Source organism: Notolepis coatsorum (assembly GCF_963971535.1).
Source record: "Notolepis coatsorum genome assembly, chromosome: 14".
Classification (NCBI taxonomy): domain Eukaryota; kingdom Metazoa; phylum Chordata; class Actinopteri; order Aulopiformes; family Paralepididae; genus Notolepis; species Notolepis coatsorum.
This window is the reverse complement of record NC_140178.1, coordinates 51884151-52028329: the sequence shown is the minus strand read 5'-3', so window position 1 is coordinate 52028329 and position 144179 is coordinate 51884151. Positions and strand designations below refer to the sequence as shown.

Below are 144179 nucleotides of genomic sequence, written 5' to 3'. Positions count from 1 at the left end.
AAATCCATGAAAAGAAGAATACGCGCAACTGGCCCCCCCCCCCCCTTCGTCAAATGTATATACTCTCTTTTTTAGACTCTTTTTGTATCACAAACAGTACTGTATTTGTAAATCTGGTATGTCATAAATGTATAGATGTAGCAGTACTGTCTTATCTGTATGTCATATGTCATGTTATGATGAATTGAAAATGGGGGACCCTGATGTAAACAAGACGAAAGTCTTTCTCTGGTCTGCATCCCCTTAACAATTGTGTGTATTGAGCTGTACTGTATTGTACCCATTCTGCAATCTGTTAATACAATTTTCAATCAATCAATCAATCAATCAAACAAGCCAATCTGCACTAATGAACAGCCTCTTGGGACGTTATGCAGGCTTGAGTTCTGAGCGGCCATGGCTTTACCCATACAATAGAATTACAATAGAATAGATATAGGCTCGATTATTCCATCTCGAGGAGGAAATGTGAGAGAATTAAAGAAACAGTAAGTGTGCTAACCCGGTCTGGAGACGAGACCGTGAGAATTATTGTGAGCCAGTCAGATGTTGCCTATACACTCTTACTCAAGTGAGTACAGAGAAACCGAAAGCAGCCTGCTTGAGAATAACCAAGATACGTTTCGAACGTCCATGGAAACTCATATCTGTACAGTCAGTGTGAGTTATTATGTCCAGGTTATACAAACCAGAAGTGGGTCACCCGAGTGTGTGTGTGACTGTGTGTGTGTGTGTGTGTGTGCCTGCGTGTGTCATAGACTGAATGATTGTTAGCTCATAAGCAGAGGCATTTCCAAATCTCCTTTCTTGCTGAGATTCAATCCCTTAATTATCTTAAAGATTACTGTGAAACCCCATTTCAAAATGATGTATGGATGAGGACGATTTAGCCTAATACTATCCAGGTGAAAGGTGTTTGTTAAAGTGAGATCAGTATTGATAATAGTACTTTCATTAAAAAAAACGAAACAAAAAAAAAAGTCAAAACGCGTATGGCAAATAAATAGACTCCTCCTGATTTAGGCAAAGCTACTGTATTGTGACGGCTACTGACGTTACTGGGCCTGTTTTTGTTTAGGAATAAATTAGTCTGCACCGGCTTAGCTAAATTGCTTTGAACGGGGTGTTGAACTAGCGAACAGCCCCGGCGGAAAAGTGAAACTGCTCGCCCTGCTTACGTGGAGTCTTGGTTGAAAGAGGCGCAACCAAGCCCGAGCCCCGGCCCGCTCGGTCCGCTCGGTCCGCCCGGTCCGCCGGGACCGTCGTCTCCCTCTCCGGTCTCCATCCCCGATCCCCAGCAACCTCCGTCCCCCCTCCGCCCTGGATTGGAGGCCTGGGATCGGCTGCGCCTCTTGGCTCGATGTCGGCGGACGACGGATCCAGCTGAGAGACGAAATCTGGACCACTACCCCGATATGCGAACGCTCTCGAACCACCGGCTGTGAACTTTTCACCACAGTCTAATGTTTCATCAGCCAATTGTTTTGTTTTGGTCTGTTTTTTCCTAGGTTGGAGGTTCCCAGTCTGAAGAAAAAGAAAGGGGAAAAAGAAGCAAAACAAGAACAGCTGACAGCTCTGCGTCACTGCAATACCCCGTCCGATTGGTTGGTACTAAACCAATGTTGTCCGTTGTGGATATTTCCATTGGCTAAACGTAGAATAGTTTCTTTCCATAGGCTCACAGGGCGGAGAGGGCTTTGTGTGTGTACGCCCATTCACTGGGAAGGTGGTTGATGCAGTAGTATTTCCCCCCTTTATGATGTTATTCACTGGTGTGAATGGGTAAGTGGTCGCCTACTCACTAAATAGTTATTAAAGGTTCTGTAGGTGGTATTTTTGTTTGTTAAAACAATAGCTCTACACTCCCGGCAGCCATCACTGATATATATATTATGTGGTCAGTCCCTACACTCTGCAGTATCCAATAAGGAGAGAACTCCACACTGCAAAAATGGTGTGACAAAAATAAGAAATAAAAAAGTTTTTTTTTTTTTTTTTTTTTTTTTTAATCTTTTTCCCCCTCCTTTTTCCTCCGATTTTCTCCCATCCCAATGTTAGTCGTTATGCCAATTCCCAATCCCCTTCCTGGTCGCTGCGCACTTACCCCCCACAGTCGGTCTGGGAGAGTGGAGGCTACCACGTGCTTCCTCCGACACACGTCCAGCCAATCAACCGCTTCTTTTCACCTGGCAGCGCGGATTCTCACTGAGAGGGTGTAGCGTGTGGAAGGATCACACTATCCCACTTAGATCCTATCCGCGCTTAGCAGGCGCCCCGACCGAACTGTAGGAGTCGCTGTTTACAACGACCCGGACCCACCCCGCCAGCTTCTCCCACCCTCTAATACTGCCAATTGTATTAGTGTGAACGGCCAGCCAAGCTGGTGACAACCCCGGAGCACGAACGCAATCTCCGTTACGCCACCTGACCGCCCCCATAAAAAAGAGTTTTAAGCAAATAACAACAATCTGCCAGTGCAATAAGAAAATTTGGCTTGGCAAGATTTATTGAAATAAATTTAAATATATAGTTTCAAGTTTCTTTATTAGTTGTCATACAGAAGTACAGAATACTTTTATACAAAAAGCTTCTTTCTGTTACGCTCCAGAGACTGTGCTAGACAAAAATAGATAAGTATAAAATAAGTATAGCAAGTATAAAATAGAAGTCAAGTACGTAGACAAAAGTGTTCAGTATATACATATATACAATGCAGAGTAGAAGTAACTGAGTTACCATACAATATACTATACAGTGCAAAGCAGAGATGGGATGAGGTACAATTTAGGTACAATTTACAGTAAGGTGTAATGAGGTATGGGTTGTAGTGCAAATTCTTTACCAATAAATATAAAGTGTGTTTGGTGTTCTAAAGTGGGTAAAGTGGGTGCTGCAGTGAGTTGTTTGTTTAATGTTAGTGTGTGCGTGTGGATGTGTGTGCTGTGAGTGCATTTGATGGTTGTTGCATAGTGTTATTGTTCGTTGAGCATCCTGATGGCCTGGGGATAGAAGCTTCTTCTGAGTCTCTCTGTGCTTGCCATGAGACTCTGGTATCGCTTGCCTGACCGCAGCAGTTCAAATAGGCAGTTGTTTGGGTGGCTGGAGTCTTTGATAATTCTCTTAGCCTTACCCATGCACCGCTTGTTGTAAATGTCCTGGAGAGTGGGAAGCCCCCGTAGTCTGCTAGGGTCTTGTGCGGTGCTATTCCCAAACCAGGAGGTGATATTGCCAGTCAGGATGCTCTCTATTGTGCATGAGTAGAAATTCTTAAGGATCTTCTGACTGACTTGGAACTTCCTTAGGCGCCTGAGGCGCTACGGTTCTCTCTCCTGATTGGATAAAGTGGGAAGGGATACCAGAAAATGTATTTTGTGTCTACTGCAGAGTGGAGGGACTGGGAGACCCATGTTACTGACCAAACACTCAGTGATGGCTGTTGAATGGCTGAATGTAGAGTTATTTAACACTTATTTTAAACAAAGAAATACCATTAGCAGCACCTTTAAGTCAAGTCAAGTTCCTTTATTAATTCCCTTGGGGAAATTAGCAGCATGGGGGACGGGGGAGTAGAGGTACAGGCAGGAAAAAAGATAATGGTAGAAATAATAATAATAACCATAATAATAATATAAATAATAAGCAAGACACTTAACCCCTAATTGCTCCCGATGAGCGGGTTGGCACCTTGCATGGTTGCCTCTGCCATCAGTGTGTGAATGGGTGAATGTGAGGAACAAAATTGTAAAGCGCTTGGGTATACATGGTAAGATGAACATATAAATAATGAAGTATGTGATACCAACACATGTTTCTTTTCAGTGTTCATCATTCTACACATATTATTATTATTATTATTATTATTATTATTATTATTATTATTATTATTATTATTATTATTATTATTATTATTATTATTATTATTCTCTCTACATCTCAGAGGGGTGACAACAGGGTCACCCAAAGTGCAGCTTTGGGATCAAGGGTGGCCCACCACAACATTCTGTTAGGCCCCCAGAGGACTCATGGGAGGGATATAAATGTACTAAGGCAGGCCGCCTCTATCCCTTCTACAACGGCGCTCAGGTTCCGGGTTCCTCTGATTGGCCACGACGCCCACGTGACCCTACGCTAGCCCGCCCCCTTCCTGCCGCGCCGCGCTCCCTCAGCTTCCGCGCTCCCTCAGCTTCCGCGCTCCCTCAGCTTCCGCGCTCCCTCAGCTTCCAATATACCGTTAACTGGAATATGTTGTTTCTTTACACATATGTTGGATTATGTAATTGGTTTGTCATGACAAACCAATAAAAATCGCGAATTAACCGGTGGCCACAACAACACACAGTACTGGTGGTGGTGGAGGACCGGGGGGCTCCGCGTCTCGGGGCGGCAGGGGGAGAGGAGGCAGCCGGGGAGGCGGCAGGGGAGGTCGAGGGGGAAGACTGACGCCTGTCTGCAAGAAAGTGGTCTACGACGACCACGAGAGTGAAGAGGAGGAGGACGACGCGGTCAGCTTGCGATCAGAGGAGGACGAGTACTGTGTGTTGTTGTGGCCACCGGTTAATTCGCGATTTTTTATTGGAAACAACTAGGGCTGTCTTAAATACTTCGAAGCTTCGTTCGATGGCACAAGCTTCGAACATTAACACTTTGGGTGCCGGGAAACGTCTTTTCACGTCTTTCCCGGCCATGCTCAAGGTGCCGAAGACGCTTTACAGCGTCTTCGATCTGTTTACATCTTTTTTCGATTTTCCCCGTCTGAACTTCACCGCCGAGCTTTTGGCAGAAAATTTGAACCGGAAACTGCATTTCCTCTCAAATTTCACTAGGTGGCAGTGTCCCCCTATTTTCTAACACTATCACAAGAGGGTGAATATTGTACCCCACAATGAATCTGGCATTTGATTGGCCAGCATACCTGGCCAATGTAACCACAGGTATAAAACGTTTGCGCGATCCCAGAATCAACGAGGTTTTGGAGGAGAGAGAGAGAGAGAGAGATAGATAGAGCGATAGAGAGAGAGAGATTGAGAGAGATATTTGAATTGAGATCAGCCTATAGTCTATATTTATAGTGTTATACAGTATAGTGGTAGTATCAGACTAATTGTAAGGTTTCAGCTGTGCTTTAGAAAGTACTTAGTCGTGCTAAGTAGTAATACTATTGTGAGGGATTAGTGTGTAGTCTAGGTAGTCTATTTCAGTAGTAGTAATAGTAGTTTGATCAGTTAGTAGTTTCATTTAGATTATTAGATCAGTATGAAGAGACGTAGTGTAGGTAAGCGAGGGGACAATCCGGCGGCGGGTCGCTTTGTTCAGACGAAGCTGGCGTTTGGACCCGCGGTTGTTCAAGCAGCAGCAGCACCAACGTCTTTGGTAGCTCCAGCAGCAGCAGCACCAACGTCTTTGGTAGCTCCGATCGGAGAGAGCCGTGAGACCGTTGCTGGGCCCAGCAACGCGTCTCGCCCCGGGACCGGGACCGGCTCACCCCGACGCAGTTCGAGGAAGAGGAAGGCTGCGGTGGTCATATCTTCTTCATCCGAGTCAGGGGACAGCGATTCGACCGCCCACGAATCTGATGGGAGCGCCGATTGGGAACCACCAGGTAATTACACGGTCTTATATATATATGTGTGTGTGTGAAACGTGTATTTGATGATTTACCTAACGCTTATTTGAATCATTGTATACTGTGACTATGTAACGTTAGTTCGCCAAACCAACGCCGATATGCATGTGATTGTGTGTGTGTGTGTGAAACGTGTATTTGATGATTTACCTAACGCTTATTTGAATCATTGTATACTGTGACTATGTAACGTTAGTTCGCCAAACCAACGCTGATATGCATTTATTATATTCTAGCTCCGGAATCATCTGACGATGATCTCGGCTTGGGTCGGAGGTGTTATGGGTCTGATTCATCACACGAGTCAGACGTGGGACGACGTGGTGGTGGTCGACGTGGTATGTCATGTTGCAATGTGAATATTGTTTTATGTTCAAATCGATATAGTTGATGACCATGTGCTGCTACACGTTAGGTTGCATGGCTGTGTGTGTGTGTGTGTGTGTGTGTGTAGATGCCAGCCCTTTGAAGTTGTCTACAGGGTGTCCGCGGGACCTTAAAAAGTCTTAAAAAGTCTTAAATTCAACTATCAACTATTAAGGCCTTAATTTGTCTTAAAATGTCTTAAATCCGACTTTCGGAGGTCTTAAAAACATGCCATGTCATCTTATGTTTCATTGTGAAATCTGGGGGGAAACTATTAACGGGAGATAAATCAGGCTTTTTTTTTTTCTTTCACGCAAACGGTACGCTGCGCAGTGGGGCGGAACCTTAATGTGGTCCTTAATGTGTGTCGCCGTCGGGAGCTATTTCAGAACACCGGAGCATAGGTAACACGTTATTCAAGCCGTAGCGATAACGCTGACGTTTAGTTTAGTTTAATTGATTTGTATTTATTTGCACTCGTTAATTTAACATGGGAAAGTGCAAATTTAATGAGAACTGGCTCGAAAACCCTCTGTTTGCAGTGCACCGTGGTTGGTCCCAGTGAAAGATAATTACGAGGCCCGCTGCAAACTCTGCAAAAAGGATTTTAAACTGGGAACGATGGGAATAAAAGCAGTCGAGTCACACATGCACAGCGCTAAGCATGTTTACCTCTGCAAAAACCCGCCTGCAGACAACTTCAATATCAAATTTATTTTCGACGGCGACGCTGTCCACATCAACTGCTGAGGGACAGGTAGGTCTACCACCAATTACATCTGCACCTGTCCGGGTAACGTTCGGCTCCACGCCAACCCTTGAAGCTGAGGTACTGTGGGTTCTAAATACGGTCGCAAAGCATCAGTCCTACAATGGAAATGAGGGACTAGGAGAGGTGTTTCAAGCGATGTTCCCTGACTCTGAAGTCGCTAAAACATTCACGTGTGGAAAAGATAAAACGTCCTACATAGCCAGGTTTGGATTGGCTTCTTGCATCCAAAAAATCTCTTCACGGATGTAAACAAGGGCAAGGACACGTTTGTGTTGATGAGAGTGAGAGCTTCACCCCACCCTATGTATTTATTTTCTACCACACACCTACCCCCTCCTAATGTACAGTCTCCTCCCCATCATATGTATATATATATATATATGTTAGGATCTATGGGTAACAGTACTGTATATTTGCATATCATATATGTCACAAATGTAACAGTAATATATACATGTATGTCCCTATGCCATAAATGTCATGATGTCATGTATGTTGTGCATGTCATAAATGTCACTATGAATTGAAAATGAGGGACCCTGATGTAAACAAGACAAACGTCTTTCTCTGGTCTGCATCCCCTTATTATTGTGTGTATTGAGCTGTACTGTATTGTACCCATTCTGAAATCTGTTAAATAAAGTATTCATTCAACCAAACCACAAAAACAAAACAACTGGATGAATGAAAACTTTATTTAACAGATTGCAGAATGTGTACAATACAGTACAGCTCAATACACACAATAATAAGGGGATGCAGACCAGAGAAAGACGTTTGTCTTGTTTACATCAGGGTCCCCCATTTTGAATTCATATTGACATACACAACATAGAATAGATAGAATAGAAATACTTTTATTATCCCGTGGGAAATTTGACACTGCAAATCGCTCAACATTTAAACATTTAGACAGGACAGGTCACGAATTAGAATAATAACACAAATCAATCAAGTTGCCTAGGATAAGAGTAGAGTAAAATAGAATAAAAATGAAATAAAATATACAGAAATAAATACAGTAAAAACATACATGACATCATGACATTTATGGCATAGGGACATACATGACATACAGGTATATACTGTAGTACTGTTACATTTGTGACATATACGATATGCAAATAATATACAGTACTGTTACCCAGAGATCCTAACAGAAAATATTATATATATATATGATGGGGATGAGACTGTACATTAGGGGGGGGGGGGGGGGGGTTGGACATTTACGGTGGCCAGTTTCGAATTGCAGTCTCCCGTAGGTGCTCTTTAAGAGCGGTTTTGAATGTGGGCAGGGGTAAAAATGGGTTTTAGGAGTGAGGTTAAGCAGTAGTCTGACCAGTTTGTTTTGTGATGTTTGTAATCTTGTTTTTAGTGCCTTTGAGGTGCTTTGGTACCATGAGGTGCAGGCATAGTCGTAGTACCCTTGAATGAGTACTGAGAGTACCCATGATTTTTGCCATTTTGTTATCGTGAAATTGGTATTAAATTTAATTCTGAGTGGCATTAAAAAGTCTTAAAAAGCCTTAAATCTGACTGGGCTAAACCTGCAGATACCCTGTGTCTAGCTTTAGGTTGCATGGATGTGTGTGTAGATGCAGGCCTCGCCATACAGTAGTTCAAAGGTGTTGGCGATGGTACAATTCTTTGATGTGTGTGTGTGTGTGTATGTGTGTGTGTGTGCTGTAATCAATGCTATCACGACTCTGATATGTACACACATGCATGTTCAAATCGATATAGTTGATGACCATGTGCTGCTACACGTTAGGTTGCATGGCTGTGTGTGTGTGTGTGTGTGTGTAGATGCCAGCCCTTTGAAGTTGTCTAGCTTTAGGTTGCATGGATGTGTGTGTAGATGCAGGCCTCGCCATACAGTAGTTCAAAGGTGTTGGCGATGGTACAAGTCTTTGATGTGTGTGTGTGTGTGTGTGTGTATGTGTGTGTGTGTGCTGTAATCAATGCTATCACGACTCTGATATGTACACACATGCATGTTCAAATCGATATAGTTGATGACCATGTGCTGCTACACGTTAGGTTGCATGGCTGTGTGTGTGTGTGTGTGTGTGTGTGTGTGTGTGTGTGTGTGTAGATGCCAGCCCTTTGAAGTTGTCTACCTTTAGGTTGCATGGCTGTGTGTGTGTGTGTGTAGATGCAGGCCTCACCATGTGCCCATGCCCTTTGATGTGTGTGTATGTGTGTGTGTGTGTGTGCAGTGTGTGTACACACACACACACACAAGATCAAAAGGCATGAATCCTCTCCAACACCTTTGAACTTCGCAGTACATGGTGAGGCCTCTATATGCAAATTCCATTGATTACAGCACACACATACACACACACACAAGGGCATGGGCACATGGTGAGGCCTATATTTAAATGCATGGTTGTGTAGCATATGTAAAATTCCATTGATTACAACACACACACATGTACATGCTTTGATGTACAATGGCCGCTGATTTATTTTGTGTTCATACAGGCTCAGACACCGAATCTGGGGCCAATACACCAACATGCTTGGGTATGTACTAACTACATTTATGTATGTGTAAATGTATTACTATTGTGTTTTATGAGACTTACTTACTGAACAAATTTAATCCAATTCAGATTCTGGCGCAGACCCTGCAGATAGTGACGCTGAGACTGGCAACGACATAGGATCACATTCTACTCCTGCAGGTAATTGTACATGGTGGTGACTGGCTGCTGCTAGAGCCTGGGCCTGGTGGTAGCTGGCTGCTGCTAGAGCCTGGGCCTGGTGGTGACTGGCTGCTGCTAGAGCCTGGGCCTGGTGGTGACTGGCTGCTGCAGGGCCTGGGCCTGGTGGTGACTGGCTGCTGCAGGGCCTGGGCCTGGTGGTGACTGGCTGCTGCAGGGCCTGGCCTGGTGGTGATGGTGGTAAATACAATGACAATACGTTGCCCTAGTGTAATGTATTACATCATGTGATTCTAGAACTGGATGCTAGTCTGGACATGCCAGAACCCGTTGCAGGGCGGAAACGCACATCTAAGAGCGGTAAGTTGGCCTCACTCTGCACACCACTTCCAGCTCTGACCTCTGACCCCCACACCACGTCCAGCTCTGACATCTGAACCCCACACACACTCACTCATTCACTCACACACAGTTTGTAACTACGTGGCATATGAATGTCTACAGTAGGGGTGTTATAGTATATTTGTATAATTGACAGGTCGTGGCGTGCGACGCGGAGGAGCGAAGAGCAGGGCTGCGATCCGCCAGGAAGAGGAGAATGCCTGGTCTCGTGAGGGCTGGGTGCCTCACAGGATCCCCTTTACAGCCCAACCAGGGTTGCTCCAGGACGCCAAGGCACTCAAATCTTACTGGCCTGCGAAATGGATGGATCTGTTCCTGACAGATGCTTTTCTGAACTCCATTGTTGCCCAGTCCAACCTCTACGCTGAGCAGTCCATTGCCCGGCTGGACCCCACGCTAACCAGTAGCAGGGCACTGCTTTGGAAGCCCCTCACATTGAAGGAGCTGAAGAAGTTTCTCGGACTCAATTTCCTTAGCAGTGTCCTGCGGAAGCCTCGCGTGGACCAGATGTGGACCACTGACGACATGATGTACACACCGTACTACTCTGAGACCATGCCACGCAACAGGTTTCAATTGATCTGGCGATTCCTCCACTTTGCGGACAATACTTCCCTGGAAGTTAGAGACAAATTGTGCAAAGTACGCAGTGTTGTTGACCATGTAAACGCGAGGTGCAAGGAGCTGTACCAGCCTGAACGCGAGCTCGCCATTGACAAGGGTGTGATGGCATGGCGAGGCCGCCTGACCTTCCGGGTCTACAACCCAAACAAGCCCACCCGCTATGGTATCAAGTCTTACTTCCTGTGCGAATCTCGCACAGAATATTGCTTTTCATTTAAGCCATATTGTCGGGAAGGCTCGCTCCTGGGGGACACGGTCGTCGGTCTGCTTGGACGTCTGTCTGGGGCCGGCTATACGCTCTTTATGGACAACTTCTACAACTCGGTACGTATGGCCGCCAGGCTCCGACAGTTGAGGACCGACGTCTGTGGTACCCTCAGGAAGCACCGGGGCGAGCCAGCCATCATCAAGAACGTGACCAAACGTGACATCGGTGTGGGGGAGCGCATTGCGGTCAACAACAAGGAGGTCCTGATCGTGGCATGGCGCGATAAGAGAATCGTGAAGACCATCAGCAGCTTCCACGAGGACACCATGGAAAAGGCGATGGTGTGGCAGAAGCAGAAGAAGGGCAAAGCGCTGAGGGTGGAGATGCTCAAGCCATCATCAATCATGGAGTACAATAAATTCATGAACGGCGTCGATCAGCTGGATCAAAATATATCGTACTATCCGGTTACACGTAAGACTGGAAAGTGGACCAAAAAGTTTGTGATGTATCTGATCCAAATATGTATCTTCAACGCTTTTGTCTTGTACAAAAAAAAGCACCCACAAGGGCATTACTACAACCTCTTCCGGTTCACCAGGGCTGTGGCGCGGACCTACACAGACGGTAAGGAGAAGAAGATTCCTGGGGTGACAGCGGAGATGGAGGCGGAGGCAGGGGAGGAGGCAGGGGAGGAGGCAGGGGAGGAGGCAGGGGGTGGGGATGAGGAGGAGACAGGGGCTGAGCAGGTGGGGCGTGTCGACCCTAGGGCCCCACTGGGGGACCCGCAGAGCAGATTAGTGGGTGGCTTTGTGAAGCATGTAATGGTTGCATACAAAGCCACCCCCAAGAAAAAGCTACCGTGTAGGAAATGTCGTGTCTGCAGTAGGCGTGGCATCAGGAGTGAGACCAGATATTTTTGCACATTGTGCAAAGTCCCCCTGCATCGTGACAAATGCTTCACTCTGTACCACACAAAGAGGGATTTCTCTAAATAGTTTCTTTATTAGTTGTCATACAGAAGTACAGACTACTTCTAAATAATCCGGCACACAGAAATACAGATTACTTCTAAATAATCCATCATTGTGTGATACAGACAGAACCATGTGTACCGGTACATAGTATAGCTAGCTGAGTGTAGTATAGTATAGTGTAGTATAGTATAGTATAGTATATTGTAGTATAGTATAGTATAGTGTATGGGTAGTTGCACTGTTTTCTGTACAAGACAAATGCGTTGAACACATGTATTTGGGCCACGGTTGTCGATATTGCATAGGCATGTTTGGACCACTTGCAGATGAGACGTTATGTTAGCGATCTAGCTGTATCGACTCCATTCATAATTTGCATTGTGTGTGTATATAGTTTTTTTTTTTTTTATCTTTTTCCCCCCTCATTTTTACCGTTTGCACAGAACCAATGGTTGCTGACAGTCACCCAGTTTATAAAAGTATATACTGTAGGTAACATACCACACTTTTCTAATGCAGTCCATTGGCCTATTATTTATATACTTTGGAAGCATGTATTGGATATTTTTTGGTCCACAGATTATCTGGCGCTTCATCCATTTATCAATGGACAATGCAGTCATCGATGCGAGAGACCAAGTAAGATATGCCCTGTAGTTCATGTGACGTGAATGTTACCAGCAAACTTCTAAATGCACTGAAACAATGGTTGGTTATCCTCCAGTGTTCACTTTTTATAAGGTATTGTCTTGGTAAATTACCATAATCCTATACTGTGAATGTTACCAACAAACTCCTAAATGCACTGACACAATGTGTGAGGTTTTGTCCGCTGCTCACCAACTTTCTCTGTTTTCTTTAAGCCTACTGTTAGAAATTCCCTTCTCACTCACTCTCTCTAGCCCCCACCCTCTCGTTCTTTACTCTCGTTTACTCTCAGTGGCCACACCTGGACTATTATCAATTACCTCTCGCACCTGTGGTGGCAGGCTAATTAGTTCCCCTGTGGGCTTTAAATACCAGGGCTCTTCCCCTCGTTTCGGCGTGGGGTCGTGTTGTAAACATGCCGTATCATATTCTCAAACATCTAGACTCTTTCGGGAGGTCCTCTGTTCTGCCTATGCTGTATTGATTCTCCGGCGTAGAGATGTATGCTCCAGCCTTCGCCTGCTGTCGCCGTTGCCTGAGAGTGGGACTGGTCTGCGCTCCCTAGACTTCCACGGGAGGCATCCCAGTCATCCACTTCAGACCCCCCGCGCAGCTGTCGTCCTGACGCACATCCAGACCAGCGCCCGGCGTGAGACGAGGTGCAAGCTTTGGCCACCCGTCGCCGTTTGCCTGGAGGGAGACATTGTACTGCGCTCTCTAATCCTCTACGGGAGGTATTCCAGTGTTCCACTCCAGACCAGCGCGCCAGATGCGCTCAAGCCTTCGCCACCTGTCACCGTTTGCCTGGAGGGAGACACTGTACTGCGCTCTCTAATCCTCTACGGGAGGTATTCCAGTGTTCCACTTCAGACCTTCGAGCTTGGCACGCTCTCCCGACCAGCGCGCAGACGCGCATCTCCTAGACCTTCGAGCTTGGCACGCTCTCCAGTCACCAGCGCGCAACGCGCATCTGCAAGGGCTTGGCACGCTCTCCAGTCACCAGCGCGCAACGCGCATCTTCAAGGGCTTGGCACGCTCTCCAGTCTCCAGCGCGCAACGCGCATCTTCCAAGGATCCTCGTGCTTGGCACGCTCTCCAGTCACCAGCGCGCAACGCGCATCTGCAAGGGCTTGGCACGCTCTCCAGTCACCAGCGCGCAACGCGCATCTTCAAGGGCTTGGCACGCTCTCCAGTCTCCAGCGCGCAACGCGCATCTTCCAAGGATCCTCGTGCTTGGCACACTCCTCCTCGCAGACGCACCCCGAGGCGTCTCTCGGTTCCGACGTGCACACCAAGGTGTGGCGCGCCACTCTGTTCCTCGGCTCCGACAGCGGCTACCCGGTGGACGACACCCTCGCCACCGCCGCTGTTCCAGCACTCTGTTCCTCGGCTCCGACAGTCGGCTACCCGGTGGACGACACCCTCGCCACCGCCACTGTTCCAGCACTCTGTTCCTCGGCTCCGACAGCGGCTACCCGGTGGACGACACCCTCGCCACCGCCACTGTTCCAGCACTCTGTTCCTCGGCTCCGACAGTCGGCTACCCGGTGGACGACACCCTCGCCACCGCCACTGTTCCAGCACTCTGTTCCTCGGCTCCGACAGCGGCTACCCGGTGGACGACACCCTCGCCACCGCCGCTGTTCCAGCACTCTGTTCCTCGGCTCGGACAGCCAGCCACCCGGTGGCGATGCCCTCGCCCCGCTGCTGTCCCTGTACCATTACGCATACGCCTGGGTGAGTTTTGATTGTGATGTCACTCACCCAGCGTAATGCCTCTTGCCCCCGTTCCCGCTGCTGTCCCTGTACCATTACGCATACGCCTGGGTGAGTTTTGATTGTGATGTCACTCACCCAGCGTAATGCCTCTTGCCCCCGTTCCCGCTGCTGTTTCCTTACCATTACGCATACGCCTGGGTGAGTTTTGATTGTGATGTCACTCACCCAGCGTAATGCCTCTTGCCCCCGTCTCGCTGCTGTTCCTTACCATTACGCATACGCCTGGGTGAGTTTTGATTGTGATGTCACTCACCCAGCGTAATGCCTCCTTTAGTTCTCACTTAGTTAGTAGTTTGGACATTTCATCTCCTACTCTGTTTTTGTTCTCACTTAGATAGTATTTTTGGACATTACATCTCCCCCTGTGTGTTTGTCACACGAAGATATTATTACTTTGTTACTCTGTTTATTTGGACTGTTCTGCATCTGCTCTGTTTGTTCCCTTTTGAATATTAACCCTCTCCTCTGTTCTGCAGAGCGGCCCAGATGTTTTCCCACCAGTCCCCAGTTCCTCCCTGTCCCCAGCCCGCCTCCGCGGGTCTCTGTCCCCAGTTCCTCCCTGTTCCCCAGCCCGCCTCCGCGGGCCTCAGTCCCCTCTGTCCCTAGTTCTCCCTTTCTAGTTCCACCTAGTTCCTGGTCCCAAGTTCTCCCCTTCTAGTTCCACCTAGTTCCTTGTCCCTAGTTCTCCTAGTCCCCAGTTCTCCTGTTTCCCTAGCTCTCCTTGTCCCGACTTCTCCTAGTCTCTAGTTCCTCTGTTCCTTTAACCTTCCCCTAGTGTTCCTTTAACCTTCCCCTAGCGTTCCTTTAATGTTTCCCCTAGCGTTCATTAACCTTCCCTTAGTGTTCCCTTTTCCTGCCCGCCTCTTAAAGGCACCTAGTTTTTCCCCTCTTGTTATATTCCTGTATTTGTGTTCTCCCTTAAAGGGACAGTGCCCTTTTTCCCTGTCTCTCAATAAATATCTGTTTCTTGGCAAACCATCATACCTGTCTTGTGTTGTGCGATTGGGGTCGGTTACAAACCATAACAGTACGACCCCACCAAATCGACGACCCCAGCCAGCACAGACGGTGTATGTTGAGTTTGCCTTTTTTTTTTTCTTGTTCCCTCTAGCTTCCTTGTTAGTCCTGTTTAGCTCCCTTGTTTAGCTTGTTAGTCTCCCCGGTTAGCTCCCCTGTTTGCTTCCCGTTTAGCCCTGTTTGACCCCCCTGTAGCTAGCCATGCCCTGGCGGCTAACCCAGTCCCTCAGCAGAGCCCCTGTCTGCTAGCTTTGCCCCGGCTGCTAGCACAGCCTCTATGTTTATGCAGCCCTTGCTGCTGGCATGGGCCCTGTAGCTAGCCAGGCCCAAGCAGCTAACCCGGTCCCTCTGCATGGCCTCCACTTTTTTGTGTAGTTTATCCCACTGCTAGGACTGCCCTTTCAGCTAGCAAGGTCAGTTTATCTCCCACTGCTAGGACTGCCTTTTCAGCTAGCAAGGTCAGTTTATCTCTCACTGCTAGGACTGCCTTTTCAGCTAGCAAGGTCAGTTTTTCTCCCACTGCTAGGACTGCCTTTTCAGCTAGCAAGGTCAGTTTATCTCACACTGCTAGGACTGCCCTTCAGCTAGCAAGGTCAGTTTATCTCACACAGCTAGGACTGTCCTTCCAGCTAGCTTGTTCTCTCATGCTGGTCCAGCCCTGTCTGCCAGCCTAGCTCCGGCAGCTAGCGCAGCCTCTATGTTAATGTAGCAGTACAGCTGGCATAGGCCCTGTAGCTATCAGTGCCTTGGCAGCTACCCTTTCCCCCTGCTAGCCTAGCTCGGCAGCTAGCGCAGCCTCTATGTTGATGTAGCAGTACAGCTAGCATAGGCCCTGTAGCTATCAGTGCCCTGGCAGCTACCCTTTCCCTCTGCTAGCCTAGCTCCGGCAGCTTGCGCAGCCTCTATGTTGATGTAGCAGTACAGCTAGCATAGGCCCTGTAGCTATCAGTGCCCTGGCAGCTAACTTTCCCTCTGCTAGCCCTTTCCCGGTGCTACCATGGTTACCCCTTAGCTACCCTGCTTGCCCCTCAGTTTCTCTAGACCAGTTCTCTTGGCCAGTTCTCTAGGCCAGTTCTCTAGACCAGTTCCTCTAGACTAGTTCTCTGGACCCAGTTCCTCCTGACCCGGTTCCTCTAGGCCCGGTTTCCTCTAGGCCAGTTCCTCCTGTTGCCCCTCTGCTACCCTAGTTACCCCTCGGCGACCCTGTTTCTTTTGCTAGCCCCACTCTTGTGGTGGCTTCCCCTGCTGGCTTGGCCAGTACCTTTTGTTTTTGTCTTGTTTTGCCCCCTGCCACTCTGTCTGTATTTGTTTTGGGTCGCCAGGTGGCTCCCGTTGAGGGGGGGGTACTGTGAGGTTTTGTCCGCTGCTCACCAACTTTCTCTGTTTTCTTTAAGCCTACTGTTAGAAATTCCCTTCTCACTCACTCTCTCTAGCCCCCACCCTCTCGTTCTTTACTCTCGTTTACTCTCAGTGGCCACACCTGGACTATTATCAATTACCTCTCGCACCTGTGGTGGCAGGCTAATTAGTTCCCCTGTGGGCTTTAAATACCAGGGCTCTTCCCCTCGTTTCGGCGTGGGGTCGTGTTGTAAACATGCCGTATCATATTCTCAAACATCTAGACTCTTTCGGGAGGTCCTCTGTTCTGCCTATGCTGTATTGATTCTCCGGCGTAGAGATGTATGCTCCAGCCTTCGCCTGCTGTCGCCGTTGCCTGAGAGTGGGACTGGTCTGCGCTCCCTAGACTTCCACGGGAGGCATCCCAGTCATCCACTTCAGACCCCCCGCGCAGCTGTCGTCCTGACGCACATCCAGACCAGCGCCCGGCGTGAGACGAGGTGCAAGCTTTGGCCACCCGTCGCCGTTTGCCTGGAGGGAGACATTGTACTGCGCTCTCTAATCCTCTACGGGAGGTATTCCAGTGTTCCACTCCAGACCAGCGCGCCAGATGCGCTCAAGCCTTCGCCACCTGTCGCCGTTTGCCTGGAGGGAGACACTGTACTGCGCTCTCTAATCCTCTACGGGAGGTATTCCAGTGTTCCACTTCAGACCTTCGAGCTTGGCACGCTCTCCCGACCAGCGCGCAGACGCGCATCTCCTAGACCTTCGAGCTTGGCACGCTCTCCAGTCACCAGCGCGCAACGCGCATCTGCAAGGGCTTGGCACGCTCTCCAGTCACCAGCGCGCAACGCGCATCTTCAAGGGCTTGGCACGCTCTCCAGTCTCCAGCGCGCAACGCGCATCTTCCAAGGATCCTCGTGCTTGGCACGCTCTCCAGTCACCAGCGCGCAACGCGCATCTGCAAGGGCTTGGCACGCTCTCCAGTCACCAGCGCGCAACGCGCATCTTCAAGGGCTTGGCACGCTCTCCAGTCTCCAGCGCGCAACGCGCATCTTCCAAGGATCCTCGTGCTTGGCACACTCCTCCTCGCAGACGCACCCCGAGGCGTCTCTCGGTTCCGACGTGCACACCAAGGTGTGGCGCGCCACTCTGTTCCTCGGCTCCGACAGCGGCTACCCGGTGGACGACACCCTCGCCACCGCCGCTGTTCCAGCACTCTGTTCCTCGGCTCCGACAGTCGGCTACCCGGTGGACGACACCCTCGCCACCGCCACTGTTCCAGCACTCTGTTCCTCGGCTCCGACAGCGGCTACCCGGTGGACGACACCCTCGCCACCGCCACTGTTCCAGCACTCTGTTCCTCGGCTCCGACAGTCGGCTACCCGGTGGACGACACCCTCGCCACCGCCACTGTTCCAGCACTCTGTTCCTCGGCTCCGACAGCGGCTACCCGGTGGACGACACCCTCGCCACCGCCGCTGTTCCAGCACTCTGTTCCTCGGCTCGGACAGCCAGCCACCCGGTGGCGATGCCCTCGCCCCGCTGCTGTCCCTGTACCATTACGCATACGCCTGGGTGAGTTTTGATTGTGATGTCACTCACCCAGCGTAATGCCTCTTGCCCCCGTTCCCGCTGCTGTCCCTGTACCATTACGCATACGCCTGGGTGAGTTTTGATTGTGATGTCACTCACCCAGCGTAATGCCTCTTGCCCCCGTTCCCGCTGCTGTTTCCTTACCATTACGCATACGCCTGGGTGAGTTTTGATTGTGATGTCACTCACCCAGCGTAATGCCTCTTGCCCCCGTCTCGCTGCTGTTCCTTACCATTACGCATACGCCTGGGTGAGTTTTGATTGTGATGTCACTCACCCAGCGTAATGCCTCCTTTAGTTCTCACTTAGTTAGTAGTTTGGACATTTCATCTCCTACTCTGTTTTTGTTCTCACTTAGATAGTATTTTTGGACATTACATCTCCCCCTGTGTGTTTGTCACACGAAGATATTATTACTTTGTTACTCTGTTTATTTGGACTGTTCTGCATCTGCTCTGTTTGTTCCCTTTTGAATATTAACCCTCTCCTCTGTTCTGCAGAGCGGCCCAGATGTTTTCCCACCAGTCCCCAGTTCCTCCCTGTCCCCAGCCCGCCTCCGCGGGTCTCTGTCCCCAGTTCCTCCCTGTTCCCCAGCCCGCCTCCGCGGGCCTCAGTCCCCTCTGTCCCTAGTTCTCCCTTTCTAGTTCCACCTAGTTCCTGGTCCCAAGTTCTCCCCTTCTAGTTCCACCTAGTTCCTTGTCCCTAGTTCTCCTAGTCCCCAGTTCTCCTGTTTCCCTAGCTCTCCTTGTCCCGACTTCTCCTAGTCTCTAGTTCCTCTGTTCCTTTAACCTTCCCCTAGTGTTCCTTTAACCTTCCCCTAGCGTTCCTTTAATGTTTCCCCTAGCGTTCATTAACCTTCCCTTAGTGTTCCCTTTTCCTGCCCGCCTCTTAAAGGCACCTAGTTTTTCCCCTCTTGTTATATTCCTGTATTTGTGTTCTCCCTTAAAGGGACAGTGCCCTTTTTCCCTGTCTCTCAATAAATATCTGTTTCTTGGCAAACCATCATACCTGTCTTGTGTTGTGCGATTGGGGTCGGTTACAAACCATAACACAATGGTTGGTTATCATCAGCCAGTGTTCACTTTTTATAAGGTATTGTCTTGGTAAATTACCATAATCCTATACTGTGAATGTTACCAACAAACTCCTAAATGCACTGACACAATGGTTGGTTATCATCAGCCAGTGTTCACTTTTTATAAGGTATTGTCTTGGTAAATTACCATAATCCTATACTGTGAATGTTACCAACAAACTCCTAAATGCACTGAAACAATGGTTGATTATCCTCCAGTGTTCACTTTTTATAAGGTATTGTCTTGGTAAATTACCATAATCCTATACTGTGAATGTTACCAACAAACTCCTAAATGCACTGAAACAATGGTTGGTTATCATCAGCCAGTGTTCACTTTTTATAAGGTATTGTCTTGGTAAATTACCATAATCCTATACTGTGAATGTTACCAACAAACTCCTAAATGCACTGACACAATGGTTGGTTATCATCAGCCAGTGTTCACTTTTTATAAGGTATTGTCTTGGTAAATTACCATAATCCTATACTGTGAATGTTACCAACAAACTCCTAAATGCACTGAAACAATGGTTGATTATCCTCCAGTGTTCACTTTTTATAAGGTATTGTATTGGTAAATTACCATAATCCTATACTGTGAATGTTACCAACAAACTCCTAAATGCACTGAAACAATGGTTGATTATCCTCCAGTGTTCACTTTTTACAAGGTATTGTATTGGTAAATTACCATAATCCTATACTGTGAATGTTACCAACAAACTCCTAAATGCACTGAAACAATGGTTGATTCTCCTCCAGTGTTCACTTTTTATAAGGTATTGTATTGGTAAATTACCATAATCCTATACTGTGAATGTTACCAACAAACTCCTAAATGCACTGAAACAATGGTTGGTTATCATCAGCCAGTGTTCACTTTTTATAAGGTATTGTCTTGGTAAATTACCATAATTTTATACTGTGAATGTTACCAGCATATAATGCACAGCAACAATGGTTGGTACTGATGACTTGTCACCCAGTTTATTGAACATATTTTACAATAAAAATGTTCATGGCATCAAAGTTTCAAGTTTTCTGCATTGTAAAGTATTCTGTATTTTATAATAATGTTTTCTGGACCTACACCAGTAGTTATAACTTACTTGTTCATTAGCGCCAGGCATGGTGGTTGATGAGGTAGTAGTATTTCCAGGTGAAACTAATTGATATATTATCAATACAAGATATTATTACTTTATGAATGTGTTTATCATGTATGGACGAATAAATTGGAAAACAGGTAGGTACAGAGCAACACAGTGTCTACAACACAGGAGCAGATTATGCACAGTACATGAATGAGAAACAGTCAAAATGTTTTTTTGTTTAGTTTATTGCATGCACATGATCTATAATACCTGATCGGTACAATATCTACTAACCTGATCAATACAATATATTCCCACCTGATCGATATAATAGTATTACTGCATTTCAAGTTTGTCAGTCAGTCGGACTGTCAATCAATCAATCAATCAATCAAACAATCTATTAATCAAACAATCAATAAAACAATCAAACATTCTATCAATCAAACGACCAACAAATCAATCAATCAATCAAACAAATCAATCTATGAATCAAACGATCAACAAAACAATCAAACATTCTATCAATCAAACCAATAAAACAATCTGTCAAACAATCAATCAATCAAACCATCCATCCATCCATCCCAGTCTAAATTGCTTTATAACACGTTCAGTACCTATTATCACCCCGCCGGCACACCGTTCATAAAAGTGCCTGTAACTCCTGTTCTAAAGAATTTACCTGTATTTTTATCTTTTGTTGACATTTTTTAACTTGTAATTGTGAACGAACGAAGACATGCAGAAACAAACGGTTTTTTGCATTGTGTACATCAACTTGTCGTCTTCAAATGAGCCCAACCATTTCCCCATAGTTATATATAAAATATAGAAATAGCTCCGCTAAGATCATGAGATATGCTAGAATCGCCCAGGAATCCTGGCAACCCACAGTCATTTTCCGGATTTTTGGCCGGCACCCAAAGTGTTAAAAAAAAATCGAAGTTAAAAAAATAATAATAATAATAATAATTTTTTTTTCAATATTTTTTTTTTTCAAATTTTTTATTTTATTTTTATTTTTACTTCGGTGTGTGTGTGTGTGCATGGGGCCATTGGGTGGGGCCGGGGGACAAATACACTGGAGGAAAGTAACCCAGATCAGCACTGCCCAAATTATATCATCACTGCCTGTTTGAAGGATATCATCCTCAAACACATATACACCACCTACACGCCTATTCTCAGGGCCCTTTCTCACTCACTGCTCTGTGTCGAATCAGACCCGGCTCGCATCAGAAAAGGGTGTGTCTGTCTGAGTGAGAATGCTGTCCCCCGTCCCCGCCCCCCGCTGATTCGTCCCCGGGGGCGCTGAACCGGGGCCGGTGAAATAGGTGGTCTCAGGTGCGCACTAGTGGGGGCGGTTAGGCCTGGCAATTTTGTTTGCCATTGCTATGTCTATACATTGTTCGAATGCATTTATTTCTATTAGACCAGTGGTGCCCAACCAGTCGGCCGTGGTCGACCAGTAGATCAATGACATGCAATATAATTGCCACAAGCGATGGGATAATGTTAGCTTCTGAACAGGCTAGCTAACTAGCGTTAGCCGTTAGCCATTGCTGTATACTATACTTTCTTGTTCGAATGCATTTATTTCTATTAGACCAGTGGTGCCCAACCAGTCGGCCGTGGTCGACCAGTAGATCAATGACATTCAATATAATGCATATAATCGATGCAGCAATGTTACTAGTAAAGGCTAAGCTAACTAGCGTTTAGCCGTTAGCTTAGCGCTATCGTTAAAACGCTCAAAAGCGGACTCTACAACACCATCCATTCGTGATAAAATGGGGTGGGTTATGACAAGGCTTGACAACAGAGGTTCAAATATAACTTCATATTTATTGGCAATTTGTTCATTTTATATCAGCATCCAGAGTCCGCAGTCGTGTTAAGACATTCCTGTTTACATTTTCGAACGTGACATCATTGCCTACGGCAAGCGTAAACGCTCAAAAGGCAAACCGTAAACAGAACCCGAAGCGAACCAAGACTGCAGTGTGTACACAAACTAGAGGGGGGAGGGGGGGGGGGGTTCGCACTCTGACCCGGAATGAGGGCGGTACGCGACCGGTACGGACAGAATGAGTGAGTGAGAAAGGGCCCTCAGTCCTTGCCCCACAATGGTGGAATGAACTACCCACCCCAGTTAGGACAGCCGAATCCCATCCAATCTTTCGCCGTCGACTAAAGACGCACTTCTTCAACCATTATCTGAAATAAAATTTAAAAAATAAAATAAAAAATATCTAACCCTAACTAACCTTACTGTCATGCACTTGTCCTAATAAACTAACCTACACTGTAACACGCAACACTTTGATGAATATTGTTACTCAGCTGATAGAGTTGTATCCTTCCTGATGACCTGTCGTACAGAACTTGTAAGTCGCTTTGGATAAAAGCGTCAGCTAAATGTAAATGTGAATGTAAATGCCTTGTAGAATTCCACACAGAAAGAAAGAAAGATACTGGGATGAATAAACAAAATAGGAAATAAAATGTAGAAATGCATGCAATACATAAATAAATATGAATCTCCATATATGAAATAGAACATTTAGATAAGGTGCTACTGAGATGTTTTGGTGAGTTCTTTGTTTTTTTGTGGAAGTAGCCCTTCTTAAAAATGCATGAACATTCACTGATAATTGGTCTGTAGTGGAGTCTAAAAGGTCTACATTGCCGGACCATGTAGAATCCGGACCTTGTAGACTGACATAATTCTGTGCATAGTTTAGTCTACACAGGCCATATTTCAAATAATCAAAATCTTACTTCATTCATCTTAAACATTCTTGATTTGGGGGATTGGTAGTTCCCATGAAATCTGAAGTTGTTCAAACGACAACAGCGATCCACCTTGAATTAAATCACACTGTGTTGGCTGCGTCACAGTCACGAAAGGGGCTACTTAATTCATTAATCCAATCCACTTTATTTATAGAGCACATTTAAAGACAACAAAGTTTACCAAAGTGCTGTACAAGTCCCACAACATAAGATAAAAAAAAATTATAAAAAAAAATTATAAAAAAAAATTATATAAAAAAAGAAAAAAAATGTATTAATTAATTTTTTTTAAATTCGAAGCTTCGAATTAAAATCGAAGCTCGGCCCCGAAGCTTCGATTGCCAAAAAATTCGAAGGTCAGCCCTAGAAACAACAACACAACAACACACAGTACTCGTCCTCCTCTGATCGCAAGCTGACCACGTCGTCCTCCTCCTCTTCACTCTCGTGGTCGTCATAGACCACTTTCTTGCAGACAGGCGTCCGTCTTCCCCCTCGACCTCCCCGGCTGCCTCCCCGGCTGCCTCCTCTCCCCCTGCCGCCCCGAGACGCGGAGCCCCCCGGTCCTCCACCACCACCAGTACTGTGTGTTGTTGTGGCCACCGGTTAATTCGCGATTTTTATTGATTTGTCATGACAAACCAATTACATAATCCAACATATGTGTAAAGAAACAACATATTCCAGTTAACATAACATATGTTTAAAGAAACAACATATTCCAGTTAACGGTATATTGGAAGCTGAGGGAGCGCGGCGCGGCAGGAAGGGGGCGGGCTAGCGTAGGGTCACGTGGGCGTCGTGGCCAATCAGAGGAACCCGGAACCTGAGCGCCATTGTAGAAGGGATAGAGGCGGCCAGGACAGCCTATTTAGTCTATTTCTATGGTAAATTAATTACTGGGACTTTGGGATGAATAGCTTCTTCTAATGACTATGGAGGGGGGAAAAAACTTCACATAATGTCATTTTTTTTCTTTGTATAGTTCAATTATAGGTAGCTGCTATACACACATTAAGTTTCAGATAGCCATGAATTAAATTACTGCCATAGCAGCAAAGTCGTTCTCATATGCACATTTCAATGAATGTTGCAAATATAGTAGCAATGTCGACAAACAAAGAGGATGCTTGTTCAACTTGTAGAAAGCATGTTTGTTTATTCAAAAGTATTGATGTATTGATTTTTCATCACAAAACACATGACATGGTCATCCAGTTAAAAACGAGAACACAATGATAAAATGTTTCAACACAAGGGTTAGTGGGATACAACATGATGGAATGAATGAATGACTGATTTTGACAAAGATAATATGTTGGTCAATGATTCCACTGCTCAATTCCATGGACGGATAGTCCAAACATACAGCGGCTCAGTGCTGCAAAGAGAGAGGAAGGACAACAGGGTTTAGAGTCGGCATGTATTTGTTCTTGAGTTATAGTTTTTTAAACTAGCACAGTGGATCCCAAACTGGGTTGTGAGACTTTAAAAGGGGTCCCCCAGTAAAATAAGGATCAGTTTAATTTCATTACTTTTATTTCATTTAGAAGACATTCACACAATCACAGAATGTATATAACAATGTCACAGGTTTCACTTTTTCCACTCATATCTCCCCACCTGTAGTGCGGTCATGCAATTCTGTACTACATCATGTCTAGACTAACAACAAATAATCTTCTCAGGTGGGCAGCCCTCTGGCAGGGTAGTGTCCCTCTGGCAGGGTAGTGTGGGCAGCCCTCTGGCAGGGTAGTGTGGGCAGCCCTCTGGCAGGGTAGTGTCCCTCTGGCAGGGTAGTGTGGGCAGCCCTCTGGCAGGGTAGTGTCATACCAAAGTGCTCAAATTCACTGCAGCTCAATTCAATTGGGCAACTGTGGAATCCTTGAGTGGCCAAAATATAATTCGGCTTCATCGGTAATTCTGATATGACTGATGATATTTTGGGTTTTTGATCATATTCTTTGTAGTGCAGTTGCCACACTGGACTCCTCGAGCTGCAGCTCACTCTAGAAAACAGAACAACCCAGCTCACTCTAGCACCCAGAACAACCAGCTCACTCTAGCACCCAGAACAACCAGCTCACTCTAGCACCCAGAACAACCAGCTCACTCTAGAACACAGAACAACCAGCCCACCCTAGCACCCAGAACAACCAGCTCACTCTAGAACACAGAACAACCAGCCCACTCTAGAACACAGAACAACCAGCTCACTCTAGAACACAGAACAACCAGCCCACCCTAGCACCCAGAACAACCAGCTCACTCTAGAACACAGAACAACCAGCTCACTCTAGCACCCAGAACAACCAGCCCACTCTAGAACACAGAACAACCAGCTCACTCTAGCACCCAGAACAACCAGCCCACCCTAGCACCCAGAACAACCAGCTCACTCTAGAACACAGAACAACCAGCCCACCCTAGAACACAGAACAACCAGCTCACTCTAGCACCCAGACCAACCAGCTCACTGCAGCCAGAACAACCAGCTCACTCTAGCAGCCAGAACAACCAGCTCACTCAAAAAACATGGTCCAATATTACGAGAAATTGTGACAAGCGAGCAATAGCAACCCCTCCCCAATACCCACTGAAATCCCAAATGATGAATGAAATCCATGCCTAGAGGTCACCGTTTGACGACATTACAGATTCTACCTTTAATTAATGTCTGTGAGCACTGAAGTACACCGTACCTTAAAGTCCCACAGCACCATGGCTCCATCCAGACCCACACTGCTGTACTGCTCCACCATGCCCTTCTCCCCAGACACCATGCACAGCTGGCTGCAGGACACACACACACACACACACACACACACACACACACACACACACACACACACACACACACACACACACACACACACACACACACACACACACACACACATGTGTAGGACATAAGGTGTGAGAATACAGTCAGCATAATATTGAATAGAATAGAATAGACTTTTAATTGTCATTGCACAGTATACAACGAAATTTCAGGGGAGCTCCCACAGACCGTAGTACATAATACATACATGAACACATAACACATAACACTGTACATAACAGAATATTTTAAATAATAAAGTGCATAATGGGTGGTAATCAGAGATTATCAAGTGCAGTGGTAAGTGCATGGTGCACGTGAGGGGACAGTCAATGAGTGTTTAACAGTCTAACTGCTTGGGGGAAAAAGCTGTTCTTAAATCGTGTACTCTTAGCATGTATGGACCGGTATCTCCTCCCTGAGGGAAGGAGCTGAAAGAGGTGATGTGCTGGGTGCGACTGGTCCTTGATGATACATTTGGAGCGGTGGAGGCAGCGGGAGGTGAAGACGGAGGTGATGTTTGGTAGAGGAGTCCCGACGATCCTGCCTGCCGCCTTCACCACCCTCTGTAGAGCCTCTTGCTCTGCCTTTGTGCAGCTGGAGAACCACACAGACACACCGTAGGTCAGCACACTCTCAACCGCACAATGGTAAAAGTTGACAAGGAGATTTCGTGGCAGGCCAGCCTGCTTCAGCTTCCTTAGGTAGTATAGGCATTGCTGAGCTTTTCCGATCACTGAGGCGGTGTTGGTGCTCCAAGACAGGGTCTCACTCACACTGAGACCCAGGAACTTGAACTCAGTGACCCTCTCCACTACTTCGTTGTTGATGAGCAGAGGGATGGAGTGGAGTGGATTGCAGTGTCAAGTCAATGAAATGTCCACAGTATTGGCCTAACGTGTGTGTCTGTGTGTGTGTGTGTGCACACGTGCATGTGTTGTGTGTACATAGCATTGAGTACGTGACAAACATAAGCAAGCGTTCTAGAACGGACATTTGCCTGTCCATTGTTGACACACACACACACACACACACAGTGTCACCTTTCTGTATTCTTTACTACAGCCCCAGCGTAGTAACCCAGGAGTCAATTAAGTTTACATGATGGCATCAACAAATCCAAGCACAAACACAAATGTAAAAAAACAACAACTAATAAACAGTTACAAAATAAAGAACACCCAAAGGAAAATATAAATACATCATCGTGCAATAGTAACAGAATAAAGCAAAACAACTTGTTAGATTCTGATCAATCAGCCTGTATCACGTCTTCGTCTGTTTGGCTTGTGTTATCATCTCTCCATCCACTGACCCTGCGTTGTGTTTATTTCTTGGACGTCTTCACATCCTGGCTGATACAATCTTTGTCATTCCCCTTTAATGCAATCTGCAAGCATAAGAATGCACCACCTCCATAAGAATTCGACCCTTGACAGCGTAATACCTTCCTTGAAAGAGCGTTGTTTATTACATAAACAGAAGCCTCAGCTCAGATGTTATCAGATTGTATTGTCCTTGAAAAGTCTATTCTGATGGTCTCTCCTTTCACCCCGCTCGGGGTTCATCGCAGCCTGGTGGTTATTCCAAAACCTTCTCTGTGGTCGTGCCACGTCAGTCCTTTCCCCGCGAGGGGAGGGGGAGGGGGAAAGCTTCTTCTCTTCTGTGTGGTTCGTATCTCAGTCTGGCTTACACCCGGAAGGAACTTACTTTTCTATATTCTCGACCATAGCAATGACAGGTCCACCCCTCTTCTGGTTGTCATGCGACGCTGCCATCTATTTGACCCAGATCACTATAGCAACGGCACTGTGGATATCATCCCCCCTCTGATTACCCTGCTATGTGAAGCCAGCGCTGCTGTAAACATTTGACCTTGATGCGGTGGCTATCAGCTGTTGATGTTAACCAGCACAGCCTCTGCTGCAACACCCTCTCTGCCAGCGCTATTAAGATCTATAGATCTGTCTCAGTAGACGCTCTTAAAGCTCATCTCTATATATCAGTTATAAACCAAATGTACATTGAAAAACACAGATTTCTTTAACTACAGGAACTCTACAGGAACCCTTACGTAATGCTGTTCTGGTGCAGAGTTCCCAGCTCATTGCTGTCGTCATCGGTGGCCCTCTTGTCCAGGTTGCGGAAGTGTTGCATGGCCGACATGCTGCCTTTAGAGGTCTGCTTGGGGATGTCCAGCTTCTTGACAAAATCCAGAGCCCCCGGGCCCTTGTAGGAGTACTGGTAGGGGCAGCAGTCATGGCCCTGAGAGACAATAGAAGGAGAGTAGGGTTAGATCAGGATGACATATGGATGGGAGGATATGGACTGTATTGCAATTGATATCAATAAGTTCTGTACATTAGTCCAGCGTGAGTTTATTTTGGGGAGCAGGATACAAGGTCTTTAAATGCGATGCACCTCATAGAGAGAATTACTGGTAGCTTGTGTGCTACTCGTTGCTGCCTCTAGTGGCGGTTCACGGACATGACACTTTCTGCCCTCCTGTTGAAGCATTAGCCACTGTGTGTGTCCTTGATATGATGTTACCTCTAATTGCTTCCTGATCCTTTGTCATGTCCTCCTGTGTAGAAGAATTATGTCTGCACTTTTCATTCTTTGTGTAACACAATCTGGACTCTATTGGATGGATGTTACAGTATTACGTGAAAAGGGGCTGGGAAGTGGAAATTCACCAGTCGCTTTCACTTGCCTGAAAACGTGGTTTTCAGAATACAAAAGAAGTTTTGGTTCTGCCAAAGTAGCTGGTAGAGGGGAGCTGAACACCATCGCTCTCAATAAAAAGGCCGGGAAGAGGATGTTCTTCCTACGTCAGCTGAGGAAGTTTAGGCTGCCGAGGACTATGATGGTCCAGTTCTACACTGCCATCATCCAGTCCATCCTCACCCTCTCCATCATCACCTGGTTCCCTGCAGCCACGGTCAGGGACAAGGCCAAGCTGCAGCGGTTGATACGATCAGCGGAGAGGGTGATCGGCTGCCCCCTTCCCTCCCTCGAGTCCCTACATTCCTCCAGGGCCTTGAGGAGGGCGAGGAAGATCATGGCAGACCCCGCCCACCCGGGTCACGACCTCTTCACCATGCTCCCCCACGGCAGGCGGCTACGGCTGCCCAAGACATTAAAGTCCTGCCATAGACTCAGTTTCTTCCCCTCAGCAGCTCGCCTGGTAAATAATGAGTCAGGTGTCCCCCTGCTCCCCCCCCCCCCCCCCCTCCCTCTATGGCCGAGCTGCTAGGGCTGGACCTCTGGACTTGAACTGTGCTGCACTGTTTCCATGTCCCCTACCACTGCACTTTACTGTCTTATTGTTGTCTCACTGTTCTGTCCTGTTTTGCACTTACTTATTTATTTATCATTATTATTATTATGTTGTTCCTATTTGTGAAAAAATCAATCATGCACTGTAATGTCAAATCACGTTCCATTTTGTACCTGTACAAAATGGTGAATAAAGATATCTGAATCTGAATCTGAGAGAAGACAAACTTACCAACTGCATCCAAACATTACCAACACCGTTACCCCCCTAATGAACCAATAAACGACAAGGGATAATAAATGTCAATGGATAATTGATTGTGTGAAATGGAAGAGGACGTCTTTTAGTTATTGACTAGAAGGTCCATTGTTTGAGTCAGGACCAAGTTCTCTGCTGCATCTAGTGTGACATAATAGCAGACCAGTCTCTACGAGGGGACATAGTAGTAGTAGACAAACTAGACATGGTAGTTTTGAATGAGAAAACAATGATGGCAGCAACATTGAAACTACTTGCTACAAAACAAACGTATTCAAAGAAAATTATTAAATGTGATGTGGTTTTATGTTGAATACAATTATAATTTATTGCATTTTGAGGTGAAATGTTGAGTTTTAAAGATCTTTAGAATGAATAACGATATTTGCCAAAAGGCTGGGAATCACGCAGTGAGTAGTCATGGTAACGAAGGTGGTGCAAGCATAGAAGCTGGTCTAAGTGGGAGAAAAGTTACATTTTCTACCACAAAATCGCCCTTTCTGATCAAATGAACCATTCTGTGTCATCAGTAATTTACCAGTGATTTCAAATATGAAAGAAAAACAATGACATGTATGTATTCTTAGATACGATTGAGTCCCCATTGAAAGAGCTAGGGGTCAGATATTGTTAGTCTCTGTTATCAAGATGGTGGCAGAGTGAACCAACTTCTCTGAAGAGACTTTGATAAAACCTTATCTTTAGTGGTTCTGCCTCCTGCAATCTATCTAAGGAGTGTTCAAGCTTTTAGATATAGGGAGAGAAGGAAGGAAACACACACACGCACGCACGCACACACACACACACTCAGCATTCAATACCATAGTCCCCTCCAAACTCATAGCCAAGCTCAGGGACCTGGGCTTGAACTATGACCTCTGCCAGTGGGTCTTGGACTTCCTGACGGGCAGACCCCAGGTGGTGAGAGCAGGCAACTGCACCTCCTCATCCATCACCCTCAACATAGGGGCCCCACAGGGCTGTGTTCTGAGTCCCCTCCTCTACTCCCTGTACACACATGACTGTGTGGCTCAGCGGAGCAACAACACAATCATCAAATTAGCTGACGACACAGTAGTGGTGGGCCTGATCTCTGCAAACGACGAGAAGGCCTACCTGGAAGAGGTCAAGGTCCTGGCGGGATGGTGCCAGGAGAACAGACTCTCCCTGAACGTCAGCAAAACAAAGGAGATGATTGTGGACTTTAGGAGGTCGGGGGTCAAGGACTACAGCCCCCTCAGCATCGACGGGGCACCGGTTGAGAGAGTGAACAGTTTTAAGTACCTCGGAGCCCACATATCCGAGAACTTGACATGGACCACACACATTGACAGTATTGTGAAGAAGGCACGACAACGCCTCTACTTCCTCAGGCGCCTAAGGAAGTTCCAAGTCAGTCAGAAGATCCTTAAGAACTTCTACTCATGTACAATAGAGAGCATCCTGACTGGCAACATCACCTCCTGGTTTGGGAATAGCACTGCACAAGACCGAAGCAGACTACAAAGAGTGACACGTTCAGCGGAACGCACAATTGGAGGGGGGCTTCCCACCCTCCAGAACATTTACAACAAGCGGTGCAGGGGTAAGGCTAAGAGAATCATCAAGGACTCCAGCCACCCGAACAACTGCCTCTTTGAACTGCTGCGGTCAGGCAAGCGATACCAGAGTCTCAAGGCGAGCACAGAAAGACTCAGAAGAAGCTTCTATCCCCAGGCCATCAGGCTGCTCAACGAACAATAAACACTATGCAACAACCATCAAATGCACACAGCACACACATCCACACGCACACACTCACTTTAAACAAACAACACACTGCAGCACCCACTCTCCACACTTTAGATCACCTAAACACACTTTATATTTATTGGTAAAGGATTTGCACTACAACTCGTACACCTTACTGTAAATTGTACCTAAATTGTACCTCATCCCATTTCTGCTTTGCACTATATAGTATTGTATATTAGTATATTGCATAGTATATTGTATATTGTATGGTAACTCAGTTACTTCTAGTCTGCATCGAACATTGTACATATGTCTATACTGAACACTGGGACCTCTATTTTTACTTCTTTTTACATGCTACTTTATTTTATTTCATACTTATCTAGTCTAGCACAGTCTCTGGAGCGTAACAGTAAGAAGCATTTTATATAAAAGTATTCTGTACTTCTGTATGACAACTATTAAAGAAACTTGAACTTGAAACACACACACACACACAACACAACACAACACATCACATCACATCACATCACATCACATCACATCACATCACATCACATCACATCACATCACATCACTTACTGCAGCAACAATCTCAGTAGGGCTGACATAGAGCACAGCCACTAGGGGCAGACGGTCCGTGGTGAGCTGGGTTACCCTGAGGACACAAGGTCAAAGGTCAGAGAGCCCATGAAATATTAACAATAGTTATAGGGAAATGAGGACCCTTTTTACACTTTATCTACAATGAAGCCTTGTACTAAAGAACCTAATAAATCAGTTTTGAAATTATTTGGACAGCCCATGTATTTACAGTTGTAAAATCAATACAAATTACTTGGGAGTGTGAATGTGATATATCACCAGAAATGACTCAACCTCTACTATCTTTAACTATGAATGAACACAACACTCTAACTTACCATATTTAGATAATAAAGGTAGAAAACATTGTTCCTCTGAAAACATCAAACAAACTTATATGGCATTTTTAAACGTTCACTACTCTTCACTACTAACTAGTGTGGCTACCTCTTTTTAGTCAATTAGTGATCGGCCATTTGTCATAGAAGTTTTTATTTGACTGTTCATTCTGAATAATTTTCATGTTGTATGGCTATTGCTAAAAAAAACGTATTTGCGCCTTTTACAGATTTGTCCATTAAACACAATATTTGATCAGTTAAAAAAAATCCTACAACTATTAGTTGACTAATATCGAAATTCAGCCCCTTTCTAACTAAACTAATCCCTGCGGTACTCACTCCTTTCCCTGGGTGGCGTCGGCCACACTGATGCTGCTGTTGTGGGCCACCCAGGCCAGCTGGTCTCCGCTGGGGGAGAAGGAGACACAGTGCACCCATCCGCCACAGTCCTTGTGCTCCAGCAGCACCTCCCCAAACGGCATCTTGGCCCCCCAGGGTGTCGGCCCAGGCTTGTCCTCGATGTCCTTGATGTAGGCTGAGAACACCCTGTGGGAGACATCAGAGACTTGTACCATACATACCTATATATACCATTTCATCCCAAACATCTCACCTTTACATTTCTAGTCAAACCTTTTCTAGGCCATACTTTTTTTTCCTGGAAAATCAATCGAGAGGGGTGTCTAAAATATGTGTTTCTTTTGTGGGAAATCCAAATATGGGCTTATTTTTCAGATAGGATAACTCTAACTTACATCATTTTGGATTTCAAAATGGCAGATTTTACCATTTGTGTTAGTGCCATGCAAGAACCACTTGTCAGGCTAACAGTGCTGTATGGTAAATGGTAAATGGACTGCATTTATATACTTACATATTTACAATTTATGCCTCACATTCACCCATTCACTGACAGCAGAGGAAACAATGCAAGGTGCCAACCTGCTCAGCGGAAGCAGTTAGGGGTTCTATTTCATTATGGCTTTCGCTCAGCATCATCTGCACTGTACTTCACTTCGTGCACGAGCACTGAATAAAAAATTCCACCATGTACCTTTACATCCCAACATTCGTCTGGCCACACCCCCATCCGCTTACCTTCATAAGCAGGTGTGTGGTCACCTACTCGCCTCCTTCTTCACTTTCACCACAAGGAAGTGCCTTCGGTAGATCCCACACTTGACGAGGTTGTTAGCTGAAGAAAGTTGAGACGTGTTTACATTGTTGCTTGTTTTTTTCTTCTCTCATATATTTCGATAGAAAAAAACTAAGTCATAATGTCTACTTCGGGGAGTCGCGCTCACAACGCTACTCTTCACCAGCGGTTCTCCATTTCCGCCTCCGTCGTGCGTCTTGGAGCGGGGCTGAGACCTCTCTCGTGGTCGGCAGCCACGCCCGGTAGGCGTCCGATGGGTAGTTTGCCTCTCCAAGGAGCTGGTGCACCGGGGCCGTCGCCTGTGCGATGGCCTGGTTCCGGCTCTGGTTCCTCTGCTTCCGGGGAATCGTCCGCTGTTGGGCGGCCGGTTCCCTTGGTTGTGGGGGATTTGAGACGCAAACTTTTTGCGTCTGCTCGCTCCGATCGCAAGATGGTGGCTTGCAGACGCGAACGGCCTGGTTTTGGTGAGTTGCTGGAGCCAGGTGAGGATGCGTCGGTCTCTACATGCCCGATGGAGACAGAGGACTACATGATAGAGGCGGACAGGTTCTTATTTGAAGGCCCGGTGGAGACATGTCTCCCGCCCATCCAGGTAACACTGGAGGGGGGTGAGATGTCTCCTTGGGGCGCCTCGTTCGAAGACGTTGGGGTAGAACCTCTGACTCGTCGGCGGGATGCCCTGCTATCAGCCACATCGGAGTGTGGCTCCTTGACCAGTAGTAGCCTGCTGTATGTGAGGGATGCGGGCTCGGAGGAGGAAAGTCTGCAGGGGGAACTGCGTGCTTTGTTTCCCGAGCTCATGGCGGCGGCGGCAGTCACAAACGGCGTGCCGCTGCCGCAGCCACTGCCTGTTCCTGTCCCTGATGATCTCATAGGTCATCTATGGCAACGTCGCCCGGTGAGAGGGGTGGACGTTGTCTACCCATTTTTCCCCTCAATGGCGGCCTATGTCCGTCAGGGCCAGGTGGTCTCCCACATCATAGGCCTTACTCCTGCCTACGTGCAAGTCACGCGGGTGGCGGGTTTGGTCGACGGTATGAAGGAGGGCGTGCCACGGCTTGATAGGCCGATGGCGGCGCTCCTTTGTCCGGAGGTGGTGTGGGAGCCGTTACGGAAGCTGGTTCCCCAAGGGAAATCAGCGAGGCGGTTGGCATATTGGAGCGACCAGTCATTTATCACCGGAACACAATCTCTAGCTGCCTCGTCTAACATTGCGCAGCTGGCGAGATTCATGTCGGGGATATTGACGGGCGGCACGGAGCTGACTGATGTACAACATGACCAGCTCGCCCAGTCGGCAGGAGCCATCCTGCATCTGACTCAGCCGCAGGCTATAGCCGCTGGGAAAGTGCGCGCCCTGGCAACTCTGGTCCAGCGCCACCTTTGGCTGAAGCAGGCGCGTGTGCCGGAGAAGAAGAGAGTTCCACTTCTGACGGCACCCCTCTCCGATGCTGGACTATTCGGGACGGCCCTGCAATTGATGACCTCGACTTGCAGAGAGATGCAGGAGGAGCGATCCGTGCTCCAGCCTCATTTCCCCCCTCCCAATGTCTCCGGTGGAGTCAGACGGCCGCCACGTCGTCGAGCATCCTCCGCCGTGGCCGCCGCTGCCACCACCGCCACTGCTGGACCTTCGGGGAAGAAGGCCAGGAGGAGAGAGGGCGCCTCCGCTACGACAGCCAGCCCATCTACGCCCGGAGGCGACGGTAGGGATCGTCAAGACCAGCCGCCGATCATTTACCGTCCCTCCGGTGCTCCACGAGGTGGCAAATCCCGAGCGGCTCGTGGCAGGCGTCACTAGGACACAGTGACTTTTTCCCCCTGTGGTCCCCCCCTCTGTTTTTCCCTTCCCGGCCCCGCTATGATTTTGTTCAAAAATAAGTGAGGCTTGTGAGGGGGTACCGGATAAACCCCTCCTTCCCTCTTCTGATTGGTCAGGGGGTTTATTCCTCTCTTATTAGTCAGTCAGGGCCAAGCTGTTAGACGGCTTGGCAGAGAGGGGGGGGGGGGAAGGGTTTCCCAGACTCTGCACCTATCACAGGCGTTGAGTCTTGGGTTTCCCCCCGTCATAGCACACATCACTACGCACGTTGCTATTGGACGATGGCTTCCGTGAGTTAGACCCGTATGTAAGGTCTGTTATTGTCAAGTGTCGGGATAGAGCGTAGGAATTAAGGTTCCACTACGCTCGATATACGCGTAACTTGAGTCGGTTGGTCACATGACTCAAGGTTACCGTGGTTTTTTCAATCTATGGCTCACGTGGGAAGTCTCTCTGGGGAGTTCCGTCTATCCTCTGTGGTAGGGATGACGGGATATAAAAATTTAAACAGTTTTTATCCTCGGCTGCGTCAAGTGGGATTCATGTCAGTCGGTGTTTCTTTCTTTTTTAATAAAGGAGTGTGGAGTATATGAAGCACCACACCCTTCTTGTCGTTCTCCCAGGCGCCTTGAGGGATCAATGTGGGGTCTGGTTAGACTGTTCATTGATGTGTTTTGTGTCCCGACGCATGCATAGTGCTGGCTCGGGGTGTTTCTGATAAGAATCACGTGGGTGGCTAGTACGCCTTGGTTGCTTGTTATTAAAACAGCGTTTTTAGCAACTGGGATGTTTTTTTTTTCCTTTTCCGAGAGCCTGTTACTAGGTCTCGACGGATTCTCGTTCATATCTGGGGGATGTTAACGGAATAGATCAGAACATAGGTAGAGGGGTCTCACGCCCTGGGGGTGGGCCACCGTGCACGGTTCAAACCGGACCGCCTGGGTGGCGCCCTCTTTTCATGTTTTAGATCAACACGCATATCTGCCCCTTCTCCTGGAGTAGGCATGTCGGCGTGGTTAGGGCACGGGACTGGTTCTGGTCACGCTGGTCCAGGTCAGTTAACCCGTTGTCCGCCGGGGATGCAGATCTGCTGTTCTGGTACCCTGAGGGACTTGGGCTTTTTTCAGGGGGAAAAATGCCGGGTCGGCCCGGGTGTCACAGGGTTAGGCGTTATGGAGACCCTTTGTTGGGTACTCTTTTGTACCTGGCACTATTGTAAGGGGCTGGTTCTCCTTCTTTCGCTCCTCTCTCACGCATGGCGAAGAGGGGGCTGTTGGGGTGGTCTTCTGGACTCCCTCTGGTAATCCTGTGTGCTTCCCGGGCCGCCGGGCCCGGTCCGAAGTAAAGTTTCGTTGATACCGTAGGCATGGGATAACCCTTTTTTGGAAACTGAAACACTTGTACTGCGGTATAGCTGGTGTATACCCGCAGGTGTGTTTTGGAGTTTTTTCTTGGGGGGTTATAGGAACAACCACCGTCTGTACCGAGAGGGTAGTTGATTCCCTGGTATGTTGGAGCAGAGTCAACTCCCGGGTTGCCCGGTTGAGTGTGCCCCTGCACGTTCATGACGTCTGCCAATCATGTCAGCCTTCTCTGCCTCGACCCCTCTGGGTGGGTTTTTTTTAATGGAGGCTTTGTCATGGTGATCAACAACGCCAGCATACGCCCCTTCCGCCGGGGGGGCTGTTTTCAGCTGACTCCTTTGGCGCCTGTCTCGTCCGCAGTGCTCCAGGCTCAGGTTACAGCCTGCTGCCTGGTTTCCCCGGTGCGCTGCCTGCTTCCGTTGGTTAACTTTTTTGAGTGCTTACGGCCATGCTGACTGCCTGTTCTGCAGGGTCAGTGTGCCAGGCGGTGTGCTATTGGGGGGAATGGGCCCGCTCTTGGAGGGGCCTTATCCGAATACGCTGGCGATGTGGGGGGCGGTGTCACTAAGTGACCGCCTGGTGGGGTCTTGATGCCTGGCGTCATTGACCTCTCCGGGCCCCCTTTTTCCAGGGGATCCAGTCCCTTCAGTGGGTCTGGGTCTTCCTTCGCGCTCCGCTGCTACGGCCTTGCCACGGGGTTGGGTTTGCTCTTGACCCCGTGATTTTGGGGGCAGTAACGAGGTTGTTCCTTCCGTTCGTTCCCTGGTGGCATGCGGGTTGTGCGTGTGTGTAGTCGTGGGGTCAAGCCACGGTCTGCTCACCCTGTGCGTTGAGTTCCTTGAGTTCCTCTTCGCACGGTCGGATCCGTCTCCCTCCCGTAAGCCTCCAATAGTGGGGGTATCCTCCATTAGGGAGGGTCAGGGGGCTCGGTCCTCCCCGGTCTGATGGTTGTGGGGGGCCTCAGCGGGGTACATTTGTCGGGCTATGGCTCCCGCTCAGCCTCTCTTGTGCAGATGATGCTGAGCGAAAGCCATAATGAAATAGAACGTAAGGTTATGTATATAACCAAGTTCTATGAATTATGGCGACGCTCAGCATCAGACGCCGCTGCGGCCCTTGATCTCGCCTTGTGGTGAAAGTTTGGGAAGGAGGCGAGTAGGTGACCACACACCTGCTTATGAAGGTAAGCGGATGGGGGTGTGGCCAGACGAATGTTGGGATGTAAAGGTACATGGTGGAATTTTTTATTCAGTGCTCGTGCACGAAGTGAAGTACAGTGCAGATGATGCTGAGCGTCGCCATAATTCATAGAACTTGGTTATATACATAACCTTACGTTAAGTGTCCTGCTCAAGGACACTTTGAGGTGCTGCTGGGAAGAGTCAAACCGGGAACCTTTCCAATTACCCAACGACCGCTCTACCTCCTGAGCCACTGTCGCCACTGGATGGAATTTTGTAGCAAAATACAGCTGAATAGAGTTTTGTAGTATTATTGCTTTTTTATGCTACTGTAGTCTATATAAAAGCTGAATATAATCTTTCATAAAATAGGAAACCATGCCAAATTGTTCGCTGGAAACTGGAATCAAATATGAATACAGTATCAGCTCTGTTGAGAAACCAGCCAAATGTGAACGCAGTAAATCTACAGCCAACAGGTTCATGATAAATACTTTGGTCTGCATGCACTGACAGGAGGGTTGGATCTGTTGGTTCTTATCACGTTCCAGGCAAGAACAATCCATCCTTTCATGCTGGGAGATAAGGCGGGAAGGATAACATTGATCTAAACTTTTACTGATACCAAGCTTTCCCACAAATATGCTATTTGCATAGTAAGCCTTGATGGCTTCTCCGACCTGCAGTAGAGATCGGCGGAGCCGGCAGCCAGGAGGATGTTGTTGGGGTGCCAGTCCAGACTCATCACCGTGGAGCGAATGGCCTTCTTGATGTGTTTACTCAGCCACCTGGCAGGGGAGAGGCAAAGGGGCAAAGGTTATAATGGACTCCCAAAACAAGGCAATTCTGTTGTTACCTGATGGAAAAGGGCTTGCCCCTGCACTCTGACCCCCTCTGGTCAAATTCCTACATGTATGTCTCAGAGGGATATGCGATGAAATTAATGTGTAATTGCACTGTGTGTAATATGTAGGGGTGTAACGGTAAGTGTGACTTCATGGTACAGACGTCATGGTTTGGTACATGCATCCATACGACTACAGGGGGGGGACTATACAACACTAGGTGTAACTAGGGTTGAATACGTCTCAGGGGGGACTATACAACACTAGGTGTAACTAGGGTTGAATACGTCTCAGGGGGGACTATACAACACTAGGTGTAACTAGGGTTGAATACGTCTCAGGGGGGACTATATGACACTAGGTGTAACTAGGGTTGAATACGTCTCAGGGGGGACTATACAACACTAGGTGTAACTAGGGTTGAATACGTCTCAGGGGGGACTATATGACACTAGGTGTAACTAGGGTTGAATACATCTCAGGGAGGACTATACAACACTAGGTGTAACTAGGTTTGAATACGTCTCAGTGGGGACTATAAGACACTAGGTGTAACTAGGGTTGAATACGTCTCAGGGGGGACTATACAAGACTAGGTGTAACTAGGGTTGAATACGTCTCAGGGGGGACTATAAGACACTAGGTGGAACTAGAGTTGAATACGTCTCAGGGGGGACTATAAGACACTAGGTGTAACTAGGGTTGAATATGTCTCAGGGGGGACTATAAGACACTAGGTGGAACTAGGGTTGAATACTTCTCAGGGGGGACTATAAGACACTAGGTGTAACTAGGGTTGAATACATCTCAGGGGGGACTATAAGACACTAGGTGTAACTAGGGTTGAATACGTCTCAGGGGGGACTATAAGACACTAGGTGGAACTAGGGTTGAATACGTATCAGGGGGGACTATACGACACTAGGTGGAACTATGCTTGCATATTTAAAAAGATTATGCTCGGGGTGCTCAAGTAGCTGCGTCGCAACACGGCTGTCTCGGGTTCGACTCCCAGACCCGGTGACCTTTGCCGAATGTCTTCCCCCCCGTCTATCTCCCGTTCTTCCTCTCTCTCTCTCTCTACCGGACTGCCCGGTAGTAAAAAGCCAATAACAACCTACCAAAAACATTAAAAAAAAGATTTTTAAAAAGATTATGCTCAATATTATATATAATATAATATATCAAAGCCTGTAGAGATTTACTTTGATTTTTAACGTTGAATATCAAGCTTATATTGCCAAATTCAGATGATGAATAAAACGTTGAAGCTTGTAAAGGCATGATGACAAGTGGACGGAGCAACTTAATTAACAACCGCACACTCTCCCCTCCCCTCCCTTTTACTACAGGTGTCCCTGAATGATACGTTTGTAACACAGCTGACAATGATCATCTTGTTCTGCTGAACCGAGAAAAACTAAATGGGTTTTATTTCTATTTTAAACAATGAATAAAAACAAAAGCATACACAGGTGGCAGCAGTGGACAAGTAATTTACCGACTACCGGGGCCAGCCTAGGTGGAACGAAGTATAACTTGTACTACTGTCTGGTCAAAATAATTTATTTTTTATTTTAACCTTTATTTAACCAGGAAAAATTCTCATTGAGAATTAAAAATCTCTTTTACAAGAGCGTCCTGGCCAAGATAGGCAGTAGCACAGTTACAATTTCACATTTACAGACGAAAACCACAATAAAAAAAAAAAACATATAGCAATTAAAACAAAAACAAGGACAATTCACAGAACCATTTAAAGTCAGTCAAAACATCTGCAGCTAGATGTGCTGGATTCCATAATAGCTTAGAAGGGTTTTAAAAGCAACCAGTGAGACCAGCTCATGCAAGTTCAGGTGGTTTTGTAGCTGATTCCAGGTGGAGGGAGCTGCATATCTGAACGCCCTTTTTCCCAGTTCAGTATGGACCTGAGGGACAGTTAGTAAAAATAAGCCTTGGGAACGAAGACCATAACTGCCCATACTTTTTTGGAGAATGTACATCTGTAGGTAAGTTGGCAGCAGTCCAAGGATATAGCCTTATAAATAAGGATATGCCAATGGTTGAGTCTGCGGGTAGACAGGGCAGAGGCAGACTATCCCACCCGAGAATACTAAGTACAGTGGTGAGTAAGGACTTTAAAATTTGTGATGAATCTCAGCGCTCCATGGTAGACAGAATCCAGTGAGTGTAAGCATTTCGAGGATGCATGTATATATATAACATCACCATATAAATGAAAAGAAACCTAGCCTTATACATTTGGGATTTCTATTGCTTTTTTCTTGTTGTAAACTCGTACCGTAGCGTGATCCTAAAACTGGGGTACGTAGGCTACTGAACCGTGGCTTCTGTGTACGTTACACACCCCTAGTAATATGGTGTGTGTTAGCCCCTTTCATGACTGTGATGCACGCCAACAAGGTTTGGCCGTGAAAACACAGTCACTTGCTCCTCAATGGGATACCAAGCAATGTTGCCCATGAAGGACTGGTTCTGGCGAACCGTTCATTATACAAGTATCACAGAGAAATGTCAATGGTACTCACAGTTGCACGAGGGTTTCGGACAAAAATACAGGATGGTTTGAAAGCTCTGCGTTGCTAATAAACATTTTAAATAATTTTTATAAACTGGTCAACACTGCTCAAAATGGCGTTATTTCCATATTTGGCTGCCTGGTGCGCGCATGTGCATCATGCACCCAACGCCGGAAATAATGCAGTGTTGACCAGTTTATATATTTTTTTTAAATGTTTATTAGCAACACCGAGCTTTCAAACCATCACGTATTTTTGTCCGAAACCCTCGTGCAACTGTGAGTACCTTTGAAATTTCTCTGTGATACTTGTATAATGAACGGTTCGCCAGAACTAGTCCTTCATGGGCAACATTGCTTGGTATCCCATTGAGGAGCAAGTGACTGTGTTTTCACGGCCAAACCTTATTGCATAGTGCATCACAGTCACGAAAGGGGCTAGGTGTGTGTGTGTTGAAGTCCTAAGATTTATGATAATCTTATGTGTTCCTCACCAGTCGTTCTCCTTCTCAAAGTAGCAGACGGAGATGAGACGGGCGCCGCTGCCCAGGGCAAATTTATTCTCCAGGGGGGACCACTTCACGCAGGTGGCTGCTCGGTTAATCCGAACCAGGACTAAGGTGGGCTTCCACACCCCGTCCTTCAGGGTCCAAACGTAGGCATTCCGGTCGGCGGCACACGTCACTATCCGGTTGGACTCCGGGGCCCAGTCAATACCTGTACACATGTTACATGAGAGATTGATAGTTGTCCTTTCCATACTTGTTCGTCTAACCAGCTATGTGTTTGTCATTTTCCACAGAAAGAAAGCAAAACTTGTTCAGGTGTATCGCTTCAATTTATAAAATGGTACATTTTAACCACGGTTTGATTCAGTTGAAGTTATTTTCAATACTTCTTAAAAAGAAACCTGAATACATGCAATGAAAACCATGCACCAACAGCATTATGTTTATAGATTAATCAAAAAGAGTTATTACAAATTATTTCAATGATGCCTTCTTGACTAATCATTTCTTTCTTTCTAGTCCTAGTTCCTTTTCCTGTTTTGGATGATAGGTACGGCACCTGTGATTCGTCCACTGTGCTCAGTCAGCTCGTGGATCTTGAGCCACTCCTTGCCCTTCTTCTCATAGATGTCCACCACACTGTTGTTGGGGCTCACGGCAATCTCTGAAGAGGAGAGAGTTTCCACACACTGTTACAGTGTTACAATACCATAGAGGAGAGAGGTTCCACACACTGTTACAGTGTTACAATACCATAGAGGCGAGAGGTTCCACACACTGTTACAGTGTTACAATACCATAGAGGAGAGAGGTTCCACACACTGTTACAGTGTTACAATACCATAGAGGCGAGAGGTTCCACACACTGTTACAGTGTTACAATACCATAGAGGCGAGAGGTTCCACACACTGTTACAGTGTTACAATACCATAGAGGAGAGAGGTTCCACACACTGTTACAGTGTTACAACAATACCATAGAGGAGAGAGGTTCCACACACTGTTACAGTGTTACAACAATACCATAGATGAGAGAGGTTCCACACACTGTTACATTGAATACCATAGAGGAGAGCGGTGGTAGACGAATTCTTAGACCGCTGCAGCCGCCCACCAAAACATGTTTTTGAGATAATCACTTTTAAATGTTACTTGTACTTTCGGACAAGTTATGTTTTTGTCGATTTTTGCCACCGGGCAGTCCGGTAGAGAGAGAGAGGAGAGAAATGGGAGACAGAGCAGGGGAAGGCATTCGGCAAAGAACGCCGGGTCCGGGAATCGAACCCAGGTCGGCCGTGTTGCAACCCAGCGCATTACATGGTTCGCCACTCAGGCGCCCCGAGATAATCACTTTTAAAGTTATACAAGTTAAAACACTGGAATAAGGCTAAAATTATGAATGAGCATTTTAGAAACAGCTACAGTGTTTTAGAAAAGAAAAAAATCTACATTTTATCAGAAAACATCACTTTTAAGCAAACTGGCCACAGAAATGTTTGACTGAGAGTAACTATGTGAATCTAGTTGGTTCACTTTATAATGATAAATACATATAAATACAGTTTATAGTAAGCAATATGTTCCTCAATAGAATTACATAATACATGACTGTTTACAGATGCATGGCATTATCCAAAACAATAACATATGCTCTAGAGTACATCAACACTGTACAGAAATGTATGACAATACATGTACTATGTGCTACCGTACACAGCAACACCCTGCACTATAAAACAATGAGAGTTGTCTACTATGATTCTGTAGCAACAGCCGTGAATAGCCAGGATCTGAAGTACAGTCAAATGCATATGATATAGATCTCCCAGTCCATTTCCTGTGCTGATCAGATTATCTGTAGTCCTGCAGACAACTTTAATGGACTGCAATTAGAGGAGGGAGAAAATGCATCCTTGGGTTGCAGTGTGTGTGTGTGTGTGTGTGTGTGTGTGTGTGTGTGTGTGTGTGTGTGTGTGTGTGTGTGTGTGTGTGTGTGTGTGTGCGTGCGTGCGTATGTGTGTGAGGAAATGCGGCCTGACTGGTTTGTAGTTTCACTTACGAGTCCTGTCTTTGTTCCAGGCGTGGCATGACAGGGGCTCCAGACCAAAGCTGTACAGAGACATGTCTCAACAGAGCAGCAGAAGGAGGAAGACAGAGAGAGAGAGACTCTGGAATGCAGCTGGGAGTGGAATGACTTGTCAGGGATTGTCTGGGAATCTGCCACATGATCAGGGATAAGGAATAGAGAGAGGGTTGGGTTAGTCAGACTGTTCAATTATCAAATGTTTGGATGACAAAAGTGATACTTTTATCTTTTTTTGTTGTTGTTGTTGTTGTTGTTGTTGTTATTGTTATTGTTGATCTTTATCATTATGTCAGATTTCTTTTTTCAGTCCAAGCCCACTGATATTCTTGTCATGTGGGAACCCAGCACAAACAGGCCCAAGAACCATTTTGGGTTCTGACTCACAGTTTAAGAAATGCTGATCCATGTCAATTGTATACACTGTCCTTCATAGCAGTTGCTCATGATTTTCCCAGTCTTCACCAGCCTCTGTAGGTTAGACTGCGCTGTTTGCACTATAGCCTTAAAGACTGTGTTAGTTCAGTGAGTTCACAAGTCTCAACAGTGGGCCATTATCAGGCTTGGTGCTAACTGTGCAAACAAGGTTTTGATTGCTACCTTTGAGTTGCTGTGGGTGTTTCCCCCCTGTAACTACAATAATGTGGTCAACCCTAGTGTGACCAGTGGAGGCATGCCTTGGTCGCTCAACGCTAGAGATCTTAGGTTGTTAGGTTTTAACACGGCTAAACCAAGTTGTGATGGTTTAACATTACGATCCCATGATGACCGAGAAGGTTCTCAAACTACTTCTAGAGGATATCTCAAGTGATCCCAGGAAGACCTCAAATCTTTAGGCTCATGAAGGAACCACTCACTTGAAAATCATTCACATTTCAACAATAACTTTTGATGTTGCTTCCTTTGTACCTGGAGGTACAGTGAAGACACCATAAATACCCCTGTCTCTGACAAGAAGCATGCTCCATTAGACAGATTGGATTGCTTCGGAACAGGATCTGACACTCAGGCCCATTCTGTAGGCAAGGAAAGACTAAACCATCCCTTGCTTCCGCCAGGGATCCATCCTAATTTCATTGATAAGAAACAACAAAAATGCAAGAGAAGATAATAAGGGTCGGTGTGTGAAACGTACCTTAGTTGCCTGTCTTTGAGTCTTGGGTCACTCCCTTGTGTGTAAGTGATGCGCAGAACGGAGGTGACGGCAGGGCAGTGGCAGCTGTTTGCAAGCCTGTATTCGCGGACTCTGGGCAGTCGACACGAATGTAGCTGTGCAGTCTGACTGAGTGGATGAAGGAACTGGCTTGAGGTTATAGAGAAGGGAGGAGAGAGAGAGAGAGAGAGAGAGAGAGAGAGAGAGAGAGAGAGAGAGAGAGAGAGAGAGAGAGAGAGAGAGAGAGAGAGAGAGAGAGAGGGTGTGTCAGTGTGTGCATAGCTATTGAGCAAGCACCTGATATGTGCCAGAGGGTAAAAGGTATTAAGAGGTATCTTGCACTAATGCCCTGAAAGAGTGACAGCTGCTCAGTTAGCCAGTACTATGTACTATGTCACATTGTCACATACTACAATGTAGTAGGCTATAAGCAGTGGTTCTCGAAGTCGGATCTGGGTTCCCTGAGAAAAATGAAGATTAGGGCTGCAACAACTAATTGACAACTAATCGATTATAAAAACTATTTTTATAATCGATTAGTTGGGTCTATATTATGATGCACCGCCATAGCCTGATGTATAGCAAAACCTGTTAACACTAGGTTTGTGTTTTTTGTATTTTATTTTTTTATTATTTTTTAAACAAACACATTGTGAGGTTTTGCCCGCTGCTCACTACCTTTTCTCTGTCTTCTTTAAGCCTACTGTTAGGAATTCCCTATTCTCTGTCTTCTTTAAGCCTACTGTTAGGAATTCCCTACTCACTCTCTCTAGCCCCCACCCTCTCGTTCTTTACCCTTAGTGGCCACACCTGTTTGATATTCTATTATCTCTCGCACCTGTGGTGGCAGGCTAATTAGTTCCCCCTGTGGGCTTTAAATACCAGGGCGCTTCCCCTCGTTTTGGCGTGGGGTCGTGTTGTATTCATGCCGAGTCATATTCCTAACATCTAGACTCTTTTCGGGAGATCCTCTGTCTGCCTATGCTGTTCCATTCTCCGGCGTCGAGATGTTTGCTCCAGCCTTCGCCAGCTGTCGCCGTTGCCTGTGGGGGAGACTGGTCTGCGCTCCCTGTACTTCCACGGGAGGCACCCCAGCGTTCCACTGCAGACCCCCGCGCAGCTGTTCGTCCTGACGCACATCCAGACCAGCGCAGACGCTCTCCAGTCCTCAGCGCGCAACGCGCATCTTCCAGACCTCCGAGCTTGGCACGCTCCTCCGTACCAGCGCGCACTCCCAGCCTGACGCGCATCTTCTAGACCTCCGAGCTTGGCACGCTCCTCCGTACCAGCGCGCACTCCCAGCCTGACGCGCATCTTCTAGACCTCCGAGCTTGGCACGCTCCTCCGTACCAGCGCGCACTCCCAGCCTGACGCGCATCTTCTAGACCTCCGAGCTTGGCACGCTCCTCCGTACCAGCGCGCACTCCCAGCCTGATGCGCATCTTCCAGACCTCCGAGCTTGGCACGCTCTCCAGTCTCCAGCGCGCAACGCGCATCTTCCAAGGATCCTCGTGCTTGGCACACTCCTCCTGGCAGACGCACCCCGATGCGTCTCTCTGTTCCGACGCGCACACCAAGGTGTGGCGCGCCACTCTGTTCCTCGGCCCGACAGTGGCTACCCGGTGGACGACATCCTCGCCATCGCCACTGTTCCAGCTCCCTGTTCCGACGCGCACACCAAGGTGTGGCGCGCACCCTGTTCCTCGGCCCGACAGTGGCTACCCGGTGGACGACATCCTCGCCATCGCCACTGTTCCAGCTCCCTGTTCCGACGCGCACACCAAGGTGTGGCGCGCACCCTGTTCCTCGGCCCGACAGTGGCTACCCGGTGGACGACATCCTCGCCATCGCCACTGTTCCAGCTCCCTGTTCCGACGCGCACACCAAGGTGTGGCGCGCACTCTGTTCCTCGGCTCCGACAGCGGCTACCCGGTGGACGATGCCCTCGTCACCGCCACTGTTCCAGCACTCTCTCCCTCGGCTCGGACAGCCAGCCGCCCCGGTGGCGATGCCTTCGTTCCCGTTGCTGTCCCTGTACCTTTACGCATACGCTGGGTGAGTTTTGATTGTGATGTCACTCACTCAGCGTAGTGCCCTTGCCCCCGTTCCCGCTGCTGTTCCTGTACCTTTACGCATACGCTGGGTGAGTTTTGATTGTGATGTCACTCACTCAGCGTAGTGCCCTTGCCCCCGTTCCCGCTGCTGTTCCTGTACCTTTACGCATACGCTGGGTGAGTTTTGATTGTGATGTCACTCACTCAGCGTAGTGCCCTTGCCCCCCGTTCCCGCTGCTGTTCCTTTACCATTACGCATACGCCTGGTTGAGTTTAGATTGTGATGTCACTCTCCCAGCGTATTGCCTCTGTTAGTTAGTTTGGACATTTCATCTCCCTGCGTAATGCCTCTGTTTTTGGTTCTCACTTAGAATAGTATTTTTGGACTTTACATCTCCCCCTGTGTGTTTGTCACACGAAGATATTATTACTTTGTTCACTTTGTTTTTTGGACTGTTCTGCACCTGCTCTGTTTTTTCCCTTTTGTGCATTAACTCTCTCCTCTGTCCTGCAGAGCGGCCCAGATGTTTTTCCCACCAGTCCCCAGTTCCTCCCTGTTTCCCAGCCCGCCTCCGCGGGCCTCAGTCCCCTCTGTTCCCAAGTTCTCCCCTTCTAGTACCACCTAGTTCCTGTTCCCTAGTTCTCCTAGTCCCTAGTCCTCTATCCCTAGCTCTCCTAGTCCCAAGTCCTCTTTCCCTAGCTCTCCTAGTCCCTAGTCCTCTCTCCTCAGTCCCCTAGTCCCTAGTCCTCTTTCCCTAGTTCTCCTAGTCCCTAGTCCTCTATCCCTAGCTCTCCTAGTCCCTAGTCCTCTCTCCCTAGTTCTCCTTGTCCCTTGTTTACCTAGTCTCTAGTTCCTCTGTCCCAAGGCGTTCCCTTAACCTTCCCTTAGGCGTTCCCTTACCTTCCCATAGTGTTCCCCTCCTGCCCGCCTCTTAAAGGCACCTTTCCTTCCCCTCATATTATATTCCTGTATTTGTGATTCTCCCTTAAAGGGACAGTGCCCTTTTCCCTGTATTTCCCTGTTGTTCAATAAATATCTGTTTCTTGGCAAACCATCATACCTGTCTTGTGTTGTGCGATTGGGGTCGGTTACAAACCATAACAGTACGACCCCACCAAGTCTACGACCCCAGCCAGCACAGACTGTGTATGTTGAGTTTGCCTTTTTTTTCTTGTTCCCTCTAGCTCCCCTGTTAGCCCTGTTAGCTTCCCTGTTAGCCCAGTTTAGCTTCCTTGTTAGTCCTGTTTAGCTCCCTTGTTAGCCTGTTACTCCCCTGTTTAGCTTGTTAGTCTCCCCGGTTAGCTCCCCTGTTTGCTTCCCGTTTTGCCCTGTTTGACCCCCCTGTAGCTAGCCATGCCCTGGCAGCTAACCCAGTCCCTCAGCAGAGCCCCTGTCTGCTAGCTTAGCCCCGGCTGCTAGCACAGCCTCTATGTTTATGCAGCCCTTGCTGCTGGCATAGGCCCTGTAGCTAGCCAGGCCCAAGCAGCTAACCTGGTCCCTCTGCATGGCCTCCACTTTTTTGTGTAGTTTATCTCACACAGCTAGGACTGTCCTTCCAGCTAGCTTGTTCTCTCATGCTGGTCCAGCCCTGTCTGCCAGCCTAGCTCCGGCAGCTAGCGCAGCCTCTATGTTGATGTAGCAGTACAGCTAGCATAGGCCCTGTGGCTATCAGTGCCTTGGCAGCTACCCTTTCCCTCTGCTAGCCTAGCTCCGGCAGCTTGCGCAGCCTCTATGTTGATGTAGCAGTACAGCTAGCATAGGCCCTGTAGCTGTCAGTGCCCTGGCAGCTAACCTTCCCTCTGCTAGCCCTTTTCCCGGTGCTACCATGGTTACCCCTTTTGCTACCCTGCTTGCCCCTCAGTTCTCTAGACCCAGTTCCTCTAGACCAGTTCTCTAGACCAGTTCTCTAAACCAGTTCTCTAGACCAGTTCTCTAGCCCGGTTCTCTAGCCCAGTTCTCTAGACCAGTTCTCTAGACCAGTTCTCTAGACCCAGTTCCTCTAGACCAGTTCCCCCAGTTGCCCCTCTGCTACCCTAGTTACCCCTCGGCGACCCTGTTTCTTTTGCTAGCCCCACTCTTGTGGTGGCTTCCCCTGCTGGCTTGGCCAGTACCGTCTTGTTTTGCCCCTGCCACTCTGTTTGTATTTGTTTTGGGTCGCCGGGTGGCTCCCGTTGGAGGGGGGGATACTGTGAGGTTTTGCCCGCTGCTCACTACCTTTTCTCTGTCTTCTTTAAGCCTACTGTTAGGAATTCCCTATTCTCTGTCTTCTTTAAGCCTACTGTTAGGAATTCCCTACTCACTCTCTCTAGCCCCCACCCTCTCGTTCTTTACCCTTAGTGGCCACACCTGTTTGATATTCTATTATCTCTCGCACCTGTGGTGGCAGGCTAATTAGTTCCCCCTGTGGGCTTTAAATACCAGGGCGCTTCCCCTCGTTTTGGCGTGGGGTCGTGTTGTATTCATGCCGAGTCATATTCCTAACATCTAGACTCTTTTCGGGAGATCCTCTGTCTGCCTATGCTGTTCCATTCTCCGGCGTCGAGATGTTTGCTCCAGCCTTCGCCAGCTGTCGCCGTTGCCTGTGGGGGAGACTGGTCTGCGCTCCCTGTACTTCCACGGGAGGCACCCCAGCGTTCCACTGCAGACCCCCGCGCAGCTGTTCGTCCTGACGCACATCCAGACCAGCGCAGACGCTCTCCAGTCCTCAGCGCGCAACGCGCATCTTCCAGACCTCCGAGCTTGGCACGCTCCTCCGTACCAGCGCGCACTCCCAGCCTGACGCGCATCTTCTAGACCTCCGAGCTTGGCACGCTCCTCCGTACCAGCGCGCACTCCCAGCCTGACGCGCATCTTCTAGACCTCCGAGCTTGGCACGCTCCTCCGTACCAGCGCGCACTCCCAGCCTGACGCGCATCTTCTAGACCTCCGAGCTTGGCACGCTCCTCCGTACCAGCGCGCACTCCCAGCCTGATGCGCATCTTCCAGACCTCCGAGCTTGGCACGCTCTCCAGTCTCCAGCGCGCAACGCGCATCTTCCAAGGATCCTCGTGCTTGGCACACTCCTCCTGGCAGACGCACCCCGATGCGTCTCTCTGTTCCGACGCGCACACCAAGGTGTGGCGCGCCACTCTGTTCCTCGGCCCGACAGTGGCTACCCGGTGGACGACATCCTCGCCATCGCCACTGTTCCAGCTCCCTGTTCCGACGCGCACACCAAGGTGTGGCGCGCACCCTGTTCCTCGGCCCGACAGTGGCTACCCGGTGGACGACATCCTCGCCATCGCCACTGTTCCAGCTCCCTGTTCCGACGCGCACACCAAGGTGTGGCGCGCACCCTGTTCCTCGGCCCGACAGTGGCTACCCGGTGGACGACATCCTCGCCATCGCCACTGTTCCAGCTCCCTGTTCCGACGCGCACACCAAGGTGTGGCGCGCACTCTGTTCCTCGGCTCCGACAGCGGCTACCCGGTGGACGATGCCCTCGTCACCGCCACTGTTCCAGCACTCTCTCCCTCGGCTCGGACAGCCAGCCGCCCCGGTGGCGATGCCTTCGTTCCCGTTGCTGTCCCTGTACCTTTACGCATACGCTGGGTGAGTTTTGATTGTGATGTCACTCACTCAGCGTAGTGCCCTTGCCCCCGTTCCCGCTGCTGTTCCTGTACCTTTACGCATACGCTGGGTGAGTTTTGATTGTGATGTCACTCACTCAGCGTAGTGCCCTTGCCCCCGTTCCCGCTGCTGTTCCTGTACCTTTACGCATACGCTGGGTGAGTTTTGATTGTGATGTCACTCACTCAGCGTAGTGCCCTTGCCCCCCGTTCCCGCTGCTGTTCCTTTACCATTACGCATACGCCTGGTTGAGTTTAGATTGTGATGTCACTCTCCCAGCGTATTGCCTCTGTTAGTTAGTTTGGACATTTCATCTCCCTGCGTAATGCCTCTGTTTTTGGTTCTCACTTAGAATAGTATTTTTGGACTTTACATCTCCCCCTGTGTGTTTGTCACACGAAGATATTATTACTTTGTTCACTTTGTTTTTTGGACTGTTCTGCACCTGCTCTGTTTTTTCCCTTTTGTGCATTAACTCTCTCCTCTGTCCTGCAGAGCGGCCCAGATGTTTTTCCCACCAGTCCCCAGTTCCTCCCTGTTTCCCAGCCCGCCTCCGCGGGCCTCAGTCCCCTCTGTTCCCAAGTTCTCCCCTTCTAGTACCACCTAGTTCCTGTTCCCTAGTTCTCCTAGTCCCTAGTCCTCTATCCCTAGCTCTCCTAGTCCCAAGTCCTCTTTCCCTAGCTCTCCTAGTCCCTAGTCCTCTCTCCTCAGTCCCCTAGTCCCTAGTCCTCTTTCCCTAGTTCTCCTAGTCCCTAGTCCTCTATCCCTAGCTCTCCTAGTCCCTAGTCCTCTCTCCCTAGTTCTCCTTGTCCCTTGTTTACCTAGTCTCTAGTTCCTCTGTCCCAAGGCATTCCCTTAACCTTCCCTTAGGCGTTCCCTTACCTTCCCATAGTGTTCCCCTCCTGCCCGCCTCTTAAAGGCACCTTTCCTTCCCCTCATATTATATTCCTGTATTTGTGATTCTCCCTTAAAGGGACAGTGCCCTTTTCCCTGTATTTCCCTGTTGTTCAATAAATATCTGTTTCTTGGCAAACCATCATACCTGTCTTGTGTTGTGCGATTGGGGTCGGTTACAAACCATAACACACATAAACAAACATGACAACATAAGATTAGATATACAAGCATTAATTAACAGTGCACATCCAATGAAATCACCATTTAGATAAATGTCTTATACAAGATATACCCCTAATACCTGCTATCTAATACCCTACACAATTATGCTCTCGCTCGCTCCCCCCCCCCGGACCCCCCATTGGATAATCCATCCATTATCGTTCGCTCCTAACCAGGCACTACCATTATATGCTAGCTTTTATTCTCTCCACCACTTCTAACCACATTGTCATTTTGCATTCATTGAGACCCAAAATTCTTGCTGTAGATATTTCTAGATAAATCACTTCGAGATATGTAAGAATCCAGACCTTCCGGCACATTTTTTCCGGTTGAAACCATCGTGATGCTATCAGCTTTTTAGCCGCTGTGATACCAGACAAAACCAATCTCTTTAGCTGTATAGGTACTGCACACTCAAAAACATCATTCAGCAGTAATACAGAGGGGTGTACAGGTATATTCAGAGTTAAGAGATTTGATAATTGCTGGGTCACTTCTTTCCAGAATATCTTAATTGGTGGGCAGTCCCAGTACATGTGCATAAATGTCCCCTCGTCCCCATTTGTACATAAGGAGCATTTGGAGTCTTGTTTAAGACCCATTCTGTTCAGTCTTATAGGAGTCAAGTATGTCCTATGAATATAGTTAAAATTGATTTGTTGATGGTCCGGGTTCCTTGATGCAAGTCGAACATTTGCCCAGGCTTCTTGCCAATCAAAATCTATTTCCAGGTCTGGTATATCCCTCCTCCAGACTGAGTCTAGGTGGAGGATTTCATACGAGGACGTTAGTAATTGATGATAAAAATCTGAAACAAAACCTCTCGATGTCTCTCTTTCATAGAAGAATTTGTGGTATCTGTGGTGTACAATTGGTATCCTTAATGGAACACCGTGAGCCTTCAAACATAACAATAACTGTGCGTAAAAGTAATATGTGGAACTGGTGAGATTACATTTTTTGCGTATTTCCTCATAACTACAAACACCCTGTTTGTTGAAAACATCTCCTAATGTGTGTATGCCCTGCTTTTCCCATCTAGGGAATCTTATAGGTCGTTTTCCAATCAGGAGTGCATTGTTATTGAATAACAGGTTTGTGTTTTATGTTTTTCTTTATTAAACCGTTCAGCACCTTTCACACTGAAGACTTAAACAGGTTTTTGTTTTGAGAACAAATGTAAAAAGACCTGCTATGTTCACTTAAGAAACATGCATACAAAAACCCTAGACCCAAAAATCCTTTTGCACTCTTGACATACAGTATAGCATATATAACATTACGTTTGCTTTTTGTTTGAAAGAGCATAAATTGTAGCTTTTTCCCTTTTTTATCTGATTAGTCGATTAATTTAAGTAATAATAAATTAATTGATCGATTATCAAAATAGTTGTTAGTTGCAGCCCTAATGAGCAAGAGTTTAATTTCACTATTCTTCAATAGAAATGAGTACAGTGAGATAATGTAGAATGACTATTCTGCTCTCTCCCATGTTATCTCTCCACCTACAGTATCTAGTTATGATAGATAGAACTCGGCAGAATCTGCACCTGGCTCACTGATAACAAACTATCATTACACCTGGGTAAAACAGAGTCCATTCTCTTCGGATCAAATAACAAACTCAGCAAGACCGACGGCTTCTCAGTTACAGTGGGTGACAATATTGTCACAAGGAAAGATGAAATTACATACCTGGGTTCCATCCTAGAGGCAAATCTTTCCTGTGACAAAATGGCATCCAATGTAATCAAAAAAGTCAACCAACGAACTAGATTCTTGTACCGGATCTCCTCTCTGGTAAACAAGAATACCCTGAAGACTCTGGAAGGAGCACTCATTCAAGGGTACTACGACTATGCTTGCACCTCATGGTACCAAAGCACCTCAAAGTCGCTAAAAACAAGATTACAAACATCACAAAACAAACTGGTCAAACTACTACTTGACCTTACTCCTAGAACCCACCTCACCCCTGCCCACTTTGACTACCTAGGATGGCTTAGCCTTAGACTGTATACGACAGAGTACAGCAACTTGCAATATGCCTGGTCTACAAGATACACTACACCACACAGGTACCCATGTACATGTCGAAATACTTCCCAAAGGTCAGTGAATACCACGCCCACAACACCAGAGGGAGTTCCACAAATCATGTGCAACCCAGATTCGGCACAAACAAAGGACTAAACACATTTTGCAATTATGCCACAACAATGTGGAACGCCCTACACACAGCCGTAAAAAGATGTGAATCCCTACCCACATTCAAAACCGCTCTTAACACATTGGGTGCCAACGACGAGAAATCTCGTTGTTGGCCGCCATGCGTTGAGTGCCAATGACGAGAAATCTCGTTATTTAATCGTTATTTCTTTTATTAGCGATATCCATTCATTTTTCATCCATCCAGTCTCACGTTATCATTGAGACTGGCTCTGAGCTCGAAAAGGGCAAATACCGCCCCCTATCGTCTACCGGATTGGTATTGCACCCATTGGAATGGAGTCGATGGGAATGCATCAGAAAAAAAAACTCTGGGCTCCACATTTGACTTCTGAGGCATGTAACCTGAGACTATTGCATCCACTGAGGGCACTGGAAGACGCGTCGATTATGTGTTTCGAGGTATAACGTTGGATCAATAAACGCGATCGATATTTGGAATGGCGATCAGGAATTGGATTCATCTTTTTGCAGAACATCTGATCTGAGGTAAGGACTTTATTTGACCAGTATTGGGTTAATCAGAGTTTTTTTCACAGCGTTCACAACGTGTCTCCTATGTGTGTATGCGTAACGTTAGCGCCAGGCAGGACATAGATAATAGATTTTTCAGCCCGCTTCTCTAGCGTGCATAAGTACACATATACTATCGATAATCTAGCGTTTATTTGAAAACTATTCATAAATCAGCCGGAAAATGACAACGTGTTGTGTGTATTCCACTAAAGAGCTATTATTGCGGAATCTTTTTTTTTGTTGTGAAATCTCCAAAACTATACTCGTATTCAAAACGGTATAAAACGGAAATGTACTGATGAAAAAACAATCCGTTTCGTACATGTTGACTGCAAGCAAGTCATTGATATCGGGCGTATTAGACACATAGCCATAATTTAAGATATAGTTTATGCGTTCGCAAATGTGCTCGTCCTCTCATTGATTAGAGTGGTGGCACTCAAGCGATAAATCACGCACCCCCTGCTGGCAACCAATGTGTAAAAAGCACCTACAGGAGGCTGAATTCGAAACTGGCCACCGTAAAGGTCCAACCCCCCCCCCCCCCCCCCCCCCCCCAAATAGACAGTCTCCTCCCCACCGTATGTATATATTTTCTCCCCGCCGTATGTATATTTCTTCTCCCGCCCGCCCACCCACACCCTCCTCCCCATCATATGTATATAATCTCTGTTCGGATCTATGGGTAACAGTACTGTATATTTGCATATCGTATATGTCACAAATGTAACAGTACTATATACCTGTATGTCATGTATGTCCCTATGCCATAAATGTCATGATGTCAATGTCATGTATGTTGTGTATGTCATAAATGTCACTATGAATTGAAAATGGGGGACCCTGATGTAAACAAGACAAACGTCTTTATCTGGTCTGCATCCCTTAACAATTGTGTGTATTGAGCCGTACTGTACTGTACCCATTCTGCAATCTGTTAAATAAAGTTTTCATTCATTCATTCATTCATGGAATTCTGGATTAAATCATAATGTAACGTTTTATCAAATGGGAGTTCTTTCCTCCTGGTTTTGGAATAGCACCGCACAAGACCGTAGCAGACAGAGAGTGGCCCGTTCAGCCAAACGCACAATTGGAGGTGGGCTTCCCACTCTCCAAGACATTTACAACAAGCGTTGCAGGGGTAAGGCTAAGAGAATAATCAAAGACTCTAGCCACCCAAACAACTGCCTCTTTGAACTGCTGCGGTCAGGCAAGCGATACCAGAGTCTCATGGCAAGCACAGAGAGACTCAGAAGGAGCTTCTATCCCCAGGCCATCAGGATGCTCAACGACAATAACACTATATGTAACAAACCATCAAATACACTCACAGCACACACATCCACCGTACACACTCACTTTAAATAAACAACCCACTTTAGACACTTTAACACACTTTATATTTATTGGTGAGATTTGCACTACAACTCATACCTCATTGCACCTTACCCTAAGTTGTACCTCATCCCCTTTCTCCATTGTACTGTATATTGTATTGTAACTCAGTTACTTTTTCTCTACTCTGCATTGTATATTGTATGTATATTGAACACTTTTGTTTACACTTGTTTACGTACTTGACTTTATTTTTTTACTTATTTTATACGTATCTATTTTTATCTACAGTAGCACACTCTCAGGAGCAAAACAGAAAGAGCATTTCATATAAAAGTATTCTGTATTTTTGTATGACAACTAATAAAGAAACTTGAAACTTGAACTCAATTACATGAAGAAGTTTGAGAACCACTGGGTTATAAAGTATTTATTACAATAGTATACTATGTCAGAGACTATTACAATGTCATCCTATACTACTTTTAGTAAACTATGTCAGAAGCAAATTCAAATGAATCTATCCTATAGTGAGGGATGGGGAGTCGTAAGGTGAAGTTCGCCGAAATAGATTGATTTAAATTTGTATTCACAGATTGCAGAATGGGTACAATACAATACGGCTCAATACACAGATCATAACAAAGATCATAATATTAATTTTCTATACTCTTGGAGCCAAACTCTTGACATTCTGCAATGGGCGGCAGATGCATTTGATAATGTGTTGTGTGTATACTACAAAAACAAGGCATGGCTCTTTAAGGTAGTTGGCGTGAATGGTAGATTGTGATTGGTCTTGAAACAGTTCCGTACCCAGTCCAGTTACAAGAACGAAGAACTACCCAGAGAGGTACAGCCGTTGTTTGAAATAAAAACAATAGTTTCTCATTTCGGTAAGTTTTCAATCGCGCAACTAGCTATGTGATCAATCTGCACTGTTTCAGTCTGCATATTGGCTAACGTAAGAGAGAAATGGCCTGCATGAGGGCTGTACGTTGCACTCTCCCCCCTTTGTTTTGATAACGCAAGGAGTTGGCTATCTAGCTAGCTAACGTTAGCTTAGCTAGCAAAGACGGCTTCATGATGACAACCTGCCCCTGGCCTCGTAACAGTATTTAAATATTTCTAGCTAGAACACAAGTTAATGTAACGTTACCTACACTGCCGTTCGTGCAATGATCTGCTCCCCCTTTTAGCCACCTGGCTAGCTAGCATCATGATGTAATATTTAACAAGGTAGCTTAGCAGTTAGCTTAGCTCATAATTATTTTCCAAGTTATTTGTTTTGAGTAAGCTTGATGATTTGTAGTAGGTTTTGTCCACCCGCTGAGCAGTGAGCACAGGCTAGTGGATGCTTGATTGTTGTCTTCATGCAGATATATTTCATTTTGTAGTTGGGTATATCACGATATTTTTTGAATCTTGACGGTAATTACAAGAATGTGATATGACAATCCTTTTTGTAATACAATTGTCATGGTGCTATTTCACTCAATCATCTATTTTATTGTACCATGTAATACTGCTGCAAGGAATGTATTTTTCTTCTTATATAAAAAATATAGTCTGTTTTTGATTGAATTGATTGAAAAGTGTATTAACAGATTGCAGAATGGGTACAGTACAGCTCAATACATACAATTGTTAAGGGGATGCAGACCAGAGAAAGACTTTCGTCTTGTTTACATCAGGGTCCCCCATTTTCAATTCATCATATCATATGACATACATGACATACAGATAGACAGTACTGCTACATCTATACATTTATGACATATCAGATTTGCAAATACAGTACTGTTTGTGATACAAAAGTGTCCAGAAAAAGAGTGTATATACATTTGGCGTAGAAACTGTACATTGGAGGAGGTTGGGTGGGTGGGGTGGGGTTGGGTGGGTTGGGTGAGGGCTGTACATTGGAGGTGGGGGGGGGGGGGGGGGGGGTTGGGTAGGGGACACGCACACATTTTACACTGTACATTTGAATACTGACAAAGCCTTACTTGGTCATTTACTGTACAACTAGGTTAGGACATTTCACATTTGTAGGGGCCAGTTTCGAATTGCAGTCTCACGTAGGTGTTTTTTGAGAGTGTTTTTGAAAGTGGGTAGTGATTCACATTCCTTTACAGCTTTAGGTAGGGCGTTCCACATTGATGTGGCATAATTGCGAAACGTGTTTAGTCCCTTGTTTGAGCCGAATCTGGGTTTTACATGATTTGTGGAGCTCCCTCTGGTGTTGTGATCGTGGTATTCACTGACCTTTGGGAAGTATTTTGACATGTACATGGGTACCTTGGTCGCGTAGTGTATCTTGTAGACCAGGCCCATTGCAAGTTGCTGTACTCTGTCGTCTACTCTAAGCCATCCTAGGTTGTCAAAGTGGGCAGGGGTGAGGTGGGTTCTAGGAGTTAGGTCAAGCAGTAGTCTGACTAGCTTGTTTTGAGATGTTTGTAATTTGTTTTTTAGTGCCTTTGAGGTGCTTTGGTACCATGAGGTGCAAGCATAGTCGTAGTACCCTTGAATGAGTGCTCCTGCTAGAGTCTTCAGGGTATTCTTGTTTACCAGAGAGGAGATCCGGTACAAGAATCGCGTTCGTTGGTTGACTTTTTTTTATTACATTGGATGCCATTTTGTCACAGGAAAGATTAGCCTCTAGGATGGAACCCAGGTAGGTAATTTCATCTTTCCTTGTGATAATATTGTCACCCACTGCAACCGAGAAGCCGTCGGTCTTGCTGAGTTTGTTATTTGAACCGAAGAGAATGGACTCTGTTTTGCCCATGTGTAACGATAGTTTGTTGTCGGCGAGCCATATGCAGATTTTGCCTAGTTCCGAGCTGAGGGCTTTTTCAACCTGTAACTTGTTCTTGTCAGAGACCAGCAGGGCTGAGTCGTCCGCAAACAGGAACAAGTTGCAGTCACAAGCTGACGACATGTCATTTGCATAAATTAGGAATAGTAGCGGTCCTAGTATGCTTCCTTGTGGAACACCACAGCTCACTGTGAGGGGGGGGGATAGGGTACCGTTTACTTCCACCATCTGTTCCCTCCCCTCCAGGTAGGATTGTATCCAGCTCACTGATAAACTATCAAAACCAATTGCTTTTAGCTTGTCAATCAGAATGATGTGATTGACAGTGTCGAAGGCCTTTTGTAGGTCCAGCATGACCATGCCGCAGTATTTGCCCGCGCCCACCTCTTGTTTGATGTGGTCGTTCAAGTAGAGAAGGCATGTGTCCGTGGAGTGGGATGTTCTGAAGCCAGATTGGAATTCGTAGATTAGATTTTTTCCCGCAAGGTACTTTTCGATCTGTTCGTATACTATTTTTTCCATGACTTTCGAGATGGATGTAAGGATAGAAACAGGGCAGTAGTTACCCGGGTCTAATTTGCTGCCCTTTTTGTGCAGGGGTGTTACTCTCGCAATTTTGAAGTCCTTGGGGACGTGTCCCTGTTTTATGGAGAGGTTTATTATGTGTGTGATGACTGGGGTGATGGCTGCTGCTGAGTCTCTGAGGAATTTGGAGGGGATGTTGTCATGGCCAGTGGCCTTGTTTGGTTGGAGGGCGCTCAGTTTTTTGAGTACCTCATCTGTAGTTACCATTTCCAGGTTGAAGTCGTCTTTGTGGACGCCTAGGTTCTTGTAGTATGCTACTATGTGTTCTACCCCATACTGCCCTGAGTGGGAGGGTAGTTTGTTTACCAGTGTTGTGGCTATGTTTGTGAAGAAAGTGTTTAAGTAATTGGCTACATCCAGCTTGTCTGTGATGAGCGTGTTGTCCGTCTTTATGTTTATGTTTGAGAACCTGGTTTTAAGTTTTTTACTGCAGCCTAGTTGATTGTTGAGTAATTTCCAAAGTTCACATGGTTTATTTTTGTTTTCCTCGGTTTTGTCATTGATGACATTTTTTTTTAGCAGTTTTGATCATGGAGTTTACGTCATTTCTTAGTCTGTTTCTTTCTAGTTTGAGTTCAGTCACGTGGTCTTGGAGTTCACTGCTCGTGCTTTTGGTAAGCTTTGACTGGCTTTTACGAAACTCGGAGCATTTTTTGTCTCTGGCTTTCATAGCGGTCAGTATTTCAGTGTGCATCCATGGCTCAGCGCGATTTTTTACCCTGGTGGTTCTTAGGGGGGCCATGTTGTTTAGTATTGATGAAAATTTGGTTTTGAAGCCAAGCCAAGTTTCTTCAACCAGTGTACCATTGAGTTCATCTGACCAGTCCAGACTCTCCAGTTCAAGGTTAAAGGCCTCGCTAGAGTAGGTTTTGAGGTCTCTAGATGTGACTGTTTTGTGACAGCCAGCCTTTAGTTTTAGCTTTTTGCGGGTACAGAATATCATATAATGATCACTTAACCCACATGCTATAACCCCTTTATTGGAGATCTTGGACTTGTCAGAGGTCAGTATGAGGTCAATGGTAGTCTGAGTTGATTCACATATCCTTGTGGGTTGGGTGATTAGTTGGCTGAGGCCGTGCAGATCACAAAACCTATTGAAGGATTTGAAGACGGGTGCATCTTTTTGTTGCATATCCGTGTTCCAATCCCCAATACGAATTTTTTCCGCATCCTCAGCTCCAGGAGGATGTACTTATATATATTTGTATTATGTATATATCATGGATGACTGTACAGTAAAACTCCTTTGCATGGATTCACCAGTATATCTTTATATTCTGTGTAGACGTCCCAGCCCTAGTACTTTTCCAGGCGGACTGAATCTGATGGTTAGATTATACTATAATCTAGGCTCTGTTACCCAGACTGTACAAACTCTGAACTCTGTTGCCTATACTCAGTTTATACCTATCTACTGCCTTCACTGTCTATAACTGCCTTACTGAATATACCTGCATATATTCCTGTTTACATACCTGTATATAGGTAGGCCTACTATATCTATATCTGGATATATCCCTTACCTACTCTCACTAGTTATACCACTGGCCAGTATGACTTACTACCATAGTGTATTTATACCTGTATCATTGTATATAATAATATTGTCTTTTGAGGCAGACATATTTTCTTTTACTAGCTAAACACTTCCTACCAACCGCCATGTAACTCTCGCTCGAATCTCCTCTCTCCAATCCATTCTATGCCCTGTGCTATTTGTTTCAACTGTCTTTCTTAAAAAGTCCTATTTTCCCCTACAGGTCAGAAGGTGACGATGGTGCCGGGCGGTACGAACTGTGAGGTGGAGCGGGGTCTGAGGGAGTGTGAGCAGTATGTTCAGAAATACAACATCCAGCAGCTGCTGAAGGACTGTACTGTCCAACTGTGCACTTCCAGACCAGACAGACCCATGGCCTTCCTCAAGGGCTACTTTGAGAGGCTTGAGAAGGTGGGTGGCTGGGTGCTGTTGACAAAAGTAGGAACATATGGGTGGCTCTGGGAAAATATGGGTGGCTCAAGCGACAATAAGGGTGGTTCAGGGAAAGAATGACTCAAAGGGTTTGAATATTGTCCCTAAATTTTTTTTTACATGTGTCAAAAGAAGAAGAAAAAGAATCAGGAAGGTAAATAATGGAAAGGAGGTTTACCTTATTGTATACCAATACGACACTGATATGTGTATGTTTTCAAACAAGGATTCTGCCCCTTAAATGATAAAAAAAAATCAGTTCACACAGGCAAAAGAAGCCCCCCAGTACAATCCGTTAAATGTCTTAGCCCAGTGTGGACCTAACACAGCAAATAAATATTTATATTTATTTATATTATTATTATTATACTTATCAGGCATTATTTACCAGGTGGCCAGATTCAACCAATGCTCACATTGTACCATCAGTGGCTGTGAAGGCTCCATCTACCCTGTGTTATTTCAGTCCTTCCTGTTTTGTTTTCTTGGTGAAGTCATCAGCCGAGTGCAAGATGTCATCTATAAACATTGGTAAAGTTTGTTTTTCCTGACTGTTTGATCCCATGCTGCTGCCTTGACCCATCAGACTGTGTGTGTGTGTGTGTGTGTGTGTGTGTGTGTGTGTGTGTGTGTGTGTGTGTGACTGTGTGTGTGTGTGTGTGTGTGTGTGTGTGTGTGTGTGTGTGTGTGTGTGTGTGTGTGTGTGTGTGTGGTGTGTGGTGTGTGGTGTGTGGTGTGTGTGTGTGTGTGTTCTCCCACCAGGAGGAGGCCAAGCAGTTCCTGCTGCAGCAGAAGTCCAGCAGCTCGCGCTCAGACTCCCGCGAGGACGAGGTGTCTCCACCTATGAACCCCGTGGTGAAGGGCAGATGCAGACGGGGAGCGATCAGTGCCGAGGTTTATACCGAGGAGGACGCCGCCTCCTACGTCAGAAAGGTCGGGGATCAGGCCTCCTCAGCCAATCACACGGCAGTACAGGTGCACCCGGAATCTGTTAGTTTACCATTACTGGAAGGACAGAAATGTTGATGACAAGATGGCATGCTACTGGTTATTGATGCTTTTACGTTTTAATGCATGCAACTGTTTGTGCACATGTATGTTATTGTATTATTATATCATAGTCAGTGAATTGGTTAATTGAGTACCTCAGACGAAGAGCCATGTAAGTCCGTTTGACGTTTTCAGAGGAACTGAAACCATTATCTAAAGTTGGTATTATCTTCATTCATACTTAACACATTGGTTGCCAACGATGAATGACGAATTATCGCTTGGTTGCCACCACTCTAATCAATGAGAGGACGAGCACATTTGCGAACGCTTAAACTATATCTTAAATTATGGCTATGGTTCTAATACACCCGTCGCTTATCAATGACTTGCTTGCAGTCAACATGTACGAAACTGATTGTTTTTTCATCAGTACATTTCCGTAATTTTGAATATGAGTATAGTTTTGGAAATTTCTAGAAAGAAAAAAAGATTCTGCAGTAATAGCCATTTACTGGAATACACACAACACGTTGTCATTTTCCGGCTGATTTATGAATAGTTTTCAAATAAACGCTAGATTATCGATAGTATATGTGTACTTATGCACGCTAGAGAAGCGGGCTGAAAAATCTATTATCTATGCCGTGCCTGGCGCTAACGTTACGCACACACTGTACGTGTACACACAGGAGACACGTTGTGAACGCTGTGAAAAAAACCTCTGATTAACCCAATACTGGTAAAATAAAGTCCTTACCTCAGATCAGATGTTCTGCAAAAAGATTAATCCAATTCCTGTTCGCCATTCCAAATATCGATCACGTTTATCGATCCAGCGTTATACCTCGAAACACATAATCGGCGCTTCTTCCAGTTCCCTCAGTGGATGCAATAGTCTCAGGTTACATGCCTCAGAAGTAAAATGTGGAGCCCGGAGTTATTTTTTCTGATGCATTCCCATCTACTCCATTCCAATGGGTGCAATACCATCCGGGAGACGATAGGGGGGCGGTATTTGCCCTTTTCGAGGTCAGAGCCATTCCCAATGATAACGTGAGGCTGGATGGATGAAAAATTAATGGATATCGCTAATAAAAGAAATAACGATAAAATAACGAGATTTCTCGTCATTGGCACACAACGCATGGCAGCCAACAACGAGATTTCTCGTTGTTGGCACCCAATGTGTTAAAGACAGTAGAGGCTGAGTAGTTTCTGATGGTATATCATAGGGGTATAAAGGTACACGTATCCAAACCGTTTCAGTACTGGACCTTAGGTTCAGTACGGCTGTGTACCGAACGAATACAACGGTATGTTAATTCTTTCTGCGCAAAAAACGCTTGAGCGCCAAAAGCGTAATATCTTGTTTTTTTATATCCTTTGATATTTTTCCTTTGATCCCTGTTCTAAACACTCAGCCGGAGCTCCCTAGGTCTCCCTGGCGCGTCTATGCTTTTACCAACCGGTTCGTGTTTCCGGGTTCCCGTTTTGCGCTCTGATTGGCCACTGACCTACGCTAGTACGCCCCCTCGCTATGAGCGTAGAGAGAGAAATAATGCGTGGACACTTTGAAATGGGTACGCCCTACTGCCTCCAGGAACAGCTGTTTCCGTGTGATTTTATGTGCGCTAAAGTTCAAGTTTAAAGTGCTTAGAAATGCCGGTAAATGCCGGTTCATTCATGCTTTGAGGCACGCTTCCTGACAGGATTTTATAATATTGTATTTTATAATATTGTAGCTTGACAATCTTAAGAAACTACGCTATCAGCTGAGAGTCAAGAAACGACACTGAGTCAAGAAACGACGCTCTCAGCAGTCAGCTGAGAGTCAAGAAACGACTCTCTACTTTATAAAATGCTAATTGTAAATATGTTTAAGTCCACTCCACATTACAGTTCTACTTTTGTTTTGATGTGAAAAGTGATGCTGCATAAGATGACTGCTGAGAGCGTCGTTTCTTGACTCTCAGCTGAGAGCGTAGTGACTGCTGAGAGCGTCATTTATTGACTCTCAGCTGAGAGCGTAGTTTTTTAAAAGGCTTGTTTTTTTCACAATCTAATATAATTTATTTATTATTATTAAAAAAATATTAACAAGTCGATTATTCATTTGAATATAGAATATTCGTTGACAGCCCTACAAGTACACTACATAACCCCTGAGTGGAACATGGAAAGCCAAACTTTCCCCCACTGTACCGAAAACCTGTACCGAAACGTGACTTCAAAACCGAGGTACGTACCGAACCGTGGTTTTTGTGTACCGTTACACCCCTAGTATATCATATTCGCACTCCCAAGTGATTTGGAATGATTTTAAAACGGCAAATACTGCAAAATCCAAAATATTTCTAAACAGACTTATATGGTTCTTGGTCGGTTTGGTTATAGTATATTTTTATGTTTTATGAGTTATTTCCAAAAATGTCTGAACTATAAGCACATATCTGGTAACTATGAGATTTAAAGATGTTCTTTTGCATTATTATCATGATCATTACCATATTTTCAATTAAATCAACTAAACAATTAGTTGACAAAGTCCTTGACAATTACCTTACTAAGAATTTAATTTAGTCGACCCTAATTATTGCAGTAATACTCGCGAGGGTATTACTGCAATGGATTTAGTAAGTATGCAATTCTCCTAAATTTAAACTGTTGTTTAAAACTCACTTACCTTTTTAGAATTATTTTAACTATTCAGTGCAATATCTCCATTAGATTCTAGCTTGAGACCGCTTAATCTAAACTACCCCTATTCTCTGCAGGTCATCCCAAAAGACTACAAGACCATGGCCGCCCTGGCTAAAGCCATAGAGAAGAATGTGCTCTTTGCCCACTTGGATGACAATGAGAGGAGGTAAAGGCAGCAACCACTTTTATGATTGATTTGAAATATTGATTGAGCAACTAAGAACATTCCAGGGCATAATACTTGAAAGCATTTACTTCCAAAGTGTCTCAGATGGAACAAGGCAAGCAGCATTTAACACTTTCAGTGCCAGCCACGGCATAATTCGTTATTTCATGCCAACCGTTAAGTGCCAGGAACGAGATATGCCGTTTTTTAATCGTTATTTTTTTTATTAGAGATTTCCATTCATATTTCATCAATCTAGCCTCACGTTACCAGTGGGGATCTGTCTGAACTCGAACAGGGAAAATACCGCCCCCTATCGTCTCTCCGGATGGTACTGCACCCCATTGGATTGAATGAAACGCATGGAGAGAAAAAAGTCCTGCTTCCACATTTTACTTGTCAGACAAGTAACCGGAGACGATCGAAGTCATTGCCCACCACCAGAACAGCGGAGAATGTGTGTTTCCAGTACCCAGTGCTGGATCAATAAACGCGATCGATATTTGGAATGGCGATCAGGAATTGGAATAATCTTTTTGGAGAACATCTGATCTGAGGTAAGGAATCTATTTGACCAGTCTTGGGATACTCGGAGCTATTTTCACCTATATATCAGCGTGTGCCATATGTGTGTGAGTGTGTGCGATCAGGAAATAAGATAATCGATTTTTCAGCCCGCTTCTATATCGTGCATAAGTACACATATACTATCGATAATCTAGCGTTTATTTGAAAACGATTCATAAATAGGCCGAAAAATGACAACGTGTTTTGTGTATTCCAGTAAAGGCCGTTTATCACAGAATCTTTATTTTTTCCTGAAACTTTCAAAAAACGAGCGTTTTTCAAAATGGTATAAAACGGAAATGAACCGATTTAAAAAAAGAAAAAAAAAATCCGTTTCGACAATGTTGACGGCAAACAAGTCATTGATAAGCAGTGTTGGGCAAGTTACTTTAAAAAAGTAACTAGTTACAGTTACTAGTTACTTCTTCCAAAAAGTAACTAAATTACTTACTCCGTTACAAATTATAAAAGTAACTAGTTACTTCAGAAAGTAACTATTGCGTTACTTTCAAGATTTTTTTACATAAACAACATACACAAATCTAAACTATTTTAATGTTGCTGTGAGACAAAGTGAGACTAGCCTCCAATCAAATGCCATGTATGTAGATATTATAATTACTATGTTTATATAGTGGATCATACAAATACAAACAGAATAGATGTTTTGGAACTTTTGATATGTATTGCCCCTCAACAGGCCACAACTGGGCAACATTAAATTATGCTTGTTAAGCACTATACCAAAAATAAATAACAAATATATACTGATTGATTGAACATTTTAATTAACAGATTGCAGAATGGGTACAATACAGTACGGCTCAATACACACACTTGTTAAGGGGATGCAGACCAGAGAAAGAGTTTCGTCTTGTTTACATCAGGGTCCCCCATTTTCAATTCATGACATTTATGACGAAAGTCTTTCTCTGGTCTGCATCCCCTTAACAATTGTATGTATTGAGCTGTACTGTACTGTACCCATTCTGCAATCTGTTAATAAACTTTTCAATCAATCAATCAGTGACATACACAACATACAGATATAAGAATCTAATCGAATCATCTAAACTAATCTAATCATGACATTTAAGACATGCATGACATGAGCACCTGAAGCCTGTGCTATTAAACCAGGAAGTGCAGCACTGTTGATAAGGCTGTCAGCACTGCAGTAGAGCCACTCAGTGCCTTGCGCTGCAAAGAGTGAACACAAAACGCTCATGGACCCGCGGTCTCATGTTGACTGAGTTGCTTGTGTTGTTCGTTGGATTCGTTTTTGGGCTCAAAACGTACACTACACGGACCGCGGTCTCATGCTGACTGATCAGTGATCGCTTGTCTTGTCGCGCTGTGTGTCAGACTCTGGATGCTTTAGACCCCCCGCCCACCTCCACCTCTGATTGGTTTACCATGACATTTTATTCAACCTCAGCCAATCGTCAGCATGTATGCTTGGCTCGCGCACTGCCCACTAAACAAGGAAGAACATATTATTGCCTCTCGGCGCAGAGATCTGTCTGATGAAAGAAACAGGTTCATTCATAGTAACGCGCCGCATTTTTTTGCAGTAACGGTAACGGCGTTATTAAGATTGGAAGAGTAATCCGTTAGATTACTCGTTACTGAAAAAACGAACGCTGTTAGTAACGAAGTTACTTATAGCGCCGTTATTCCCATCACTGTTGATAAGCGACGGCCATATTAGACACATAGCCATAATATAAGATATATATATGCGTTCGCAAATATGAGAGCTCTGTCATTGAAGTGGGTGGTGGCATTCAACGGGGTAAATGGGACACGGACAGGGCCGGATTAACGACGTTTGAGGTAAAAACAACTATAAAAAGTCAACTTGCATCTCCACATCCCAGCCCCGACGCCTGAATACTTTTACCAACGGATTTCCAGTTCCGCGTTCTGCGCTCTGATTGGCCACTGACATTTCTGGTAGCGCCAATCGTGTGACGCCTCTTTCTTTCACCGGTTAAGCTTAGGCACTCTTTCGAAGTTGGTTAAGGTTAGAGTTTGTCTTAGAGCAGGGCGATAGAACACCAGCCCTGATTCCATACTCTAACCTTAACCAACTTCGAAAGAGTCGCCTAAGAAACGTCAGTCAATATTTCTATTGTATTTTTTTTCTTTTATACATACATACATACATGCATACATACATACATACATACATACAGCCCCACCTAATAGACAGTCCCCTCCCACCGCATGTAATGTATATATTCTCTCCCCACCGTATGTATATTTCTCTCCCACCCACCCACCCCCTCCTAATGTACAGTCCCCTCCCCATCATATGTATATACTCTCTGTCAGGATCTATGGGTAACAGTACTGTATATTTGCATATCATGTCACAAATGTAACAGTACTATATACCTGTATGTCATGTATGTCCCTATGCCATAAATGTCATGATGTCATATATGTTGTGCATGTCATACATGTCACTATGAATTGAAAATGGGGGACCCTGATGTAAACAAGACAAACGTCTTTCTCTGGTCTGCATCCCCTTAACAATTGTGTGTATTGAGCCGTACTGTATTATTTGTACCCATTCTGCAATCTGTTAAATACAATTTTCATTAATTCATTCACAGACAGACAGTAACACAGGACAAAAACACATTTCAACCCCCTCCCTTCCCTAATTATAATTAAAATTGACATTCACGTAAAAGTAAGCTTACTATTCTAATATTATATTCTTGTCTCCAAAGTGTGTGCATGTTTTTTTTCTTTTTCTTCCTGAGGATGGCGCCATCCCCCCCATCTAAACATGATGTGTTTCTTTTCTCTTCTTGATTGATTGATTGAAAACTGTATTAACAGATTGTAGAATGGGTACAGTACAGTACAGCTCAATAATTGTTAAGGGGATGCAGACCAGATAAAGACTTTCGTCTTGTTTACATCAGGGTCCCCCATTTTCAATTCATCATAACATATATGACATACATGACATACAGATAGACAGTACTGCTACATCTATACATTTATGACATACCAGATTTGCAAATACAGTACTGTTTGTGATACGAAAAGAGTCCAGAAAAGAGAGTATATACATTTGATGTAGAAACTGTACATTGGAGGAGGTTGGGTAGGTGGGTTGGGGGTGTGGGGCGGACTGTACATTGGAGGTGGGTGGGTGGGTGGGGGACACTGTACAACTGTACAAGCAAAACTGTACATTGGAATATTGACAACCATACTTGGTAATTTACTGTACATTGGAGGGGGTTGTGTTAGGACATTTACAGGGGCCAGTTTCGAATTGCAGTCTCCCGTAGGTGTTCTTTGAGAGAGTTTTTGAAAGTGGGTAGTGATTCACATTCCTTTACAGCTTTGGGTAGGGCGTTCCACATTGATGTGGCATAATTGCGAAACGTGTTTAGTCCCTTGTTTGAGCCGAATCTGGGTTTAACATGATTTGTGGAGCTCCCTCTGGTGTTGTGATCGTGATATTCACTGACCTTTGGGAAGTATTTTGACATGTACATGGGTGCCTTGGTCGTGTAGTGTATCTTGTAGACCAGGCCCATTGCAAGTTGCTGTACTCTGTCGTCTACTCTAAGCCATCCTAGGTTGTCAAAGTGGGCAGGGGTGATCAAAGTCCTTTTAGCTTGGCCCTCAGAGCCCACCACTTCTAAATATTCTATATATTTTTTAAAGTGACATATAAAAACGCCACTGTGCGTGCGTGCACGTGTATGTGTGTGTGGGGGTGCCTCCACAAGAATCTGGCCCAGGGGCCTCTGAAGTCTTAATCTGGCCTTGGACACGGAGGCCGGCACTCAGTGTTAACACATTCGGGGCCATTGGGATCCGTCTAATCTCACTCTATAATGCCAGCTTATCATAACAACCTTTCATTGTGCGTGAGGCTGTTTGTAGAGCAAAATCTATACTTTATATTATTGCTATCTGTCCATTGTCATTGTCAATTGACACTATAAACCGTCCCTTCAATATGCCTTAAATAAATAATTTTTTCATCAATACGTTCCCATTTTATAGCATCGTGAATATGAATGTTATAGCAGAATGTTCTGGGGTATTTCCTGGAAGGCGAGTTAAAAGGCGCTAAGCTAATAACGTTAAATCGAATGGTGTTTCGGATATACACAAGCTAGAGCTAAAACTCAAAATGCATATTGTCGGTATCATGGTCCACCATGAATGCATGAAAGGGGGGGGAGGGGGCGGCGGACGTTGTTTCTGATTATTGATTACCAATAACGGCATTAGCCTCATTCGCTGACCGGGTGGATGGCTATCAAAGCAAGGCCCGACCAGGCTGAAATTGACGTCAAATCGCTCTTACCTGTGGCCGGTTGGACTGCAAAAAGGATTTCCCAGTTATCGATCGCCATCTGGTAGATCCATATGTCCATTGGCTGATGCTATATTCCTTTACTGCATACTGAATTCAGCGTCCCAAAAACTATTCCAGGCGATCGGCTACACGCATAGCTTTAGGCTAACAAAAAAGTCCATTCATGATAAAAAAATAAATAAAAACACCGGTCTGTAACAGGGAACACTGCATTATCGAGACAGCGCCCCTACGAGGATCTGGCCGGTAATGCACTTTTCCGAATTCCAAGAGTAGGGTAAATCTGCAGTGCCGCTCGGTGACATTGAGTAGGATATTTCAATGGAATAAAAGCCAAAACAACCTTACCTTATATATACGTGGTTGGCCCTCAAGCGTTGGATCCGAAACACGTATATATATACGTGGTTGGCCCCGAATGTGTTAAGGGCTCGAAATTGCCTGGGTTTTGGTCATATGCTCCCGCTGTTTGACTGTTTCTAAGTGCAGTGATTGAAAACTACTCGAATGCTTTAGAACCAAGTCATTCATTTAATTCGGGGCAACCTAACAGCCGCGGAGCTAACGCTAGCTAACCAAGCTCATACAGACACACCGAGAGAGATAACTGCTGACAGCAGGTAGTACAGGTACAAATAAAAAAATAAAAGGGTGGGGGCTGTTGTGTAAACCTTGTACTCTTTAGTTCACATATAATAAGAGATGGAGAGCATGTGATCACGTTGACTGTTTACTAGTAGGTAAGTCAGGAAGTACCGTGCAACATACAAACATGTCCGTGTAGCAACACGAGCCAATACCTTACAGGACAGGGCGAGCGGGGACCGGGGAGGGAGCTCTCTGTGTGTGTGTGTGTGTGTGTGTGTGTGCGCTGGTCTTCTGAAAGACCAGAGACAGAGTAGTTGGAGGAATAACAACCTGTTGAATGCAACTACGGTTCAATAGATTAAATTAGTTTAAGATATTGAACTGTAGTTACATTCAGCAGGTCGTTATTCAATAGATTAAATTAGATTAAGAATAAAAAATAAACATTTGAAGAGAATCTCAAATACATTATTTTATTTAAGTGTAGGCTATAGTTAGGCCTGTCACGATAACACATTTTGCTGGGCGATTAATTGTCCCAGAAATTATTGCGATAAGTGATATTATTGCGGTTTTGAGAGAAATAATTTTTTTGAGAAATGTATTTCCCAAAAGTTTTCAATCAACTTTTTTTTTTTTACTAATATAATGATAATAGCATAATAATGCAAGGAAACCGTTTCAAAGTGCAATAAACCTTTATTTAACATTGGAAGACATTTTAAATATCCTAAATTACTACCTAACCAATCAGATATGAGGTAGCGTCAGAAGCAGAGTAACCTCGTTCCCAGTTTTATCTCCGTGAGAGCAATGATAAAACGAGCAGAGCAATGTGTGTGGACAAGAGGCGGGTTGCTACGTTTACTGTAGGAAGGGGCTTTTAGACCCATGTTTTTATTTTTTGCTTTGTTTGTTTACTGTAGCTCGCGGATTATGTGATGGGCAAGCTACTTGGAAAATGTAGTAAGCTACACTACCAGTTACTCTCGATTAAAATATAGCTCAACAATAATCAAATAAACGCAAATATATACTATCTCTATTGGAATGGAGACTTTTCAGCACAGGATAAACTAGGGATGGGCAAAAAAAAACAGATCGATTGATCACATGATGTACTTGAGTACTCGTGGAGGAAAACGCTGTACAAAATAAACGTCTTTTCCGGTGTTTTAGACTTTGCTCTTTTATTTTTAAACCCACCGACCGGAAGTATTATTGTTATTATCCTAGCAGAACCTATGAGCGGACAACTTGTGTCGTCCGGTTCTGTGTTTTTGAGCTAATGATAAAACAAATGTTGAGATTGTTGGTGAACAACTAACTTTAGGTTAGTTTTAACGTTAGCTACTAACGTTAGATGCAGCTACTACAGGCAATCAACGATGAGGAGGAAGCGTCATAGCATCAACGCTAGATCTTTAATCTTTATTTAGCAGTCCAGTTTCTCCGGGCAGTAGCGTATAGCGTTTGTTCACGCTACATCACTACTTGGGTCTAAAAATAGCTACACTACAAAGAACGCTACTTGGTTCAAAAGGAGCGACGCTACCATCACGCTACTGAGAAATGTAGTTAAGCTATGTAGCGTTGCTACTGCCCAACATACGCATGGTGCTCACAGGAGCTCCCGTGCTGTACTCTGTAGTAACGTCAGCGGCCCGCCTCCCCACACGGAGAGGTACTGGTTCCCGCCTCATTAAAACAAACACGCAAATAGCAATTAATTGCGCCCGTCAAAATCATTGCATTCATTTTCATTATTGCGCGATAAATTGATTTATTGCTTATTGCAACAGGCCTAGCTATAGTTAATATATATATATATATTTTTTTTTTTGACATGGGGGCTCAACAATAAATGACAATCAGAAATGTCAAGTTGCATGTTGTTATTCTAACCAGCTTAGTTCTGTTGCATTTCCAATTTATTTATTTAAACGATAAATTTATCAGGGATCGATAAGGGAATCGATAAAGAATCGGATCGATAAGCAGAATCTATAATGGAATCTTATCGATAAAATCTTATCAATTCCCATCCCTATGCATATGTGATGAAAAATGTACATCACGCATCAAATGTGATATTGACTGAATGCTGAGCCCTCTCTCTCTCTTCCTCTCAGATCAACAAATAGGCACTAGCGAACTTAAACATTTGACTAACTTATAAACACGGATCAGAATATCAGTCAAATGTAATGGTGTTCTACTGAATGTCATTATTTTCTACCAGGAGTTGGTGTTGAGATGGTTTTCTCTGGGTCGGTGCTCTGTGTCGACACAGTCTGCAAGTGTTTCACATGGTGATCTTTGTTGTTGAGATGTCAAGTAAAGATTGAACTGGTCTTACACAAAGTGCCATGCCATTGAGCCGCCACTAGGGGCAGAGTGGCTAAGAGTGAATGAATGAATGAATGATGAATGACTGAATGAAGGAAGGAGTTAGTGACGTTGCTGGTCATCTAAAAACAACATTCACTGAAATAATAAGTTGCCATTGAGCCTCATCAAGTATTGTCATTGTAATTACCTTGTTTACATCTTCTCTAGTGATATCTTCGATGCCATGTTCTCAGTCACCTACATCTCTGGGGAGACTGTTATCCAGCAAGGTGCGTCATCTGTAGCACACTCTTCATTTGAATACATCTTGGAATTAGGACCTGCCTGCCTAATGTGTTGTTTGTTTGTTTCTGCTTCAGGTGATGAGGGAGACAACTTCTACGTTATTGACCAAGGAGAGATGGATGCAAGTTATTTTCTTTTTGTTGGGTTTTTGAAATGGGTTTTAGGCTTTATTCAGACTGCAGGCAAATCTGATTTGTTTCTCAAATCAGATATTTATTGGCAAGTGACCAAATGGGATTTGTCTATCCAGACATCACCAACCTATTTGCATGGGTCGCTGTGGTAACGTTAGCTACTGTAAATGGTAGTTGACACTAGGGGTGGAACGGTTCACAAAATCGACGGTTCGTTTACGGTTTTCGGTTCGGTTCATTGTTTTTTATTTAAAAAAAGATTTACCACACACAACACCAGTTTGATTAGTGGGGAAGGGGGGTATATTGACGAGTTAATACTTTGACAAATGTTGCCTATATTTTTCAGTCAGTTCGGTCTTTGTGTGCCAAACATTATTAAAGGTAAACTTTTTTTTTACCAAATAAATGAGAAGCATGTTTAAATCAGCAATGCCTCCCCTCTTGCTGTACCAAAATCTCTCCTAGCTCTAACCGTCACTGTCAAAATAATGTGCCTGATGTCAAATGGCCTCATTCTTTCAGTTTTTGCATGACTACGTCCTTGAGAATAACTGAAAAGTTTGATTCTTTTTAGGCTATATATCTTATGTTGATGTATGGTATTTTTGGAGTGTTACATTTATAAAAAAAAAAAGAAAAAAAAAAACGACGTATACCGAACCGAAAACCGTAAACCTAAAACTGTGATACGAACCGAACCGTCGATTTTGTGAACCGTTCCACCCCTAGTGTCAACTACCATTTACAGTAGCTAACGTTACCACACGGTTCGAATGCGTACTGTTCCACCCCTAGTTGACACCCATATACCGTAATTTTCGCACTATAAGCCGCACCTGAATATAAGCCGCAGCAGCTAAATTGAATGATGTGTACATATATAAGCCGCACTGGACTATAAGCCGCAGGTGTTTTAATGTTTAATTACCATAATAATTAGCATTGGGACACAATACTGTCGGACAAATAACAAGAATTAACTCATTTACAACTTTTATTAAGTTTAGCAAATAAGGGAACAGATAAATAACATTTCAATGCAGTCAAAAAAAGCTATATTTCTATTTGTACATTTTCGGGTTTGGTCACGTCAAGTCACATATAAGCCGCACTGTTATATAAGCCGTAGGGTCGAAAAATGGGGAAAAAAGGTGCAGCTTATAGTCCGAAAATTACGGTAATCATAGCTGTTTCTGTAACCGGGGGTCCTGAGTTCACCTGAGTTGCCTGACTGTAGAACTTAAATAAAATAATAAACGGGATGTGAGACGTGACATGTTTAGTCACAACAACTTTATTTTCTTCTACTCCCCCAAAACACAACAAGGCGGAAGTCCACCAACCTTCTCTGTCCTATGGCACCTCAAAAGGGACAAAACACCTTACATACAAGAACACATAATAAAACATAGAACAATTCATTACATTACTAACTAACAAATGACAACTACAACGTGTTGTGCTAACAACTTTTAGTTAACGAAAGCCTATTGTTACATTAACACTTTAAGTGCCGGAAACGTGTTTAGGCGTCTTTCCTAGCCATGCTCAAGTTGCAAAAATCTGTGATCGGAATCATATTTCCCCTCTGCAGCCTTCACACACAGTTCTGATCTCCTCTCAATCCTCTAGCGGTTCAAGAGCGCCATCTGGTGGCCGATCGGCAGATCGCCCAACAGGAAGTCATGTGGATGAAGTGGTGATCACCCATATTACTTCCGGGCACTCGCTATAGGTCCCGGGACTCGAGCTCGACACAATACATAGCGATCCGTTGCCAATAACTCGATAAACAACATGATTTGGACGTATATACTATTATACAACCTGGAAATGGACCGGGTATTTCGACATCCCATAATGGAAAAACTGTCTACCCCACGCTGATCGCCCAACGGCCCGAGGAGACTGGGGTGAGTTTTAGCGTGTAATATTACCGTGTTCGATACTAACTGATCTGATGAACATATGACCCACATTAGATGAATGGTATAACGCTGCCCACGGAATTATAAACGCCCCCTCGCCCATCCGGTCAACATCAGATGACGTGTAGTAACTTCCAGAAGTACGTCCAGTTGGAATTTTTTATATCGCGCCGATTGCTATCAAACTGTATTTCATCATCAATATAATGCATTTGGGGCTATAAATCACGTTCTGGAGAAAGCTGCAGAAAGAGATGAAAACATACTTATACTTTAGACCATATTTTAGTATGAATATGTGAATGAAAAAGTTTAACGTTGCTACACCATGAACAATACATATAGGACCTTGAATGGGCCCTAATAATGGCAATCTAGCAATAGAATTTAAAAAGTTATAGCCCTGCAAAGAAGGGGAACTTCTCCATGTTAAATAGAGCTGGCAACGGATGGTATATCATGAATTTAGCCTTAGGCAATCAAAGTGTTAACATTTTGCCGTTAGACAAATTGATTAGCCTAAGCTAACTAAATTGATTAGCTATCAATGTTAGCCATTCTGATGCACTTCCGTCACTCTGGCTTAGAAATCTCTGGTAGAAATCCGATTATGGTTTGGATCATATCTGCAAAAATTGCATTTCATGATTTCTTGCTGTCCAGACTTTCTAAAATCAACCTGGAAACAATCTGGATTTGCAAAAATATATATTTGCACTGGCAGTCTGAACATAGCCTTAGGCAGGGGCCTTTGTAGGTTATATGTGGTGGTGGCAGGTAGGGCTGGGTGATATGACGATATTATATAAATATCGGGTACAGTTCATTAACGATACACTTTTTAAACGTATCGTGGATATCGTGATGTTTTGCCCAACTGTCGCGTCAATCTGGTCCACACGTTGAAACTTTTGAACAGTGCCGCCCCACACACACTACTGCATCAAAGTTACTACTTATGATAACAAAGGCATTCGTTTTGTGGAATTAACGTTATATAGTTACACGTTCAATAACATCAGCGTATTTACATAGCAACGTCCGAGGTCGACCTAGATATAGCAAGCATTAGTCGTTCATATCTCAGCCCGTGCTGACTCAGTTGTGCCCATTCTGCGGTCTGTTAATAAAGTTTTCAATCAGACAGATGTATGGAAAGGCTTTTATTATAACATCCGTTGCAGTAAAATCATTATGCCTCCAGTCGTTTAGTCATCCTGCGGAGCTAAAAGCTAAACGTCGGCCGCGGGGAGCTACCGCTACCATTGTTGAACTTGTTGTCATTGAGCTCTCCAATGGCGAAAGTAAAAAATGTATATGCGCTTGCCGATTGGTTCTAAGAACAGCAGGGCGGGTGCAAGCGGTGTGACGTAATTGGCAGACTCGACTGTCAATCAAAATGATTATGTTTGCCGTCTGAATGAATGAAAACGTTATTAACAGATTGCAGCATGGGTACAATACAGTACAGCTCAATACAACAACAGTGGACTGGAGGATGCAGACCAGAGAAAGACTTTCGTCTTGTTTACATCAGGGTCCCCCATTTTCAATTAATCATATTTCATATCTGTTGTGAAGGGCCAGATTAAACCGAATATATATATTTATTTATATATATATATTTAATTGTATTTGTATATTCTCTAATATTCCCTGATATCCCTTGTATATTCCTTGTACAATATGCATTGAATATCCATTCTAGCCTACTGAACATCCCATAATAGTCTCCATTCTACTATTGGTCGAGACCTTGGTGCCAGGCTGCCATACCCCTCAGACCCAGTTCAAACGTACCGCTCGACATGTACGAACAAGTCCTAGTTCCGCGTAGGAATTTGGCTACCGCACCACTAATGGGACTATTTGTTCATAGTGCGTATATATACTGCGCTACTAAAGTAGGACTTTCTTTTCAGTCCAGTTTCTTACCCTCCAATAGAGTCACAGACGTAAAGCCTCCCCGCGACGCCACGTGTGGGAGTAAGGCCAAGTTCGCCTACCATCGGTATTGAGACATCGTGTATATTAATATTTGAATAGTCATATTTGGCACTATATCGTCGAGTTGGACGTAGTCTATTAAGCTAATAATAGTCTGTTAATATATAGTGCTTCGTGCGGTGAGAATACTACCGTAGTCAGTACCCCATCGTTTCGGGCAGAGAACTGGCTGCTTACCCAGGGTGGTTGTGTGAAGCTGCACCCGAGGAGCCCCAGAGCCGACGAGCGAGTGGACCTGTATACCGGATTATTCTACCGACGACAGCCCGCCTTCCCAGGCACGGATTATGCTTTGGATACTTTGATTATTCCATGGATAAAGACCCCCGACACTGCCGTGTGTTGGAACCCCCCCCCCTGGAGAGGACGCAAGGTGAGGAGACGCTCTGCAAGACGAGGTCGCTTCACGTCTCTCCCCCGTGGACCGGAGAGAGCCGGCCCACAAAGAGTCCACCTGCTTTCATCTGTGGTCCAAGGATCGCCGGCGCATTGAACGGCACTACAGTGGGTTCACCTGGGATACCCTTGGCCGGACGAGGCAGCCGGATTCTACCCCCCCCCCCCCCCTCCTACTCCTGTCGGCTTACAAGCGACCGGATTAACCCCCTCTAGTGTATCTAGTATAATCATTAAAGTATCATTGCTGTTATTCCTTAACTATTCCAGGTCGTATATTTACCACCTGCGCCTTCAGAGATTGGACATTCTCTATTGATATACCGACGAATACTCCTTGCCATAAAAGTGCATACTATTTCAATTCATAAATGTAATTAAGTGATTAAGTGCTTATCCTACACACCATCGCTGTGTATAAATAAAGACCTGTTTCTAATTCGTACATTTGTGTTGGATCCGTTTCATCTACGTGAGAGTGTTCATGATAATATATTTATGCCGTGTACTGGGTGGCCGAATATTAAGTACAAAGGTAGTGGTAGTAAGTATCATATCTAGTAATACAGTCAGGGAATTGTACCCCTCAGTTACAATTGGTCCTTCGAGCCGGATGGTAATTAGTGTAATATTAATATAGTGTTATTAATATTGAAATGGCCTATGATGAACACTCCACGAAACGATCCTCCTAACCAACGCCCGCAGCGCGAACGACGGCTCCCTCAGTACTTAGAGGCTTACGCTGTCAGTCAACAACCTAGTCTTCTACTAACAGTAAACGCGGTAAAACTAGAAAGTAAAAGTATGTCTAACCCCAACGCCCAGACTACCCCGACCATAGAGGCCCCTACGGGCTCTAATGTAACTGACCAAGTTCACGGTGGGGACCAGTGGGAACCAGACATGACTTCACACCCCGCCAGTACTGAAGAAGTAGTCCCCGATGAGTCCCGGGAGGAATACAACGCTACCGAGAGAGAACTCAGCACGGAAGAAGACGGGGAGAGCACCGTGGAGATAGAGCTCCAAGGCTCCGCAAGGAGTACCCCGAGGGAAGGCTCCCCTATACAACCGCCTTCTCCCAGCGAGGCAGAGAGGACCCTACAGCAGGCCTTCCTCATCAGCCTGAACGCCGCTGCTGAACGCGACCGACTGCAGATCCAGCAGCGAAGCGAACACGAGCAGATACGTCTAGAAATAAGACGCATTCAGATGGAAGAGAATGTGGCCCGAGAACGAGCCGGTGCTCAACGGGACGCAGCGCGCGACAGACAGCAGTCGCAACTAATAGAACAGCTGATCAGACGGACAACACCCTCTCCCTCCGCCAGAGGCTCCAGGAACTCGTCTAGACACACCTCCAGGGCGGCATCCCCTAGCCGAGTAAACAACCCTGAACTTGACCAACAGACGAGGTCTATACCCCCCACAGACCACCTCCCCCCACCGGTCCAAGCGAGACCTAGCAACCGGGAAGGAGCAGCATATCCTGTGGAGAGGCTAAACCAGAGACTACAAGCACTGGATGACCTAACTGAAGACGAAGAGGAAGAGGAGGAGAACCACGCCCGAAGACAGCACAGTACTCTACCGGACCAGGAGGTCCGGTACAGCCCAGGCTATACTCCCGCGGAGCTGCGCTACAGACCCCCGACTCTATACACGGGTGAGCACGACGCACGACCCGCACCGAGGAACAGCACCTGGACAAGCGGGCCATGGTACACTGCCGGTACCAGCCCATACCAAGGAGCGGGAGGAGACTCGCCTAGGAGGCCTCTCCCCCAACGCTCGCCGATGTATCCACAGTCAGCGTCATACATTGGCACGCCTATGGTACCCGACTTCACCCAAGAGAACCGGGCCCAGTATACAGAACTCCGCATGTGTCTGGAGACCATGTTGGTGGATGTATTGGATGAACGCCACAAATACGCCATCCTACTGAAGCACTTAAAGGTACCCCGCGCACATAATATAGCGCTCGCCTACGCGACTTCCACCACCCCATACACAGCAGCGCTGGTAGCATTGGACCAGAGGTATGGGCGCATATGGGATTACGTGATCCAGGAGATCCGACACATCGACCGCTTACCCCCAGCAATAGACAATCGAGCACTGGACGACCTGTCCAATCGAGTGCAGTCCCTGGTAGGGATGTTGGGAGCGCAAAGAGAGAAGGGGAGGCATGAACTTTACGCCAACTCAAATGTGGAAAGGATCCTGGAGAAGCTGCCGCCCGCTCGTCAGGAGCGCTTTAGGCGGCAGAGGGACCACAGAGACCCGAATGGCCCCGAACCGAACCTCCTCGATCTAGCAGACTTCCTGGCGAGAGAAGTCAGCAGCCTACGGCTAGATACATTCGGACGGAGCACCCCTGGCTCCAGAGAAGGAACCAGACGACTAAATGATGGAAGAAGATCGGTGACTGTGATGCACCAATCGGAGTCAGTACCGAGCAGCAGGAGCCACAGTACCCCCTCCAGTACGGAGAAGTGGAAGACAGTGTGCCCCTACTGTGAGAAAGAACACTGGCTAGCGCAATGTGACTCCTTCCCCAAGCTGAACGCGGAGGAAGCAGGTCAATGGATAAAGTCCAACAAGCGCTGTTTTCGCTGTGCGCGCTCACACATGGCAGCCGAATGCCGCTTAAAGAAAAGGTGCACCAAGTGCGATGGAGCCCATCTGGACATACTTCACGACAGTAACAGACGGCGCCCTTCACCTGCCCCATCCAGCCGCAAAGCGAGCGTCATGTACATCGATCCCGCCAGCAGCAGTGGAGCCCGAGTACTCCTAAAAGTAGTGCGTGTGACACTAAGCTACCAGAATAAAGTCCTGGACACTTACGCCGTCCTCGATGACGGGTCAGAGAAGACCCTGCTGCTCGCCTCCGCTGCGGCCCAGCTAGGGCTGCGGGGAAGCGAAACCCAAATGACAATTCGGACAATAAGACGAGATTTGAAGACGATAAAGGGCGAGAATGTCTCATTCTCTATCGCAGCAAGCGGCCAGCCTGAGCGCCGGTACCAGATTGCAGACGCTTTCACCAGCCAAGAAATAGGACTGTCGCGGTACACATACCCCGTCGCCAAGCTGATGGAGAAATATGCACATCTGCGCAAGTTACCGATCCCGCTCATAGACAATGCTATGCCGACCCTGTTGATAGGCTCCGACCATGCAGACCTCATTGTCCCGATAGACCGGGTTCATACCGGACCCCGAGGCTGCCCTGCAGCAGTCGAGACCCGTTTGGGATGGACTCTCCAAGGCCTGCTCGCCAAATCTCTCAACCGAAGTACAGCCACTAGATGTCTCCACTCCCGAGTCACAGAGGGAGAAACCGCACTCCTGCAACACGTAGAGCGGCTATGGACCTTGGAACAAATGCCCTTTAAGAACGGAAAGAAAGACATTCGCTCTAAAGATGACATTTACGCAATTCACCTCCTCGAGACAGGGACCAAGAGAGTCCCGGTCAACGGCGTGTTGAGATACGCCACGCCACTCCTGCGGCGAGAAGGAATGCCTACTTTCCACGCCAAGACAGACGCCACAGAACGGTACCTGCTGAACACGGAGCGGCGCTTAGCCAAGAACCCCGCCCAAGAGAGTGTATACCGCGCTGAGATTGAGAAGCTCATCACAGCGGGACACGTCACAAAGATGGACATTAAAGAGGCTGACCAGACCACTGAATCGTGGTACGTGCCCCACCACAAGGTCCATCACAACGGTAAAGACAGCATAGTATTTAACTGCAGCTACCAGATCGGATCCCAAAATCTAAATAAAGAGTTACTGCCCGGTCCCACACTCGGCCCCTCCCTACTCGGCGTTCTACTCCGCTTCCGCCAGGAAAAGGTGGCCATCAGCGGGGACATTAAAGGAATGTTCCTGCAGGTGAGATTAGTAGAGGCGGACAAGCCCCTGTTACGGTTCCTATGGAGAGAGAAGCCAGGAGATGAGCACCCAGCCATCTACCAATGGGAAGTCCTCCCCTTCGGAACGACGTGCAGCCCCTGCTGTGCGACATTTGCATTACAGAAACATGTAGCAGAGGACCCAGCAGCGGACGAAGAGGTCCGACACAGCGTAAAGAACAGCTTCTACGTAGACAACTGTCTACAAAGCCTTTCAACCCAGGAAGAAGCCGAGGCTCTCCTGATTAAACTCCGCGCCTCATTGGTCAAAGGCGGCTTTGATCTCAGGCAGTGGGCCAGCAGCGATCCGCAAGTACTGCGCAGCCTCTCCTCCGAGGACAAGGCAGCCAGCAGCGGGACCTGGATGGCTACAATCCCGGGAGAAGCCCAGGAGATGACCCTGGGATTGGTGTGGCGATTCAAAACAGATTCGCTTCACTACAGACACAAGCCCCTGACTACAGAGCAGGGAAGGCCGGCGGCGGCGCCGACCACCAGACGGAGTGTGTACACAACACTCGCCCGACAATATGACCCGCTAGGATGTATTCTACCGTACACCACCAGGGCAAAAATGATTGTACGAGCATTGTGGGACAAGGACCAGGGCTGGGACGACCCCATTCCCGCACACCTTGCATCCACCTGGAGAGAGTGGGAGATGGAGCTCCACTCACTCCCAGGCGTTAATATGCGCCGAAGCTACTTCCCACCCACGGTGAGGCCAGAGACATGTAAAATGGACTTACACGTCTTCAGTGACGCCTCAGAGGTCGCATACGGATCAGTAGCCTACTTGCGGGCCCAAGACCAGGGGGGAGAGATCTACACAGCATTTGTCCTCGCCCGCTTGAGAATAGCCCCACGCAAGCAACAATCTATCCCACGTCTAGAGCTCTGCGCAGCCCTAGCCGGAGCGCACCTAGCCACGCTCATCCAACGTGAGCTCACCATACCGGTGTCTAGAACAATCCTGTGGTCAGATTCCACGACGGTACTCGCCTGGATCAAATCGGACTCATGCAAGTACAAAGTCTTCGTGGGAGTCAGAGTCACCGAGATTCAAGACTTAACCGAAGAGTTAACCGGAGAAACAGAGTGGCGCTACGTTGATACAAAACAGAACCCAGCTGACGTCATCACCCGGGGGATGCCCCTGGATGACCTCACCCGTCGCAATGTCTACAGTGACGGCCCCGCATTCCTAAGACTCCCGGAAGGACAGTGGCCCATGCCTATCCCGAGGGAAGCAAGTCCAGAGGAGGTGGAAATTAAGAAGTCTGTGTTCTGTGGATTGAGCACCGTAGCCTCCACCGACCCTAACATAGACGATTGCACGTCCATAGAGAGTGCACAACAAAGAACATTCCTGCGGTACCACCCGGAGTGCAAGTCCCCCGCTGATATATCAGCAGCTAACTACGAGGAAGCAGAATTGCTTCTACTGCAGCGAGCCCAGAGAGACTCGTTCCCCGATGAATTGGCCTGTCTACAGGGAGGAAAGCCCGTCCCATCCGACAGCAGATTAATTCACCTGGCCCCCGAGAGCGACGCTCACACCCTCATCAGAGTGGGTGGTCGCCTACGCAGAGCCCCCAATCTACCGGATGACATTAAATACCCGATCGTATTGAACAGCCGACACAAGGTCACAGAGCTGATTATAAAGAAATACGATGAGGATGTACATCACGCAGGAGCAGAAAGAGTCCTCAAGGAGATTGAGGGAGTACTTAACTCGAAGCCCCTCGGATATGTCTCCAGTGATGTGGCGGATATCGACCCAGTTACCCCCAACACACTCCTGATGGGGCGGCTAGATCCTGCATTACCCCAGACAATGTACCGGCCTGAAGAAGCGAACGGCCGACGAATGTGGAGGTACAGCCAAGTATTAGCCGACAAGTTTTGGAACAGTTTCCTACTGCACTACCTACCGTCTCTACAGACCCGCCAGAAGTGGGTAAAGGAGAGAGACAATTTGACAGAAGGAACAGTCGTCATGATTATTGATCAATCACTGCCCAGAGCTATGTGGCCGGCCGGCCGCGTAAGCAAAGTGATCACCGGTGCCGACGGCAAGGTCCGAGCAGCTGAAGTGCTCGTCCAGGGTCGCACTTACACCCGTCCCGTGGCAAGGCTCATAGAACTGCCTCGACTCCCAGACACAATCGATGATGACCATGACCCTACAATCCTATGACTTTGTGAAGTTGACTGACCCCTACAGCAAACCCTTATGTGTAAATAGACAACGCGATTAATCTGTCTCTGTTTAACTGATTAGGTCTGGGACCTATTCAGGGGGTGGCTGTTGTGAAGGGCCAGATTAAACCGAATATATATATTTATTTATATATATATATTTAATTGTATTTGTATATTCTCTAATATTCCCTGATATCCCTTGTATATTCCTTGTACAATATGCATTGAATATCCATTCTAGCCTACTGAACATCCCATAATAGTCTCCATTCTACTATTGGTCGAGACCTTGGTGCCAGGCTGCCATACCCCTCAGACCCAGTTCAAACGTACCGCTCGACATGTACGAACAAGTCCTAGTTCCGCGTAGGAATTTGGCTACCGCACCACTAATGGGACTATTTGTTCATAGTGCGTATATATACTGCGCTACTAAAGTAGGACTTTCTTTTCAGTCCAGTTTCTTACCCTCCAATAGAGTCACAGACGTAAAGCCTCCCCGCGACGCCACGTGTGGGAGTAAGGCCAAGTTCGCCTACCATCGGTATTGAGACATCGTGTATATTAATATTTGAATAGTCATATTTGGCACTATATCGTCGAGTTGGACGTAGTCTATTAAGCTAATAATAGTCTGTTAATATATAGTGCTTCGTGCGGTGAGAATACTACCGTAGTCAGTACCCCATCGTTTCGGGCAGAGAACTGGCTGCTTACCCAGGGTGGTTGACCCTATGTGAAGCTGCACCCGAGGAGCCCCAGAGCCGACGAGCGAGTGGACCTGTATACCGGATTATTCTACCGACGACAGCCCGCCTTCCCAGGCACGGATTATGCTTTGGATACTTTGATTATTCCATGGATAAAGACCCCCGACACTGCCGTGTGTTGGAACCCCCCCCCCTGGAGAGGACGCAAGGTGAGGAGACGCTCTGCAAGACGAGGTCGCTTCACGTCTCTCCCCCGTGGACCGGAGAGAGCCGGCCCACAAAGAGTCCACCTGCTTTCATCTGTGGTCCAAGGATCGCCGGCGCATTGAACGGCACTACAGTGGGTTCACCTGGGATACCCTTGGCCGGACGAGGCAGCCGGATTCTACCCCCCCCCCCCCCCCTCCTACTCCTGTCGGCTTACAAGCGACCGGATTAACCCCCTCTAGTGTATCTAGTATAATCATTAAAGTATCATTGCTGTTATTCCTTAACTATTCCAGGTCGTATATTTACCACCTGCGCCTTCAGAGATTGGACATTCTCTATTGATATACCGACGAATACTCCTTGCCATAAAAGTGCATACTATTTCAATTCATAAATGTAATTAAGTGATTAAGTGCTTATCCTACACACCATCGCTGTGTAGAAATAAAGACCTGTTTCTAATTCGTACATTTGTGTTGGATCCGTTTCATCTACGTGAGAGTGTTCATGATAATATATTTATGCCGTGTACTGGGTGGCCGAATATTAAGTACAAAGGTAGTGGTAGTAAGTATCATATCTAGGCCTGCCGCGATAAGCAATAAATCGATTAATTGCCGCGATAATTAAAATGAATGCAATGATTTTGACGGGCGCGATTAATTGCTATTTGCGCGTTTGTTTTAATGAGGCGGACCCAGTGCCCCTTGTCAGTCACAATGTGTCTATTCTACTAGCATTAACGTTACTCATACAAACAGAGTAAACACAGTTTTCAATCAATCAATAACAACATTAACGAGACCCTCGTTGTGTCTATTCTGCTAACGCTACCTCTGTGTCTATTCTACAAGCGTTAACGTTAGCTAGGCTGTCTATGCTAACGTTAACGAGCATTAGGCTAACAAGCTGTAACGTTACCAGTCGCGTCTATTTGCTAACGTTAGCATTAGGTAATAACCGGTTTAAAATGGATGGTGATTACATCACGTTGTGTCTATTCTACTAGCATTAACGTTACTCATACAAACAATCAATAGCGAGTTATATTGATCACGCTATGTACGATAGCCATGCTAAAACGCTAGCACAACATTAGCACCTAACCTAACAACAAGCCTTAACAAGTCAGCGATCTTTTTGCGAGACTAAACTCTCCGCTCGGTGGCAAATTGTGTTGATGTCGGTTTTGTTTAATCAATAAATGAGGCAGAATACACAGTGACTGTATCCTTTGTTTATTGCACTTGTGCCTGCTGCAAACATAATGATTATGAAATCCTAGAGACGCGTCTCTATTCAGTGGTCTGCAGTGTTTCACGTGACTTTTCTGGTACCCAAAAAGTACCTGATAAAATCACAACAATACTTCCGGTCCGGTCGGTGGGCTTCAAAATAAAAGTCTTAAACACCGGAAAAGACGGAGCGGTGGGCTTCAAAATAAAAGTTTTGGGAAATAAATTTATCCAAAAAAAAAATTCTCTAACCGGTCGCAATAATATCGCTTATCGCGATATTTTCGGGGGCAATTAATCGCCCAGCAAAATGTGTTATCGTGGCAGGCCTAATCATATCTAGTAATACAGTCAGGGAATTGTACCCCTCAGTTACAATATCTAAATCATATAATATCTCATTGCTAAATATATGCAATATATAATCTAATAATCCAATAATCTAAATCTAATATATAATATAAAAATGCTAAATGCATGGGTATTTTATTTTGTCTTTAATGTTAACTCAAATACTGTCTTGGTAAGCCTCATAATGAATTGTTTGGGGGAAAAAAGAAAAACATCGTGATGCGTATCGTGTATCGCCGAAAGGTCAGAAAATATCGTGATATCATATTTAGGCCATATCGCCCAGCCCTAGTGGCAGGCTTGTAGGTTATGTGTCGTGGAGGCAGGCTTGTAGGTTATGTGTGGTGGAGGCAGGCTTGTAGGTTATGTGTCGTCATGGCAGGCTTGTGGGTTATGTGTCGTCATGGCAGGCTTGTAGGTTATGTGTCGTCATGGCAGGCTTGTAGGTTATGTGTCGTCATGGCAGGCTTGTAGGTTATGTGTCGTCATGGCAGGCTTGTAGGTTATGTGTCGTCATGGCAGGCTTGTAGGTTATGTGTGGAGGTGGCAGGCTTGTAGGTTATGTGTGGCGGAGGCAGGCTTGTAGGTTATGTGTGGCGGAGGCAGGTTTGTAGGTTATGTGTGGAGGTGGCAGGTTTGTAGGTTATGTGTGGCGGAGGCAGGTTTGTAGGTTATGTGTGGCGGAGGCAGGTTTGTAGGTTATGTGTGGCGGAAGCAGGCTTGTAGGTTATGTGTGGTGGAGGCAGGTTTGTAGGTTGTGTGTAGGGCTGTCTTAAATACTTCGAAGCTTCGAAGCTTCGTTCGATGGCACAAGCTTCGAACATTAAAAAAAAATCGAAGTTAAAAAAAAATTAATTTTTTTTTTTTCAAATTTTTTATTTTATTTTTATTTTTACTTCGGTGTGTGTGTGTGTGTGTGTGCGCATGGGGCCATTGGGTGGGGCCGGGGGACAAATACACTGGAGGAAAGTAACCCAGCTCAGCACTGCCCAAATTATATCATCACTATTGCCTGTTTGAAGGATATCATCCTCAAACCCATATACACCACCTACACGCCTATTCTCAGTCCTTGCCCCACAATGGTGGAATGAACTACCCACCCCAGTTAGGACAGCCGAATCCTATCCAATCTTTCGCCGTCGACTAAAGACGCACTTCTTCAACCATTATCTGAAATAAAATTTAAGAAATAAAATTAAAAAAATCGAACCCTAACTAACCTTACTGTCATGCACTTGTCCTAATAAACTAACCTACACTGTAACACGCAACACTTTGATGAATATTGTTACTCAGCTGATAGAGTTGTATCCTTCCTGATGACCTGTCGTACAGAACTTGTAAGTCGCTTTGGATAAAAGCGTCAGCTAAATGACTAAATGTAAATGTAAATGCCTTGTAGAATTCCACACATAAGAAAGAAAGATACTGGGATGAATAAACAAAATAGGAAATAAAATGTAGAAATGCATGCAATACATAAATAAATATGAATCTCCATATATGAAATAGAACATTTAGATAAGGTGCTACTGAGATGTTTTGGTGAGTTCTTTGTTTTTTTGTGGAAGTAGCCCTTCTTAAAAATGCTTGAACATTCACTGATAATTGGTCTGTAGTGGAGTCTACAAGGTCTACATTGCCGGACCATGTAGAATCCGAACCTTGTAGACTGACATAATTCTGTGCATAGTTTAGTCTACACAGGCCATATTTCAAATAATCAAAATCGTACTTCATTCATCTTAAACATTCTTGATTTGGGGGATTGGTAGTTCCCATGAAATCTGAAGTTGTTTAAACGACAACAGCGATCCACCTTGAATTAAATCACACTGTGTTGGCTGCGTCACAGTCACGAAAGGGGCTACTTAATTCATTAATCCAATCCACTTTATTTATAGAGCACATTTAAAAACAACAAAGTTTACCAAAGTGCTGTACAAGTCCCACAACATAAGATTAAAAAAAAAACTATATATATATATATATATATATAAAAAAAATTATTCGAAGCTCGGCCCAGAAGCTTCGATTGCCAAAAAAAAATCGAAGGTCAGCCCTAGTTGTGTGTGATGGTGGCAGGTTTGTAGGTTATGTGTGGCAGAGGCAGGGTGGAGGCATGGGGCAGGTTTGTAGCTTATGTGTGGCGGAGGCAGGCAAGAGAGGTCAAGTACCGGAAAGAACTATGTACCTGTAGCGCTAGGGATGGGTACCGAATTGGGTACTTTTAAAGGTACCTACCGAATCACGTCGGTACTACCGAGTACCGATTCACGTGAGATCCGTCGGTGCCAGATTTCGGTACTGTAAAAAAAAAAATATATATATATATATATATATTCTTTTTACGTTAACGTTCACACGCACAATATACGTTTACCTAGGATTTGACTTGATTCAACAACAAAGCAGTCGGGGCAATGGCAAGCCGAAAATTGTCAAAAGTGTGGTTATTTGAAGTTTGGATTTTTTCTTTTTACAACTGAGGTAGGTAGATTACATTTTTAGAGACTAAAGTACAGAAAAAAGGTACCGTTGGGTACCGGTATCGATTCACAGGTACCGGTACCGTATCGGTTCAAATGTCAACGGTACCCATCCCTATGTAGCGCAATAAGAACTTTTGTAATCTGAGCGCAAATAGGTCCCACCCACACAGAGGGGAACACATTCCATCACTCTCCATTGACTTTGTTTTGTGTGACAGTGTCTTCTTGTAATTTCGGTCAGCTAGCAAACGTCAGAAAAATACCTAAAATATACTGTGTGGAGGGATGCACCACACAGAGAAAAGTGGACATAGGCAATAAGATGTGAGGCATCTGCAGCAAGAATGGGAAAATTGTAGGACCCTGACACTCAATAGTCTATGCCAACGTCACGTGTGCAGTAAGTCATGGTAAGCATTAAAAGATAAATCGGAAAGCTATAGCCTACAGTATTGTGTTTGCAAGTTTCTTAGTTAACAAGCTTGCTAACACATAGCTAACATTAGCTTGCTAACAGCTAGTGTGTCTAACCTGGAGATATTGTCAGTATATTGTTTGTCAATATACCTTGCTCTCTGGTAGACACAGGGGGCTACAATAATGCTTTGACATGCTGATATTTCATGTTTTCATTTGTTTACATTTGGATCACCGATTGGCCCTTTTAACACTTTGAGCGCCACGCCGGGTTTTCCTTTTTACCCGCTGAATGCCACCATCGGCGCCAATGTTAATGTTAATATCGCCTAATCTATGTTTTAAATTATGGCTATGTGTCTAATCTGCCCATCGCATTATCAAAGACTATTTTCCAGTCAGTGCTGTCAAGGCAGATTGTTTTTTTATCGCGTCGTTTCCGTTTCAGAGCATTTAGAAAAGCACCCGTTTTCAGATAAAAAAACAGCCCATTCTGGAGCATTCTATGAAAATCGTCTTTTACTGGAATATTCCACAACGTTGATATTCGTCGGCCTTTTTATGAATCGTTTTCAAATAAACGCTAGATGATCAATATTATACGTGCACGCAAGCACATTCGAGCCGCGCACGGATAATCGCCCCGTTGATTTCCTCTCAGACTTTTACAGTGAAACCGAAAGCGGACATTTCACAAAACAGCTTATAACTTCATCAAACTTACTCTGATTATCCTAACACTGATAACATAGAGTCCTTACCTGACATCAGATGGTATCCAACTGGTATATTCCAATTCCTGATCACCATTCGAAAAAATCGATAAGTGTATGGATCCAACGCGATACAGTAGAACTCTATGATCTGCGGGGATCTGAGGTTCCAGAATGAACTGTGGTAACCCCGGCTGGATCAGTGGACTGGAAAATGTGGAGTACCGGATTTTTTTCATTTTCATTGAGTCCATTCCAAAATCACTTATGTCATCTGGGAGACGACAGGGGGCGCTTTTTTCCACAATGATCGTCGGCGCCGCTCGGCTATACTCGGGTAGGCTCGGGTGATGCAATATGATTTCAGATCGCTAAAAAAAAAAATTCAGAGAAATCTCGTGAGTGGCTTTCAACCACCTATAAAAAAACACGAGATATCTCGTGAGTGGCACGGAAAGTGTTAATCAGTGTTAGCAACATGGCATAATATACTGTATGGTTGCAACTACAGAGGAGTATTCTCTGCTGAAGTCAGTGAGTGAGCAGTCAGTCACTAAGAACTCACAGTCCTTCCTTCCTCTTCCTCTTGGTGACCGCTGGGCTCTTGCATCTCTCCAGGTGTATGTGAACGACGAGTGGGTGACCAGCATCGGTGAGGGGGGCAGCTTCGGGGAGCTGGCCCTGATCTACGGCACGCCCAGGGCAGCCACGGTCCGAGCCAAGTCCATCGTCAAGCTGTGGGGCATCGACAGGGACAGCTACCGGAGAATTCTCATGGTGAGCCACCGACGATGATTCCCATAGTTTGATTCAAGTCAGTTTGATGTGATTCATTTCCTTAAAAATAAGTATACAAATGTGGCTGGACTGATTCCATCAGTAGTAATGAAACATAACTTAAGCAATTAAAACCTTGCACAAAGTCTCAGTCTTATCTTTATGGATTATTAAACGCACCCATTAAATTAAATTGACATCTTTTGATACTACCATATTTTACAGATCATTGTAGCTATATTTCTGCATTTCATATGGATGAGTTTAGTCAGTGACGTAGCTGATTTACATTGACCATAAAGAATTCAGGGGGACCGCAGCAGGGCTGAAGAAGATGCCTATATATGGATTATTACCGTCAGTCACCACAAAACAACCCCTGTTTTCTATATTTTCTGCAAACTAAGTCTTCTTTGCATGATGTTTAGACAATTTGAGATTTTCCTAATGGGTTTGGCTTCTATTTCAGGGAAGCACTTTGAGAAAGCGCAAGATGTATGAAGAATTTCTCAGCAAGGTCTCCATTTTAGGTGAGAAGCCGTTAACCCGATCCATGTGATTACAGGTTCTGCATAAGACCATAACACAGTCCTTGCACTGCAACTGTATTTAAAATATTCTATTTACAAAGCAGTCTACCATGCTGATATAAAAGATGGGGATGGGCACGAGTAATGTTTTCCCAGATCGAGTATAAATTGCTTGAGTAGCGCTTGAGTACTTGTTTATGGAAATCTATTTTTAGAACGCATCTTAAAGTGCATGACAGCAGCAATAACGAGATTAGAGTTACACACATACAGACACGACATATTTTATTATGTATCGCTCCACGGACATAACAATGCACAGAAATATACCTGATGCTTAATGCGTATTGTCAGTCCATTACCATTTGTAGTAATTACATTACCTCCACTCTGTCTGCAGCAGGCCTCTCCGCTCATGGAACGGCATGTCCGTATGAATAGTCCATGAACCCTATGCAAAGTGGGCGACATGTTGTTGGCACAATTTGGAAATGCACAAACAAGAACCGCTGTTTTTATCTTTTAGAATAGATAATGCTAAGCTGTCTGTATTTCGCTAGCTGTAACGCAAAAAAACATTTGGCGGTACTAGCAGTGTTGTCTTCCTTCAACAACTCACGCCTTGCAGCATTTCAGAGCAAGATTTCTGTTTCAGTGGCACAAACAAGCACTTTTGGTGGACGTATTTGGTGGTAACCAAAAAAAAAAAAAAAGTTCAGTTGAAACGGTGAGTGCTCAAGTAATCGATTACTCACGCCCATCCCTAATAAAAGAAATGGCCAAATCAACTGTCTGTTCCCCCATGCATTTAGAATCAACTGTTCCCCCCCTAACCCTAACCCCATGCATTTAGACTCAGATTTGTTGAGGTGACAATGCAAAGTCACATCAACAACGTTTAAACGGTCCAACAGAGCACATAGTGGGGAATGTGTAGAAATATGCACTTTGGCACCATCCGGTGGTCAGTGCACGTAACTGCATCCTGTTAACCGACAGAATCCCTGGACAAGTGGGAGCGTCTGACGGTGGCGGATTCCCTGGAGACTGTACAGTTTGAGGACGGCCAGAAGATCGTGGTGCAGGGAGAGCCTGGCGACGAGTTCTTCATCATACTGGAGGTAGGGCTGGGTGATTAATCTCGCTTCAATTTCAATTAGGATTTTCAAGGTGTGTGTGTGTGTGTGTGTGGGGGGGGGGGGCAGGCAGGCAGGCATCAGGCTGCTGCCTTGTTGCTAATAAGATATAGATTAAACTTATCCATTGTATCTGTTGTCATTTGTGTGGCTTCAACTCATGAACAGTAAGATGAGCAGTGGAATGTTTCTCCACTGGCTCTTACGATGTGCAAGCAATGTAAGAAATAAATAAAACCAACAATAAATAATAACAATAGAGAACAAGACGGTATATGGAATATTAATATTAATTATTAATATTAATTAAACGCGATTGGGTTTAGTTTTTATTTATTTATTCACTGTCATTTGCAGTGTTTGTGTAGTGCTTTTATTTATTTTCAGATATCACGATGCCTCGTTGAGTCATGACTATAAATGTAAACCGTAATTGTTAACACACTGAGTGCCACGCCCCTTTGACCATATATGGTCTAGAGTGCCAGCACTGAAGTCAATGGGAGGTCGGGGAAATTTGCGAAGGCTTAAACTATATCTTAAATTATGGCTATGGGTCTAAAACACCCCTCACTTATCAATGACTTGCTTGCAGTCAACAGGATTGTTTTTTCATTGGTACATTTCCGTTTTATACCGCTTTGAATACGAGTATAGTTTTGGAGAGTTCTAGTAATTCCAGAGAAATTCCGCGATAATAGCTCTTTAGTGGAATACACAAAACACGTTGTTATTTTTAGGCTGATTTATGATCGTTTTCAAATAAACGCTAGATTATCAATAGTATATGTGTACTTATGCACGCTAGAGAAGTGGGCTGAAAAATCTATTATCCATGACCTGGTCAGCGCTAACGTCATACACACACACACAGAAACGCTGCGATGGCTGAGAAAAAAAACATCTGATTAACCCAATACTGGTAAAATAGAGTCCTTACCTCACATCAGATGTTCTGCAAAAAGATTAATCCAATTCCTGATCGCCATTCCAAATATTGATCGCGTTTATTGATCCAACGTTATAGCACCAAAACACATAATCGACGCTGCTCCGAGCCTCGCCAGTGAATGTGATAACACGATACTGCTTGCCAGAGAAGGGAAAACCCCGAACGGACTTTTTTTCTGATGCACATGCCCACCCAATCCAATCCAATGATGTGCAATACCATCCGGGAGACGATAGGCGGCGGTATTTGCCCTTTTTCGAGCTCAGACCCATTTCCAATGATAACGTCAGGCTGAATGGATGAAAAATGAATGGATATTGCTAATAAAAGCAAAAACGAGAAAAAGACGAGAACTCGTCATTGGCACTCAACGCATGGTGAGTTAGCACGACTAATCTCGTCGTCTGCACTCAATGTGTTAATGATTCAAATATTGTCATATTTATTATTATTATAATAATTTAATTCCGAGGATGTCTATAGAATCGACGTGAACGCAATCACCAATGATTTCTCCCAAATGAAGCCCTTAAGAACACGGGCGCACACCAGTCTGTCCTATTTAGGCCTATGACTGCCTTTCCGCGTTCATAAATTGTGTTCGTAGCTACGAACAAATCCCCGAAAAGAACCCTTCGATCATGCCAAAATGTACCAGAGAAGTTTGTAAGTGGAGTTACGAAGAAATTAGTTTGTAACTTTCTCGTAAGTCCGTTTGAGCATGAGGACCATTGTGTCTAGACCCCTTGTGATAGTGAATTGGATCGCCCTAGAAAGATTACTCATCTATGACTGTATTAATAATATCTGATTGTCACTTTAAAATGGAATCCATCCCATTCTCTCATGAATGCAATATCTCAGGAACACCTTAAGGGAATTTCTTCAAACTTGGCACAAACGTCCACTTAGTGTAATGTTTCTATTCTGCCTGTCACTCTTAGTGTCTAGCAGACATAGTAATGTCAATTTAGCAATACAATTTAAAAAGTTATAGCCCTCTACTCCCTGTACACACACGACTGTGTGGCTCAGCGGAGTAGCAATACAATCATCAAATTTGCTGACGACACAGTGGTGGTGGGCCTGATCTCTGCCAACGACGAGAGGGCCTACCTGGAAGAGGTCAAGGTCCTGGCGGGATGGTGCCAGGAAAACAGCCTCTCCCTGAACGTCAGCAAAACAAAGGAGATGATTGTGGACTTCAGGAGGTCGGGGGTCAAGGACTACAGCCCCCTCAGCATCGACGGGGCACCGGTTGAGAGAGTCAACAGCTTTAAGTACCTCGGAGCCTACATATCCGAGGACTTGACATGGACCACACACATTGACAGTGTTGTGAAGAAGGCACGACAACGCCTCTACTTCCTCAGGCGCCTAAGGAAGTTCCAAGTCAGTCAGAAGATCCTTAAGAACTTCTACTCATGTACAATAGAGAGCATCTTGACTGGCAACATCACCTCCTGGTTTGGGAATAGCACTGCACAAGACCGAAGCAGACTACAAAGAGTGACACGTTCAGCCGAACGCACAATTGGAGGGGGGCTCCCCACCCTCCAGAACATTTACAACAAGCGTTGCAAGGGCAAGGCTAAGAGAATCATTAAAGACTCCAGTCACCCGAACAACTGCCTCTTTGAACTGCTGCGGTCAGGCAAGCGATACCGGAGTCTCAAGGCGAGCACAGAAAGACTCAGAAGAAGCTTCTATCCCCAGGCCATCAGACTGCTAAACGAACAATGAACACTACACAACAACAACCACCAAACGCACATAGCACACACATCCACACGCACACACTCACTTTAAACAGACACACTGTAGCACCCACTCCACACACTTTATAGCACACACCCACTTTAAACAAACACACTGTAGCACCCACTCCCCACACTTTATATTTATTGATGAAGGATTGCACTACAACTCGTACACCTTACTGTAAATTGTACCTAAACTGTACCTCATCCCATTTCTGCTTTGCACTATATAGTACTGTACATTAGTACACTGCATAGTATTGTATATTATATGGTAACTCAGAACATTGTACATATGTCTATACCGAACACTGTGACCTCATTTTCTTCTTCTAAATTACATGCTATACTATGTTATTTGATACTATCTTGTCTAGCACAGTCTCTGGAGCGTAACAGTAAGAAGCATTTTGTATGAAAGTATTCTGTACTTCTGTATGACAACTATTAAAGAAACTTGAACTTGAAAGAAGGGGAACTTCTCCATGTTAAATAGGGCTGGCGAGGGATGGTAAATTATGAATTTAACCCCGGTGATCAAAGTGTTAATAATATGAGAGTCCACATTACAGTTCTACTTTTGTTTTGATGTGAAAAGTGATGCTGCACTTAGCACTGACTGAGAAAGTACATATTACAGTTCTACTTTATAAAATGCTAATTGTAAATATGTTTGGCAATGTTAATTAATAGGAGAAGGTCCACATTACAGTTCTACTTTTGTTTTGATGTGAAAAGTGATGCTGCATAAGATGACTGCACTTAGCACTGACTGAGAAAGTACACATTACAGTTCTACTTTATAAAATGCTAATTGTAAATATGTTTGTCAATGTTAATAATATGAGAGTCCACATTACAGTTCTACTTTTGTTTTGATGTCAAAAGTGATGCTGCATAAGATGACTGCACTTAGCACTGACTGAGAAAGTACATATTACAGTTCTACTTTGACGTTTTAATGTTGGACCAAAGCATTGCATGTAATTAGAATACAGGCAAATAAAAGTAATTTAGTTTAAAGTACAATCTTGGCTGTCTTTTTCTCTCAACGCTTCAATAGGTAGATCTTGCCTTCACCAAAAAAAAAAAAAAAGTGATCTTGGGCTTAAAAAGGTTGGTGACCACTGGTCTAGGTTAACCACTTCCCCATGTTCGTGCTAAAGCCCTAGCCCTGACGCGTGAACACTTTCGGTAACCAACATGCCCTTCCGCGTTTCTCTGATTGCCCGAGCGCGCGCATGAGCCGCGACAAGCTCCTCAGAGGCAGGAATACTAAGCTCCAGGAGAGAGGAGAGAGGCTGAAAACCCGCAGTTCTTGCCCGACTGATGGGAGCCGAATCCTGGATCAGATTTAGCTGATGAATACCCCCAAAACATGGAGGTCCCGAACGCAATTTATACAAATGGAAGTATTGATTGCGCCGTAACGAATCATTAAAAAAATATACCGTTAACTGGAATATGTTGTGCCTTTACACATATGTTGGATTATGTAATTGGTTTGTCATGACAAACTAATTAAAAATCGCGATTTTACCCGGTGGCTACAACAACACACAGTGACTACATGCATCATTGTTTACAATGAACGGTGGGGCTAATCTAAAGGACTGGACACAGACGCGTTAAACTAACCTAAAGTTAGTTGTTCACCAACAATCTACAGACACAAACAAACACAGAACCGGACTGTTATATTAAATTAATTGATTGCTGTTTAACGCGTCCGTGTTCAGTCCTTTAGATTAGCCCCACCGTTCATTGTAAACAATGATGCATGTAGTCACTGTGTGTTGTTGTAGCCACCGGGTAAATCGCGATTTTTTTTAATTGGTTTGTCATGACAAACCAATTACATAATCCAACAGTGTAAAGGCACAACATATTCCAGTTAACGGTATATTTTTTTAATTATTCGTTACGGCGCAATCAATACTTCCATTTGTATAAATTGCGTTCGCAACCTCCATGTTTTGGGGGTATTCATCAGAAAAATCGGATTCGGGATTCGGCTCCCATCAGTCGGGCAAGAACTGCGGGTTTTCAGCCTCTCTCCTCTCTCCTGGAGCTTAAGGGGGAGCTTAGTATTCCTGCCTCTGAGGAGCGCGCTCGGCCAATCAGAGAAACGCGGAAGGGCATGTTGGTTGCCGAAAGTGTTCACGCAGCCCTGACCCCTTTCATAATTCATGAACCATTTGTCATAGAGACTTATCGGAGGTGTCAATGATCTCAGTGCACTGCAGACTACTACTTTCATTGGTTAACGACGACACATCCATGCTTAACACTTTGAGTGCCACGGACGCTTTTTGTCGTTAGTTAATGCCGCCAGTTGAATGCCAGCAACGCTATATAGCGTTTTTTTTATTTTTTTATTAGCGATTTGAATTCATATTTCATCAATCGAGCCTGCTGCAGACTCTCTCTGAGCTCCATTGGGAAAATACCGCCCCCTATCGTCTCTCCCTGTGTAACTGCACCCCATTGGATTAGACTGATGGGGGGGGGGTCCAGTTTCCTCATTTTACTTATCCGGCGAGCCATCTGAAGAGACCGAAGTGATTGCAGAGCCGCAAAACAACGTGGAATACATATTTACAGTACCCAGCGGTGAATCAATAAACGCGATCGATATTTGGAATGGCGATCAGGAATTGGAATAATCTTTTTGGAGAACATCTGATCTGAGGTAAGCAATTTATTTGACCAGTCTTGGGGTAATCGGATCTGTTTTCACCTATATATCAGCGTTTGCCCCATGTGTGTATGTGTGTGTGTGCTGATCAGGAAATGAGAGAATATATTTTTCAGCTCGCTTCTCTAGCGTGCATAAGTACACATATACTATCGATAATCTAGCATTTATTTGAAAACTATTCATAAATAGGCAGAAAAATGAATTTGTGTATTCCAGAATATTCCAGTAAATGCCGTTTATCACGGAATCTATATATTTTCCTGAAACTTTCAAGAAAACGAGGGCTTTTCAAAATGCTATAAAACTGAAATGAACCGATTATTAAAAAAAACAAAAAAAAAATTATCACATTTTATGCACAATATGATGTTTACTCTTCTGATGTTTACTTTCACAATATGAACAACACACATTTTCAACTTCAGCAGGTAGGTGTTCAGGACATTCAGATAAGGATGGACGCACTGGCTGTGTATCTGACTCTTAACCACCAAAGGGTGGTTACCAGGGGGCGTGTAGCTGTTCCGCAACAGTAAGTGACTTCCGGGGTAGGCCTGATTGGCCCCGACAGGCACGTGACGCGCAACTTTCTCTGCCGCGCGGCACGCTCCGCGGAGCCCTTACGGAATTACGTAACCGTCCAAATACGTCATGACTCTCATTCGGCGCTATAGCTCACCTGGCAGAGCAGCGGTCCTGCGATCCTGCGGTCCGTTGTTGGTGAGTTCGAATCCCATCAAATCTTTTTTTTTAACGTGATTTTTTTTTTAACGTGTATTCTTTCGCCGGTTAAGGTTAGGCATGGTTAAGGTTAAGGTTAAGGTTAGGCATTGTTTCGGAGTTGGTTAAGGTTAGAACGGTTAAGTTTAGGCGCTGTTAAGGAGCTGGTTAAGGTTAGAGTTTGTGTTAGAGAATGGCAATATTCTTTCTATGGTTAAGGTTAGGCATGGTTAAGGTTAAGGTTAGGCATTGTTTCGGAGTTGGTTAAGGCTTTGGGTTTTGCGGGCGGCCACTCCCCAGTAGGTTAGTACTAGTTTGGTATAGAGTGGTCGGCGGCTGGGGGGGTGCACGGTCCTCATCCATTGCTTGGCTTCCTACTGGGTCTAGAGGCAGAAAAGAGAACCATTATGGGCTCAAGGGACCACTCCAGTTTCCAGATTTGTTTGTGCTGATGTTCACCCGTACCCCTGAGGAGGTATGAGGGGTCACGTCGTCATCTAGTTTTTAACCTGATGTGCATCCATACCCCTGAGGAGGTAGAGGGGGGCACAATTATTTTAATAATTCATCTCTTTGTAATATAAGTGTTTCACATGATGTGCTTTCATACCCCTGAGGAGGTAGAGAATTTAAGTCGTCACATGATGTGCCTTCAAACCCCTGTGGAGGTAGAGAATTTTATTCATTATTTGGTCCATTCTTTTGAAGCGGGATGGCGCCCTCTATAGGTGGTTTTTGGTATTCATTTTTTATTTTTTAATAATTCATTTTTTTGTAATATAGGTGTTTTCACATGGTGTGCTTTCATACCCCTGAGGAGGTAGAGATTCTAAGTCGTCACATGATGTGTCTTCATACCCCTGAGGAGGTAGAGAGTCTAGGTTATTTATACTTAGATAGATAGGTAAATAGTTAGTTAAGGTCGGTTGTTTGTAGTTACATTGTTTTTGAATGGTTTCTGCTTTTCTACTCCTGTGGACCAGTTACGAGGAAGTTACACTCTAGACCAGGCTTAGGTTAGGGCTTTGGGTTTTGCGGGCGGCCACTATGAGGTTTTTAACCCTCAGGAAGTCCAGTGTGTCCTTTTGCCAGTTGTTATTGTCTGTGTCCGTTAGGTTGTCTGTAATCGTATTTTGTAATTTTTCCCGTTTTGCTAAGTTTCTTTGGTAGCGTAGTTGTTGTGCTACTCCTTTTGTAATATTAGTAGACCAGCCCAAACCAGTCCAACGGTCCCAACCCAGTCCAACCCAACCCAGTCCAACCTAGACCAGCCCAACCCAGTCCAACCTAGACCAGCCCAACCCAGTCCAACCTAGACCAGCCCAACCCAGTCCAACCCAACCTAGACCAGCCCAACCCAGCCCAGTATCTTTCACTGCCTAGTTCAGCCCAACCCAGCCCAGCATCTTTCACTGCCTAGTTCAGCCCAACCCAGCCCAGCATCTTTCACTGCCTAGTTCAGCCCAACCCAGTCCAGCCCAGCATCTTTCACAGCCCAGTTCAGCCCAACCCAGTCCAGCCCAGCATCTTTCACTGCCTAGTTCAGCCCAACCCAGTCCAGCCCAGCATCTTTTACGGCCCAGTTCAGCCCAACCCAGTCCAGAATAGTTCCCTCTTTCATGTTAATATGTGATATCCTAATATTTTTTTTTTTGTATTTTTTTGTATTATTATTTTTTAAACAAACATATAAACAAACATGACAACACACGATAAGATATACAAGCATTAATTGTCAGGGCACATCCAATGAGATCACATTTTAGTTAGTTGTCTTATATAAGATATACCCCTAATACCTGTTATCTAAAAAACCCTACACACATATGCTCAGCTCGAACCCCCCCCCTCCCGGACCCCACCTTGAGAAGTACCTCCACTATCCCTCGCACCTAACCAGACACTACCATTATAAGCTAGCTTTTATTCTCTCCACCACTTCTAACCACATTGACATTTTGGATTCATTGAGACCCAGAATTCTTGCTGTAGATATTTCATGGTAAATTACATCGAGATATGTAAGAAACCAAACTTTACGGCACATTTTTTCCGGTTGAAACCAGCGTGATGCGATCAGCTTTTTGACTACTGTGATACCCGATAAAACCAATCTCTTTAGCTGTGGATTCACTGCAAACTCAAAAACATCATTCAATAGTAATACCGAGGGGTGTACAGGTATATTCCAAGATACGAGTTTTGATATTTGTTGGGTCACATCTTTCCAGAATGCCTTAACTGGTGAGCAGTCCCAATACATGTGCATAAATGTCCCTTCGTCCCCATTTGCACATTGGGTGCATTTGGAATCTTGTTTAAGCCCCATTCGGCACAGTCTTATAGGAGTCAAGTATGTCCTGTGAATATAGTTAAGATTGATTTGTTGATGATCCGGGTTCCTTGATGTAAGTCGGACATTTGCCCAGGCTCCTTGCCAATCAAAGTCATTTTCCAGGTCTGGTATATCCCTCCTCCAGACAGAGTCAAGTTGGAGGGTTTCATACGAGGACGTTAGTAATTGATGATAAAATTCTGAAACAAAACCTCTCGATGTCTCTCTTGCGTAGAAGAATTTGTGGTATCTGTGGTGTTCAATTGGTCTGTCTAATGGAACACCGTGAGATTTCAAACAAAGCTCTAACTGTTTGTGAAAAAGCCATGTGGACTTGGTGAGATTAAATTTTTTGCGTATTTCTTTATCACTACAAAAACCCTGTTTGTTAAAAACATCCCCTAATGAGTGTATGCCTTGCTCTTCCCATATAGGGAATCTTATAGGTCGTTTTCCAATTAAGAGTGCGTTGTTATTGAATAAGGGAGTATGATTGTGCCATTTTTGTGGGTTAGGATTTTTTTTTTGTGATTCACGCCATATCCGGATCGCATGAGTAATTATGGGGCCAAATTTTCGTTCACAGTGCTTGATTGGTAGTTTAGTGTATGCTATGTCCTTCAGTCTATGTGGGGCTACTATGTTTTCTTCTATTTTTCTCCAGGATGCTAATGCTTGGGAGTCAAACCATGTTGTCAATGGACTTAATGTGTACGCCTTAAAATATAGGAAAAAATCTGGAAATGCCATGCCACCATCTGCTTTATTTCTCTGTGCGGTGGATCTTTTTATACGTGGTGGTTTGTTATTCCAAATAAATTTGTATGTGGAGGAGTGTAATCTTTTCCAGTAACCCTAATATTTTGAAGAGTAGAGACAGTGTGATTAATACATGTTGTATGCTAATATTGTGGAGAGTAGAGACACTTATTAATGTTTTATGCTAATAAATATTTTAAAGAGTAGAGACACGGTGTGATTATTATTACTATGATTGAAAATCAATTTAGACGAAGACATACAAAGAAGTAATTATCACAATTAGCGATTTATTTTTGGCTGGTAAAAAAATCAGTTTGGCTGGTAAAAAAAATCATCTACTCGCCAGTTGGCTGGTAAGCCAAAAAGTTAGTTTCCTCCCCTGGTGGTTACCTTAGGGTACCTTGTGTATACTGCACCTTGTGTATACTGTTTACTCTTACTCATAGTATATATTCAGATTTAAAATCTTTAGTGCCTATATTTATTGTAATGTATAATATAACTGGCATACAGACCCTCATCTGCACCTTTGTTTACACTGTTTATTTTTCTCATATTATATTCAGATAAAATTGTATTGCCTATATCTATGTCTTTCTACTATTTCCCTGCCCATACCTGTACCCCCCCCCCCCCATGTTGATATAACTCCTGAATTTCCCCAAGGGGATCATTAAAGGAATATCTTATCAATCAATCTTTTGACTTGACTGGTTACAACCCTGCCACAGTGTGCCTAGCTGTTGCCTTTTGGGGTATGTAGTTCAAAACATCTCGTTCCTGTGTTCTCAGGGGTCAGCTGCTGTGCTTCAGAGACGGTCAGAGAATGAGGAGTTTGTGGAAGTCGGCAGACTTGGACCATCAGACTACTTTGGTGAGTCAAACCTAACATGACACTTAGAGAGAGTGTGGTTTATATTCCTGGCATTGATGTGTATGTTTTAATGCCCCCCCAGTTGTATTTTAGACACACATCTTCACTTTGTATAAATATGTGTTTTCCACCAAATTGTTCAATAAACTACTGAAACAAGCACCCATTGATATTTACCAGGAATTCCAAGACGGTAGCTTATATTCTTTCAAGAAATGTCAATACCTACTCCGCTTTCTGTATTATGCTGGAGCTAAAGGTGTCAAGTTACCTCATATTGGACTAGGAGAGGTTTAACCTATTAGTGACATCACAAATGCAACTCAGATTTCAGGGAAGTACAGAGAAGCTCTGTAATAATGTGAAAAAGGTGCTCTATTGAGACATTCAGCATAAATAACAATCTGTATAGTCCGAAGTCATCCCTCCAATAGGAGTTAACCATAAACAAAAAAAGTTCTTGAGGGCATCTTTAGATGAACTACATTTTAAATAGCTTACTTTCAGTTTAAATACCACATTAGCCAGGTAACAAAAAATTACCATGAAATAATTCCTCAAGTGTCTTTCATAATGGGAGATTGTTGATTACTTTAAGACATCCATACAAAAAATCTATATTCAACTTTAACTTTACAAATCGGTTAAAGGTAAAAAATTATTGTATAGAAAACAGTGACCTCTAGGCAAAAGATAACAACATGGTACTACGTTTACAGTTTTGGTAAGAGAGGTCTGGAGAAAGTATAAGTTACTAATCTCCAACCCACACGTCACACAAACAAAAAAGTATAAACAAAGCTCAATACCACGCGGAGCTCTTTTACCTAAAGCTCGCTGTTTCACGGCATTTACAGATTATACCTTTAACACATTAATTGCCAATAACGAGTATACTCGTTATTGTATACTCGTTATTGGCCGCCATGCGTTGAGTGCCAACAACGAGTAAACTTGTTGTTATGATCGTTATTTCTTTTATTCGCTATTGGCATTCATAATTCATCCAGGAAGCCTCCGGGAGCCAGCTGGACCCTGCAACGCCTCAATACCGCCGCCTGGTGGATTTCGGGCGAGTTACACTCCACTCTAAACCGGAAGTGGCGCTCGGTGCATCGGGGAAAAAGCTCCGCCAGAGATATGTTGTTATGTGGATCAATATACACACCTCAAGTGCATTGGATCGCTTTCGAGATGCAAGAATCAATATGCTTTCGGCGTTTATTGCGTCATACAAACGGAAAATGGATCTAGCAGATCGACGTCAAATAATTGGAATTATTTTTCTTCAGACGCATCGGCCAGAGGTAAGAGGAATCTAACGTTATTTCCAGCTCGATTGTCCATTTATTTCATTGCAATCTGTCCGATCAACGTATGGTGTCTTACTAAAGAAAGCCGTTATTGACAATCAAGGAATCATAAACGACCCCCCCCCCCCCTTTCCTTCACGCATGATGGAGCATAATGTATAGCGATCATATGCATTTGAAATTTTTCATATAGCGTGTATAGGGACGAAACGCCAATCGATAATGTATAATACGCGTCGGGGCCTATAACGCGTGTTCTAGGAATGACTGCTATACAGTCTAAAAACGTACTTATATTCTCGATGGTATTAACACGACAATGTATGAATGGAAAAATATAACGTTCCCACATCCAGAATGATAGATACCCGATGTTGAATGGGCCATAGTAATGTCGATATAGCTATAATATTTAAAAAGTTATAGCCCTGCAAAGAAGGTGAGCCACTCCATAGGCTTACAGCGCTGGCAGAGGGTGGTAAAGATGGGCATACTGCATGGCACCCAATGTGTAACTGAGGGGTACAATTCCCTGACTGTATTGAGAGTATGGTATCATTAAACCACTACTTAGTTATGTACTTTAATTACTGGCCATACAGTACACGGTATATCTGGTGAACACCCACACAAGAATACGGCTTAACAAAGAAAGTTCTATTTGGAAGTATTTATTATTAGAGCAGCAACAATAGGTTACAATATTGAGAATTATGAATTGCGCTTATATGGCGAAGAACACTTAAGTAGGTCAAGAGCGTAAGTTCATGAGCATCATAAGATGGGTATAACTGACACCATCTGTAGCATAAGAATTACATAAGGCACACTCGTAGTCAGCTGGAGATACTAAGGGGGTTCCCTCCGGTTGTAAGCCAGCAGGGGAGAGGAATGGTCGGGAGCAAAGTCTGGATCAACGAGGAATAAAGAGACTCCAGATACAGGAGACAATAATCCTTTGGTCCGTAGACAAAGCAACAGCTATACTCCGGTATGCAAGACAGCATGGAGGAAAGCTAGCCAGCCTCTGTGGGTCCTAGAGGCGGGCTCGACGGTGCTCCTCACAGAGTAGATCCCACACAGCAGTGGGGTAGACGGTTCTCTGCTCCAGCAGCCACAGTACCAAAGCAATATAATCCAGCCGGAAAAGGCTCTGCATTCGCCGGTGTAGGTTCTCCGGTGTACATATCCAACGGTTCTCGTCTAGGACTCCTCGGATGGCGGCACGAGTTTAGGCCGCCCAGCCTGGATAAGTGCACTAGCTCGGTACGACGAACCGGTGGTAATGCTGGTCACTGTAGAACGGTAGCCGCACGATACACTATAAATAATAGACTATTACTTTACAATAGAATAAGTCGAACTCGACGATACAGCGTTAAACTCTGACACTTTAGCTATCTATTCGCATGCGGTTCTCAAGGCTCTATTTAGGGGCAAAAGGGGCCCACTTCACGGCACGTTGTATCGTGGTTGTTACAAAGGGTCAGATTAAACCGAATATATATATTTATTACTTGAGATATATTGTATAATATTTGTATATCGTCTGATATCCCTTGTATATTCTTTGTACATATACACGGAATATCCCTTTACCTAGGTACAGGCCAGACCATAATATTCGTTCTCCTATTGGACAGCGACCCCCTAGGCGCCAACGGCCATACCCCCAATGTCTAGTTCAAAGCCACCGCTAAGACATGTCTCAACATGCCCAGGTTTGCGCAGTAATACGAGACAGAACTGAGGTTGGCACTAGATTATTCACCTTACGTATAAATACGGCGCAGGTGGATACAGAAGCACTTAGTAACTTAAAGCTGAAGCCTTCACCACGATACAACGTGCCGTGAAGTGGGCCCCTTTTGCCCCTAAATAGAGCCTTGAGAACCGCGTGCGAATTGATAGCTAAAGTGTCAGAGTTTAACGCTGTATCGTCGAGTTCGACTTATTCTATTATAAAGTAATAGTCTATTATGTATAGTGTATCGTGCGGCTACCGTTCTACAGTGACCAGCATTACCACCGGTTCGTCGTACCGAGCTAGTGTACTTATCCAGGCTGGGCGGCCTAATCTTGTGCCGCCATCCGAGGAGTCCTAGACGAGAACCGTGTGGATATGTACACTGGATAACCTACACCGACGAATGCAGAGCCTTTTCCGGCTGGATTATATTGCTTTGGTACTATGGCTGCTGGAGCAGAGAACCGTCTACCCCACTGCTGTGTGGGATCTACCCTGTGAGGAGCACAGTCGAGCCCGCCTCTAGGACCCAGAGGCTGGCTAGCTTTCATCCATGCTGCAATGCATACCGGAGTATAGCTGTTGCTTTGTCTAAGGACCAAGGGATTATTGCACCGTCTCCTGTACCTGGAGTCTCTTTATTCCTCGTTGATCCAGACTTTTGCTCCCGACAATTCCTCTCCCCTGCTGGCTTACAACCGGAGGGAACCCCCTTAGTATCTCCAGCTGACCTACGAGTGTGCCTTATATAATTCTTATGCTACAGGTGGTATTAATTATACCCATCGTAATATGCTCATGGACTTACGCTCTTGACCTATTTAAGTGTTCTTCGCCATATAAGCGCAACTCATAATTCTCAATACTGTAATCTACTATTGCTGCTCTTCTAATAAATACTTCTAAATATGACTTTCTTTGTTAAGCCGTGTTATTGTGTGGGTGTTCACCATATATACCGTGTACTGTATGGCCAGTAATTAAAGTACATAACTAAGTAGTGGTTTAATGATACCATACTCTCAATACAGTCAGGGAATTGTACCCCTCAGTTACAATTGGTCCTTCGAGCCGGAGGAATATCAGTGTAATATCTAAATATAATATTGATATTAACCATGGCCAGCGGTGAACACTCCACAAACGGCTCTCCTAAGCTAGAACGCCCGCAGCGCAGACGTCAGCCACCTCCTTACCTAGAGGACTACGCTGCCAGTCTAATACCTAGCTTTATACAGACGTTAAATGCGGGAAAAGCGGATAGTAAAAGCATGTCAAACCCTAACGACCAGGCGACCTTGCCAGTAGAGACCCTAGTGGGTTCTAACGTAACTGACCAAGCTCACGGGGGGGACCAGGAGGGACATGACATGACTATACCCCCCGACAACGTCAACGGGACGGTCCCCGGAGAGCTCCAGGATAAAGAAAGTGCTCCAGGGACGGAACCCGACCCACTACCAGAAGAGGAGCGCGCCAGGAGAACGGATCTCCAACGAGCACTGTCAGAAGCCGATCACCTCCATCAGTGTCTTCCCCCAGCGAGGCGGACAAGATGCTGGCGCAGGCATTCATCGCCACCCTGGCAGCCTCCACTGAACGCGATCGACTCCAAGCACAGACGCTTAGCGAGCGCGAACATTCTTCCATGGAACAAGAGCGCCTCCGGGCGCAACAGCTAAGTGAGCGCGAACACTCTACCATGGAAAGAGAACGCCTGCAGGCTCAACAACTGAGTGAGCGCGAACAATCTGCAGACCAAAGAGAGCGCCTTCACGCGCAACTCCAAGCGCAAGCCCTTAGTGAACGCGAACACTCTGCGACCCAGCGAGAGCGCTTCCAGGCGCAGCAAAGGAGTGAAGACGACCGCATACGCCTGGAGACCAGACGCCTCCAGACGGAAGAGAATATTGAAAGAGACCGCGCCGATGCCCAGCGCGCCGCCGCCGATGCACAGCGCGACGCCGCCGATGCACAGCGCGACGCAGCCCAAGCCCAGCGCGAAGCAGAGCGCGACCTCGCTCACATCAAGCGCGAAGCCGAGCGCGACCGACTACAAGCGCAGATAATGGAGCAACTGATTGCCAGGGCGACTCCCCCTCTCTCCGCACAGAGCTCCAGGGCATCGTCAAGACAAGGGTCTAGGGTACCTTCCCCTACCCGACCAAGCGACCCGGAGCCCGGCCAACAGAAAGAGCCTATACACGTCTCCGAACCCCCTCCCCGACCGGTCCATGCGAGACCCAGCAACCGGGAAGAACCGGCCTATGCCGCCGAGAGACTGAATAGATGACTGCAAGATCTAGAAGACCTAGCAGAGGAAGAGGAAGAGGAAGAGGAGGAAAGTCAAGCCCACCAGCAGCATCGTACTCCACAGGACCAGGAGGTCCAGTACAGCCCAGACTTTACCCCCGAGGCCCTGCGTTACAGACCCCCGACTCAACTCAAGGGTGAGTTTGACGCACAGCCAGCCCCGAGGAACAGCACCTGGGTACCCGGGCTTTGGTACCCACCAAGTACCAGCCCACGACGACACGTACGGGGAGACTCGCCCAGGAGGCCTCTCCCCCAACGCTCACCGATGTGCCAGCCATCCATGGCATCGTACCTTGGCACACCGACGTTCCCGGATTTTACACACGAGGACAGAGCACAGTACACGGAACTACGGATGTGCTTAGAGACTATGATGTCCGATGTCCCCGATGAGACGTACAAATATGCTATCCTCAAGCACCTGAAGGTGCCCAGAGCGCATAATATAGCGCTGGCATATTCCAACTCAAGTACCCCATACACCGCGGCTCTAGTAGCCCTCGACCAACGTTATGGACGCATATGGGACTACGTGATACAAGAGATAAGGAATATTGACCGTCTCCCCCCAGCCACAGACAATCGCTCATTGGATGACCTCTCTATCAAGGTACAATCCCTGGTAGGGATGCTGGGGGCACAAAAGGAAAAGGGTAGACACGAACTGTACGCTAACTCTAATGTAGAAAGGATATTAGAGAAGCTTCCTCCCGCCCGACAAGAGCGCTTCAGGCGGCAAAGAGATCACCGTGATCCCAACGGTCCCGAGCCATCCCTCCTAGACCTGGCCGACTTCCTCGCGAGAGAAGTCAGCAGCCTACGACTGGACACGTTCGTGCGGAGTGGACCAAGCCCCAGAGAGGGACCTCGGAGATCCAACGATAACCGCAGGCTGGTGACTGTCATGCACCAAGCCGAATCAGTACCGCGGAACAAGAACCACAGCACCCCCTCGACGTAAGAGAAGTGGAAGATTGTATGCCAGTACTGCGAGAAAGAACATTGGCTGTCACAATGTGACACTTTCAAGAAGATGACCGCCGACGAGGTGAGTCAATGGATAAAGTCCAACCGCCGCTGTTACCGCTGTGCGCGCAGCCATATGGCAGCCGAGTGCCGCTTGAAGAAGAGGTGCAGCCGGTGTGACGGAGCCCACTTGGACGTCTTGCATGACAGCAACAGGAAGAAACCCGCACCCCCAAGCAGCACCAGAGTAAGCGTCATGTATATTGACCCCGCCAGCAGCGGGGGCTCCCGGGTGCTCTTGAAGGTGGTCCGAGTGACATTAAGCTACGAGGACAAGGTCATGGACACTTACGCCGTCCTTGACGACGGGTCAGAAAAGACTCTCCTCCTCGCATCCGCTGCAGCCCAGCTGGGTCTGCGGGGGAGCGAAGAAACTATGACGATTCGTACTATAAGAAGAGACCTGAAGACAATAAAGGGTGAGCATGTCTCCTTCACTATCGCAGCAAGCGGGCAGCCAGAGAGGCGGTATAGGATCACTAACGCTTTCACCAGCCAAGACATAGGCCTGTCGCGGTACACCTACCCCATCGCCAAGCTGATGGATAAATACGTGCACCTGCGTCAACTACCTATACCGCTCATCGACGGCGCCACCCCGACCCTGCTCATAGGATCCGACCACGCACACCTCATCGTCCCGACGGACCGGGTCCACATTGGGCCCAGAGGCTGTCCAGCAGCAGTCGAGACCCGCCTAGGATGGACACTACAAGGCCCCCTCTCCAGGTCTCCCAACCGAACAGCAGCCACTCGCTGCCTCCACTCCAGAGTGACAGAAGAAGACACCACCCTCTTACAGCACGTCGAGAGGCTATGGACACTAGAGACAATGCCCTTTAAGAACGAAAAGAAACACATTCGTTCCAAGGAAGACATTTATGCCATAGCCCTCCTCGAGCAGGGGACAAAGAGAGTCAAAGTCAATGGAGTGATGAGATACGCAACTCCACTCCTGAGGCGAGAGGGTATGCCTACCTTCCACGCCTCAAAAGAAGCGACGGAGCGATATCTACTGAACACCGAGCGGCGCCTAGCCAGAGACCCCGCTCAAGCCACTGTGTACCGCGCTGAGATTGACAAGCTAATCACAGCGGGACACATAAAGAGAATTGACATTCAAGAGGCCGATCAGACGACCGAATCATGGTACGTGCCCCACCACAAGGTCCACCACAACGGCAAGGATCGTATTGTGTTTAACTGCAGCTACCAGATCGGATCACAAAATCTGAATAAAGAGCTCTTGCCCGGCCCAACACTCGGCCCCTCTCTACTAGGCGTGTTGCTACGTTTCCGCCAGAACAAGGTGGCCATCAGCGGCGACATCAAAGGGATGTTCCTGCAGGTGCGACTAGTGGAAGAGGACAAGCCCCTGCTGCGGTTCTTATGGAGAGAGAGGATCGGGGATGAGCAACCATCCATCTATCAATGGGAAGTCCTCCCTTTCGGAACCACATGCAGCCCATGCTGTGCTACGTTCGCACTGCAAAAACATGTCGTAGAGGACCCAGCAGCTGACGAGGAGGTCCGACAAAGTGTAGAGAAGAGTTTCTACGTGGACAACTGTCTGCAAAGCGTCTCGACGCCAGAAGAGGCCGAGGCCCTCCTACTCAAGCTTCGCGCCTCCCTGATCAAAGGCGGCTTTGATCTCCGGCAGTGGGCCAGCAGCGACCCTCAAGTACTGCGCAGCCTCTCCCCAGAGGACAAGGCAGCAAGCAGCGAGACCTGGATGGCGACCATCCCAGGTGAAGCCCAAGAAATGACATTAGGACTAGTCTGGCGCTTCAAAACAGACTCGCTCCATTATAGACACACACCCCTGACCAAGGAGCAGGGAAGGTCGATTTCACTACCGACCACCAGACGGAGTGTATACAGAACACTCGCCAGACAATATGACCCGTTGGGATGTATTCTACCTTACACCACCAGGGCAAAGATGATTGTACGAGAGCTGTGGGACAAGGACCAGGGCTGGGACGACCCCATACCCGACCACCTTGCTTCCACATGGAGAGTGTGGAAACAGAACTCAGCTCGCTCCCAGGTGTCAACATACGCCGCAGCTACTTCCCACCCACAGTGCGGCTGGAGACGTGTCAGATGGACCTGCACGTCTTCAGCGACGCCTCCGAAGTAGCCTACGGTTCGGTGGCCTACTTGCGGGCCCGAGAGGAGGGAGGAGAAATACATACCGCCTTCATCCTGGCTCGTTCAAGAATAGCCCCCCGCAAGCAACAATCGATCCCGCGTCTAGAGCTCTGCGCAGCCCTAGTAGGAGCGCAACTCGCCACGTTAATCCAACGTGAACTCACCATCCCGGTGCAAAGAACAATCCTGTGGTCAGACTCCATGACCGTACTCACATGGATCCAGTCCGATTCGTGTAGATACAAGGTCTTCGTGGGAGTCAGAATCACAGAGATCCAAGATTTAACAGAATCAGCATGCTGGAGGTACGTGGACACAAAACAGAACCCAGCAGACGTCATCACACGGGGAATGTCCCTGGATGACCTCACACGTCACAATCTCTATAGTGACGGTCCCGAGTTCCTCAAGCTCCCGGAAGAAGAGTGGCCTAACCCCACCCCACGGGAGGCTAGTCAAGAGGAGGCAGAGATGAAGAAATCTATGTTCTGTGGGTTGACGCACGCACCAGTCCCCACAGATCCCAACATAGACGACTGCCCTACCCTTGAGAGTGCGCAGTTAAAGACATTCCTGTGGCACCACCCTGAGGTTCCCTCCACTACTGACATTAATGCAGCTAATTACGAAGAAGCAGAACTCCTTCTGCTACAGCGAGCCCAAAGAGACTCGTTCCCCGACGAGCTAGACTGTCTGCAGGGATCAAAGCCAGTCCCGTCAGACAGCAGACTGCTCCACTTGGCCCCTGAGCGCGATGCCCATAATCTCATCAGAGTGGGTGGTCGTCTGAGAAGGGCCCCAGACTTAACGGATGACGTCAAGTTCCCGATAGTTCTCAACAGCCGACACAAGGTCACAGAGCTCATCATAAAGAAATACGACGAGGACGTGCACCACGCCGGGGCAGAGAGAGTCTTCGCTGAGATCAGACGTCGCTATTGGATACTGCAAGGAAGAGAAGCAGTACGACGCTTCCAGCGGACCTGTCTAGACTGTCGCAAGTGGCGAGCACAGCCCAGTATACCCAGGATGGCTGACCTACCCCCCTGTCGCCTCCGACTCGGCGACAAGCCCTTTCACTCCACCGGTATGGACTGCTTCGTCCCGCTGTATGTGAAGAAAGGAAGAGGGACGGAGAAGCGGTGGGGTATTGTATTCAAATGCATGACCACCTGAGCGATACACATAGAACTCCTTCCAACCATGAGTACGGACTCATTCCTTATGGCCTTCCGGAGATTCACAGCGCGGAAAGGAAAACCGTCTATATTATTGTCTGATCACGGGACAAACTTCAAAGGCGGAGAAAGAGAGCTGAGAGAGAGCTTCCAAGCTATGGGCCCAGAACTTAAGACCCACCTCGCTCCCTCTTAGATTGATTTCCAGTTTAACCCCCCGAACGCCCCTCACTTCGGGGGAACTTGGGAACGAGAAGTACGTTCAATAAAGACAGCCCTGTACGCCGTGCTTGGGGCCCAGACCATGGCGGAAGAAGTCCTCACGACAGTCCTCACGGAGATCGAGGGAGTATTGAACTCAAAGCCCCTCGGTTACGTCTCAAGTGATGTAGCAGATGTCGACCCAGTCACCCCCAACACTCTCTTGATGGGGCGGCTGGACCCCGCGCTCCCACAGACAGTGTACAGACCTGAGGAAGCGAACGGCCGAAGAATGTGGAGGTACAGTCAAGTATTGGCTGACAAGTTTTGGAACAGTTTCCTCCTCCACTATCTACCGTCTCTACAGACCCGCCAGAAATGGGTAAAAGAAAGAGACAATTTGACGGAGGGCACAGTCGTCATGATTATAGACCAGTCACTACCCCGAGCTATGTGGCCGGCCGGCCGCGTAAGCAAAGTGATTACTGGTGCCGACGGAAAGGTCAGAGCGGCAGAAGTGCTCGTCCAGGGACGGACATACACCCGACCCGTGGCGAGGCTGATAGAGTTGCCAAGGCTCCCTGACTCTCTTAATGACGACCATGACCCACTGACTTTGTGAACTGCCCTACTCCTCACAACGGACATTGAGTAGTGGACAAGACGGTTAATCTGTCTCTGCTTATCTAATTAGGTGCGGACTAATTAGGAGGCGGCTGTTACAAAGGGCCTAACCCTAACCCTAACCCTAACCCTAAACCAAATATATATATTTATTACTTGAGATATATTGTATAATATTTGTATATCGTCTGATATCCCTTGTATATTCTTTGTACATATACACGGAATATCCCTTTACCTAGGTACAGGCCAGACCATAATATTCGTTCTCCTATTGGACAGCGACCCCCTAGGCGCCAACGGCCATACCCCCAATGTCTAGTTCAAAGCCACCGCTAAGACATGTCTCAACATGCCCAGGTTTGCGCAGTAATACGAGACAGAACTGAGGTTGGCACTAGATTATTCACCTTACGTATAAATACGGCGCAGGTGGATACAGAAGCACTTAGTAACTTAAAGCTGAAGCCTTCACCACGATACAACGTGCCGTGAAGTGGGCCCCTTTTGCCCCTAAATAGAGCCTTGAGAACCGCGTGCGAATTGATAGCTAAAGTGTCAGAGTTTAACGCTGTATCGTCGAGTTCGACTTATTCTATTATAAAGTAATAGTCTATGTATAGTGTATCGTGCGGCTACCGTTCTACAGTGACCAGCATTACCACCGGTTTGTCGTACCGAGCTAGTGTATTTATCCAGGCTGGGCGGCCTAACCTTGTGCCGCCATCCGAGGAGTCCTAGACGAGAACCGTGTGGATATGTACACTGAATAACCTACACCGACGAATGCAGAGCCTTTTCCGGCTGGATTATATTGCTTTGGTACTATGGCTGCTGGAGCAGAGAACCGTCTACCCCACTGCTGTGTGGGATCTACCCTGTGAGGAGCACCGTCGAGCCCGCCTCTAGGACCCAGAGGCTGGCTAGCTTTCATCCATGCTGCAATGCATACCGGAGTATAGCTGTTGCTTTGTCTAAGGACCAAGGGATTATTGCACCGTCTCCTGTACCTGGAGTCTCTTTATTCCTTGTTGATCCAGACTTTTGCTCCCGACAATTCCTCTCCCCTGCTGGCTTACAACCGGAGGGAACCCCCTTAGTATCTCCAGCTGACCTACGAGTGTGCCGTATATAATTCTTATGCTACAGGTGGTATTAATTATACCCATCGTAATATGCTCATGGACCTACGCTCTTGACCTATTTAAGTGTTCTTCGCCATATAAGCGCAACTCATAATTCTCAATACTGTAATCTACTATTGCTGCTCTTCTAATAAATACTTCTAAATATGACTTTCTTTGTTAAGCCGTGTTATTGTGTGGGTGTTCACCATATATACCGTGTACTGTATGGCCAGTAATTAAAGTACATAACTAAGTAGTGGTTTAATGATACCATACTCTCAATACAGTCAGGGAATTGTACCCCTCAGTTACAGTGGTGAAGGCTTCAACGTTTTGGGTCAACCAGGTTTTGTGCTTCTGTATCCACCTGCGACGTATTTATACGTAAGGTGAATAATCTAGTGCCAACCTCAGTTCTGTCTCGTATTACTGCGCAAACCTGGACATGTTGAGACATGTCTTAGCGGTAGCTTTGAACTTGCCATTGGGGGTATGGCCGTTGGCGCCTAGGGGTCGCTGTCCAATAGGAGAACGAATATTATGGTCTGGCCTGTACCTAGGTAAAGGGATATTCCGTGTATATATACAAAGAATATACAAGGGATATCAGACGATATACAAATATTATACAATATATCTCAAGTAATAAATATATATATTCGGTTTAATCTGACCCTTTGTAACACAATGTGTTAATAAAAATCATTGTATATGTCATCATATTCGGTACATATGAACCTTGATTATATTGACACAATTACTCACTCTAATATTAATATGCACATGGTTCTTTCTGGCTTTTTAACTGCACATATCAGATATCACACATATATACAACATCGGTTGTGATATTTCGATGTAAATATTCCTCTCCTGATTGCATGTATTCTTATGTGCAAATATGCAATACGTTTTAATAGCATTTTAATTGTGAAATGAGTGTGCACCAATTGACCTAGACACATTCCTAATACACGGAAATATGGATTTTTAAATCAATAATTACATATAAATCTCTTCTCAGTAATCTGGCACACTGGTTAATCCTGCCTCTTTCAATCCCCCATCTGGGCTCAAGTTCAAGTTATTTTATTTGTCAAAATACACAACAATACAGGGGCATTGCAGGTAATGAAATTCTTGTGTTTTGAGCTCAGACTCAACAGTGCACAATTAAGAAACATCAATGAATACAGGAATGGTAACAATAGGTAGTAGTAGTATTAACATCAAATAAAATATAAAATGAGGTAAGATAAAATAGTCAATTATTTACAGAAAGTGTCTTGTAGTGTATGTGCATGTTAATGTACAGTGTGTGTGTTCAAGAGTTTTTAAAGACGGGCGGCCGGGTAGCGCAGCAGACTTTACCACCGCAGAGACACTGGTATCGAATCCGGCTGTCAGCGGTGCCTCCGGTTGTCATACTGACACAGTTGGCAGTGTCAGCGGGTGGGAAGCCGGTGGGTGGTATCCTGGTCGTTGTAAACAGCGACTCCTACAGGTCGGTCAGGGTGCCTGCACAGCAAGGGAAGGAACTGGTGAAGGTAGTGTGATCCTCCCACGCGTTACACTTCACCAATGAGAGTCCACGCTGTCAGGTGAAAAGAGACTGCTGGCTGTCTCCTATGTATCGGAGGAAGCATCTGATAGACTTCAGGGCTCCCTAGACCGGCAAGTAGGGGGCAAATGCACGCAATGACCAGGAAGGGGAGGGGGGAATTGGCATAACGACTGGATTGGGATGGGAGAAAATACAGAGAAATAGGAGGAGAAAAAGTAGATACAAAAAAAATAGTTTTTAAAGAGGTGTGTGTGTTCAAGAGTTTTTTTAATAGGGCCATCTCCTGCTCTTGTCCTGAACCTGCTGGTTCTTGTGCGGATTCTCCGGTACCATTTGCCAGACGGTAGCCGAGTGAAAAGTTTGTGACTGGGGTGACTGTGGTCTCTGAGAATGTTCCGGGTTTTCCTTCTGCACCTCTGTGTGTGGAGGTCGTCCATGGCTGGCAGCTCAGTCCTGGTGATGTGTTGTGCTGACTTCACCACCCTTTGGGTGCTCATCTCTAGCCGTCCCATTGACCATGTCTGTGGGGAACAGGGTGGAAAGAAGAATCCAACCAACCTGATATGAGAGCAGCCCGCTGTGGGTGTGGTCTATTGTTCTGGCCCCGCTGTGTGGGTGTGGTCTATTGTTCTGGCCCCGCTGTATGGGTGTGGTCTATTGTTCTGACCCCGCTGTATGGGTGTGGTCTATTGCTCTGGCCCCGCTGTGTGGGTGTGGTCTTGCTCTGGCCCCGCTGTGTGGGTGTGGTCTATTGCTCTGGCCCCGTTGTGTGGGTGTGGTCTATTGCTCTGGCCCCGCTGTGTGGGTGTGGTCTATTGCTCTGGTCTCACTGTGTGGGTGTGGTCTATTGCTCTGGCCCCGCTGTGTGGGTGTGGTCTATTGCTCTGGCCCAGCTGTGTGGGTGTGGTCTATTGCTCTGGCCCCGCTGTGTGGGCGTGGTCTATTGCTCTGGTCGTGTGCTCGTGTTTTAATGTCTTCTTCTCTTCACTCAACAACAGGCGAGATCTCCCTGCTGATGAACCGCCCGCGCGCCGCCACCGTGGTGTCCCGCGGGCCCCTCAAGTGTGTGAAGCTGGACCGCCCGCGCTTTGAGCGCGTCCTGGGACCCTGCTCCGACATCCTGAAGAGGAACATCCAGCAGTACAACAGCTTTGTCTCCCTCTCCGTCTGAGTTCCCTCTCTCTCCCTCCATCCCTCCCTCCCTCTCTCTTTCTTCTACCGCAGGGTCCACTGATGCAAATCTGCTTTATTTTCTTATTTCTTCTCTTCTCTTGGAGAACATGTATCCACACCTGTGTGCCCACTGGAGATCACTTAAATACCGTCTGTTACTTTTCTTCTTGATTTCTTTATTTTTTTGGTGTATTTGTATCTATACTCGAGATTCTATCGACACTTGTGTGATATTCTTTCCCTCTCCTTTAATTTATTTTATGGAGACGGGAGCACGCTGATGAAGGTGGAGGGTTTGCGTGAAGAGGGAGTCGCACAGAGGCAGTGTTGCCGCATTTCAGTCAACACCGTAATCCTAATACAGATTGTAGGCACGCACACAGGGCTGGAATTTAACATGTCTCTGTTATTAGGTGACTTAACACCTGGGTTTGAGTCGTGGGCAGCCTCTCCGAGATGAGATTCATGAGTGTCGAGTGGTTTGCTCTAGAGAGACCCTTGTCTGCTTTAAGCGGGGCGTACCAATACACAATGAAAGTCTATACATACATTTTGATGAAATGTAAACTTTTGGGAGACACCTGTGGTCATTTTGATGAAATCTAAACAACTTCTGAAGACACCTGCCTTTTCTGGAAACGCCCATCATTGTTCAATCGCTTGTCTGTGAACTTACTGATCTTTCAACCGTTTATGTTTTGAATACTTTGATACATTGTAGCCCATACCTTAGCTTAGCTTGTGGGTTACTTGGAAAATAGGAAAAGCTATAGCTGAATCCCTGTCGGGCAGCCACCAGACTGCCATGTTGGCTAAACCGGAAGCAGCTTTGTAGCTTATCACACTTCAGCTAGCCGATCAAAACGGCGACAGGAGGATAAGTGTCTCCAAAAGCTGTTTACATTTCATCGACGAATGTGCGCCTTTGTTGCATTGATGGAAGGGTGTAAAATGGCGACTTGTCTCTTGACACGACCCACAGTTGTTGGAGAAAGAGAGAGTGTGGACATTCTTTTTGTGATGTGAAATCTTTCAGGTGCTCGCTTAAAGTTTCGGACTGATATGCCAAAGGCTTATTCGTGTTATACTTTGCATTTCATTGTACATTGTCGATTTTCTTTCCCCTGAGGGTACTTAGTAGAAATGAGACATGGTTCGTAACCATGGTGACAGGACGTGTTCTTTTTTCCCCTTGTTCTAGTTGCACATATACAGCTTCTCTATGAATCTATATATTAGGATTAAATGACCATAACCATATTTTTTTGCACAGTTTGTGATAAACTTATATAAATCTATATATTGTGAAGAGAAAAGTGTATATATGCGCCTGCTAGTTTATTGTTCAATGTGGCAATGTGTCCCAGGGAGCACGAGTACAACTTTGAGAGAAGAAGAAAAAACGCTACCTCTTGAAAGAGTAGACTGTTTTGTTCCCCCATCCCCTGCTTGTAGACTCATTGGCTGTTTGTTTTAATAGTGGAGTAGGGCTCTAACTCCATAATGCATTCGTCAGGGCCGTCTGTTCATAGTCGATTAGTCGGCAGTTTGATTGCTAGGGCCTTAGTTCTTCAGGACATTTTTTGTTGATAATTAGCTTTCAGTGATTTCCGTCACATAATATCCTAGGGTTATTAGTTGACTTAAGAACATGTTTAAGTCAGAGACGGCCCTAGTGTTCATCGACTAGCCTCTGAAGAGGATTGTTTTTTGTGTCACTGACCTTTAACTTGGAAGTGGTTAGAAGACAATTGCCGTCGGATCAAAACAGTGCCAAATATGAACCAAGGGTGTCCCTGTTACATGATGTTGTGTTGACCCAAGAGGGAATGGTGCTGTTTTAGGTGATGTGAGATCACGTTCCCGTGTGGAGCTCGAGAGTATGACCATGTCCATGATTTACAGTGTTAGTTTTGATGATCATGCCCCATAATAGAATGAATTTGGACACTCCTGCAACAAAGTGTCTCGTGATAAGACCTTGGGGTCGATGGAAGTCTTGTCTCGAGTCTTTTCTGGGTTGTGTGTATACGCACACACACTTGATAAACACACACGCACACTTGTTCTCAACAGGATGAGAGCTTTCCAGAGATGGATAGTGACCGCCTTGCTGGGATAATGTGCAGATCCAGTGGCCCTTGTGGTTGTGAACTTGAGTCCCTTTTTGATTGGACTTGCGTGTGCGATTGTGTACATGTGTCTGAATATGAGTGAAAACGGGTCAACAGCTTGTCTTCCATTACCCCAGAATAAGTTGTCACGGCTTACTCTTATGTTGTACAGTTTTCCATTTCCTGCGACTTATAACCTGATGTTGTTTTATTTTAAGTCTCAAAGGGGGTCAGACCTTACAAGTCTGTTTCAAGCCTTTCTGTTCCTCGAGAACAGGGTTGATGACGCTACTCCCATGTTGGCCGTCAGTGTTTTCAGTCCATCTGACAAAAAAGCACTGCCATCCGATGAAACCTTTACACCTCCAAACTTCAAGATTCTTTTTGTATTGATATGGAAGGTTTACATTGTTCTAGGACATAATGGAAGCCATTCAGAATAGCCATTTCCAAAACACATGGCTGTCAATTGGAAGAGTTTCCCCCCCTTTATTCCCAAAAAGAGGTTTTCACCCAACGACAACGTTCTCTCTAATGGCTTTTACCATTAATACATGGTGTTATTAAGGAATTTTTCGTTACAAAGGAACCTTAGGCCTTGTTTGTTAAGGTACCTTAGTGGTACTGGTACTATCTCTTCCTCAGTGTTTGTCACATGTATACCGTTTCAGGAGCAGTATATCCTGTTGTTGCTTTTGTTTTGTCATATTTTAAAGCCCTGATTATCCATTCTCATGTTTCATAATGTATATAGTCACTGGCAAAATTATTGGAACAGTCGTGGGGTTTCTCTGTGCTCCTGTGTAGTCATGACTTTTGTAGTCATCAAAAAATATGACACAACTGCCCAATACTTTTGCCACTATCTTATCTTGGAACTACCCTATCTTAAACCTTAAAACTTTTCATGTAGGGTTTCATGTAGGGTATTTGTTTTGGAAATAATGGTTTGAATATAAGCCTATCAAGGCCATTTCAGGATTCCTATGGTAATGGAATATCTGGAAAGGTTTGGAAATTGTGTTTTCCTGGATACAAAAAGATGTGTGTCCAAAAGGTTTTTGGAAATGTCATGAAAATGTGTTTCTATTCCTGCTTTCATCCAGTCAAATGTCAAGCCTGGCTGAATAATAACCAAAATAATGTATTTCCTGATTATGTTAGTCCCAAATGATTGCTCTAACTAGTCAAAATAAAGCCTTGGGCATTCAAATCAACTATAAAATGTATCAACTGAACATCGACATTGACAAATGTAGATCGTGGCCATTACGCCATTTTTGTTTTGGAATTATCATGGGAATGTCATTTGATCGGCGAAAACATTTAGGAAACCTTCCGTTTGCTTACTTTTTTCTTAAGTCAAAATTACTTCTCGTCCTGCTTCATCTTAGTCTCTATAAATGAAATATTTTGTCTTGGGATGAAGAAAGGAACGAGGAACTCTTAAAGACTATTCTTTAATATCATTGGAATTGTCTCTTATCTCATTCACCTGCTCTTCTCCCTTGTTTAAATATTTTTTTAGGGTGCTCTGCACACCATTTATATCCACAAAAAACCCACATATCCTCTCATGTAAATTATGTTGTTACAGTATGGACATTTGACAGGTGAATATTTTGTAATAAACACATTCTAATGTTTTTTGGAAGTGTTTAGTAATTTTGTCTCATGGGAGGTTGTGGTTCCCTGACACGGATTGGTTGCAAACAAATTGACTAAAAAAAGTGGATTTTAATGTTAAAAAACTAAAAACATGTAGTTATAGCTCAGTGGCAGTGTGAAGCCATACCTACCCACTGTCCCTGTTTTATAATCACTTTGTATCTTTATTGTCATGTTACACACACCTTTTTTAGCGTTTCTGTTTTAGCCTTTTTTTAGTGGTTTTCATTCTTTTATAACTTATACTCATCTGTGTTCTGATCTCTTGTCATCGCTAGACAAAACGTCACAACAGCATAGCAGTCGTAAAAAGGCGCAGAGCAAACAAACTCCAGTCAGAAACCTTTGATTGTAATGTTTATGTTTTTTTTGCCTTTGTTATCACAGTTGGGGCTTAGAAAGGAAGACTCTAGCTTACTGCGCTTCCATTCTTCAAGCTCTTAAAGTGTTTTTAGTTGGGGCTTAGAAAGGAAGATTCTAGCTTACTGCGCTTCCATTCTTCAAGCTCTTAAAGTGTTTTTAAAAATGAAAACTCAAGGCCTACAGTGGCTGTGTCTGAAAGCTCATACAACCCTACTAATTACTAATTAGTGTAGTACTACCGGTAATACACTAGAAAAAAGTTAACAAAATGCGGAACACATACTAGATTACACATGTTAATATTGCATTATGTATTAAAGTTGCATTGATCATTTTTGTATGTCTACTTTAAACTCTAGTTTAGGTGGTAGGGAGTTGACGCTTTCAGACACGGAGAGGTGCCACAGACTCGTGGGTCTTGCCAGAGGACCATACTTTTCTATTGTTGTTCTTAAACTGTTCTTAACCTTATATTCTGACTCTACTAGGTTTGATTTGACTGCTCGTGCTCAAATGTTCCGATTTTTTTTTGTATCTACCATAGATAGTCCTTATGGCAGGTCAAGCAATAAAAGAAAAAATTACTTCTTACAAAGTGTTTTTGAGGCGTGTTTATTTCATTCATGTGTATTCCAGATAATTAATGTGTTGCCTGCGCTGGTTACAGATACATTTGTACGATGAGAAAACTACAATATGATCCATCCTCACAAAAACAGAACTGGTCATAATCTCCATCTGTTAAGTTGTTTATACACCTTAAGGAACACTTAGCTTATTTGCCATTACCCTGGAGTTAGACAAGCAGATACATACCATTTTCTGGTAAATACACGGGTCACAATATGTTTACAGGAACGTTTTGGACTTGTATTTGGAGTGTATTTCGTGACTGTTGGGAACTAGGCTACACTGGCACACCTACTTCCAGTGAATGATGCTAAGCTAGGCTAATTGTGCAGCTGTTCCCTAAGCCTAATGCATGCACAGAGAAGAAAAGGGTATAGGGTAGATGGCAAATAAGCTAATTTCCAAAAAAGTTGACGTGTTCCTTTAACTCTAACCTTAACACCTCACAGATAACCCTACAATTTTCTTTTCATATAAAGTGGTATGAAATACTTGCCAGTAGTGTAATGGATGCATAGCAGACTTGTGTTCAGTCTGGGGTCCAGTAGCAACACATTTTAAGCCTCACCACAACATGCAAAAAAGGTTTTAACCATCAACAACACAATACAACAGTCCTTGTGTATTTCTTATGCTAGATTCTTCTCTCAGATCAACTAAATGTCTTGGAACTAGCTGTAACTAGATGTTCCCAGTTCATATTAATACTGTCCTTCCTGGGACTTCAAGATGGCGGCCGTGCAGTAGACAACTTGCACCACATGCTCCCGGTGGTAATTGACTAAACTATCTGAAAACACGGTTGAATTCTGAATACCCCCCGAGAAAAATGAAGGGGAAGACAATTTCAAGGTTACTCTGTCGTGAAGATGAAATGGAGAACTCTGAATCAGAAGGAAAAGGCGATAAGGAGTCGGAGATAAGCAGACGCTCCACCAGGCACAGACAGACCCATATACCGGAGGCTTTGGGCCTAGGAACGATTAGCAAGAAGCTAACGGCGGTAGACGCCAGGGTACAGATGGCGAGTAGGGCTGAACTAAGCGCTAGCAAAGAGATACACAAGGAAAGAGATGATTGTGGACTTCAGGAGGTCGGGGGTCAAGGACTACAGCCCCCTCAGCATCGACGGGGCACCAGTTGAGAGAGTGAACAGTTTCAAGTACCTCGGAGCCCACATATCCGAGGACTTGACATGGACCACACACATTGACAGTGTTGTGAAGAAGGCACGACAACGCCTCTACTTCCTCAGGCGCCTAAGGAAGTTCCAAGTCAGTCAGAAGATCCTTAGGAACTTCTACTCATGTACAATAGAGAGCATCCTGACCGGCAACATCACCTCCTGGTTTGGGAATAGCACTGCACAAGACCGTAGCAGACTACAAAGAGTGACACGTTCAGCCGAACGCACAATTAGAGGGGGGCTTCCCACCCTCCAGAACATTTACAACAAGCGGTGCAAGGGGAAGGCTAAGAGAATTATTAAGGACTCGAGCCACCCGAACAACTGCCTCTTTGAACTGCTGCCGTCAGGCAAGCGATACCGGAGTCTTATGGCGAGCACAGAAAGACTCAGAAGGAGCTTCTATCCCCAGGCCATCAGGCTGCTAAACGAACAATAATCGCTAAACGAACAATAATCACTATGCAACAACCATCAAATGCACACAGCACACACACCCACACGCACACACTCACTCAAACAAACAACACACTGCAGCACCCACTCTCCACACTTTAGATCACACAAACACACTTACACTTTATATTTATTGATAAAGGATTTGCACTACAACTCGTACACCTACTGTGAATTGTACCTAAACTGCACCTCGTCCATTTATGCCTTGCACTATATAGTATAGTATTGTATATTAGTACACTGCACAGTATTGTATATTGTATGGTAACTACGTCTACGAACATTGTACATATGTCTAAACTGAACACTGTGACCTCTTTTTTTACTTCTAATTTTTACTATGTCTTTATTTCATACCTATCTTGTCATGCACAGTCTCTGGAGCGCAACAGTAAGAAGCATTTTGTACAAAAGTATTCTGTACTTCTGTATGACAACTATTAAAGAAACTTGAAACTTGAAGAGATAACAGCGGAGACGGGAGAGGGAGAAGGAAAGACGGCTATGACAATGGAAAACATGCGCTCGCTCTTGAGAGAAGATGCAGAAAGAAGAAGCCACCAGACAATGGAAGCCATGCGCTTACTGTTGAAAGAAGAAGCGGAAAAAAGGAACCAGCAGTTAATGGGGGAATTTGCACGGTTGGAGGAAAAGCTGGAGAAACAAAGCGAAGCTTTCTGGGCAAGTTGGGAAAGAAAGATAAAAGACGGGTTGGAGGAAAAGATGGAGACATGTGAGGCTACCGTGGCTAACCTAGAAGCGAGGATGAGGGAACAGGAGAGAAGGTACACGGAAAGAGAGGCCTCGTTGGACAGCAGAGCTACAGACCAAGATCATTGGGAGAAGGAGTGCCAGAGGCTCCGAACTGATAGTAAAGAGATGGGAGAGAATATTACGAAGGATTACAAGTGAGGATATACCAAGACCTCGCCCCGTCCCTGGTCAAGAAACGGGAGGAATACAGGGAAGTGAGAGACTACTGCTTTCGTGGGAAAGGACAGACAGGCTTTGTACGAGGAGCCACCCTGAAGGTGACATGGGAAGGAAGGACTACTCTGTGTGAGACTCCCGACCAAGCACGACGAGCCTGTGGTATGACGGTGGGGACAGACCCAGCGCGACGGGGACAGTCACCTGCGGGGCAGGCATCAGAGGAAAAGCAACAGGAGGGACCGACACAGTAGGATGACACGGGTAGATAAGAATGGTATATTAGGGAAGGGAGGGGGGTAAGGGAAATAATCTATAAAATCGGGCAATTTCAATGATTCAATATATAGGCAGTACGGGTACGGAGACATTATGGATTGTAATTTCTAAGGGAAATCTCTAAGAGACATTCCCCCATGCTTGATATACAAGGGAAAAGGCATGGGTATATATGGCGGGCCCCCCTTCTTACCAGATAATTGATATATAATGTGTATGGGGGCTTTATGTAGGAATAAGAGGTTCAAGGTCCCGACTTAAAAGAGGGAAGGGGGGGGGGAAGGGGATTCTGAGAACAGCTGAAGCAGGGGAATGGTATATTCTGGGGGAAAGGGTCATTTCTATTTTTCAATATGTGGACTGGGCGGGTATAGTTAAGTAGTTATAGTTAGTTAAAGGTAATATGGAGAGGCCGAGGGCCAAACATAGACAGAAGGAGGAGTGGATAGTTAGGAAATGGGGATGAAGGGAAAATGTATATTGCATAAAAACACTCCAATTTTTGGTATAGATAAGGGAAACTAATAGAGAGGGAAAAGTGTGTAAGTTAGAAGGCCTGGCGACCTCTACCGTTCAGTATAAGTACTGGACACACACAGACAGAAAAAAGGGATGGCTATATAGGAATACAACGGAGAGGTCAAGGACCCAACATAGAAGTGAGGAGGAGTGGATAGTTAGGATCTGTGGAGGAAGTGGAAGAGTATATTACATAGAAGCGCAACAAGTTCTGGTTTAACTCTACAAAAGATACCCCCCTTCTTAACGGGTAATGGGTATAGCTTAGGGATTTTCGTAGGCCATATCCCCTTTCTTAACAGGTATTGGATATGGTTGATGCCCGGTAGGTGGCGGACTTGGTTTTGTTTTGTTTCAAGAGTTTTGTTTCAATGTTCCAATGTTTTAAAGTGATGGAGACCTAGGAGTTTGGAGGCTGAAATAGAGGACTCCTCGAGATGGTTACGGGAGGAGGAAGGGGGAGAGTAATGATACAGGCTCAAGTTGAAGATAGTTTAGTCAAGTTAGACGTTAAATAACAGAAATGAGAAAAAGGGAGCATGGGATTAGGGCATACTAGGAGGGAAGAGCGGCAGGAGAGAGAGAAAGGCAGGTAAGATGCATCCTGTTAATAGGAAGCAGAGAGGGACCTGTGGGAAGTCGGAAAAGAGGAGGGTCAGAAGTCCACGCCCAATAAGGGGGGACGTTAGCTTTATATGTGGGGTCTGGGGATATTTGTGTTTTTTCTCTTTTTTATTTATTATTACAGGACACTTCGGCTGGAACACCACATCACAAAACATGGAGGAGAGAGGGGGGAGGGGGGCAAGAAGAGAGTGGGCAACATAGGACATAGGGATGAGTAGGAACGAAATAAAATATATGAGCTGGAACGTGAGGGGAATGAGCCACATTATTAAGCTAAAACAGATTCTAGGGAAGATAAAAAGATCAGGAGCGAAAATAGTTTATTTACAGGAAACACAGCACTGGGGAAGATGTCAGGAGAGTTGAGAATAGATGGCAAGGACAGGGCCCCGTTCCCCGTACCTGGATAACTGAGTTAGCCGGATAATTTCCAGTCAAGTCTGACTTAAGCCGGACCTTCCCATTCCCCGACGCGCGATTGTCTAAATCACCATGACAACAGATCAAAAAGTTTGAGCCTGGTCGGGAGCAGGGTTAACTTCAGTTAGCCGGATGAACCATGGCCACGCCCCCGCAAAGAAATGACAGCTCGCTTCCTGAAATGATTCTCACAGTCTAGGATCTGCATTATACCATTCTGAATTACGTTTCTGTGCTTCGTTTTCCTAGAGGGGGCTTTTGAAATGTATAATAATAGAACTAAATGCTGATAATAAATCATATTGAGCCTATAGATTTACTTTCTCCTAAATAAAAGAATGCACGTCATATACGGCGCTCGGAGTCGCGATACACGCTGCATGTGGTTATTTTAATAACGGCGCATTGCAAATGTGAATCCAGCGGGGATATTTTTAATGAATGAAACCTATCGGCCGTTTGGCTCTGATTAGTTTCATATATTCTCCGCTGTAGATTTGCTTAACGGAGCGCCCCGGATTGTGTTTCATTCAAGCATAAAATTGAAGTGTCTATGCGGGGATTGTGGTTTTTGTGTGATATTGTAACTGGGATTAAAATGTCTGATGAGATGCGCTGTTTGACGGATTTGAGAAATTGAATGAGCCGTTGACGTCACATTAATGCATTTGAGAATAAAGAGATAAAACTTCATTCAAAAGAAAAGATATTCTAAACACGGGTCTCCCGTCTATTAATGGATAAACAATGAATTTATCCCGTCTGGCACAGTGGCGCAGCGGTAGTGCTCAATCCTGTCAACCGGGCGACCGGTGTTCGAAACCCCGCGTTTCCAATATAATATTTTGGAATATAATATTAATGATTATACGCAAAAATAGCCTAGTTTTAAGTTAAAATATTATAAATCTACATGCATTGAGGATGTCATTCTTTATATAGCTCTCAACGTGCACCAAATTGAATTATTCCTACATTGCAAAAAGAAGGAAAAGACTAGGATTCGAACCCGGGCCGTCTGCGTGAAAGTCAAAAGCAGAAACCGTTACACCACAGTGCAGATAAGTAAAAGATCCACCATACATCAATCAATGGGTAAGAGAGCCGTATCCTTATTCTGTATAACAGTTTAACTAATTATTTTCGCTAGCAAGATCTCATTTGATTATTCAATCCATAAACCTACTGCCAGCAGGCAAGTTTAAAGAAATATAATCTGATTGATTGAGGTAATGAGGGACTTAAAATTAGCCTATAGATAACGCATTTAACTTGTCGGCGAGGCGATTGAGCCGTACTGCAATCTGTTAATAAAGTTTTAAATCAATTAATCAATCAATGCCGTTAGAAAATCAGGATCTCTGCTATCGATACGTGCTGGCTTTTCAACTGAAGCGGCCGCGCGCACTTATCCTGGGTCTCAAGTCTGGTTCGAGTTAACGAGACTGAATCCACCTTCGAGGAACAGGAAAATCCCGGCTTCAAACATCGGGTTAACTGAATCTGGATAATGGGACTCTTGATCGACTTAGTTGAACCAGGTACGGGGAATAGGGCCCTGGTCTACTCTGCCCCATTCAACTCACAAGCTAGAGGAGTGATGATACTGATGGACAAGTCGATACCTTTACTTTAACCTGTTCCACCCCAGGTGAAAATCTGCATAAAATGTATACCTAGGTAAATGGAATATTGCTCCACTTCTACAAGGGCTATTTGCATATTCTTGGTATCTAGGTACATCTATGGACCTCAGTGAATGTATTCTCAGTGTCAGAAATATTGTGTCTATTACTAGGCTTGCTTAAATTGTGATGAAACAAAGGAAAATATGAATTATGATTTTTCTTTTCATCTTTGACAGTGAATAACACCATGATAATAATGACCAGACTTAAAAAACTGCCACTGACCTCGTTCAGTACCCTCTTGAGATCATGTGTACAAAAGATCTAAGGAAATTAATAAAGGGAAGATGATAAAACCGAAGGTTCTGTATATACAGTACTGAATTCTCCCATCCGGACCAAATCAATTTGAAATATTATTATAGAATATATGCTTATACATTACCTTATTATAGCCAATTCGCACATTTATATATATATACATATAGTATCTTTCAAATGCCAGAGTTCAATTTGGATTTAGTATCACCAGGCGTGCATAATAACAGATATTGATATTTACTGTAATCGACTGTACTTTTTTATTTCCCCCACAGTGTAACTGTTTTGAAACTAATTTCAGATCCAATTGTTCCTACATGCTAACAATAGTGAGGAGAAACTGATTGCGTTTCAATATTTGTCAAAAACGTTTTGTGGCTTATTATCCCGAATAATAACAATTATTGATATGATTCATTCAGAACGCTGAACTTTGAACCACCATAGTATGTGACAGGAAGTGTAGATCGGAGAAATTTCAACGCTGGCCGACAGCTATGAATCTCCTCTACAAAATGGCTAAACTACAATTCCCATGGTTCAAAATGTCCATTTCCGGTTCCGGGTCGGATAGACAATCGCAAATAGAAAACTTAAAACGATATAAGGACACTTTTAACCTATTGCTAACCTAACGTTTTACATTCTACATGCTTTTGTGACATAGTAGTGATGTTAATACTTGAAAACGGTTGATTTTAAAATCGCAAATTATTTTCATCACTCATAAAAATATGCCTATATGATCATAATGTCAAAAGGGGTCGGTACCGACCCTGTGGGGGGGAACAGGTTTTAAGAAATAAAATTGTAGACTCGGGAGGGAGATTTATAATATTAAGCGGTACAATAGTCTCCATGCAGGTGAACCTAGTAAATATATATGGACCAAACAATGATGACCCGCTGTTTTTTCAAGAACGGTTTATGAAAATGGCGACTCTCACGGGCCAGTTCATCATGGGGGGGGGGGAGACTTTAACTGCGTGAGGAGACCGGAAATAGTTAAGTCAGGGGGAGGGGATACCTCCCACGGAAGAACAAGGAATGTAATGGATACGTTTATGAGAGACCTCGACTTGGTGGAGATATGGAGAAAACTAAACCCAGGCAAGAGGGAATATTCGTGCGCTTCTAAATTACTAAGTAGGCCAACGTTCTCTAGAATAGACTACTTTTTAGTTTCGACGAGCTTGATATATAAATTTACAGGAAGTGAATATGACAGTAGATTACTGTCTGACCATTCTCCAATGACGTTAAGTATGAACATGCCGGAAATAGCGAAGGCACCCCCTAGATTTAGACTCCAAACCACATGGCTCAACAACCCGAAATTTATGACTTTTATAGGTGAAAAAATAGACATGTACTTCTCCATAAATACAGACCAGACAAGTGCAACGGTGAGATGGGAGGCATTTAAGGCGTATATAAGGGGATACTAAACATAAATCTAAAGAACATTATAAACAAATGGAGGACTGTTGCGTACCCCAGTGGGGAGACTCGACACAAGGCCACAGACAGGGTAGGTGAGGGTGCAGTGACACAAAACGCAAGAGACAAATTGCAAAATAATAATATTTATTTTTTACAAAATTCAAAATCAGCAACACAGAGAGCAAGGAGGACTTACCAGTGAGCACCAAATGAAATATCAAAAAGAAATAAAAGCCCACCCCCCCTTTACAGGCGCGGACGCCCCAAAGTACAGGTGGTGGTGCTCACTTCTAAAGCTGGTGTCTTTAACAGTAGGTCACCTACGTGATGCAAAATGTAGACCCAGGGTATCTTCCTGTCCTCAATGTCCCTGTGTGCGAAACAAAAGATTAATATATAAGAAAAACAATCACCATAAGCTGGGTGACGAGGAATAAATAAATATACAAACAGGTTATGGGTAAAACAGAAATGTACAACAGGCAGGATCACAAAAGGTACAATACTATAGGGAATGGCTAGAAAACCAGAGCCTTGACCAGCTCTCACACAAACATGAGCTCAACAGAGCTTTAACTAGCTCATGCACCAAACATGAGCTCAACAGAGCTTTAACTAGCTCATGCACCAAACATGAGCTCAACAGAGCTTTAACTAGCTCACACACCAAACAATGAGAGCGCTACCACAACACCACCAGATATAATTACCAACATACACCGACAGAGCCCTCGCTAACACTGCACACACAGGGATATATGAAGGGATGTGGAGGTTAATTGTCTGACGAGCCTCAGCTGCTACTGCTGCTGCTGATTGACCCTGAGAGAAAGATAGGTTACACAGGAGGGAGACAAAAAAACAACAATACAACCTGCCTACATACATAACACATAATATATATTATTCCCTATACAATACAATATAATATTACAAGGATACATACATAATGATATAAGGACAGAGTCCGTAACACTTCCCCCCCCCAAGGAATCAGCCCATGGCTGACTAAAACATAACACCATCAACACCATAAAAATAAACACTCAACCGTCCCCAACAGCAAAACACCTCCCAACGAGCTAACCTCGAGAAAGGGCATCAGCAAACACATTCTCTGTGCCCTTCTTGTGATGGACCACAACGTTATACCCCTGCATAAGCAGAGACCACCGCATCAACCGCTGGTTGTGGTTATACATGCGGTGCAAAAAAACAAGTGGGTTGTGGTCTGTGTGGACAACCACAGGCTCCACACTTGACCCCACATAAACCTAAAAAAATTTGAGCGCAAGCAGCAATGCCAACGCCTCCTGCTCTATTGTAGAGTAGCGTGTCTGGCTACTGTCACCAGACCCCAATGAAAAGCACCCCAGTCTACAGCTAGGAAGTGCAAGCGCACAGGGGTACTTTCCAAAGAGCTCAGCTGAACTACCACCACAGATTCCCCAGGACCACAGACAGACAAGGAGAGAATGTTTAGCAAAAACAAGCAATACTTTATTACATAATGGTATTTAAGAAAAACAGGCAATACTTTAATACATAAGATACAAATTCATAAACCTACCTAAACACTATTAGACTAGATTAAAATACCCACGCCTCTTAAGCCTAAGGTAGTTTAAAAGGAGGAAGTGCTCCATGCCCCGTAAACCCACCCCCAGACTGTTACTCCCACCCACGCCACCTATCCCCGCCCCTGAGACACTACACACGTGAAGGAAAAAGAGTCTGCCCTGCACACGGGTCTATGACTATCAAACGTCAACTTAGAATCACACTATACCACACAGTTCACTGCAAACAGCCTGAAATAAGCATCGATATCACACTATCCCTCAGGGAGCCACGGCAAATGATTTAGGGAGAATATAGGTAGATAAATACACACTAAGTGTTCACACGGTAAATTAAGGGGGTTTGGATAGGATAGTGGGTGTTGTTCACCGCTAGGGGTTGTGACCAGGCCTAGAATACTCCTCCCTTATCCTAACCTAGGTCTGGGGCAGTGGAAGCGCTGAGTTACAAACAATACAAAAAAAAGGTTAATGATAACCGGGGCCCGAAGCTGATGGCCGGAAGGACGCCACCTCCTTCCGCTCCCGTAGCCCCTCTCGGCTTCGGGCTAAAAACTGTTCGGTCTGTACTGGGGTGTTTTAGGCCCTCCAAGCACCAGGCGTGCAATAATGTCCTTCCGCCTGTAATGAAAGGCACAGTCAGTAAGAGCAAGGTTCCCCCCGTTCACGGGTTCGTCACAATGCACAATGGATTAGATATCCTCCATATGATTTAGAAAAGAGAGAAAAGGTAGTTCACAGAGAATGGAGAATCCACAATACTAGGTTCCAGTCTTCAACAGTATTACTGGCTTTACTGTATGCCGTTCCGATAATCTTCAGCTTCACGCCACTAATATTTTTCCTAATTCAAATGCAGTCACCGTTCGTCTATGTCTTCATTTACCACTCGGGAAAATAGTTCGTTTGTTTAGGTACGTATTCTACTGTCTTGCGTTCTTTACTCACGGCGCCCGGTGTGGCGATAATGTCCCTCCGGTCTGAAGCTCCACTCGTTTCCACTCTGGAGGAAACACTGCAGTCGCCGCTATGAACTGGTTCCACTGGAGGAAAGGTAAAAACACAAAAAGAGCCGTGTGTCCTCGCAGCCCTGCGTCCTCTGCTACCGTCCTCTCGACTCCCGTTTTCGTTCTAGGAAGCAGCAATAGCGGTATTAGCGCCGTGTGTACCAGCAATATCACCAGTCGGCGTCCTCAGGTTTCTCTTTCCTCCTCTGCTCCGGGTCTCGTCCTTCTGTGTCTCGCCCCCAGTTGACAATACTCGCCTCCCTTTTGAGCGAGTTTGCGGGGTTCCAGGGCACCGCCCCTATGCGCCAGCCAGCCAATCAGCTTCCTCCAACGGCACAGCCTGTAACGCAAGAGAGGGAACGCCCATGGGTAGATCCCACCACTCCATGAATACACACAGACACACACATACCCCCACCCGCGACACTACCACTAAACTTCCTCGAGAAGTAGCCCACAGGATGGACCAAACCCTCCGAATCCACCTGCGTCAGAACCACACCAACACAACTCGCATCAACCTCAACAGAGAAAGGTCTACTAAAATCAGGAGCATTAAGGACTGGAGCGCTACACAACAGGGCCTTACAGCTTTCAAAAGCCGCTTGACACTTGTCTGTCCACACATAAGACACCAAGGGACTGATCAGGTCAGTCAGAGGGGCTGCAACCAAGGAGAAATTCTTACAGAACCCACTGTAGTAACCTGTCATCCCGAGAAAGCGACGTAGCTCCCGTTGTGTGGTCGGTACTGGGAATAAGGTTATGACCTCTATCTTGGCCTCAAGAGGACGCACCTTACCACCGCCCACCTGTTTTCCCAGGTAGGTCACTGTTGCCTTACCGAACTCGCATTTTGCCAAGTTCAGTGTCGGAGAAGCGTCTGCCAACCGCTGGAACACCGTTCTCAGTGAGCTCACGTGAGCAGACCAACTCAATGAATGCACCACCACATCGTCCAGGTATGCCGTACAGTTGGGCACATCTCCAAACACTATGTTGACCAGTCTTTGAAACATTGCCGGTGCGTTTCGCATCCCGAACGCCATCACAGAATACTGCAGGAAAGCATCGGGCGTAGCAAACGCAGATATTTCAGAGGCCCTTGGTGAGAGTGGCACCTGCCAATAACCTTTTAAGAGATCCAATTTCGTCACATACCGGGCTGACCCAATGGTATCCACACAATCATCGACGCGTGGCATAGGAGTCAGGAATGGTTACTGCATTCACTTTTCGATAATCAGTGCAAAACCGATGAGTGGTGTCTGGCTTCGGAACCAATAGGCATGGTGAGCTCCATGGACTCAAACTGTGATGTGCCAAATTATGCTCCAATAAATATGCCACCTCCTGCTTCATTATTTCCCTTTTCACCGCATTTACCCTATAAGGATGCTGTTTGACTGGCCTTGCATTACCGACATCAATGTCGTGTTCCAGAACGGTAGTGCGGGTTGGGACATCCCCAAACAAAACAGGATAACTGTGAATGAGCGCCACCATGTCAGCTTCCTGCTCCTTACCCAAGTGTGGCATCAGGGAGGGAAGGTTCAACAACATCTCCGAGTTGCACAAGCGAGGAGTTTGTTGCTGGACCTTACAACCACTCAAACCATCCTCATCACCCATTGGCAGAGTGGAAGGAACAGAAATCACAGCCACTGGTACTGCAGCTCCCACAGCGGCCCCTGGGGGCGTACTTTGCTTCTCCAGCTGCAGGTTGTGCCTGGGAAGATAACGCTTCAACATATTAATGTGACACACACAGGTTCTTTCGCCTATCAGGCGTCCTGACAACATAGTCAGTATCACTCAACTTCTTCTCTATAGCATAAGGGCCAAAAAAACGAGCGCTCAAAGAAGAGCCAGGGATGGGCAACAAAACTAAAACCAAGTCATCAGACTGGAAAGAACGTGGAAGCGCTTTTCTGTCAAACTGCCGTTTCATTGAACCCTGAGCAGCAGAGAGACTCTCCCTAGCGACACTACACGCCTCATGCAGCTGCTCCTTAAAGGTGTCATGCAGTGCTATTCCTAGCACTATTTGGGCAACTTTACACACTTCCTGTGAGTCTATGTAACACATGTGTAATTTTTATTCCAAAAATAATCATTGTTTTATATTTCTAATCTTGTACTCAAAACCAGCATTTTTCAGTCTCATGAAAGCAGGCTATTATTGGCTTGGCTCCACCCACACTTTGAGTGACAGCCACCCACCAAATAGCTCCGCCCATCTCCCCGTCATTCCATCCAGGTGGAGGTCTTATTGATTGATTGATTGATTGATTGAAAACTTTATTAACAGATTGTAGAATGGGTACAATACAGTACAGCTCAATACACACAATTGTTAAGGGGATGCAGACCAGAGAAAGACTTTCGTCTTGTTTACATCAGGGTCCCCCCTTAGGTTTCAGGTTACATACAAATATGGTATGTCATAAATATAGAGATGTAGCAGTACTGTCTATCTATATATATATATATGTTACCACTATTTGTAAAAGCCACAACCACGTTACCATATTTGTAATAATGTAAATCATTGTGTCGTTGTACATATTGTGTATACACCGTTAGAAGCTAACATAGGTTCCATCACTCTGAGAGTCCATGTTATGAACTATTACCACAGATATTTTCAGTTTTCAGGGTTGATCTAACAGTTTTGATTATGAAATCTCAGTCAAGGGTACCACAGGTCCTCTTCTCAGACCTGTGGGGCAAAGCACTGCACCATGCAAGCTACATGTCGCTGCATGTTGATCAATAGTAGCCCACTCGGTGCATCACAGTGGGCTACTATTGTGCTAACAACATGCTGCGACGTCTAGCTTGTTAGCCGGCATGAATACCCGATTTAAAATGGTTCTCTCCTCTTTGTATACCTTTGTCCTCACAAGTATTCTGCCAGGGAACTTATGGACACGACAATAGTAGTAGTTATAAGGTGTTTGAGCTTGTAACGTTAGTTAGCTCATAGCTATCGTGGTACACGAGAGCTATGAGCTAACTAACGTTACAAGCTCAAACGATAGCTATGAGCTAACTAACGTTACAAGCTCAAACACCTTATAACTACTACTATTGTCGTGTCCATAAGTTCCCTGGCAGAATAATTGTGAGGAAAAAGGTATACGAAGAGGAGAGAACCATTTTAAATCGGGCATTCATGCCGGCTAACAAGCTAGACGTCGGGGTATGTTGTTAGCACAATAGCTACCAAGCTAAGCTACGTTAGCTTCTAACGGTGTATACACAATATGTACAACGACACAATGATCAAACACCTTATAACTACTACTATTGTCGTATCCATAAGTTCCCTGGCAGAATACTTGTGAGGACAAAGGTATACAAAGAGGAGAGAACCATTTTAAATCGAGCACTCATGCCGGCCGACAAGCCGGACACCGCGGTTGTTGTTAGCACAATAGTAGCCCACTGTGATGCACCGAGTGGGCCACCATTGATCAACATGCAGCGATGTGTAGCTTGCATGATGCGTGTGCAGTACACAGGTCTGAGAAGAGGACCTGCACATGATAGCAACCGGGAGCGTCGCGGAGCATTCCTAGATCCACTTCAACCAGCCGAGCGTCGGGAGCTCCAGCAGCTTGTCGATGTGCTAATAGCCTGGAGCCAGCTACCGTTAGCTTGCAGAGGCTATTAGCACACCGACAAGCTGTGTAGCCAGCAGGCTGAATGCTCCGCGACGCTGGTTGAAGTGGATCTAGGTAGCCAGCAGGCTGAATGCTCCGCGACGCCCCTGGTTGCTAACGCCGGCCCCGGCTGGTGCTAACTAGCTAGCGATCGCTCCCGAGTCCCGAGAGCTAACGCCGGTCTGTCTGTCGAAGAATGGAGGCGGGCATTACTAAAACCACAGAGCCAATCACATCACTGTGCGCTATAAACAGCGCCCTGTGACGTGCACCAGGTCGTCAAATCAACATGACCTGATTTACTAGAGGCAAACAGGGGATGGGCTGTAGCTGAGGAATTCGTCAATATAGTATTTAGGCCCAAAAACACATTGATACGAACTCCTATTACTATAATACAATGCTAGAGACTGAAAAATGACATTTATAACGCATAGCCCCTTTAAACCTACACACATAGTTCAAAACCCCTCTCTTTGGAGGTATGGTGTGCAGAGCCTCCCCCATAAGTTGATCCTTTAATACCCTTAAAGGACCTCTCACTGAATGCCCAAACACCAGCTCTGCTGGGCTAAAACCCAGTGATTCCTGAACCGTTTCTCGCACAGCAAACAGAGCTAGGGGAACACCTTCATCCCAGTCTCTACCGCTCTCCATACAATACTTGCGCAACACTGACTTGAAGGTCTGATGCCACCTCTCCAGGGCACCTTGCGACTCAGGGTGATACGCACTTGAGATCCTGTGAGATATAGACAATGACGATAACACCTGTTCAAATATCCCTGAAAGGAAGTTAGTACCTTGGTCGGTTTGTACCACTTTTGGCAGCCCAAACGTAGAAAAAAACTTGATCAGAGCTTTCACTACAGACTGAGATGTGATCTTTCTAAGAGGAATAGCCTCAGGGTACCGTGTTTCTACACACATAATTGTTAAAAGAAACTCGTTACCAGACTTCGTTTTCGGCATGGGACCAACACAATCCACTAGCACATGCTCAAACGGCTCCCCCATAGCTGGGATTGGGTGAAGCGGGGCAGGTTTAATAACCTGATTAGGCTTTCCTGTAACTTGACACACATGACAAGTATTACAGAATCTGGTCACATCCCTCTTTAACCCGGGCCAAAAAAAGTGCTGTAAAACCCTGTCATAGGACTTGGTGATGCCTAGATGTCCTGACCAAGGATGATCATGAGCTAAAGACAAAACAGACTGGCGATACTGTGTAGGCACAACAATCTGTGTAACATAACTCCACTCATTATCAAAATCCATCCGTGATCTCCACCTCCGCATCAGCACATCATTCTCAACAAAATAGGCCAATTCCTTGTTCTTAGCCGTCTCTGGAGAAAGAGCAGCAGCAAAACACGTGGCTAAACTAGCATCCTCCTTCTGAGCAACGATCAGATTACCTCTAGTCATGGGCAAAAGAGTTGTCTCAGAGGTGAGCGTATCCTGCTGAAGCGCTATACTGTCCCTCGTCTCAACAGCAGGTTGAGCAAAAGTAAGTGGGGAAATAGGCGCGCCAGACAACTTAGTAGCTAGCACAGTCTCCGACAGGTCAACTACTTCACCCAACTTACGTGCTTGAGCACGGGTGACTGCACAAACTGTAAACACCTCAGGGAACTGTTGCGCCAACACATCTGGACGCAAAACCTCAGGGCGCTCCAAAACCTCCAAAATGGGCATAACTCTGCCACCAGCGATGTCATTTCCCAACAGGAAAGTGACACCTCTCACCGGCAATGACGGGCGTATGCCCACCTTGAACACCCCCTGTGCTAAACCACAGTTTAAATGTACCTGATGGAGGGGCACCGACACAAAACCCATCTCGATCCCCTGCACCAACACACTTGAGCCATTTGACGACTCATCACTAAACGGAAGCACGTCTGACAAGATAAAAGACTGGGCTGCCCCAGTATCTCTCAGTATGCGCACCGGACGCTGGTCCAACTCACTACCACTGAGAGAAACCATGCCGTCCAACATAAACGGTTCGTAACTGGGCTCCAGGCCGTCACACATTTTTGTGGAGACTACTGACTGCGGAGCTATCACCGTCTGCACCAAGCCAACCTCCTTTGGTCGTCTATTTGGCGTAGACTGCTTGCGTTTGAACGCACCACAGTCTTCCCTAATATGACCCACCCGATGACAATTAAAACATTCTCGCTCCTCCTTGTAGCGGGGAGACAATAAACGTGGTGGGCTAGTGTGTACCTTAGCTGGAGTCTGAGCAGAGGGATAAAAACCTCTATCCTCATGTCGTAAAGTACCAAACGACTGTCTATGAGTCAGCACAAACTCGTCAGCGAGTACCGCAGCCTGTGCCAACGTCTCAACTTTCTGCTCATTGAGATATGTTACCAAACGGTCATTCAGACTATTTTTAAATTCCTCCAGTAACATCAACTCAGACAGAGAATTAAAATCAGCTACATCACAAGCCATACACCACCGATGAAATAGAGATTCCTTCTCACGAGCAAACTCCACAAAAGTTCTGCCAGGCAACTTTCTGTGAGTGCGAAATTTCTGCCTGTACGCCTCTGGCACTAACTCGTAGGCTCTAAGTACAGCCGTCTTGATTATGTCATAAGACAAACTGTCGCTGAGAGGGAGGGCAGACAAAATCTCCTGGGCTTTCCCAGTGAGCTTACATTGGAGCAAGAGAGCCCAGACCTCTTTAGGCCACTTTAATGAGGTAGCAACTCGTTCAAAAGCATTAAAATAGGAGTCTACCTCCGCCTCACGAAATTGAGGTACCAGAGATATAAGTCTACTTATACTAAATATGATTTTATACTCAGTCAATGAGGGGAACTTCCATAAACACGACAATATTGCACTCATAACAGTCCTCCTTAAAAAAGACAAAGACCCCACGAGTGCGGTAGTTATAGACCCTTAAGCCTCCTCGGAACCGATATCAAACTGTACTAGGTATTAGCCATCAGACTACAAAAGCACATGACGTCTTTAATTCATCCGGACCAAACTGGCTTCATAAGAGGCCGCTTGATCACTGATAACATAAGATGATTACTACACGTACTAGATGCTGTCAATCTAATTGATTGATTCAATCAATCAATCATGCTAACAAGGACGACACCACACCTGTTATGGTTTGTAACCGACCCCAATCGCACAACACAAGACAGGTATGAGAGTAAGCCAAGAACAGGGCATTTATTAAATACAAACTAAAAGCGGCACTGTCCCTTTAAGGGAGAACACAAAATATACTGGAACAAGGAAAAAGGGCAATGAGCCTTTAAGAGGCGAGCAGGCTAAGGGGAAGGCTAAGGGAGAACACAAAATACTGGAAACAAGAATTAGGGAAAATTGGCACTGTGCCTTTAAGAGGCGAGCAGGCTAAGGGGAAGGCTAAGGGAGAACACAAAATACTGGAAACAAGAATTAGGGAAAATAGGCACTGTGCCTTTAAGAGGCGAGCAGGCTAAGGGGCTAAGGCTAAAGGACAGGGCCAGGGCAAAGGACAGGGCAGGAACAGGGGCACTGAAGAGGGGAACAGGGACAGAGGCCCGGGGAGGCGGGCTGGAGACAGGGACAGAGAAAACAGGGTTAAGGCCTTGGACAGGGCGAGGGCCAGAGCTGCTTACAGGGATGGAGTAGGAGTGCGCAGGCTAGACGTCTGGAGGAGAGCGCGCCGGCTCGGAGAGACGCATCCTCCCGTAGAGAATTAGAGAGCGATGCGCGTCTGGAGTAGTAGCGCGCCGGCTAGAAGTCTGGAGTGGTGCGCGTCGGCTTGACGAGCGCGCCGGCTCGGAGAGCGCGCCGGCTCGGAGAGACGCATCCTCCCGTAGAGAATTAGAGAGCGATGCGCGTCTGGAGTAGTAGCGCGCCGGCTAGAAGTCTGGAGTGGTGCGCGTCGGCTTGAAGAGCGCGCCGGCTCGGAGAGCTCGCCGGCTCGGGGAGACGCATCCTCCCGTAGAGAATTAGAGAGCGATGCGCGTCAGGAGTAGTAGCGCGCCGGCTAGAAGTCTGGAGTGGTGCGCGTCGGCTTGAAGAGCGCGCCGGCTCGGAGAGACGCCGGCTCGGAGAGACGCATCCTCCCGTAGATAATTAGAGAGCGATGCGCGTCTGGAGTAGTAGCGCGCCGGCTAAACGTCTCAAGTGGTGCGCGTCGGCTTGGAGAACGCGCCGGTTCGGAGAGCGCGCCGGCTCGGAGAGACGCATCCTCCCGTAGAGAATTAGAGAGCGATGCGCGTCTGGAGTAGTAGCGCGCCGGCTAGAAGTCTGGAGTGGTGCGCGTCGGCTTGGCGAACGCGCCGGTTCGGAGAGCGTGCCGGCTCGGAGAGACGCATCCTCCCGTAGAGAATTAGAGAGCGATGCGCGTCTGGAGTAGTAGCGCGCCGGCTAGAAGTCTGGAGTGGTGCGCGTCGGCTTGGAGAACGCGCCGGTTCGGAGAGCGCGCCGGCTCGGAGAGACGCATCCTCCCGTAGAGAATTAGAGAGCGATGCGCGTCTGCTGTAGGAGCGCGTCTGCGCGGGGTCTGGAGTGGAGCGCGTCTGCTGTAGGAGCGCGTCTGCGCGGGGTCTGGAGTGGTGCGCGTCTGCTGTAGGAGCGCATCTGCTGTAGGAGCGCATCTGCTGTAGGTGCGCATCTGCGCGGGGTCTGGAGTGGAGCGCATCTGCTGTAGGAGCGCGTCTGCGCGGGGTCTGGAGTGGTGCGCGTCTGCTGTAGGAGCGCGTCTGCTGTAGGAGCGCGTCTGCTGTAGGAGCGCATCTGCTGTAGGTGCGCATCTGCGCGGGGTCTGGAGTGGAACACTGGAATACCTCCCGTAGAGAATTAGAGAGCGCAGGCTGTGTCCCACTCCAGGCAAACGGCGACAGGTGGCGAAGGCTGGCACCTCGTCTCACGCCGGAGATGAAACAGCATACAGAATACAGAAACAGAATAGCGATACGGAATAGAGAATCTCCCGTAGGAGCTTACAGATAGAGAACGACCCGACGAGGACTGGGGGGGAGATCGAGGTATTTAAAGCCCACTGGGGCGCTAATTAGAACACACATCAGGTGCGTGATGGAAATTGATACTTGACTTAGAAGTGTGTGTTCGGCAAGGACCAATCAACACAGAATGAAAGGTAGTCCAAGGGTGTGGGCTGCTGAAGAGCAGACGAGAGTAAACGAACGCGAGGGTGGGGGCTGGAGAGGTGAGGAGACAGGGAATTAAAGGTCCAGGGAACAGGAATTAAAGGTCCAGGGAAGAGGCGAACCTCACAGTACTCACAGTACCTTAAAGGAACGGAGCGAGGCAGGGAATGCAATAAATAAACAACGACAACGCGAGGGTGGGGGCTGGTGAGGTGAGGAGACAGGGAATTAAAGGTCCAGGGAACAGGCGAACCTCACAACACCTAAGGCGATGCTGTCCCTGGATGCAATGAAAGCTTTTGACAGGTTGGAATGGTCGTATCTATGGGCAGTATTAGAAAGGATGGGGTTAGGAAAAGGATTCATTGATATGATTAAAGTATTATACAAAGACCCATCGGCCATGATTACAACAGGTACAATCACCTCCGAAATCTTTCCGGTATCACGTTCTTCCAAACAGGGTTGCCCTCTTAGTCCCGGACTATTCGATCTATCATTAGAGCCTTTAGCACAATATATAAGACAATCCCAATCCATAGAACTAATCGTAATCAAGGGCACACAACATAAAATTAGTTTATATGCGGACAACGTAATACTGTTCATGCAAAACCCCAACACCGCATTGCCTCATCTTCTCAAGCTGATTGAGGACTTTGGAGATTTATCGGGATTTAGGATAAATTGGCAGAAGTCGGCCTTCCTCCCACTTAAAGCCCCTGCAAAAAGAAATATAAAACTCCCAGAAGAGATACCGATGGTAAAACACTTTAGATGTTTGGGAGTTGAAATATTCCCTACCATAAGCCAAACGGTGAAGCACAATTACATAAAAATCCAAAACTAAATCAAATACGACCTTGACAGGTGGTCAAAACTCAAAAACTCAGTACAGGCACGGGTATCAATAGTTAAGATGGACGTCCTACCTAGAATCAACTTCTTCAGCTCAATGCTACCGTTACCCCCTCCAGAGGGTTACTGGAAAGAATTACACTCCTCCACATATAAATTTATTTGGAATAACAAATCACCACGTATAAAAAGATCCACCGCACAGAGAAACAGAGCAGACGGTGGTATGGCATTTCCAGATTTCTACCACTATTTTAAGGCGTACACTTTAAGACCACTGACAACATGGTTTGATCCCCAAGCATCAGTATCCTGGAGAAATGTAGAAGAAAATATAGTAGCTCCACATAAGCTGAAGGACATAGTATACACCAAATTATCAATTAAGCAATGCGAACGGAAATTTGGCCCCATAATTACTCATGCGATCCGGATATGGCGTGAAACACAAAAAAAATATTCTATCCCACATAAATGGCATAATCATACTCACTTATTCAATAACAATGCACTCTTGATTGGAAAACAACCTATAATATTCCCTAGATGGGAAAAGCAAGGCATACACTCATTAGGAGATGTTTTCAACAAACAGGGTTTTTGTAGTTATGATGAAATACGCAAAAAATGTAATCTCACCAAGTCCACATATTATTTTTACGCACAGTTATTGGCATGTTTGAAGGCTCACGGTGTTCCATTAAGGATACCAATTGTACACCACAGATACCACAAATTCTTCTATGAAAGAGAGACATCGAGGGTGCTCCAGTAGCACACCATGTACCGCGCTGCGTCGCGGAATACCGTGCTGCGTCACGGATCTGGTTGACTCCGAGTTCGATTCCCGGACTCGCCGTCATTTGCCGAATGTCTTCCCCTGCTCTCTCTCCCGTTTCACCCTACAACTTTCGGTCATGCTTGACCAGAAAAGCGATAAACGCTAAAAAATTAAGTTTAAAAAAAAAGAAAGAGACATCGAGAGGTTTTGTTTCAGATTTTTATCATCAATTACTAACATCCTCATATGAAACCCTCCATCTAGACTCAGTCTGGAGGAGGGATATACCAGACCTGGAGATAGATTTTGACTGGCAAGAAGCCTGGGCAAATGTTCGACTTGCATCAAGGAACCCGGACCATCAACAAATCAATCTTAACTATATTCACAGGACATACTTAACTCCTATAAGACTGAACAAAATGGGTCTTAAACAAGACCCCAAATGCTCCTTATGTACAAATGGGGACGAGGGGACATTTATGCACATGTACTGGGACTGCCCACCAGTTAAGATATTCTGGAAAGAAGTGACCCAACAATTATCAAATCTCTTAACTCTGAATATACCTGTACACCCCTCTGTATTACTGCTGAATGATGTCTTTGAGTGTGCAGTACATCCACAGCTAAAGAGATTGGTTTTATCTGGTATCACAGTGGCTAAAAAGCTGATAGCATCACGATGGTTTCAACCGAAAAAAAATTGCCGGAAGGTCTGGATTCTTACATATCTCGATGTGATTTATCAAGAAATATCTACAGCAAGAATTTTGGGTCTCAATGAATCCAAAATGACAATGTGGTTAGAAGTGGTGGAGAGAATAAAAGCTAGCATATAAAGGTAGTGTCTGGTAGGAACAAGTTATAAGGGATGGATTATCCAATGGGGGGTCCGGGAGGGGGGGGGGTACAAGCTAGAGCATATGTGTGTAGGGTACTAGATAACAGGTATTAGGGGTATATCCTGTATAAGACATTTAACTAAATGGTGATTTCATTGGATATGCACTGTTAATTAATGCTTGTATATCTTATCGTGTGTTGTCATGTTTGTTTATATGTTTGTTTAAAAAATAAAAAAATAAAATACAAAATAAAAAGTCTACTTACATCATAAGCCCCCACAGCCGTGGAAGAGGGTTGAGCAGGACTCACAATTTTAGCAGCTTCAAGCTCCAGCTGCTTCATTTTAATTTCAGCGTCCACCCGGTGGTTCGAGATCTCAGTATCCAGCTCCATCTTCCTGACAGCTAACCTGTAATCCCTTTCCTTCTCCTTCTCCCTCTCCCTCTCCCTCTCCCTCTCCTCTCTCTCCCTCTCCTCATATTGCAACCGCGCCAAACTTAATTGAAGACTGGCCTACTCAGTACTCCCACTAGGGAAGGGTGAAGCATGTCTGGGCCCTGGAGACTTGACACCCGAAAGGGGAGGCTTATCCTCCTCTACCCCATCTGCAACCGGGTCCACCACCGCCCCCTCTACCCCCTCATGCTCCGTGTCCGAGGCCGACTGAGGGGAAGAAATAAAAGACGCCCCCTCACCCATACCGAGCACCTTTCTATATACTAAAAGGCGTACCACCTCCTCCCTCAGGTCAGCCTTCGACAAACTTTTAGCAAGGCTGACCTGAAAATGGGAGGCAATAGCACAGAGATCCTCCTTCCTACACTGTTCCAAATTATCCACTGAGGGATCACTCAGAAACCCCTCCACACTAAAAGACGTCATGTCTACAAAGACACCAGCGCAAACATACACAGATCAATTTACTACCAAAAACCAACCTACCCAACGTGCCCACCACACACCAACACCAACCGTCTGTTGCCCACTAACGAGCCCCCATTTATGTTACGTACCCCAGTGGGGAGACGCAACACAAGGCCACAGACAGGGTAGTTGAGGGTGCAGTGACAC

At 45.6% G+C, this 144179-nt stretch overlaps 3 protein-coding genes across 7 annotated transcripts in view; 1 reads left to right on the top strand and 2 right to left on the bottom strand.

The window, feature by feature from the left end:
* Positions 1 to 1421, bottom strand: part of wipi1 (WD repeat domain, phosphoinositide interacting 1) — a 90495-nt gene extending 89074 nt beyond the window's left edge. For 3 of the 4 annotated variants that reach the window (XM_084329385.1, XM_084329386.1, XM_084329387.1), the window contains exon 1: positions 1179 to 1421. In XM_084329385.1, coding sequence (XP_084185511.1) covers positions 1179 to 1285 — 107 coding nt within the window. In that variant the 5' untranslated portion in view covers positions 1286 to 1421. The remainder of the gene's footprint in view (positions 1 to 1178) is intronic. The other variant, XM_084329388.1, reaches the window with a different exon arrangement.
* Positions 1422 to 24123: 22702 nt separating this feature from the next.
* LOC311240956 (actin-related protein 2/3 complex subunit 1A-A) lies at positions 24124 to 44809 on the bottom strand. The gene is made up of 10 exons (XM_084329590.1): positions 44650 to 44809; positions 43491 to 43648; positions 41991 to 42095; positions 41417 to 41639; positions 38219 to 38326; positions 32355 to 32561; positions 31672 to 31747; positions 27892 to 28082; positions 25696 to 25786; positions 24124 to 24374 (listed from the first exon to the last, which is right to left on the bottom strand). Exons 2-10 carry the CDS (start codon positions 43552 to 43554, stop codon positions 24369 to 24371), a joined length of 1071 nt encoding a protein of 356 aa, XP_084185716.1. The 5' UTR covers positions 43555 to 43648; positions 44650 to 44809; the 3' UTR covers positions 24124 to 24368.
* Positions 44810 to 56317: 11508 nt separating this feature from the next.
* prkar1aa (protein kinase, cAMP-dependent, regulatory, type I, alpha (tissue specific extinguisher 1) a) lies at positions 56318 to 121368 on the top strand. 2 transcript variants are annotated; one of them, XM_084329589.1, is made up of 11 exons: positions 56318 to 56432; positions 60703 to 60890; positions 61674 to 61844; positions 64679 to 64770; positions 72848 to 72909; positions 73000 to 73046; positions 90283 to 90441; positions 90911 to 90971; positions 91971 to 92092; positions 102130 to 102211; positions 116460 to 121368. In XM_084329589.1, exons 2-11 carry the CDS (start codon positions 60717 to 60719, stop codon positions 116630 to 116632), a joined length of 1143 nt encoding a protein of 380 aa, XP_084185715.1. In that variant the 5' UTR covers positions 56318 to 56432; positions 60703 to 60716; the 3' UTR covers positions 116633 to 121368. The 2 variants fall into 2 exon arrangements, with proteins under 2 accessions (XP_084185715.1, XP_084185714.1); XM_084329588.1 differs by having other exon boundaries at positions 61674 to 61886.
* The last annotated feature ends 22811 nt before the right edge of the window (positions 121369 to 144179 follow it).

Bases quoted from the DNA above. Each gene is read 5' to 3' on its own strand.
- LOC311240956 (XM_084329590.1), bottom strand. From the start codon at position 43,554: ATGTCTCTGTACAGCTTTGGTCTGGAGCCCCTGTCATGCCACGCCTGG. The intron at 28,083-31,671 runs GTAAGTGATGTG...ATTGTCTCTCAG, and splicing joins CTACTGAGATTGTTGCTGCA to GGCCATGACTGCTGCCCCTA. The intron at 25,787-27,891 runs GTAAGGGTTCCT...TGTGTCCTGCAG, and splicing joins CTGCACCAGAACAGCATTAC to CCAGCTGTGCATGGTGTCTG.
- prkar1aa (XM_084329588.1), top strand. From the start codon at position 60,717: ATGGTGCCGGGCGGTACGAACTGTGAGGTGGAGCGGGGTCTGAGGGAG. The intron at 64,771-72,847 runs GTAAAGGCAGCA...CATCTTCTCTAG, and splicing joins TTGGATGACAATGAGAGGAG to TGATATCTTCGATGCCATGT. The intron at 92,093-102,129 runs GTAGGGCTGGGT...CTGTGTTCTCAG, and splicing joins AGTTCTTCATCATACTGGAG to GGGTCAGCTGCTGTGCTTCA.